Source organism: Rhamphochromis sp. 'chilingali' (genome assembly GCF_963969265.1).
Source record: "Rhamphochromis sp. 'chilingali' genome assembly, chromosome: 21".
NCBI lineage: Eukaryota > Metazoa > Chordata > Actinopteri > Cichliformes > Cichlidae > Rhamphochromis > Rhamphochromis sp. 'chilingali'.
The window spans coordinates 2,087,757-2,231,935 of record NC_137949.1 but is presented as its reverse complement, the minus strand read 5'-3'; the positions used below and the strand labels follow the sequence as shown (position 1 = coordinate 2,231,935).

The window sequence follows — 144,179 nt, the reverse complement described above, 5'->3', positions numbered from 1 at the left end:
TCACTGCAACTCCCCCTGGCTTCTGCTCTGCGGCTGCTGAGTGAGCCCTCATCTGGGACTCTCCTCAGCTCTTTCCGGGACAGTGGCGCGGCTGCCCCTCTGTGGGTCTTCCTTGGTCTCTTGTGTTCTGGGGGCCTCTGGATGTCTGGAGTTTTGATCTCCTCCACACCTGCTTCACGCCCTGGAGGACGGGGCTGTGGCCCCCCCACACCCTCTAGCAGATTATTACATGAAGGAACCTTTTAAAAAACAAAAAACAAGCGCGTCCATGCTCACAGGTGTACACACGGGTGATCACACCCACAAACTACACCCTTTTTGGCTCCTACCTCAAAGCACACTGTGTTCTGTTGATCTTATGTGCTGCACAATAATGTTTAACATTTAGTATTTACTGTCATATTCCCATATATCATTGTGATGTTGTTTATTCTATTCAATGATAACCCTTACTTATCTTCCTATGTTGCCCAGTTTTATCAAAAGATGTATTCTTGATGTAACAAACACCCAGTGCAGAACATTTCTTAGGGAAATTACAACATAATAACAGGTAAACTCACAAGGAATTTAAAGAAACATGCAACACGAAGGCCTGCCTGAAATAACCGATTCCATAAGAAACCCTAAGACAACAAATCACCAGGCAATGACAGATTAACAGGAGAAGTTTACAAAACATTCATCACGGCTCCTTTTCTGCTTGCTATGTTTCAAGAATCAACTGATAAACAAGGAACTTCCAACATCATCACAACAAAGAGTGATTACACATATTACAAAACTGAATAACTGGAAGCCAATTAGTTCACATGACCAAGCATTTTTTTTTCCCCTTTTCATACCGCGCCCCCCCTGCAGTGGCTCTGCAACCCCCCTAGGGGGCGGGCCCCACACTTTGGGAAGGTCTGCCTTAACCAATGACATCTATTTGTGCAGGTGAAGAAGGCTTTCTGTGGGTGTTGCATCTTCACCAAACAAAAATGGAATCACTGAGCCACACACGGGGAACATAGTTGCTTCTCGTTTACTGAACCTTTTGTAGTCACATGTTCACAACATCACAGTGTCCGTCTACTTCCTACATCAAATCAAATCAATTTATTTATATAGCACTTTTCACAGGATAAAAACCACAAAGTGCTTCACAGAAATACATAAAATACATTAATAATAAAACACACAGCACAAATCTAATTAAAAGCCAATCTAAATAAATGAGTCTTAAGCTGCTTTTTAAAAGAATAAATACAATCAAGGCAACGTAATGATGGGAGAGCATCCCACAACCTGGGGGCCACCGCTCTAAAAGATCTATCACCTCTGGTTTTAAAATATGTTCGAGGGACTACCAACAGCCTTTGATTAGAAGATCTCAGGCTGCGAGAGGGAGCGTGGGGTTCTAAAAGATCAGAAATGTAAGCAGGGGCATCACAATTCAAAGCTTTAAAAGTCAAGACCTTCATGATATATCACAGATGAGATGACAAGATAAAAAACAATATACTGAAGCAGTCGACAAAAACACGGAGCACGAACAGCGGCCAAGCCGAACACAGGCGCCATGTTCATCATGTACATGACGCTCTTCTGTCTTCTTACATGACATTTACTTAACACAGCACCAATACCACCTCTCCTGGCCTTGCTGGTATAACAACACAAAATGCCCTTTCTCACACCCATCCCACTCCGTGTGCTTTTCCAGAGCAATAAACATGAACTAACAATGCCTGTACCTGGAAATAATAACTGTTATGCATACCCATACACGTATACATATATTTATATAAGCAAATGCTTCGTTACAATATCACATCTCCTCCGCCCTTAAGTCAACTACTCCTACTTGTCTACAAACAAATGCTTATACTGAAAAATGCTTAACAAGGAATTAACACATAACTATGGTAACCATACAACTGTACATATGTTTCTTTTTTTAATGCTAACTAGGAAGATACGTCCTTCCTGTGAGATCAGACTGCATTGTTTGCTCTATTCCTGGAAGATCTCATTCTATCTAACAAAGTCCATTAGAGTCTCTGGTGGACGTCTCTCTCTCTGGGAACGTTGCAACACTGGTGCCACTGAGGAGTCTACAAGAGCCGGAGTCTCCGGAGCATATGGTAGCTCCTGGGGCTCCGATGATGGTTGTGGCGTGGTGCCCACCCCTGATGGCAAGCAGCACTCAGGAATGGCTTCCATGTCATGTAATGGCTCCACCTCCCTGTCCGGTGCACTAGGAACAGTGTCTGCAACTCTTGCTCTCGCCTGATCCACACGTTGCTTCACAGTTTGACCCGATTCGATTGCAACGATGTAAGACCATCGAGGGAGAGATCATCAAGGCCAGTCAATGATCTCACAGTGACTGCTGGAATCCACTTCGGACCATAGGAGTAGTTTCTGATGAACACCTTGTCCCCTGGTGTGAACTTCTCAGTCTTTTCTAGATGTCACGATTCTCTTTCTGTTTGTGCTGCGTTTTTGTTTTCACATCAGGCATGAGCAGTGTTGGAGAGTAATGGAATACATGTACCGCCGTTACATATTTAAAATACAAGATATGAGTAACTGTATTCTGTTACAGTTACCGTTTAAAAAGGTGGTATTTAAAATGCAGTTACTTTGTTGAAATGAATGGATTACACGGCGGTCTTTTCCTGTTTCATAAGGCTATGAACTCCATATTTTTGGTTTCCATGCCGGTGAAACCCAAACAAAACACGCATTAAGAGGCTCTCATGTCTGTGTTTCAATCTCGCAGCCCATGTCTCCTCTACTTGCAGCCTTCATAATGACGTAAAGAAATATTTTAAAAAATTATTCACAAAATGATTTAATATGAAGGCAATAGGCAGAGTGTTACAGGCATCGCCCTAAAGCATGTAGCCTGATGAGCAGTGTAGTCCGTGCTGCAGGGAGAATGGACTGCTGTACCCGTTACGGAATACGTTACAAAATACATTTTGGGGCATGTAATCTGTAATCTGTGGTGGAATACATTTTAAAAGTAACCTTCCCAACACTGGCAGTATCTAATGTTATAAAACAGCACTGCTGTTCAGCACTTATACTATTGGCACTACTGATACTCGGTTGTCACAAGAGTACTGCAATGTGATGCCACATACTAACAAAATGAGCAGTGATCATTGAGAAACAGATTACATACACATAGAAACACAGAAATGAAATCTGAGCCTCACTTAACCTGAGTTCTGCTATTCCACTTTTCCCATCATGGCAGGAACATAAGGATGGACAGGAATGGGCCGCTAACAGAAGCGACTGCAAAATGTGAAAAAGTACCAGCAGATGCATCCTTTGTCAAATTAACCTTACAAAAACACAGCCTTTTGTATATCCATGTTAGTAGCCCTATCTCTCTGATGTTGTTTCCAAGGTGCAGAGTGAAAAGGAATCCCAGATTAGCTGGGATTACGCTGCTTACGAGTGGCATGTAATCCCACACTTCAATCAGAATAACACATTAAAACATCGGGGCCAGCCTAAGGCTTTTTGAACCTTGTGGGGGGTCCGCCTGTGCACCGCCTCCTAATAGTTTTGTACATCGCAGCATAAGCATTAAACAGTCCTGCTAATGTTTTCACACACACCATGCTGGGGGTGGAGGTGGTTGAGAGGAAGAGGAGTGAAGGGGCACTGAAGTATTGTGGTTAGCACAGGACGGTCAACATCAGCTGGAGCCTTTGGAGTTTCCTCCCACAGTCTAATGTTAGGTTAACTGGTTGAGTCCATATCATTATAAGTAAGGTAATACTAGTGCAGACATGTTAATTAAATCAAAATAACATTACCAATTACACGGAAAATGACACCCGTGACAGCACTTTATTGTATCAGTGAATTAACGGAAACACCATTTTTACTTGTTTTACTGCCCCATAAATGCACATCACCTCAAAACTTTAAAACTGTACTGCTACATTACAAAGTAGCACAAAGCAACATACACAGCATGTCACATAACTCAGCAGAAGCACACTGAGACACCACATACAAGCACAGGGCTCCTCTCTGAAGGTGATGCAAAATGATGCACATCCACACCGGTATTTAATGGGTTCTACTTTAGACTCAGATTTAGTTTAATCATGCTGATAAACTAAATGAACGCGAGTGATCACATACCTAAGGAAGTCTGATTATGAAATCATTACATAAAATAAAAAGGTTTTGTTTAAATTAAAAAAAATAAAGTCATGAAAAACGTGGTGATGTGGTGGTTAGCAACTGTTGCCTCACAGCAAAAATGTTCTGTTTGGGGCTTTCACAGGTTCTCTCCGGGCACTCCGGCTTCCGTCACATCCAAAGACTGTGATTAAGTTAATTGGTGTGTTAGCCCTGTAATAGACAGGGCGTGTGCCATCTGTTTCCCTGGGACAGCAGCTTCAGCCCACCCAACATCAAATGGATAAGCAGAAGAAAATTGATGGGCCTATTTCCAAGCAGACATTTGGAGATTTACTGAAACTGCACTTAAACATGACTCCCAACTGTAAAATTGTATGAATTAACTAATGTATGCTTATCTACCCAAAATGTTAGTAATAGGAACACAAATTTTTGGCACACTACCAGGAAAAAAATATATGAAGATGGTTAAGGCCACATTAAGACAAAAAATATTACTGATCATTTTGAGAATAAAGCTGAAATTCTATTCCAGAAATTCAAGGAAAAAAGTGGAAATACTATTTTTAAAAAATGTGGAGCTTACAGTTGTTTCAAGGCAAACTGCTGCTATACCCTGTACAAAATGTCTTGTGTAGATGAGTTAGTGAAATCATACCTCAGAGTCAGTTTTAGTTTCAAGGAAACGATTTAAACACAGTGTGGTGATGGGTATAAGGGGGTGAAAAAAGTCAGTGCAGAGCGTTGCATCTGGTCACAAGGGAAAAAACACACAAACATGGATTTGTGCAAAATGAAATGTTGCCAGTGGACAGGATATCGTGCAGTAAAGAGGATGGAGGACAAGACATGATAAGACAGCTGATCAGTTTGTGTCGCTGACTCATCTACACGAGGCTGTTTGTACAGGGTATAGCAGCCTTGAAACCACTGCGTCTCCATATTTCGACGTATTTCAGCTTTATTCTCAAAATGACCGATAATAATTGTTTCCTTAATGTGGTTCTTTTTAGTGGAGGAAGCATGTTTCCATAGAAACAAGCTTCCATACTATTTGCCGTTTTTCCGAGCATTTCCACGACTGTCTGGCTCAGTGTTCCACATAAGTGAAGGGAGATAACAACGCTGTCATTACTTTCCTGCCCTGTAGGTGGCGCCTTGTCACAGGGTCGATGAAGTTTAGACGCTTAAAAAAATCTGCTGGCTCCCGAGATCGAGAACGCGCTCTGAGTCGCTTCCCCAGCATGTGTTTACTCCTAAAAGTTCCTGTCACTGTACTAGCAGGACTATGTCTGCTGTGACGCCTCCTGTTCATGGCCGGCATGTTTCTCATCGACGTGAGTTAGAAGAGCTACCAACGGAAAACCGGAGAAGACAGCATATTCCTCCGCCTGTCCAGGGTGGAAGGCAGGCACCACTGCACAGCCAGCGGCACCGGGTAAAGCGGCCGAGCGGCGTTTGTTGAGCTAGCCGTAGCCGCCTTTTTCAGATTTCATGCTAACATTGTGGCAAACAGGGCCGAGTTGTCAAGATCTGGGAGCGGTTTCACCGTGTCGGCTTAGCCTGCCGTCAGGTTTAACTTTGTTTTTGAGCTTTATCTGTTGTCCTAACGTAAACACTTGAGTCAGATTCCATTCAGATGTTATTTTATTCGAAGAATTAAGCAAAGGATCCGCGGACAGGACAGGATATAATTTAAGTCGGGATATTATAGAAGCCATGTAACATCATACAATATGAAGTTAACGATCCCGTCTTCTTGTAAGACGCATTGCTTTGTGTCAGAACACGCGATTGATCATTGAACCCACAGTAAACTTGATCGGTCAAAGTACACCAGTGGCAGTGGGCCCTACTTTAAATATCACAAATCCTCTGTTATTTCTAATTGTTTTCTTTATTATTTCATTTAATAAAGAAAACTGCATCTATTGTGGTGTTATTAGTTCAGCAAGCGAGTTTTTAATCGACTGCTGCCTTATTAATGAGCAACGGTAAATGTTCCAAAGTGGAAAAACAGGCATTTCAAAACTGATCTGCTCATTGTTTTGTGTTTTTGGAAATTTCAGTGTTTTAAAATTTCACTGCATCCAACATCTGTCAAAGAAACATTTAATATTTTACAGCATCCACTTTCCAAATGCAAAAGTAAATAGATGATCTCCAATAATCGGAGGCAAACAGCCCTGACAGCAGCGTGTCTGCATGTTTAATGAGAGAGTTATCAGCACTCTGAAGCCTGTGCTGCTGAAAACGGATGTTGTAATGCTGTAGATGTTAATAATAATCCAGTGTCCAACCTAACAGCCCCAGGTCAGTGGCTCAGAGCCCATGTACATTTTATTGGGCTGTAGAAAGAAAAAAAAAGCCTTTATTCTTATATTTTTCTAAAGCATTTGCTCTCCGGAGTGTAGGAGGATCCGGTTCCACATTAAACTCTCATCATCACTGCTGCTGTTGATTTTTCTGTCTTCCTGTTGGGAAACTGGTGGGCTCTTTATCCATACTTTCATTATTGCAGTGTGCTATGGTTGGCGCTATAGAGTGATGCAGTGAAACAATGAATTTTTATAATCGAGTTATTCCAAGTACTCGATGAATCAGCCCTACGTTATGCTTGAGTTGAGTTTTCTTCTATATGAACTATAAATGTGATGCTTTTTCACACAAGTGCCGACGTGGAAATGTAAGCTCGTATGTAGACGTGATACGTGCCAGCAAAGCTTTGATTTGCTTGACAAAGGTCCATTAAATGATCTTACTTTTTGAGCGCAGTCTTGGCCTCAGTAGATGTGAGTGTGTTTGGCAGGGACTAAACCCGGGCCTTGCTGTATTCTTTCACATCTCGTCACCACTGGTTACATCTGTAATGCAGTGTTTCCCACAGAATTATGTAGCATTTGGAGCAGTACCAAAGGCCGGGGCCACCCACAGACTCTTTTTAATTCATTATAAATACTACCACATTAATCGTCATAGTAATTTGTATCTTCCTAGCTGAATGGATTCAGCATTAAGCTTTGAACTGTATCTAAAGGGACACTTACTTTATCCTCAACCAAACAAACACGAACACACATAATCGTGTTTGATCAGCGTGTTGGTTTGTCTGTAGAAATGCCACGCTGGAATGAAGTTTTAGCTTGACTTGTCCAATCTTGTCGAGTCTTACTAGTCCTACTGGTTGGTTTGCTATCTTGGGTGAGATGCTGCCTTTATGGAATCTGAACTGTTACAAAAGCGGACAGTATGAGAACTGTGCAGTAGGGCTGGGCCATATTATACCGTTCACGGTAATACCGGTATAATGTTAGGCAACGATAGGAAAATGAAATATCGCGATAGAATGGGAGTAAAATGCGCATGCGCAGTGCCTTTGTTTTCATACGCACATGGCCGATTGTTGAGTGAAACAGATGAACCAGAATTGGTTTGTAAAAATGGTGCAACTTCCGTGATGTGGAACTGGTTTGGTGTTTGTCCGTCAGATACACAACAAAGCACATTTTTTTGCAGAACATGCAAGCGGCCGTCGTTATTGTCATATTTGTCGGACTAAGATGCTCTTAAATCTGGGAGTAATCTGGGTCCTAAACTCCGTATGCTTCAGGTCAAACAACACTGCAGCATCACTGAGAGTTAAAAACTGTCTAAATTCTTTCATCTTTAATAAAACGATCAGCATTGCTGCTTTACCAGGTGTAACTATAAAGTTTAACTTCCAGGCATCCATGAAAACAAAATGTATTACATTTAACGGAGTTAGAAGTTAGCAGGAAGCTAGCAGAAGTTAGCTCGCTAGTTTCGCTAGTTACCTAAGCATGATATAGCATGTTCTGACTGAGAGATTTCTGAAAAAAATCAAACGTACAGCTCTGCTATCACTTCCAACATAAATGAAGACAGGAAACTAAACAGCAGTGACGTTTGTAGGGTTACTGAAGTTGGGCTAGCTGGTATATAATGATGTGCTACGTGATCGCTAGCGACACAGCTATGTTAGCATAACATAAACAGTGAAGCTGGAGGACGAACACTAACACTTTTCCACTTATAAAAGTTAACGTTAAGGTTCTTCATGGTTAGAGACAAATGCAATCGCATGGCAGGATGCTGTAAACGGACCAAACTTCAGTCAGGAGAACAACTGAGATAATCCATCCACAATACGAGGTTAGTTATTAATATACTGCAACAACATGGGAATAGAGCAGCTGCCAGAGAATTCAACATTAATGAATCAATGGTACAGAAGTGGAGGAAGCAAGAAGAATGAGTTTAATAAAGTTTGATTTATCTGACTGCTTTGTTTCGCTTAATGTGCCTTATAATCCCGTGCACCTTATGGTCCGAAAAATGCGTACTGCACACTGCAGTTTAATGTTGCAAAGCACCTCTTTTTAACTTCAGTGGATATTATACATGGTTATGCTCAGGATATGTCAGCCCATTTCTACTGGAAATGCCTTTTGGTTAAACTTTCAGCAAGGAATTTGCATTTGCACTGTTAAATTTTTATAAAGCTTTAATGTACATAAAAACCAGCTTCTTGTTTAAGTGAAAATAAATGATAGGTTGTCTTTTTGCGCTAGTAATGTTGTGGAGTTGTATTTTGTCTCGCATCAATTATATCGTCGGTTATATCGTTATCGCAAATTTTCAAATATATATCGTGATAAATATTTTTGGCCATATCGCCCTGCTCTACTGTGCAGCACAAATGGAGGCTGTGGAGAGAGACTGAACTACTACACAGTTAACTTCTGCGTAGATAGGCTTCTAGACTCAGCTTGTAGCATGTTCCATTAGGTGCTAGTACCAGGTACTTTGTATTTTAAGTACCTACTCAGCTGGGGTTGCAAGCAGTCTGAGACGATCCAAAAATGTGACATCAGAGGACTGCATGTCACTGATTGCCTAGTCATTGGCATCACTAGATGAGGCTTTTGTAGGACACAACTTTAGACCACAAAAATGGGAGCTCTACTAAGTTGCCTGACTTTCTTTAAATCATAACAGAGCGTCTTTTTTTTACGCTGCAGCAGAAACTGTTGGAGCACACTGCTGAATAAGAGCAGTTCATTAGTAGATGCACATCCAGTGTGATAGCCACACTGCTCTTTAAACCGGTCAGCTCACTTCTCTGGCTAAGCTAAAACAACAGCACATCATTACAGATACAAAGAAGTAACTGAGCGTTATAATTATGTGCTTCTCAAAGCTTCCGCTGTCACTGACTGTAGCTCTCTGCAGATCTCCACAGTGCAAACACATTGTGGCTGTCAGTTTCTCTACATACTGTCTATGTATAGTTTAACATTTTTATTTACGTTTGCTATTCATCTGTTCACAAGTTGAATTATTCTGAGTAAAAGTAACCTCTGAGGTCAAGCGTGCGCATACTCGTTTCTCACAATGTTTCTTTTCATTTTTTTCACTTAGTCGAGTAAGTGGTTGACAAAAATCTTCACAATCAGACATTTTCTTGCCCAATATATTACAGGATGCACTATAAGCTGTCTTACATTTTATACAAGTGTTGCATTAATTTACCTGCCATCTGAATTTAGGAATTCGTAAATATATCTTTGCCTCCACAGACTGATGTCAGCCAGAACCGCCCTCGAACTGATCCCAGTGCAACCTGGTCCCGCACGAATGATCCCAGTACCAGAGAGCCTCTGTTGGACGACTGTGAGCGAATGGGGACTCTGTTTGGTTCGCTCAACAAGTGTCTGCGGGGAATGGGCTTCAGCCAGATGTACTTTGGGGACAAAATAGTGGAGCCGGTCGTGATCGTCTTCTTCTGGCTGCTGCTCTGGTTCCTGGGCATCCAGGCCTTAGGACTGGTGGGAACTCTGTGTATTATCATCATCTACATCCAGAAATAATGTTGATGATTTGAGTGGTGCTTGGTGAAACTCTGGAGAGGCCTGTACTTATACACTCTTGGTGATTTACGATGCTTTATAATTGTGATTGTCCATCTGGAGCCTTCACTTGCTTTCCACAGTTGATGCAAACAATGGAGACTGATTAAAGAAAAACCAGCACAGAGCCAGATTAATGGATTTGATCATCTTGCAGTATTTACCACAGAGGACGCGGCGTCAGTTTGGGGTATTTTTGTGGCTGGTTTGATTGCATGCACGTTTATGTTCATGTACATTTTTGGGAGAAATATTAAATGAATCCCACAAAGATGATTCACTAATGTTTGCAGTTCACTGTGAACTGTGTTGAGTGTAATGCTAACAGTGTCTCATTTTGGGCCGGATGTGGTTGTGATTGTGTGTCTTTATTTGGACAGAGAAGGGCTGATTTATCGAGTGCATGAGTGATGTAGAGGCCTTCATGCTGTGAGCACAGTAGCTGAGCTCTGGCTCATCGTGCTTCACTCAGTCCTCATTCTGCATCCACATGTTTCTGCATCAGGACAGAGGAGGAGAATCCCGATGCATGGAAGTTACAGTGACCTGATGGGCTTCCAGTGTGTCAAAGATCATTCCACAACGACACAATCTGTTGTGTGTTTTCTCAGCCTGCACAAATATGGCGACTGTTTTCTTTCTTTCTGATTTTACAGTTGTTACGAAGCAAATTGAAATGTAATTTCCAATGTGACAATAATGAGACTCGGAGCTGCACGATGTGACGATGTGGAATTTTGACTTTGACGCATACCTGCACCCTCACACAGCCTGCTGAAAACAAACCGTGTTGTGCATGTTTAAGAGTAACGGTAACATGAACAACTTAGCGGTTACGCTCAGATTTCAGGTTTATATGGTGGAATTGTAATAACAGCGCCCTCCTCTGGTTGAGTCCTGCACTACACCTGGCCTGTCAGATTTATGCAGAGAATCGCTGTCAGCCTGCATGACCACACAGTGCATTGTCCGTTCTAACAGAATTTGCCTTGATATCAAATTATCTAAATTGCCATCGAACTTTGAACTCCCATCAGCTCATCTGAAGACTTTATCGGTCATGCTAATAGTGAACACAGTCCGTAATCTCTTAATATCGTGTCATTGCCAGAAACACCTTTAGTCTCCTTTGCAATGATTCTGCAGGATTTTATTAGATGGTTAAAATTATTTGAATAGATTTAAAGTGAATATCATTAATGGAGTGTTGTCACACCCACACCCACATAGTATGACATGCATGCTGCTGGGAAAAGGAGAGAAAAGAAGAGACTGAAAAGTTTATTTCCGCCTCCAGGATGACCAGAAGAGAACACACAGTTCACCACAATGTAACCAGTTTACTTAAGAGCGAGGTTATCTGAGCACGTAATGATTTAGTGGTTCTGGAGTTTTTTTTCTTTGACTTGAAAGTGGAAAAATTAAGCTAGAATGATACACTGGTGAACTTTGAGGACTAATTCCTGCCCCATGCAGCTGATTAGAGCCACTGCATGGTCTCTGTGGGCAGTCGAGTATTTCACCGCAGTCTTCCACTTTGTGTTTGCTAGTGTGGTAGAGTGGCTGTGAACATCAGGCCAGGATGTTGTATGTTCCTAAACTAAATGCGATAATGAAGATATTGTTATTTTGTTAAACACAAGTGTGTGACAGCGTGTTCAGCTGAAATCCTAACATCGCACACTTTAATGTGTGCTGTGCAAACTAATCTGTGACCTCTCGGGTTTCCAAAGAGCTGAATGCTTAAAACAGCAAATGCTGATGTGAGTAAACCCTGGACTCGCCTTTGCTCTTGTCTCAGGTTATTTAAGTATATTTGTGTTCAGACGTGCAGGTGTCTACATTAACTACACTCTAATCATGGGGAATGCATAATCACAGATGGTAAGCTACTGGTTTCCAATGGCCAAGCTACATTTGTCCCTCCTTTAAGATGCTGCAATCAGCTATTATCAAAATAAAGTATTTTTCATATGGCAAACATGTCATCTAATGATATTCCAGTGTATTAATAAAATGTTTTTAAAAATATTCTCTGGTTGTACTGTGTTTAAAAAAAAAAAGTTATTCCCAGAAAGTAACAAATTACTCTTTACTTAAAAAAACATAAGTAATCACACCATGTAGAAAGTAATTTGTTACATTAGTTCCATCATATTTTTGTTACTTGGCAACTTAATATGGAAAGTTGTCTGCCATTAAACAGCACAAGCTTACAGTAAGTTTGTAGGTCTGTAAGACTAGGAAGAGATCAAAGTGCCAGGACATTGTGAGACCACACACTTTGAGCATCGAGCTGCATCTGGTTTGGATGTCACGTCCGCATGTTGTCTTTGCAGGTGCTTGCAGAACTTCAGTGTCATGTTTTGCAACAGTAGGTGTTTCTGCACTGGCACAGTTTATACCTTATTATCACATTGTTTTTCATTTGTGTAATAACTGGCTGTAATACTCACGTCTGCTCTCCTCCAAAGCGGTACATCATTGCCGCTTGAATGAGCTGAGCTCAGGCAGTTGTTGCAAACGTTTACCTTATAAGCCCCAACAGATCATTTCTATGCATCTGTCATTCAGATTATTAGTACAGCAATGTTTTATATATTTTAAATCTGTATGCAACAGTCTGTAGTAGTCATCAGGGTAGACAGTCGGATCCATTCTACAAGTGAAACGTTGTTCTTCACTTTTCTGTGTGTGAGCCCACAACTACAGATTACATGTATTCACAGTGGATGGTAATCAGCTCATGCTAAGCTGTCAGCGTGACATACAAATAAACTATAATATAAATCTCAAATATTTATACACTTACAGTGGGGCAAAAAAGTATTTAGTCAGCCACCGATTGTGCAAGTTCCCCCACTTAAAATGATGACAGAGGTCAGTAATTTGCACCAGAGGTACACTTCAACTGTGAGAGACAGAATGTGAAAAAAAATCCATGAATCCACATGGTAGGATTTGTAAAGAATTTATTGGTAAATCAGGGTGGAAAATAAGTATTTGGTCACCTCAAACAAGGAAAATCTCTGGCTCTCACAGACCTGTAACGTCTTCTGTAAGAAGCTTTTCTGTCCCCCACTCGTTACCTGTATGAATGGCACCTGTTTGAACTCATCATCTGTATAAAAGACACCTGTCCACAGCCTCAAACAGTCAGACTCCAAACTCCGCCATGGCCAAGCTTTCGAAGGACACCAGGAAAAGTATTGTAGCCCTGCACCAGACTGGGAAGAGTGAATCTACAATAGGCAAGCAGCTTGGTGTGAAAAAATCAACTGTGGGAGCAATCATCAGAAAATGGAAGACATACAAGACCACTGATAATCTCCCTCGATCTGGGGCTCCACGCAAGATCTCATCCCGTGGGGTCAAAATGATCATGAGAACGGTGAGCAAAGATCCCAGAACCACACGGGGGGACCTGGTGAATGACCTGCAGAGAGCTGGGACCAAAGTAACAAAGGTCACCATCAGTAACACACTACAACGGCAGGGAATCAAATCCCGCAGTGCCAGACGTGTTCCGCTGCTGAAGCCAGTGCATGTCCAGGCCCGTCTGAAGTTTGCCAGAGAGCACATGGATGATACAGCAGAGGATTGGGAGAATGTCATGTGGTCAGATGAAACCAAAGTAGAACTTTTTGGTATAAACTCAACTCGTCGTGTTTGGAGGACAAAGAATACTGAGTTGCATCCCAAGAACACCATACCTACTGTGAAGCATGGGAGTGGAAACATCATGCTATGGGGCTGTTTTTCTGCCAAGGGGACAGGACGACTGATCCGTGTTAAGGACAGAATGAATGGGGCCATGTATCGTGAGATTTTGAGCCAAAACCTCCTTCCATCAGTGAGAACTTTGAAGATGAAACGAGGCTGGGTCTTCCAACATGACAATGATCCAAAACACACCGCCCGGGCAACAAAGGAGTGGCTCCGTAAGAAGCATTTGAAAGTCCTGGAGTGGCCTAGCCAGTCTCCAGACCTCAACCCCATAGAAAATCTGTGGCGGGAGTTGAAAGTCCGTGTTGCTCGGCGACAGCCCCAAAACATCACTGCTCTCGAGAAGATCTGCATGGAGGAATGGGCCAAAATACCAGCTACTGTGTGTGCAAACCTGGTAAAGACCTATAGTAAACGTTTGAGCTCTGTTATTGCCAACAAAGGTTATGTTACAAAGTATTGAGTTGTATTTTTCTTATTGACCAAATACTTATTTTCCACCCTGATTTACCAATAAATTCTTTACAAATCCTACCATGTGGATTCATGGATTTTTTTTTTCACATTCTGTCTCTCACAGTTGAAGTGTACCTCTGGTGCAAATTACTGACCTCTGTCATCATTTTAGGTGGGGGAACTTGCACAATCGGTGGCTGACTAAATACTTTTTTGCCCCACTGTATGGCAAATTGAAGTAAATGTAAATGTAGGTGGTATTTCTGTCAAATGTACTGCTTATTTTTCATAACTGCAACACTCTGAATACAGTGGTTCCCTCGCTAGGTTCACTTCTCGCGGCCTCGCTGTTTCGCAGATTTTTTTGGGGGGGAAATGTGAACACTGTGTCATTGGTTTGGCTGTCAAACATCTAATACACCATGGATCAGCCTTCGCCTAGTCTCCCTGATGTGCACTTCTTCTGTTGCAACACAGTATTTTATTCTCTTTTGTATAGTATGTTATTCTACTTTATCTTCTATTCTATTGTTCTTTTCTTAATTGTTGCTGCTTTTAACTTTAACTGTCCACTTCCTGCCATGACCAAACAAATTTCCCAGGTGTGGGACTAATAAAGGTTTATCTTATCCCATCACATCAGAGTCACCCCGTGGTATTCTGAAGATAAGTAAAGACAATAGATATAAACACAGAAGCAGCACAGATTCCTTTTGGCACAACACCGGCTTTCACGTCCTCGGGGGACGTAGCCCTTGTACCTTTTTGACTTTGCTGTGTGGGTATGTGTGTCAGTGATTTGAGTGTAATATTCCCAAATTTGTGTGCATTTCATTTCCAATACCAGTTTTGCCTTTTTGATGATACGAAATGTTCTTTTTGTCTCAGCTTTTGTTGCTTTGCTGTAGTTTCTCTTCACACACATGCCCACAAAGTTATGGTTGATGTGATACGATTTACAGGAGCGTAAAATCTTCACGTATTAGTCAGATCTGTTAGCGTATTTACCTACCATCCAAAATGTGGTTACTGTGGATGAATCCTTACTTGCATTAACTGTAAGATGAGAAAACAAACGCACTCAGGTCTGCTGTAGCTGCATTCTTCTAAACAGTTGGTGTGGGTATGTGCAAAAGCTCAGTATACAAATGAAGAATCACAACAGGAAACAGTCTTTTTGAGGATTTTTCCACATTTCCAGATGCAGCAACCTTCCTGTTTGTCATCTGACAACCTGAGAGAAGAACAAGCTTCCCACCTGCACTGCCGGGTTACAGCACGTGTCAGTCAAAATGATACCAAAGATCTGCGCAAAATCATTTTCTGACACCTTTATTCATTTACAAAGAAACATCAACATATGTTGCAGCGTATACAGATGACTGTGAGCAAAATGAAAGTGCATCGTCACACAGATCGACCTGCAGTAACACAGGTGTACACTTTGATATCAGGTAAATGTTTGAGACCAATAAAAGTTGAATCTCATGGTAACAAAGATCAATAGTCAGAACACAAAGATAACATTCAAAGTTTTAGTTTTAAATTATGTATATGCAGATAAACATACTGAATACACTAACATTTACAAGCAATGTACAGTATATACAGTGCACTTTCACCTCCACAAACCTGTGAAGGCTGAAATATTCAACAGGAGTCAACATACAAACCTTTTCAAGTATATCTGTCGGAGCGATTTTCCTCTGGAGAAATTCACCACCAATCAAAATTTAAAATAAACATTAAAAGCAGCGACCTGTTAACGCTTTAGAAACAGCTGCTCAGCTCCAGTGGAACGATCACATCTTCTACCACACTTGACAAAGCAGTAGTGCATACACTTTACTGTACACGCCAGACTTCTGGGACCACATCATTGTCATGTCAGACCTGTAGACACTTCACATGAGAACTGAAGCTGAGCGTGAATGAATTACTGAGCTTATATTTCATGAGTTAAAGAAATTAACAAACTACGTTTGGCATTTTGAGTCCGACTCCTCACTGACTGAGATTTTGAACTAAAAATAAACAGACAATTTCAAGACATCACACTGGACAGGGGCAAGCTGCTGTGACTTTTTTTCAAGAGTTATTTATTGAACTCCTGATAAATCCAGCTCAGTGTCCATTGCCAGCCTCCAAGAGGATGCGGCTGGGCTCAGTGAATTTGGCTGTGACGATGTAAAACAGAGCGGGTCCTGGCACGAGGGCCAACAGCGGCAGGTCCTGTTCCAGCTTGTCCAGTCGGGAGATCGAGATGATGCCGTAAGCATGCAGCAGCCAGTGGCTGAACAGGACGATGAGACGCTTCTTCTTGGCAACCAGATTCTTAAAAGACTGTGTTCAAAGGAGATGGGTTATGGTAAGTGGACAGAGAAGAGAAATAACCCATACACATATGTCAGCTTCCAAACGCAAACAAACATGTGCAGTAATGACAGCAAACCAGACAGAGTCCTGAACATACATGCATACGTGTGTGTGTGTTCACAAGTTATCATGTTCGTGTGGGGTCTGTCTACACTGCCTGCCCGCTGAGGGGGCAACAATACCCCATCAGCCTTTTACAGGTAAGGGGTTTAAAAAAAACACAACAACAACAACAACCATCTACAGTCTAGAGTAGTTCCTAATTCCTAAATGGTTAGTGCCCACACAATTAGTTTGGAGGAGTCATTTTGCTGTTGTAACTTTATACAAGTCGATGAATAAACACTGTAAAGAAGTATAATTAGTATCCAACCTCATATCAAATCGAAGAACTTCTTGATCACAATTGTAAAGTTAAACTGGGAAATAAGAAATGCCCACACCGCAGTGACTGTAGTTACCTGTATCTCAGAGGCAGACATGTAAACAGCCAACGTGACAAGAGACAGGACCAGGATGATGTAGGGGAATGCATAGTCTGAAACAATAACACAGTCGTCTTTACTCAGAGTTATTTAAACAAAAAGGGCATTAGTCATAGTCTTATGAAAGCTGTAAAACAAAAATGATACCACAGTGTGAACTAAGAAGCAGAGTCCCACAGGTACTCACAGAGCAGTCCTCCTCCTATAGCCTGCAGCACAGTGAGGATCGGGAAGAAGTACAGAGCAGCATAGATGCTCTTAAAACGGTCGGATTTGCCCAAACCACACGCCATCTTCTTCACCAACAGAGGACGCAGCATCATCATTAGTATCAAGCAAAATGCATAGTAGATCAGCACGATCGTGTAGCTGAGAAAAAGGACATTGAGGAGTTCGTGTTACGCTGATGCAACAGATACAGAATGAATGACAAGCCTGAGGTGACCTCCCACCAGCCTATGCACCAGTTCAGAAGGAAACTGCACAAGAGTTAAAAAAGAGAATAAAGAATCAGAAGCATGTTGATCGGTTTACTCATTCAGCAGGTGTCTGTTCAGCTTGTCTAATAAACAAAGTAGCCTCGATCATTCGTCAGTGTGAGGCTACTCTCCTGCTGCTTCATATCGAATGAACCTCCCAGTGTTTCTCCTGTCAGCACGCTGCTGCCAGCCTCCACCACCCAGCATCAATGTGTCCACCTGTCATGATCTGCAGTGTAACAGGAGGAAAGTCATCTAAGAACTCATCTGACTGAAACACTAAGATCCAATAAGTAACCTCAATCTTTTGAATAAAGACTGGGTATGCTGGTCTCTCCTCAGCTTGCTGCCTGTACGTTGAGGTTTTTTCCCCAGTTGATAACAGGGTTTGTTCCCTGTGCCTCAGGGTCAGGGAACAGTTCCTGACGAGCGACAGTTCAGAGTACCCAGCCTTCTTAAAGTTGCTGGTGTTTGAGAGCGCTCCGTGTCTCTGCTGTCACTCATGTAGGCATCAACAGTGAGGCTGAAGGCACTGACTGGGAGGAACCACCTGCTTGACCTGAACCGTGTTCTGCTGTCCATAACTAAGCTTTTTCTTATTTAACGTATAATTGTATTTTCTTTTTTTAAATTTTGCCCTAAGACACAGAGCTCAGTGTCCCACAGTATGGCCTTGATGCCCTGCTGCAAACACACCTTTGTCCTCTTCTGTGGAGTGCTGGGAATTATTGTTTTATGGTTAATTGTAGAATTTGGCAAAATGATTACTGGTAATACTCACAGTGGGTACACAGCTTCCTGAGTGCAGTGTAATGTGTTGACATAGTCTGGACTTGGGTTGTACAGCATCGTGTACCAGTCTGAAAGCATTTGCACTCGACAAGAACGGATAGTGAGCATTCCCACAGGCTCTGTGACCAGCAGAGTGACCACAGCTGACATACTGCACTCCAACATGGCGGTCACATGTTGGAGTAAAGCACTGGAACTACAAAGGAAGAGCATGAGATCAAATGACAGAAAGAAAACACACTGTCCTCACAGACAAGAGCACTAAAGGGATTCTGTGCTTGGAACAAATACTCCCTAAGTTAGACATGTTTCATATAGCACCCCAACCAATCACAGCAGATGGCCCCGCCCCTCCCTGAGCCTGGTTCTGCTGGAGGTTTCTTCCTGTTAAAATGGAGTTTTTCCTTCCCACTGTCGCCAAACGACTTGCTCATAAGGGGTCATATGATTGTTGGGTTTTCTCTGTATGTATTATTGTAGGGTCGACCTTACAAGATAAAGTGCCTTGAGGCACTGAAATGAAGCCAAAAATTGTCACACTACAGGAAAACCTTAAAGACATAAAGCCCTGGGTAACTAGTTATTTTCTACTTCCAAATTCAGACAAATCAATGTTCTGAACAAGACCTTCAAAATTAGACATTTATGAGTGATGCTGAAAAATTAGTTCATACCGCAACTTAACAGCAGCACAATTTGAATTCCTTATTATTCAGCTATCAAACACTAATTAGACTCAAAATGCCACAGTGACTGAAACAGGGGGGGTTGCACACGTGTTGAAGAACAAAACAAATAGTAATATTAGACAAAAACAACCCAAGTAAGTACAAAATGTGCTGAGGGCAAAACCTTCTCCAAACCTACTGTATATGGTCTTATGTAAGAGTAATTGCCTCCTAAACCTACTAACTAGACCCTTAGAAGCAAGAACTGCAATCAAGCATTTACAATAACTGGCAATGAGTCTGTCACGTAACTAGAAGCTCATTTTTCTTTACAAAACTGTTTTAATTCAGCTACACTGCAGGGTTTTTCAGCGTGAATGACCTGTTTAAGGTCAAAGCTGTTTATTTTAAGCCCTGACACTGACTACACCAGTCCAAAACCTTCATTTTTTTATTTTTAAGCCATTAACAGGTGGACGTGGGGGTTTGTTACTGATCATTGTTCAAGTGTGTTTGAGCTTCTCCTCCATGATTTTCTGGTAGAGCGCAGAATTGACTCCATCAGTTACAGGAAGTCAACCAGGTCCTGAAGCAGCAAACAGCCCCAGAACAAACTGACACCACCATGTTTTACTGCTGCCATGTGTTGTTTTTATGAAATGCTATGTTAGTTTTACAACAGATGTAATGTGACTTCAGATCTCTTCTTGTCAGTGCACAGCATGCTTTTGCTTTGTCCAAAGTCTCTGGTGCAGGGGGCAATTACTTTTCCTACATAGTACCCTGAAAAATGCATTTTATATTTACTTGATTTATCTTTGTCTAATATTAAAGTTAGTCGTAGTTCCCTAGATATAGCCAAGCTATACCATTCAACATTATACTGTGACAGGAATAGAAAAAAGTGTAGTTCAACATGAAATCCTGAGAACTTGAATTTGTTTGAAAACATAATAGTAAGGTCTCCACTACTGAAGGCTTGTAGAAAGATAGGGGGCTGAAATTTAAGGGATGGCAATCAAGAACCTTGTAATTATCAGTCTGCTCGTCTGTGGATTCTGCTTGTCGTTTCCACTTACACTACAGTCAGCTGGAGGAGGGAAATAGTGGAACAGTCTGCAGCGTAGATGTGGACGTTATTTTTGTTGTTATTGCACAAAAGGACGACAGCATGTTAGTAAAGTTCAAACTGCATCCAGAACAGAAACAACTGCATTGTACTGCTAACAGAACATCACAGACAACGCTAAGCTAGCCAGAGCGATATTAAAGCTGAGTAAATGCTGACCGGGCGGGGGCGGGGTCACGTCAGCCCCGTGTTCATTTTTATTTGAAGTGTTTTCTATTTATTGTTTCATTATGACTTTCTTATAATGCTACAGTTATAAGACGGAGTGTTTTTGTCATAAGCCGTACTGCTGCCACAGATTAACCTTTCAGGTGCGTCTGGTATTAAACATAATCTAATGTTAGGCCTGTGTGCAGGCTTAAACTGCTTATTTGCCTTTTTTCAGTTACATGTTTTCATAGAAGCAAAGGTTAGAACAGCAGAAGTCTGAATGTTATAATTCAAATTTGGGACTATTTTATTTCACTTAATAGAAAAAGTACATTACTGCTACAGTTTACATATTCTTTACATTTGCTATTTTATATAATAATATTTTATGTTTGGCCTTTAGAGATGTGTTTACAATATTAATTACACATTAGACCAGAAGTGCCACTGAGTGCTCATTATATAAACTCTTCATTAAGTTTGAAGTTATGCAATATGACTTATGGACATGATCACTTTGGTCACTTCACACAGAAGTAACTTCCTCTGTACAGCAGCAGCTTTGGAACTCAGTCTCACCTCTTCTTTCCAGAGTACCATTCAATAAAGAACCAGTGCAACACAAGAGGCAACATGGCCATAAACCCCAGATAGAGCCAGTCGTAGATCTCAGGAGACTCGATGCAGCGCTCACACACTTTCTGCATGTTGGCCCGCTCTCCTCGAGGACAAACCTGCCAAAACACATTATTGTGAGTACAATCTGAATCTCATCCAGATCCACTCTTAAAGCTGTCTTTCATTTAATTGCGCTGCTACATTCATTCAAATCCACCATTCAATGCTTTTTTAATACTTTGAATACAGAACACAACAACTGAACGTTACAACTTAACAATTACAGTTACTGCTTTGTGCTTACAACATATAAACGTAGTAAAATTAAAAACGTGATGACCTCAGATTACAGGAACAAAAGTCCAGACAGTGACTATAAAAACGACTGACCAGGAGCAGTCGCAGGTGTCACAGCTGGTTTATTTAACGCTTTCTTTGGTGTGTGGGGAGACGTTGACATGCACTCTTCATTTTGCAGCGGATGACTTTCAGCTGGTGGAATAATTTCGTGGTACTGCTGCCTTTTGCTGCAATAGTTTTACAGCATGTTTTGCAAATTTCTGCATTTCGTTCTGCATCATCCTTGTGAAAACGAGTCAACAGCGAGTCTCGTTCACTCGCTCGTCTGTCACCATATTTTTCCCTAACTGGTAGAATATAAAGACGCATGCTCAGCACAGTGCGCCAGGTGGAAAATTTTCCAGTTGGGAGGGGGGATTAATGATGCATTTGCAGCGTGTGGGAGGAAAAAATGATTCATTATCTATTTTACACTGGTTATTGTAACTGAAAATAAGAACACTGGTAGAGTAATGAGCATTTCTTAAGTGCTGGCTAGTTATGACCTTTCTAAGTGGAGACGGCATGTTCTCTCTGTGCCTGTGAGAGTTTGGCTTCTCCAGCTTCCTGCCACATGTCCATTCATGTCTCTGCACTGTTCCTACAATTAGTGATAGTCCAGGCTGTGATAGGCTCTACTGGCTCACAACTCGAACAAGCAGGACGAGCACTTCCGAATTTCCTCAGAACAGTCTGCTACACCACAATGACTGGATCTCAATATGGAAACCTGAATTATTATGAGCCGCGCTCTCTTTTATGATGCAAGGCGCAAAGTTAGACATACATCCACGTACTGTCTATCCAACAGCACATCAGCAACAACTAATGTTTAGTACTCACACCACATTCTCCCTCCACTGAGCCGTTGACCATCATCCTGCCACAGTACAGCCCTGGACATGTTGAACTCACGGCCACAGCTGCAAGCATACAAAACCATTGTGAAGTGTGCAAGCATCAATACTATAGTACAGTATTTTCAAACAATCAGGATGCTTGAAACTTAAAAATTGAGCTGTAAACTTTCTTTTAGCTTGGTGGTGGTATAAAGTTCATTTAAAACAGGCATGTCCAAAAAGTCTGGCCCGGGGACCAATCATGGCCCTTTCTGCCTACCTTAAAATGTATAATTTGTGGCCCACCGCCACAAACAGGATTAATAAAGTGTAATTTCTCTGTTCCTCATGTTGTCAGCAACATGAGATGTAACCAGTGAGTGTATACACCAACACAATACACACAATGGTAAGTCTCTTTAAAAATTAACCTGAGATTCAGCAGCTTTATCCCACACAGCCTGATCTTTGTGTTCATTTACTCTCCATATGCAAATGAAAAGTCGTTTTATTTTGTAATTCTTGTGTTATTGAAAATATTTTGTTATTGTTATGATTTTTGAAAGAATAATGATTATATCTCAAAAACAAAAGATTGAGTAAGATTGTTGGTCCTGGGTGACAGACTGGATGATGATGGCAGCGCAGAAGATGACGGGCAGCTCCTGTGACAGGTCGAACTTCCTGAGTTGCCGCAGGAAGTTCAACCTGTTGGGCCTTCTTCCAGACACAGTGTATGTGAAGAATATTGTACTTCCCATGAAAAGATGGATCCTAGGAATCTAAGGCAATCCACAGTGGGTGCACAGTACTGTTGAAGATGGCGAGAGTAGAGGGGGGGTCTCTAAAGGTCCACTGTCATCTCCACAGTCTTGAGCAGGTTCAGATCCAAGTGGTTCTTACTGTGTTGTGTGTATGTGACTTCAGGTCATCATACAGCCCACTCCAAAGTCAAAGGTAAATCCCACAGAGCACCACTGCACCCCCAATCAGAATCATGGTTAGGTTGTCTGCGTCGATGAAAACCAGGGAAAATATACGTAGAGAGGACCGTTTAAGAGTTCCTCTCTGGTAAAATGATGGGAGGATAACAGCAAAAGACGGAGCAAAAAACACAGGAACATGCAAAGCATGAGAACACAAAGCGCTGAGGCTCCATCCTCAGCGACATCTCGGATCATCTACTGAGCAGATGCACCTGTGGTATCAATTTCAAAAATCCAAGATGCCGTCTTTCTTGAGTTATCATACTCACAAGATTTTTTAATAAAGTTTGACATCTGACCTTGAGATCACTAAGATTTCAACTCATGTGAGATTTTCAATGTTAGACCTATGGTATGAATTTGAACATTTCTTCAGTTATCACATCCGCAAACTTGGGTGTCGACCCTGGCCCAGCAGGGGGATAAAGATACCCCGTCAGCTTTTTACAGCTGAGGGGTAAAGAGTAGAGGGTTAAAAAAATAGCAGGCCTACAAACAAAGTCTTTTTCTTAAGAAATGGAAAAAAAATTCTGCAGGACGCAGAACCTGAGAGAGCATCTGACCCTTCAATCGATCCCTCTCTCGTTTGCTGAAGCCGGATCAGAAATGGTCACAGCAGAGGGTTTGCTGTCATGAAGCAATGTTTAAGGAAAGGAAACAGGAAGAAAAGGTAGACCAAATTACACAAGAACTGAACTTTAAAAACAAGGAGCGACATGTCTATTGGAGTGATGACTCTAAAATCTTTGGTTCAAACTTGTACATAGAAAGCGTGTATAGAGCTTAATGACTGATTGTCTACTATAAAACACAACGGATGCGCTCTCCAGCCAGTGGTGTTGGAGAGGTTGTCAAAATGAATGTAATTATAAACACAGACATTACTGTCAGGCATCTCTCTCCTCTCGGTTTCAGTGGGATAACTGCGCGTCTTATTTCTGAGGTAAGCCTCCCATGCAACACAGCAGCAGAGACGGGACACAACAACAAGACCCCCCACTCACACGTACACGTTGCGTGAGCTTGAGATTAACACATATCCACTCCAGTTCTTAGGAAAACTGTACACACGCTACTGCAGTGTATGTAACCGGCATGCAATATTTCTGTCACTTAGATAAGCTTCAAAGGCCGGGCGGTTGTTAGCTAAACTTCCAAGCTCACAGCTAAGGCTAACTTCCACATTTTATAAAAATACATATTATGAGAAACGCCGCAAAGTCTCTCAACACCTTAGGTATCATGTGAGGAAACGTGAGGGCAAAAGGCGACCTCAACTTACCCATTTTGAGAACGATATGACTTGTAAATCTGCCTTTTAAAACCACAGCTTAATCGTGTTTGTTTGGGACTGCTGTAACCGGAAGTGGACCAGAACACTTCTCTTGTTTAGCCGACTGGTCTCCGCGTAGTGCTGCCCTCTGCCGTCTGTCGCTTTTCACTCCTTCTTGACATCTGTGGGGTTTTGTGACATTTGTGTTATTGTCACCTTCTGAGCTGCACCGGAATACTCAAAAACATCTGTGCTTTTTCTGTTTCTTATTTTTTAAGTGGAGCAGGTGGAGGAGCCTCAATATTAATTGCCATGGTTAATTCAGTAAGATATAAGCAGATGTCTCATAAGCTAAGCTAACTGACTTCATTACTAAATATATTTGTTACTGCGTTTATGCACTTATCACTTGGATCTCATAACTCATCAAAACAGTTTGTACTTTTGTCAGTCAGAATTTTAGATCTCTTGCGTTCCTGAATACTGTCAATCATTTAATTCGTTTTTACTATCAAATGACTTCAATCTATGTATGAGGGAGCAACGCCAGTAACACATTGTCAAAGTAAATGGGGTCTTTTGCACAGGTCAGTTTGTGTTGTGAAAAAAGGCATAACTGTTTTGAGGACATTCATTACAGTGATAAGCATCACTTTTCTGTGAGAACTGTGCCATAGTGATTGAGAAAAACTGTAATCTACCAGAATTTTCCCACACAACCATCTTTAGGGTTTACAGACACTGGCTTAAAAAAGAGAGATGCAGAGACTGGCAGTTCTCTGAGTGAAAATACCTTGTTGATGTCCGAGGTCAGAGGCTGACAGGAAGGCAACACTAACTCAATCAACCACTAGTTACAAAAGAGAGAAGAACATCTATAAACGCACAACACATGGGCTACAACAGCAGAAGACCACAAGAGGTGTCACTCCTTTAGCCAGGTCCAGAAAACTGAGGCTACAGTTCACAATGACTCACTGAAACTGAACAAGAAAAGATGCTGTACTCCAGTGACCTCCACAGTCCAGTAGAGCACCATTGGGATGAGCAGACAACAAATCTGACAAACAGTGAATCAGAATCAGAAAGGGTTTTATTGCCAAATGTTGAGCAGGTTTACAACATTAGGAAATCGCTGCGGTGCTTCAGTGCAAACATACTGTCATAAATTACGCTTAAATAGACATGAAAATAAGAATGAGAATAAGAATTAAAAGTGCTACGTAGATAGATATATACATGATATATGTATATATATATATATACATGTATATATATATATATATATATATATATATATATATATATATATATATATATATATATATATATATATATATATATACATGTGTATATATATATATATATATATATATATATATATATATATATATATATATATATATATATATATATATATATATATATATATATATATATATATACATGTATATATATATATATATATATATACATGATATATATTACATGAGTGCAGGTGGTGATCAGTGCCAAACATGGAATGATGCAGTGAACACAGCGTAGGGTCATGTGTTAGTGGTGGGAACAGTCATATGGTTATTGTTCATGTGTCCGACAGCAGAGGGGAAGAAACTGTTCTTATGGCGAGAGGTTCTGGTGCGAATGGACCGGAGCCTCCTGCCTGAGGGCAGCAGGTCAAACAGACTGTGTCCAGGGTGAGAAGGGTCAGCTGAGATCCGAGCTGCACGCCCCAGTGTCCTGGAGGTGTACAGGTCCTGCAGAGATGGGAGTCTGCAGCCAATCACCTTCTCAGCAGAGCACACAACACGCTGCAGTCTCTGTTTGTCCCTGATAGTGGCTCCAGCGTACCACACGGTGATGGAGGAGGTGAGGATGGACTCGATGATTGCAGTGTAGAACTGCATCATCGTCCGTGTTGGCAGGTTGAATTTCTTCAGCTGCCTCAGGAAGTACATCCTCTGCTGGGCTTTCTTGATGACGGAGGTGATGGTGGGCTCCCACTTCAGGTCCTGGGTGATGGTGGTACCCAGGAAGCGGAATGAGTCCACAGAGGTGATGGGGGTGTCAGTCAGGATGATGGGGGGGAGTGGGGCTGTGTGCTTCCTGAAGTCCACAATAATCTCCACTGTCTTCTGGGCATTCAGCACCAGGTTGTTGTGGCTGCACCAGGACACCAGACATTCAACCTCCCTCCTGTAGGCAGACTCATCCCCGTCCGAGATGAGTCCAATAACGGCGGTGTCATCTGCAAACTTGATTAGCTTGACAGACTGGTGGGTGGAGGTGCAGCAGTTGGTGTACAGGGAGAAGAGCAGAGGAGAAAGAACACAGCCCTGAGGGGAGCCGGTGCTGATGGTCCGGGAGTCCGAGACATTCTTTCCCAGCCTCACATGCTGCTTCCTGTCCGTCAGGAAGTCAGTGATCCACCGGCAGATGGGATCAGGCACATTCATCTGGGAAAGCTTGTCTCGGAGATGGTCTGGAAGGATGGTGTTGAAGGCAGAGCTGAAGTCCACAAACAGGATCCTGGCGTAGGTTCCTGGGGAGTCCAGATGCTGCAGGATGAAGTGTAGGGCCATGTTGATGGCGTCGTCTACAGACCTGTTGGCTCTGTATGCAAACTGCAGGGGGTCCAGGAGGGGGGCCGTGAGGGTCTTGAGATGGGAGAGAACTAGGCGCTCAAAAGACTTCATGACCACAGATGTCAGAGCCACGGGTCTGTAGTCATTTAGTCCAGTGATCCTAGGTTTCTTGGGGACAGGGATTATGGTAGAGGACTTGAAGCAGGCAGGCACATGACATGCCTGCAGTGAGGAGTTGAAAATGCCAGAAAACACTGGGGCCAGCTCGTTTGCACAGTGTCTGAGGGTGGCAGGAGACACACCGTCTGGGCCGGGAGCTTTTCGAGCATTCAGACTCTTAAACTGCTTCCTCACATCTGCTTCATGAATATGAAGAGTTGTGGTGGGAGGAGGTGGTGTGAAATCCTCTTTTGTGTGGGGTGAGGAGGGGGGTGTTGTAGGTGAACAGTTTGAAGGTGGTGATGGCTCTATGGAGGGGGGAGAGGTGGGGGAATGAGTGTCCAAAGTGTCTCTATTGTTGGGGCCGTTGGAGGTGTGAAGGCTGCCTGATGGCTCGTCTAAACGGCAGTAGAAGTCGTTAAGGGTGTTGGCCAAGAGCAAGTCATCAGTGGAGTGGGGGGTTTTAGGCTTGTAGTTGGTGATATTCCTAAAACCTTTCCACACAGAGGCCGAGTCATTCTCTGAGATCTGCTGCTGCATCTTCTCAGAGTGCTGATGTTTAGCAATGTCCACTTCCTTAGTGAACCTGTACTTGGCCTCTCTGTAGCAGTCCCTGTCTCCGCTTCTGAACGCCTTTCTCTTTTCCAGCCACAGCTTTTTGAGTTTAGGAGTAAACCAGGGTTTGTCATTGTTATAACTCACCCTGGTGCGTGATGGCACAATGCTGTCCTCACAGAAGTGGATATAGGAGGTGACAGTGTCCGTAAACTCGTCCAAGCTGTTAGAAGCAGCCTTCATTGTGTCCCAGTCTGTAGACTCCAAACACGTGCGAAGCTCCTCCACAGCCTCGTTGCTCCACAGTTTTTTGGTCCTCACGACAGGTTTGGAGAGCTTCAGCCTCTGTCTGTACGCGGGGGTTAGGTGGATCATGACGTGGTCAGAAAGTCCGAGTGAAGCGCGGGGCACCGCACGATAGGCCCCGCTGATCGTGCTGTAGCAGTGGTCTAATGGCCTCTCCTCTCCTGTGATGCTGTTGTGTTAATATGGAACAAAATCTCTAAGGAATGATTCCAGCAACAAGCTGAAATTCTGCAAAGACAAACTACAGCAGCTCTGAAGGCAAAATGCGGTGTAAGTGTACCTAATAAAGTGGTTGATGGATGCACACATTACTGCAGTGTATGCAACTGGCATACAGTATTACTCTCACTTAGTTAAGCTTCACTTATTATTGCTCTTTTGTACATATTTGAGTCTGAAGTAAAAGCTAATTCAGTGCTGGACAGTATTCAGGAAAGTGACAGATGAAATGTCATCAACAGAACCAAAGTTTCTTTAGCACTGAAGCACGTGTAGAAAAATTAGCTGTGTAAGAAAGGCTAGTGTTGTGGGGACATGTGTCACTGATCTGACAATTGCAGTAAGAGTAGAGCAGAATCCCCAAAAGTTGATTCTGTTCATCTGGACGTAGCGTTTTGAACAGATGAACACAATCAACTTTCAGGGATTTGCTTACATGGATGATTGAGCATGCATCAAGTAGAGCAGAATGACTTTTCTGATACGAGATTTGCACCCAAGATATAGAGAGAAACTGGTAATCTCAAAGTGAACCACCAACTTTCTGATTGGTAAACGACCCACTCTACCCCTTGTGCCAGCAGCCATACTAAACAGATTACGAATGCTGCGGAGAACAGAAAGGAGTCAGAGGGCACAGCAGCGGCAACAACACCTTGGCCTGATACATCCTAGATTCATGATATAAATTGGAGGTTTCATCAAATTCGATCCACATGGTGGAACCCACGATGTCGCTGCTCCTGTGGGGGAAGATGACGCAGCTACATAGAACAGGACAGCAGGTCAGAGTAACCTCCCACACCTCTACAATGGTGCTGGGAGGCTCTGGACAGCCCTGAAGCAAGTCTTCAGGTGTTGTAGCTCTCAGTTGAGTCCCTCACCCTCTCCCGCTTCTCGGTCGAGTTTCCTGGATCTGAAACTGGTGAGTAAGCACTGGTTTCCTGTACATCTCTCCACCCCTCTATATTCTTCCACTGGGTTTGTTGTTTGTAGACTAGCCTATACCTAAAGATACAGTGAAGATTAGACTATGAAATAAGACGTTAAGTTTTGTATTCAATTGAGTACACAGATAAACTATATGAAAACACCACTGTGTGTTGTAACCGAAACAGGAAGTGGTACTGCACCGCAGAGAGCCAACACCAGTTCCTCATCTCCAAAGCAACCTCCGTCTCACCTGGACTCCAGCCCTTTGGCCCCTCCTCCATCCGTGTCTGTGGGAGGTCCGATGACACCTCTGGATTTGATCATTCGTTTTTATTCATCTCTGGCTCTCTTTCACTGTATGTCTCTGTCCTGTCCACACACCCCAAACCAGTCGAAGCAATGGCCTCCCCACCCAGAGCCTGGTTCTGCCAGAGGTTTCTTCCTGTTCAATGGGAGCTTTTTCTTCCCACTGTTTCCAAAACGCATCCTCATAGGTGGTCATATGATTGTTAAGGTTTTCTCTGTATTATTGTAGGGTCTTTACCTTACAATATAAAGCGCCTTGAGGTACAAATGGGATTTGAGTAGTACCCAGTAGTTCAACCTTTAGTTGAATTGTTAGTCTGCATGCATATCGATCCCTCTTGATCGACTGGTTCATTTGCACTTGTGCTACAATCAGTGGATTTCAGTTTGTGTGCCGGAGAAAGAAAAGATATGGATATTACTTGTATTTTATTTTTAAATGACGAAAGGTAAAATGAGGTAGGTAATTGCGAGACAGTGTGTTTCAGCTATTTTATCAAGTAATTTTAAGAAAAGTCTTCTGTGTAATATGTGTAATATATTACTTGTTTTGACTAACGACCCCAAGAGTGTTCACAACAAAGATGGGAAATACCTCGCACATGCACAAACATTTGACATGCATACAATTTATTTGCAGAATATAATGTCTTTGATATGTTGCTGCTTAGAGTGAAACCAATAAGAAACCAGTAAAACCAGCAGGTTTAGGAACAGCTTCTTCCCCACAGCTGTCACCGTACTGAACTCTGCTGAACCTTTCCATCCACACTCACTTAACCCTTCTACACTCCTCCTCCCCCCATCCCTCCCAGTGACCATGATCAGGACTGTCATTCATTCTCAACATTCACCATATGCTCACATTGGTTACTGCTATAGTTTAGGACACTGACATAACATCGTCTCTGTTATAGTGCTCACACTGTTCACTATTATAGTCTGTCAGAGCTCTGTGCTTCCACTGCTGTAGAGCTCTGAACAGCAATATAGAACATCTGTATGCTATAGAGATCATCTGTATATACATATACAACATTACAGCTGTACATTTGTCTGCAGTTCATCTGTATATTTGGTCTCTACTTAACTTATCTGTATATAATCTGCTCCTATTGCACTTACTGCTTAGATGCAAACTGTATTTCTTACCCTGTATTTATACATGTGAAATAACAGTAAAGTTGAATCCTGATTGTTTTTGTGATTTGGCACTATATAAATAAAACAAAACTGATATGAATTCAAATAAACTAAATTTTGAATTGAATTAATTCATATATAGTGTAAAGGACCATGCACCCAGCGAGCAGAAAGGCCATGACACACACGCAAGAAAGCGAACAACACCAACAAAAACAGGGAAATGGGCGGCAGCAGCAGAAGCATTCAGGGAGATGAGTTTCAGGGTGCTGTCTCAGTGCAATTTCCAGCCTGAATCCTCCTGTGGTTCTTGTGCTGACAGAGTTAGAAGAGAGAAAAGACAGAAAGTGCTGCCCACACCTGTACAAGCTTGGTATAGGTAAGTGCATCAGGACGTGAGGCGTGGTTGATGATATTTGACAAGTGTCATCAGTTACTCTGAAACTGTGTAATCAATATATACTAATATTGTAATAGTATATTGTCAGATTAGTGTAGTACAGTTGTTTAAAACTGTAAGAGAAAACAGATGCTAGTAATCATCAGGACCACAAAAGCACTGTTAACAAAACTTCCTACATTTGCTCTTCTAATCTTTATTTATAGCTGCATGTCACAAAAATACAGTTTTCCCCCTGATTGTTGTGCAGTTATCATTTTTATCATACTAGGTCATACATACCAGTGTACAACAGATCAGACAGCTACATAATGTCTTACTTAGCTAGTATTTCGCTTGGTCAGCCCAGTAAAACTAAGTTTTGAAGCCCTTATTTCTGATTTAATATTGTTGGTATTCCTGGTTAATAATATGTTTCTAACCTGTCTTCTGTTTAAAACACTACTAATTTTCTGTGGATAATCCACTACTATGTTTTCATTCACAAATTCATATGATCTAAGTGCGCGGATAACATACAGTGTCATTCTTCAAAAACATCTAACCTTTTACACGTGCATGTCTAACTTATGCGCCGATATGGGCGCGGCTAGCGCATTTTGCCGACTTCCGGGAACTAATGCGAGGAATTAACCATGATGACGCGAGCCTCCCTGTGTAGCTGCGGAAAGGGGGTGGGGGGGTTCATAAAGCCTGGTTGGTTGGCAGTTACAACATGGCAGGTCAGCGGACCAACAGCCTTTGAGGAAGACAGGAAAACCCTCCCACCAAGACTCTGGATGGTGCGTTTGGGTGAAGCAAAGCAATTCAGTAACAAAGTCTTTTAATGGTTTAGTAAGCGGTTTTCTCTTACTTGCTGTTGCATGTTCTGATCATGCTCTGGAGTTTAGTTTAGTTACAGTTTTTGTTTTTATGAGTATTTGCTTTATTGCTTTAATCATAGTTCATTGCTATAATTCTGAAGTAAATATTCTTGGTAGAATTTCAGCCGCTCAGCCGCACAGGCTGCCATTTTTATACGTTTTCTATGTTTCTATGCACTGTGTTTATCTCCCAACACTTATGTTACTATGCAGCCACGGTGATTTATATACATCGAAAATATGGTGAGACACTGTCAAGGACATCTTAACAATGTGCTATTTTAAATTTATTTTCTTTTAACCCATTTTAAGTATGTTTTTCTTTGTTAAACTGTACATTTAATAAATGTAAAGGCTTGGATAAAAGTCATTTGTTTGAGAAAAAAAAACACATTTTGTGTCTGTGTCACTGGGTTCTTTGTAATTAATACTTTTCTATACAGCAAATAATAACAAATGAGAAAAACGTAGGTAAAAATAATAATAAGTTGTTGCCCCCTTTGAACCAGTAACAGCAATAGAATCAGTGGACCAAAAACTAGACAGACAGATACTTTATTGAGCCCACTGCTGTTACAGCAGCGTGATAAAGAGTAAAAATAGTAAAGTCTACAATGAACAACAAATAAATAACACAGTTAAAATAAAAGTGCCACATGCTCCTGGTAAGAACCTTATACGATGAGATTTATAGGAATGATAAAAAACAAAGAAATATAAAAATGAAGTTAGTTAAAAGCAGTAAAAGTAAGACTAGCATTGTGTAAATGATGCAAAGTGCACTAAATTACATGTACACTATAAATCTAAGAAATACAGCTGCATGAAGGTATAGTACAAGAATACTTTTGGGATCATCTGAATGCATAGTTATTATACAGCTTTATAGAGATATTGAATTTACAGATTCAATATCTATCCAATATCCTCACTTATGTGGAGGCAGCGGAGAGTGAGCGGCGGGCAAGGCAGAGTCCGGAGAGCTTCCCTCAGTCTTTGGTGGTGCCTCTGCTCCACCTTGCTGCTTTGCACCAATGCTGCAGGCTGACAGAGCTCTGTGAGGACGTCTTATAAAGGTTCTTATAAAGAACCAAGCAGAATCAGTCTGGGGGAGAAGGAGCTCTGCTGAATCACAACTGTGGAGTAGAGACGGTGTGATGGGTCAGGGAGAGCGGTTTGGAACTATTTGGAAATAATTCATTCAGTGTCCATCATTTGTTCTTTCTTCTGATTTTCCTGATTTCATAATAACACTTACATGCTTACGTACTACTTTAATAACATTTCAGATGCAGTATTTATATTTGTAACAGACTAATTTTAAATGGTGGTGTTAGTACTTTTATTTTGGTGAAGAATGCAGATTAAGCGAAACCGTAATATTTCCCAGCTCTTTGTGGGTCCGTGAAGTACACGAAAACTTGGTCAACAAGCCGCCAGTGAGCGGCTTTTCAGCCCGGACTTCTTCCTCAGATTGGACGGCGTATTATCGCTTCTTTGTTACACAACTCGGTAAAGACCACCAGAAGCGTGTTTTTAAGCTGTTCTCCACTAGGAGCGAGTGGATGTGGGCTTTGTGATTTTTATTTTACTCTCTAAGAGTTGAGTGTGTCGATTTACACGGTGAGGAGTACACTTCCATGTGGTCAGATTATCAGCGCGTCTAACAAAAGACCCGCTCACCTCCTCTTGTCTCCTACCACTCGGTTAATCCCCGCCGCGTTCACAGTCCGGGTTCCGGGTTTACTTTACTTTGAAGTGTTTGGTCAGAGTTTACGTCTGATCTTCGGATATTGATATATCCAGTTTCCTTCTTATTTTCTAAGTGCGGCCGGTGGAAGCGGAGCTGAAAGATGCCGCTTCTCCACAGAAAACCTTTCATCCGACAGAAACCCCCGGCGGACCTACGACAAGACGAGGAGGTGTTTCTCTGTAAAATCACGCACGAAATCTTCAGGACCTACGAGTAAGTACCTTACAGCCACTTGTCTCACCTGGAGGGTCCTTTAAAGAGTCACTTGAACTGAAGTTTGAACGATGTCTCATTGACAGTTGGTGCTTAGCAAACTTCCAAACAAGATGAACAAAAAACAACTTTTGTCCTGAAAAAACAAAACAAAAAACTTTTATGGGCTCGGGCGGGGGGATGCATGCCCCCCTTCTCCCGCGCCATTAAAACGTAGGTTAAAGCAGGTAGTCGGGTTTGAAGGTGGGATTTGGCAGGTGTAATGTTATCCAAGTCAGTTAGCCAACTGAAGCTAAAGTGGGTTAGCTGGGTAAGCTAACACTGAAGCTGTCAGTGAGCCGGCGGTTAGCTCAGCTAGTTTTAGCAGTTAGCTTGATGTGGTGAGGCTCGGTATCCGTTCATAGTGTAGGTCTGTTGCACCCACCTGCTGAGGTCCAGCGCACTAAGAGTGCTTTTTAAGAGCACACATGAAGTTTGCAAACTCACTCGGTCATTTTCCCGAGCGGAAAAAATCAAAGAAGTTCTCTGTTTTTACTCCAAACTGAAGTTAAAGTTCCGCTAAACTCGACGTCAGTCTGAAGAAACTCGGGCCAAATGGACCGTGGACGTCTTCAGCTGACAGCTTCAGTATATAGTGGTACATGTTGGGTGAGTGTACTCAAACATTATGTGTAACTTTATACATCTGCTCCACTGTAACATAGTGGCAAACATGACGCGATACGTCACAACTTCTGTTTTTTCTGACAGCTTTAGCAATAAAAACGGTGTAAAACAAAAGGTGGCACACCTCAAATTTATATTCAAGTAAGACAAACTTTTCACTTTTTCTCTGTTTTTATATAGAGACATGCTTACTTGTTTTGGCAGAGAGTTGAAATATGTGCAGATTGTACTAATTCTTCATTTGATGAAGTTAACATGGTGTACTCACTGACTACATTTACATGCACACTTGTATTTCTGAGCATTATTCATATTGGCATACCGTACAGGTCTTAGAGGAGCCTTTGTTATGACATTGACGAAACTGAAAATTACTTGTGCATATAATTATTATGATAGATGGATCTGCTGGTTTGTTTTCTAAGATTAGCGCCTGCATATTTGTATCCCTGGTTCCTACGTGTTGAACAGTTCCTAATATTTTAACTGCCTCTAGTTAAAAGTTAAAAAGCCAAGTATGGTTCAAAAAGAGGTTCACATTCTGTGGACGTCTTCGCACTGAAAACCAAAAGTGACTACAAGGCAGTTAACAGATGTTGCATAATTGATAAAGGCAAGCTTGGGCTTCCAAATGTGCGGGGGGGGGGGTGTTGTAGCCTAGAGAGACGATCGGGAAAATTAAGTTCAAGTAAAACAAGAACATACAAAGAATGTAAAATTACACTAAAGAAGGAGCAAATATATCTGTCCACGTATGCGACTGATGGCACACCCGTAACCTGTATCACTTGTGTTTATTACGCTCTCTGTACAAATGTTCACTCAGTTTTAGATCAGGTTTAGTTTGTTGGGAACTGTTCTCCCTTTCTGGGAGCTAATCAGATCATTTGATTAGTTTTAATCAAGTAGATCAAGTAGCGATGCGCTGCCCGGTGTAGGAGGAACTAAGTAGATTATTAAAATGTGCTAGATTTACAAACTAGAAAGAAACAGAGTTTACTAAAGAAACTTACTTGGCCAGTCTCTCCTGCTACATTTTGCAATTCTGGATTTTAATATATATTTTTCATTTGTCTGAGACAACATTGCTTTGGCTTTAGTAAGGGATACCACCCTCAGTCTTACTTTGGATGTTTGCCTGCTTCATAACAGTTAGTCCGTACTGTACAAGCCTGTTCTACAAAGCAGAAGGTTGAATTATCCAGATAACTTTACTGTTAACCCTGGAGCTTTCTGGGCTTCGAAGATGCTTCAGTACTTCCTGAGGTGTAGCACTTTGGAAACATATGGTTCCCTAATGTTTGGGGCAAAGACACTTTTTATGTATTTCTTTCTTTCTGTACACCACCACAGCCTTTTGTAAATCAATCGATATCATGTTGAAGTGCACACTTGCAGTTGTTGTGGAGTCTTTAACTTAAAATCTAAAGTGTCTTGAGGCGACTGTTGTGTTTTGGCTCTACATAAGTAAATTCATGTAATATTCAGTGTCTGCCTGAAGTCTACAACCAGTTTCCTCCTTTGCATCGGTGTGCTAGACCTTTACTGCATTCAGTTTTGTATTTAATAATGGAGAAGTATGTTAGGCTGTTAAGTCTGTTAGGCTGAGATCAGATGACTGACTTGGCCATAACATAGAACTTCTAAACATGCTGGTTTTCTATAGAAAGCTTTTTTTGGGGGGGGTTTGCATACAAATTATTTCAGAAAACCACCAGGGTCAATCTTATTAGTACTCTGAAAAATGTAGAAATGTTTAGCAATTAATGTAATGCTCAGTGCTTTCAAAGTCAAATTAAAATGGGGATCTTCAGATTCCAACATAATATAAAGATTTCAGGTTGAGGTTCCAGAAAGATCGTGTTACTGGAAGTGCTTCCTTTCGGCAGATGATGTGAAACTAGAGCTTTTTGGAGAAGGCCTGTTTATGTTTGTTGACTGAAGAGAGATGCATACAACCCACAGAACCCAGCCTCCACAGTGAAACACGGTGGTGGGAGTATCATACTGTGGAGAGATCAGAGCTGGAAATCTTCTTAAGGTGGGAGGGATCAAGAAGAGAGAATGATGGGAGAAGACTTTGAAAGACAGCCAAAGCGGGTCTGTGTCGACGCTTCGTCTTCCAAAATGATGACGATACAACAATCCCCTTCCCTCCTGGTGAAGAACTGCCTGCAGAAGGACAAAGTGAACATTACTCACTTGCTTCAACAAAGTGCTGAACTGAATGTTTGGCAGAGCTGTGTTAAAATCTGTTTAATAATCTGTTAACAGCTCATTAACACTTTGAGTCTAGTAATGCTGTCCTCATGTATATCTGGTGTCATTATCATTTGCACTGCAGATGCAGTCCGGTCTGTTTTGCAGCATTTAGATGACTCTGAGCAGAGAGCATTACGCTTTAGAGTTCATCTGCTCCCCATCAGCAAACACTAATGGCCCAGTTCCACTGGCAGCAGTACACAGCCATCCTATAATGATGCCTCCACCATGTTAGACGAGCTGGTGTGCGTTGGATCCTGAGCTGTTAGACTCAGTCTCCATTCTTTGTCTCTCTGTGGTTTCACAGAACTCTGCATGCTTTCACACTTGGTGTGACTTTGACTTTCATATGGATCCAATCTTCACCAACATGAAATCAGCTTGAACTGTTTTTGGTTTTTACCCGAAATTTTAAACTATCTCAAACTGTGGAGGCTACACTGCTATAAAACAGGCAGACAAACGGATTCTATTAAATACTTCCTCCCTTCATACTCTCACATCACTCTCACTCTTCTGCAGCAGCTGTGTTGTTTCAGTCCATATTATGTGGTTCATCCCTTGTTTTTCTCATAATATAGTTTTATCATTCTCTGTAAAGTCAGTCCTTCTCCTGCCAGTGTACTTATCCATAAAAGTGACTGGTTAGATGTTTCCTTCCACCCCTTTCACATGAACGAGCAGAGAAACCCTGGGATAGCTTAGTCAGTTGATCACCGCCTTCATGTAGCTGCGTATTCTGATGGCACGTGTTAGTGAAGTGAATCCAAAGAACTGGACCTGTGCATGTTGAACTCGCTTTGTAGTACAGGGCTCAGGTTGTTTCAGTGGTCCTGGATGTTGGTCCTGATTGCTCTGCACTGGACTGTCTTGGTCTGCAGCTGATGGTGTTACTCCTTGTTTTGAACTGTAGATTTGGTGTGACTTGAAATGCCACTCTAACCAAGACCTGAATCAGGTGAAGAACTGATCCACTCCTTTGCAGTGAACCTACCAAGCCTACAGAACAAAACGAGGACAGCCATCACCTGCTGGAGTCCATTGGTGGAGTTGGTACTGGGATCAGTAACTGACTGAACAGCAGTTGACAGCCAAATAAATAAAATAACTGTGTGGGGAAAAACTTTAAAATAATTTCGACCAGCATATGATGGGGGTCATATTTGTCAATCCTGCCTTATAGAGAACTGTCTGCAGGGTTCTGGTCTTTGGATAAGTTCTGAATGTCATACAGGACAGTGAACGAGATGAGAGGTACTTGATGTGTGTTTGTAAACATTCTTGGAGCTTCTAGAAACTGGACTTGAATATAAAGAGGCCGTGTGCGCCTTAATATCTGATTGTGACCCTCCTCTTCCTCAGTGAGTTCTTTGAGAGGACCATTCTGTGTAACAGCTTGGTGTGGAGCTGTGCTCTGACGGGGCGAGCGGGACTCACTTATCTTGAGGCAGTGGAGAGTGAGCGGCGGGCAAGGCAGAGTCTGGAGAGCTTCCCTCAGTCTTTGGTGGTGCCTCTGCTCCACCTTGCTGCTTTGAGCCAGTGCTGCAGGCTGACAGAGCTCTGTGAGGATGTCTACACTTTTGTCAAAGACCGGTTCTTTCCTGGGGAGGTGGTGGACGTCAGTGGATGTAACGGAGCCAGGTACACATTTGAAATATATCCATGTTTGTGTACTTACAGATTGTTAGCCTCCATCGTTCTGTGTTAAAGAGCAAAGGTGAAACCAGGTGGAGTGAGGTCATTTTCTGCTTTTGCTTTTCAGATATGTGTGTGAGATCCTGCAGGTACACCTGCCTGATTCCAGTGTTAGTCGAGCACCAGATGTTAACGGCCACGGCAAGATGGCTGACGATGACACGATTGTCATCAGTGATAGTGATGACGAGCACAGCGCCTTCCAGAGTTCCACAGTACAAGTCAATGGGTCAGTAGGTGAAAGGTCATGCCAATGTTACGATCTCAAGTTATTGAAGTGTGATCTAAAGTGTGTGTGTGTGTGTGTTAGCAGGAAGAAGTCTTTGAGTCCATCAGTGTTCAAATACACAGTGAGGATGATGAAGAACAAACACAGCGAGCCATTCACTGTCAAAGCCAATCAGATCAGGTGAGAAGCTCCCAGGTACAACCATGGAAAGTATTCTCATAATGCAATAAAATAACAATCTGCTGCGTTCAACGGGGTAAACGTCGTGGTGCATAATACTCTGTGAAACACAAATTTCAGAGCAGGGAGAACTTACAAGCTCTGTGTCAGACTCTTAATCCTAAATCGATGTGATATTATTGGCACTTAAAGATGTGGTGTGAGAGGACTTCCTTGTCTGTTCACTGTTCAGTGCTGGAATTATCAAGTGTTTTGTTCCATATCTTGACTATACATGTTGTAAAGGTGAAGCATGACACATTAATAAAACTGATGTGGGCTGAGTTGGAGTGGGAATGACTGCGCTCAGGCACTGATGGGAAAGTGGTTTCTCATTGTTAAACTAATTGATTTATTTTGTATTAAGTCGCAAGAAAAGCGCTCTGTCCAGAGAGAGACTGAAGCTGCTCTTCAAGCAGCACTGCGAGCCTCAGAGTGGGATCGTCACACTAAAGGTGAGAATATTACTGCTAAAGTCAGCATCTGGTGCAGCTGCAGCACCCTAATCACAACCTTGCTGTCGTCTCTCGCTGTGTTTCAGCCCTCCTCCATGGCAAAGTACCAGCTGTCTAAACAGACCTTCTCTCAGTTCTTTCCTGACGAGCCCCCACTATTCTCCTTCAGCCCCTCTTCTAAATGTGGAAGGCGTGACTCACCCGGACAGGTACGTATGAGTTATCATGCACTGGCATACAGTAGGGTTAATGGGGGGTGACAAAGGATTAACGGGGTCCTACCCTGAAGCCGGGCTTCAGAGTCTGATGGCTGGCTCTTAGCCCCTGGGGCCCAGCCAAAGAAGCTACCTGGGTCCCCTCTCCAGTGGGCCCACCGTCCACAGGAGGACCACATATCCTCAGTTGAAGGTCGATGAAAGAGTTTGTTTGTATCCCAGATCTGAGGTTATATGTCCCAGTTACTCTGGCTCTTTAAGAAAATCTGTGGCAGAAAGGTGAGTCCACGTGTTGGTCAGCCCTCAGATTCAGGAGGAATGGTCCCATACAAATGCAGGGAGAACTTGGTCTGAATGTCTGCTGTATGCTGGACTTGTTCCCAGTGGACTTCCAGCTGCTTGTCACAGGTTCTGTTTAGGGCTGTTCGATATAACGATATGTATCGCATGACGATATAAAAACGTCTGTCGTTTGTTTCGTGGTGTCGCAAAATAAACTGTTTACAGCAATATTTTTTCATGTTCTGATGTCACTGTAGTGACTTTATTAATTTCTTAAAGTTCTCTCTTTCTCTTATATTTAATATAACCACACTACGGACAGACAAGTGCCTGTTTGTACGTGTTGTCGTTAGCAATAGTGACGGTAAAACCATCGCGTGGCTCCGCCGTCCACGTGTTTGTTTTCCACGTAAACCTTTCACCATAAAGCTCAAGACGCTGTTGAGACTTTTGCATGTAATTCAGTTTATTTTGAAGAGTGTGCAGAGAGTTTACGGAGGAGAAGCAAAAAAGAGCCGTCAGGTGCTAAAAAATAAACCTTAGACTCAAACTTTGAAAGAAAACGGCGGCCGTTACAACTTGCGAGTTACAACTCGACTCCAGCTGCACGACGCCCAGCTGGAAACAACTTCACGCAAGTCGAGCTGCCAGAGATTCACAGAATTTACAGAAAATGTTAAATTTTTGTGATTTATATCGTTGCCAGGACGATAAATGTCTTGTATCGGGATATGAGATTTTGGTCATATCGCACAGCCCTAGTTCTGTTCATAGTTTCCATCAGCAGGTGTGTAACCAGCTGTTGGTGGATCTCCACTTCAGTAGTTTCAGGATTTAAGCTTTGTTTTCGTGCATAGAATAGAATTCAACTTTATTGTCATTGCACATGTCACAAGAACAAGGCAACAAAATGCAGTTTGCATCCATCCAGAAGTGCTTTAGCAGTAATATGGATATATTGCAGAGTATGGATCTATTATAGGAATGTTACAATGTACACGGTATGAAGGCATGTTATGAATATACTATAACTACACTCAACAAAAATATAAACGCAACACTTTTGTTTTTGCTCCCATTCCCCATGGGATGGACGTAGAGACCTAAAATTCATTCCAGATACACAATATAACCATCCCTCCCAAACAGTGGTCACAAATCAGTCCAAATGTGTGGTAGTGGGCACATCTGCTATATTGAGATAATCCATCCCACCTCACAGGTGTGCCACATCAGGATGCTGATCTGACATCATGAGTAGTGCACAGGTGTACCTCAGACTGCCCACAACAAAAGGCCACCCTGGAATGTGCAGTTTTTTGCACTATTGGGGGTCTGGGGACCCAGAACCGGTCAGTATCTGGTGTGACCACCATTTGCCTCATGCAGTGCAACACATCGTCGCATGGAGTCTATCAGATTGTCAATTGTGGCCTGTGGAATGTTGGTCCACTCCACTTCAATGGCTGTGCGAGGTTGTTGGATATTCGTGGGAACTGGTACACGCTGTCGTATACGCCGGTCAAGCACATCCCGAACATGCTCAATGGGTGACATGTCCGGTGAGTATGCTGGCCATGCAAGAACTGGGACATTCTCAGCTGCCATCTGCCCTGAACAATGTGAACCATGATTCATCCGTGAAGCGCACACCTCTCCAACGTGCCAGACGCCATCGAATGTGAGCATTTGCCCACACAAGTCTGTTACGGCGACGAGCTGGAGTCAGGTCAAGACCCCGATGAGGACGACGGGCATGCAGTTGAGCGTCCCTGAGACTGTTTCTGACAGTTTGTGCAGAAATTGTTTGGTTGTGCAAACCAATTGTTCCAGCAGCTGTCTGGGTGGCTGGTCTCAGACGATCTTGGAGGTGAACCTGCTGGATGTGGAGGTCCTGGGCTGGTGTGGTTACACGAGGTCTGCGGTTGTGAGGCCGGTTGGATGTGCTGCCATATTCTCTGAAACGCCTGTGGAGACGGCTTATGGTTGAGAAATGAACATTCAATGCACGGGAGACAGATCTGGTTGACATTCCTGCTGTCAGCATGCCAGTTGCACGCTCCCTCATTGCTTGTGGCATCTGTGGCATTTTGCTGTGAGACAAAACTGCACATTCCAGGGTGGCCTTTTGTTGTGGGCAGTCTGAGGTACACCTGTGCACTACTCATGATGTCAGATCAGCATCCTGATGTGGCACACCTGTGAGGTGGGATGGATTATCTCAATATGGCAGATGTGCCCACTACCACACATTTGGACTGATTTGTGACCACTGTTTGGGAGGGATGGTTATATTGTGTATCTGGAATGAATTTTAGGTCTCTACGTCCATCCCATGGGGAATGGGAGCAGTAACAAAGGTGTTGCGTTTATATTTTTGTTGAGTGTATGTACAGGCTATAGCTGTAGTGAGTGCACAGGCTATGGACAGGTTATGCGTATGAAAACTATACAGATTTTAGATATACAATTGTGAGTTTTATTAAACAGTTGTAGAACTATAATTATCACATTGTACAGAATGACTGTCTGTACAGCATTACAGTAGTGCAGTTTAGATCAGTGAGAGTGGCTGATTTCCACAGTGGTTATATAAAGTGCTGGTGGTTGTGAGTGGTGGTTCAGCCCATGTTATTATTGTGTGTATGAGTTGTGTCCATTTGTGTGTGTGTGTGTGTGTGTGTGTGTGTGTGTGTGTGTGTGTGTGTGTGTGTGTGTGTGTGTGTGTTCAGTCCATGAGTTTAACGTGGGTCAGATGTCAGGAGGCAGAGTTCAGGAGTCTGACAGCTGTGGGGAAGAAGCTGTTCCGGTACCTGGTGGTCTTAGTCCGGAGGCTCCTGTGGCGCCTCCCAGAGGGCAGGAGGGTCCATGTGATGGGTGACTGGGGTCTTTGATGATTTTCCCAGCCCTTTTCAGACACCGCCTCCTTTAGATGTCATTTATGGCAGGAAGTGGTGCTCTGGCGATGCGCTGGGTGGTTTTCACTGCAACGCCTTCTGGTCCGAGGTAGAGCAGCTCCCGTAGCAGACTGTTATACAGTTGGTCAGGATGCTCTGGGTGGTGCGGCGGTAGACGTTCACCGGTTCGAAGTTCACTACGTTGGCCTCATCAAGTTATGACCTCCAGCTTACACTGGAGCAGTTTGCGGCCGAGTGTGAAGCAATGGGAATGACAGTCGGCACATCCAAGTCCAAGACTGGTTGATTTCTGAATTTACAGTCATTTTTTCATTCTGACATTAATACAGTTGATCTTAAATCACAAGAAAATGCGAAAATCATCATGAAATGCTACGAGAAAGTCTCAGTTTTAAAAACATATCCGCAGATTTTAAAAACAGCAAAGTTATATGCAACCATTTACCTAAAAATGCAGCCAGTGTCTTTTTTTGTACAACAATTTCAAACTACTAAAAATAAAATGACAGAACAGTTCGCTGCCACAGAATTTATTTGTGCCACTCCACAAAATAGTTTCTGTCCAACACAAGACAGAGGAGCCAATCACAGGCCTGCCAGCAGGTGTATCACTCCCCTGCGTTTACACTGCAAACGGCCTCTGGTGGCTTTTTGGCAGCGACTGTGACATTTGGTTTGTCTTCATTGTTCTGACACAAAACAAACGACTACACTCCAAACACACTGTGTGGCACCAATCTCTCGTCTCAAATCCCGCTAAAACTCACTCGCTCCTGAAACTTTCTCCTCTTCCTAAACAACCAAATATGACGTGGTGATGTCATTGTTCTTGTGTTTGACGTGGTGCATTTTCCCACCAATAGTAAACGGGTTCAGTGCGAGCAGAGTGCGCCTGTGAGCCTGTCCTTCCTGCTCTAAACATGATGATAGTATTCAGGAAAAAGCTTCGCATATATTCCACGTATAACTCTGGTTTGACTGGCCCATTAACACAATTTTAAAAACTTGTGTTGAAGGTGCGGACTTCAAACTATATACAAGTCGAAATGGAGACTTGGTGTGACTGCTCCTCAGTGATATATCATCTTAAATTGGTCGAGTGATTTGGATGCGACCCCAGAGGATGAAGCAGCTCTGTGCTGTTGACCAGTGAGGGGACAGTTTGACATTGATCGACAAATTGGGGCAGATGTTGTACCGGCCGTGTAAAAGTCACCCAAACTATACTTGATGTTTTGAAATAGCCTGTTTGTGCTTCACCAAATACACTTTTAATATTTTTTAGCAGAGAATGTAGTGACATAATCTTTAAATATCTGGTCAGTTTGTCAAGACGGAGCCTGTTTCCATAAGTGTAAATAAAAAGTCTGGCAACATCAGGCCCACACGGGTGTTAAAGCAAAACGCTGACATCACAACAGCAGCAGTGACGATGACGCCAGCACAGTTTAACATGGAGCCGTTAACGAGAAACAGGAAACGGGGGTGAGTCCAGGCTTGTGGTTGCCAAAAGCCTTCCAGGTGTAGAGTTGAGTTTGCTCCTGCAGGGCGTTGGGAAGAGTGAGGGTTGATGTCTGCATTTAGTCGCACCAACGAGAGGCAGAGGGGCCTGCTGCTATCTAGTGGCAGCTTTTTGACAGTCATTAGAAGTAGCTGCTGTGTGGATTATCACACTGATGCTGTACATCAATGAAATCTGATTAGATTAGTCCACAGTGTTTTTAAGCGTCTAATCAGCCGGACAGGCACGCCCTGCATGCTCTCTTTGAAACGTCACAGTTTCACAACAACTTCTACTTAAACGTTGTGTTTATAAATGTGAGCTGGTGACATTAGCCTGACACGCTGCTATCTTGTTATGTTTTCCATTAAAAACTGCAAACTCTTCAAAAGTCTTGATATTAATTGTTGCTGCAGGCTGATCTTTGAGGAAACCACTCACACATGTTAGCTTCCATGTTTGTGTTAAAGTTTCTGTATCCACAAGATGAACAGGTTTATTTGGTCCAGGTTACATAAACGTCATCCTTAGACAAAGAGTACATGTGTGCACCCTTCAAACTGTAGTATAACAGGAATGAGTGTCAGTGGTGTCTGCGGTTTACTCTCATTAGGTAAACCTGAAATGTTACGTTTGTGTAGAAATAAAGCATGTAAACGTTGTTTTCAGGCGAGTTCGTCTCTACTGAAAGCTGCAGAGGAGAAACTGAAGTTGCTACAGCAGAGGGAGGAGATGGTGGCTGCAGCTCAAGACAAGGCGCGACTGAAGAAAGAAAAGGAGGAGGTGCAAGAAGCCAAGCGGAGGGAGAGGGAGGACAAGGAAAGGCTAAGGGAGGAACAGAGACGCAGGTTTGAAGAGGAGAAGCAGAGGAGGAGGGAGGAGAAGGAGCGCAGGAAGCTGGAGAAAGACCGGGTAAGTATCTTTAATCATCAGATGTAGCTGCACGTCTGATGATTAAAGCTGCACATCAGAAAAAATTACAGGAATGATGTTGAGACATGTTTTCTGATTCACAGGAACGAGAGAAGTTAAAGGAGGAGAAGAAGAAATACGCAGAGCAGCTGAAGCTTTGGAGCAAACCCAGAGAGGACATGGAGTGTGAAGACCTGAAGGTCAGTGAATGCACCGCCTCTGCCATGAGCACATTTGGACAAGCGTGTTGACTGAAACTTTAGTGTTGGTCCAGGGGAACGAGCCAGTGGACGTCATTTACACAGTATACAACACAGTTGTCACATTTAAAAGAAGAAACATTAGCAAATGCAATGCTGTGTCTGAATACTCGGGATGAGGAAACTTTCACTTCCTCATTGTTTTGTGTTACACTGTTCCTCACTGACGGCATATGCCTGCATTTATCCATGCACTGTCATCTTTACATGAGAGAGTGACTCAGTAGTGCCTGTTGTTGTCTGAGGAGCCGTGAGACAAGCTTTTAGAAGGAGCTTGGTCTAATGTAAATCAGAGGACGGTGTCTGTTGTAGTCTGTGCCCTCCTGTCTGTGGTGACGTGGCACTGAAGTCAGTATAGGTCACTGCTACAGAAGCATTAATCAAGTTTCAGTTGTTTCATTTTGTAAACACTGAGTCAGTTCAGTTTTATTTCTGCAGCGCCAAATCATAACAACAGTCACCTCAAGGTGCTTTATATTGTAAGGCAGACCCTACAATAATACATACAGAACCCAACAATCACAAGACTCCTTATGAACAAGCACCTGGTGACAGTGGGAAGGAAAAACTCCCTTTTAACAGGAAGAAACCAGAACCAGGCTCATTGAGGGGCGGGGCCATAATGCTTTATCTATAAAGCCCACATGGTTTTTTGGACACCACCTAGACAGACAGCAATTTAAGGAGAACATGTGACTAAACATGTGACTCCTGGTCTAATTGGGGAGGGGACCAGAGAAGACCAGAGTCCCACATTGTTTTGGCAAAGTTACACACTGATTGATTTTAATGACCTCTGATTGACATAGCCGTGTCACGGGTGTCATTACTGCTGACGTGATTTATAATTTTACTGAATGTGTTCCTCTTTTGCTTCTCCCACCAGGAGCTGCCAAGGCCAATTCCAGTGAAAACCCGGCTTCCAGCAGAGCTCTTTGGAGATGCTCTGATGGTTCTGGAGTTCCTGCAGGCCTTTGGTGAGGCCTTTGACCTGAAGGATGAGTTCCCTGATGGGGTCTCTCTGGGTGAGAATACTTCTACATGCTCTTTGCAGTTGATGGCAGAATTATTCTTCCAGTGAAAGGTTCACAAATGCTTCAGCAGAGCCATGAATTTTCTACATAGCATTTCTAAACATGCTAGATTTCTTTATAAAGAATAAATTATTTCTATATGCACACCATTTAAAAATACAAGATTCCTGAAAAACTGTCCTTTTTATTGTGTTTTAACCAGAGATGGGCAGTAACGCTACTGTAATCAGATTACTTTTTCAAGTAACGAGTAAAGTAAGGGATTACTATTGCAAAAACGGTAATTAGATTACAGTTACTTTCCCGTAGGAACGCTGCGTTACTGCGTTACTAAAACCGTGATTTCTTTGCGAGAATGTCTCACGACAGTGACGTAAGCGAGTGCGACGTTAGTGACAACAGCTGTGTGCAGATCAACAGTGAATCATATATCGAGTGCAGAGAGAGTATGAGCGTGCAGCGTTTAAAGCGTGGAAGTACTGACCTTACTTTGAGTTTGATTCCATAAAAAGTGACAAAAACATTAGTGTCCGCTGTGCGTGGGAAGAAAACTTCTTTTTACAGCGAAAAAACCCTAAACTTCCAACAAGCACCGAGTAGCTACGACGTAATGGGAAACTCACAGAGAAACTCACGGATTCTTCCACTGACCGCGGCACACCTGCACCAGGGTAACCCTCCGCCTACCCCACTCCTGCTTTACAGGTGAAAATAGAGCAACAGGACCGCTGAGTCTTTGACTTTATTTATTTTCTGCTGTGTTTTACTTGCATCTATTTGAAAGACTGAGTGTAAACACACAAAATATTTTATTTTATGTGCTGGAATGTGCAGAAAATAGGTTTAAATGTTAAACTGATTTCTTCCAGTCAGAGAATGTTGCAGATAATTAAATCTTTGCTTGATGCATAAAGTTAAAAGATTAAAACTAATAAAACAAGTTAAAAAAAGAGACTTTTCCATTTGATTACATTTTGTATGATGGATTATGCAGAAAAAGTAGAATTGGGCTGAAAGATCTATCACTTTATCACCTATTCAGGTTGTAAATCGTGTTTTTAAAAAGTAACTAAGTAACTAATTACTTTTGAAAATGAGTAATCAGTTAAGTAACGGGATTATTTTTTGGGGGAAGTAATCAGTAATTAATTACTGATTACTTTTTTCAAGTAACTTGACCAACACTGGTTTTAACTTGGTAATGCTCAAAGCTTAAACTTAGGGGTTATCCCCCAATTTACCCAAAGTACAGAAACTCTGACAGGGGTTTGACCTGTTATTTGGAAAGCAGCATATCAAAAACATCCTAATCAGGCTGGATTTAAGAGTCGCTCACAAAGCAGGAAATTGATATACATCTAGTCAAGGTGGGGGGAATCATGACGACAGGAGAAAACCTTCAGCTGTCAGCGGCAAAACTGGGTCTGGGTCATTGCTTTGTCTTCAGAGGTGACAGTACATACATCGCTTCTGGTAAAGAAATGCCTCCTTTGAAATCCTGTGGGCTGAACATGCTGCATCTGTTATCCAGCAACAAGGATGCTCGTCGCCATCAGTGGGCTAATCGTTTTGATTCTGGTAGTTTTCAGTTTCAGTGAAATGTTATTGTTTCTATGTTCAAAGTACAATAACCAACCCAACTAAAACGAATGTTTCTAAAATCTGTGTTACTGTTCTGTTTAACAACATTTCCAGTGTGTCCTCGTCTGTACTCTGCTCCCAGACTGGTTACGTGTGATGCTGGGCTGTTTTGTGGCTAAAGTGATATGTAGATAAAGGAGGTTCTAATTATAGATGCTTCACCCGTTGCCTACTGGTGGTGGTCAGAGGGCCCGGTGGCGCCAGTGTCCGGCAGCCTCGCCTCTGTCAGTGCGCCCCAGGGTGGCTGTGGTTACAATGTAGCTGCCATCACCAGTGTGTGAATGACTGGATGTGTAAAGTGCTTTGGGGTCCTTAGGGACTAGTAAAGTGCTATACAAATACAGGCCATTTATAATCTGCTGCCTTTTCTTTCATTTTCTTTTCTTCTATGTAAAGTCCATCAGACTTTTTGCAGAACAGACAAATTCTTTTCTTTAACTTATTTAGAACTTCTACAGTTTTGTTACTCAGTCATTGGTAGAAGGGACTTTGATTTCAAATACCTATATCAAAGTGAAACACTGAGTTAGTTCTAACGTACAGAGATGCAGGACCTTTATTGTTCAGTTTTCCAGTTTTCTGACTGCGATGTTTGACTGCTGTCTCCTTACAGAGGTTCTGGAGGAGGCTCTGGTGGGTTCTGATCCTGAGGGTCCTCTGTGTGAGCTGCTGTTTTTCTTCCTGACAGCCATCTTTCAGGCTCTAGATGAGGAGCAGGAAGAGGTAGCTGCAGACCAGGTTGAAGGTCAGACACACTTGCTGTCTTTGTTAGCAGTACACTACAGGAAACTGACAAACACAAGAAAAACCTTACACCCACAAGCTGTCCCAGTATCTGAATCTGATCATTTTCTCTATGAGCTGTGTTCAAGTCCCAGTGTAACATGGGGACACCGGGCCTTCCACTGTGTACCTGTGTTTGTTTGTTTACTGTAAATAAAGTGGACACTTGTACACACAGACAGGTGTTTGAAAGAGAAAATGATCAGATTCATGAAGCTGAACTTAAATGTGTGTAAATGATCGATATTTCTTCAGGTTTGGGCATATGTATGGAAATAGTTTTACATTTGAAAATGTGTTACACATGCCGATCGTATCGTAAACATTTGCATCACAGCAAAATTCTCTCCACACTTAAAAGAGGGGAAGAATGTGAGCCCCCGAAAACTTCCCAACTGTTAAGCTGTGTTGAGTTTTATTGTCTGTAATTGGTCGATTCAGTCAGGATGTGAAACAGAAAAGGGGAAATTTAAAATTTTCCTCCCTTTTATTAAATTTTGCACTTGAGGAACATGCACACTTCACGTTTTTGAATGGTGAGACTTTTCAGCGGTCCTGTTCAGTTCTATGCATGTGTGCACAGTCTGTGTCATGTGTCTTTTGTTCTTACTATGCATGTGCCTTCAGACCTGACAGACGCTCTGGATGACGATTCTGACCCCACGTGTTCGGCTCTGAGTGCTATCGCCTCATTGGCTGCAGCTTGGCCTCAGCTGCATCAGGGCTGCAGTCTGAAGCAGCTCGACCTAGACAGCTGCACGCTGTCTGAAATCCTGCGCCTGCACATTTTGGCATCTGGTGCTGACTGTAACCACGGGAATGCAAAGTTCCGCTACCAGAAGCAAGGCGGGTTCACCGTAATGGACGACCCTTGTGTGGAGCTGCGACTGGCAGATCCAGCGCTGCTGAAGAAGCTGTCATCCACGGCAGTGTATGACCTCACCCCAGGTCAGATACCATCTGCTTTGTGTTCAAGAGTCAGCGAATATGTAACAGATCAGATAATGATACAGTGATAGTGCTGTGTGCACGTTTCATCAGTCAGCATTGCTGTCTACAGGGGAAAAGCTGAGGATCCTGCAGGCTTTGGTGGGGAAGGTGCTGACATTGGCGTCCAGCAGAGACTTGATTGAAGACTGTGTGGAGGAGCAGCGAGCGGCGAGGCACGAACTGAGGGAGATTAGAGCTGAGCAGCACCGTAGGGAGAGGGAGGAGGCTGCACATAGGTATATGCACACGGGCGGGGACAGTTTACCAACAAATACACACAACTTGGCTGAAGAGTGAAGGTTATCTATCGGGCAGTGTAGATTTGTCAATATTGAAATCAATGTTCAGTCACCAGAACTGGTTAATAGACTGGTTCAGGCTTCTGTGCTGCAGTGTTTACGGGACCCAGTTCCTTCATAGTCTGTCCTACAGATGAGGACAAATAACCACCCGCCTGTGAAACCCTGTCAAATTTTGTAGTTTTGTTTTTTCTGTCATGAAAACGTTTCACCTCTCTCAAACGGTGGAGAGTCCCAGGCATTAAAACCCCCTCGAGGGTCGTTGACCCATTGATCATCTGCCTCATCACATGAGCCAAGGTGTGAAAAAAAGAGTGGCCACTAGAGGTTTGGGGTCAAACCACTATGTGACCTTGCCTCATCCTTTCATGTGGCCTATTGAGGACATCTGACACTGAAGCCATGAGTTGAGCAAGGGCGGCGTGTCCAAATAGAGCTCACGTTAAGGGCTGTTCACATCACGAGACCAAAGATAAACGAGGTCCCATTTCTCTGAAATGATTCGAGCTGTTGAAAAGACACATTCGGAGGGTCGTCACGAGCTTGCACAGAGATGTAAGCACAATATGGAGCCGCCAAAAAGAAGGAGATCAGCAGATCGGGAGCACATTAAAAGCAATGCAGTGCATAAGTTAATGTAATTTGTTACATTGTCAACTGTGGCAAAAAAATAACAAACCACTTTGAGCCTTCAAAAACATTATACATCATGTACAATAGTTAAAAGAACCCGTATGTAATGAGAAGGATGTACAAAGGTACTCCTATATAGTGTGCTCACAATGCAGACATGCAGGGACACATGACCGTATATACAAAAGTCAAAGCTTGAACATGACCGGTTTAACCTGCTGTGTACTTCCAGGGTTCGTCTCCGTAAGGAGGAGAAGATGAGAGAGCAGGAGCAGAGGATGAGGGCGAAAGAGGAGAAGATGAAGGAACAGGAGCTCAAGGGACGACTTCAGACCAATGGGTACGCAGGGAACTGCAGACATTCGTAACTTTAGTGAACTGCCTCCTTCAGTAACTGGGAAGTGCAAAGTCATTTTATTCTGCCTGAAACGTTCAGACTTAAGATAAACAGCTGGCTTTCACATGTCGGTTACAGTCTTGGTAAAAACCAAGTAAAAGGGCATCTTTACCACGAGTGTATGACACTCCATCAGTCGTGTTAGCAATACTTAGGTCAATATTATAAAATCTTTGATTTTATTTGCCTTCCTACTGGTTTTCATTGAGTCTCTGACAGATATCAGAACGTTCTTGTATTTGTTCTGCAGTGACTCGTGTACAGAACATCACACTGGAAATGAAGAGGAGCAGAGCAGCAAGATAATGAAAGGTGAAAAAGACAACAAGAAGAAGCAGGAAGAACGATAACGTTTGTGAATGTCTGAAGTCAGATGTGTTTGTTCTGTCTTCCAGCCAAAGGAAACCAGAAAGAACAGCAGCAGCAGACGGCGTCTGACCTGAAACCTCCCACCAGCCTGACGGCAGAGGAGCTGGAGAGAGAGCAGGAGAAGGTCAGAAACAGACGCTGGTTATTAGTCTCTCTGTCAGGGAGTCGGGAACAGTTCTGCTGTTCACACTGTCATCGATACAAAGAGAGAGCATGTACGCACAGCACCGTCATACAGCAGCTATATCAGTCACCAACACTTCAGTGTTCTTTGAACATCCTAGTTCTTGTTGTCGTCTGATCTGAACGGGCTTTTAATTAAAGCCTTCTGCCAAAGTCCAGGCGTTTGAAACTGCTTTTAAAACCAGCGTTTTTTCCCCCTGTAGCAATCAGAATTATAAGTGGATGATTTACCTTTCCACTTGATTGTCTTAGTTTATTCAGTCTTTTTTTTTTTTTTTTTTTTTTTTTTTTTTTTAAGTTATTACAATCAGAACAAATTTCCCACGTGTGGGACTAATAAAGGTTATCTTATCTTATCTTAACAAACACAACCGGGGCACAGGAAAGAGGAGAAGAGGGAAAAGACTGAAAATCTGCTTCAACAAGCAGAAAGAAAACAACACAGCAGGGAAACCATGGCAACAACCACACAACAGTAAATAATAAATACTGAATGGTACTGAGGCGTGTGTGTGTGTGTGTGTGAACATGTCTGTATTCATAAAGCACTTTTTGTTTTTCGTGGCGTCTTCTTCAGCCAACTTTCTTAGTGAGAATGACAAAAGCCTAAAAAGCAGAAGAATTCAGTTTGATCCAGCTCTGTCGTCACTGCAGGTCAGAGAGCTGCAGGAACGCATCCAGAAAGCTGCAGCCTGCACCTGCCTGTTGCCTTTGGGTAGAGATCGTCTGTATCGCCGATACTGGCTGTTCCCTTCAGCCTCCGCCCTTTTTGTGGAGGCAGACCACTTCGGCCTGACCGAGGACATGCTGCAGCCTAGCCCAAAACCTGACCAGGACACAAGCACCACCAAGGTGGAGAAAGGAGAGGAAATGGCCAAGGATAAAGCAGCTAGTACAGGGTAGGTAACATTTTATACTGGGAGTGAACCAGTTAGTTTTACACACATAACACAGCTTTCTGATGGTGACGTGACTAAAAAGTGCCGCCTCAAATCCCGCCCCGCTCCACATCTGCAGCCCACCAATCAACCAGTCCAACCAGTGGTCCTTCTACAGTTCACTGGAGGAGGTTGATCATCTAATCGAGGCTCTGAATCCTCGAGGTCACCGAGAGAGCAGCCTGAAGGAGGCGCTGCTGCAGGAGAGACAGAGGCTGCAGCACCTGCTGAAGAGCTGTGACAGAAACAAATACGAGCACACAGGTAAGAGAGCCTGAGCCTAAATACATGGGTGGACATTAGGACTACAAATATTATTCAGATGCAGGTAGTAATCACTCACACCTTTTCTTTACCCAGAGGATCAAGAGTCATCCCAGGCACTCCCAGAATGCACTGCTGCAGCTGAGTCTATGATGGAGGTGAGACTCAGAGAGCTTCTGCTGGATATTGAGGACCGGATCCACCAGGGAACTCTGGGAACTCTGAAGGTGAGAGTTCCTGCTGACGATGGTAAAGGATGGGTATCCTAAGCCACAGCTGACTCATCTCTCTTTTGATGTTCAGGTGATGGATAGACAGGTATGGCGCTTGGCGTTAGAAGCTGGAAATTATGAGCTGCTCGCTTCTGATGGCAGAGAGAACACGGGGATGAACGGAAGAGTGGAGGCCATGGAGGTGGACTCTGCCCACCTGAGAGCCAGAGACAGGTGCGTAGTTTGGCCATGATGATCCAGTGTCCAAATCAGGGTTTCAGTCTTCGTGCGTTCAAAGCTGAACGTTCCTGTGTGCGGTGTAAACAGCTGCTTATTCTTCAGGCTTCAGGAGGTGAAGTCTGACAGCTCTGCAGCGTATGGGTCCAGCGGCAGTGGAACTCCTCAGGTGGTCAGCAACTCTGTACGAATCCTGGCTCAGGCTCTTACCAACATTGAGCAAGGCATCGAGAGACGCTTCCTCAAAGCTCCGCTCGGTGAGTTTCTTTACATGATCGCATGTAAATGGTGTGTGAGAGTGAAGGTGACTGCCTGACAGAAGAGCAGGAAAGGGCAAAATGTTGGTGGCACCAAAACTATTAGAGCTACATGTTTAAATGTACTAAACCTTTCCACTTGTGTTTACCGCATAACAACTGCCTCTTTCACATCTGCAGCTGATGAAGACTCAAAGAAGGACCATAAGATGAAGAACAAAAAGAAGAAAGATGAGGACCAAGCCAGTGATGGTATGACTGTCTTCTAATAATATTATCATCTGGTTGATATTCTACATTTCTCAGTAGAGCCGGGTTTCTATTTTAAAAATAAAAATCACTGTGGTCTTACCTGTGTGTGTCTGTGTTTGTGTGTCAGATGGCAGCGACTGTGGTAGAGTCAGTAAAACGGTGTTGGAGCGATGGAGGGAATCTCTGCAGTCCTGCTCCAGCCTGTCTCAGGTCAGATTATTACATATCCCATCTCAGTTATGTTCACTGCGTTTATTTTATCTTAATGAAAATCTGTTTATGGTCATGCAAGTTCTTCTTCCACCCCAGATATGTTTATTGAGCTGTTCACATGTTTGTATGACAGAGTGGAATTTACAGAATCAGTAATTGTTTTTTTTATGCAACACTATGTGATACAACAGCCTCCCACACACACAGTCCCAGCTGTCCAGCTAGTCTGTCTTAATGAGGAGCCTAAAAACTACCTGCTGGTTACAGCTGCAGAAATGTAGAGCTGGGTACCCAAACTCTACTGAAGGAGGAGAGTCTGTCACTAAGAGTATGTTGTGTTCAATCCAGATGTAATGCATTTGCAACATCATCATAAGCCAGAGCTTTAAGGGAGTTGTGTCTCTTTCCTTCCAACGAGTGAGAATAAGCTTCTTTGCAAAAATAATACAGTAGGATATAAAACATGGCTTTGCACTGTCTATCCCCACAGCATCATTAAAAATGCCCAGAATAGTTGTCAGTGGATCAGAGCTCAGGAAGAATTTGACACATTGAATCAAAGATGTCTGCCCCTTGGGACAAAAAGGTTTCTTCAGCTGGAGAGCATTTCTCACAGGAGAAAATTAACCTTCCTCTTTAAAAGTGTAGATGTAGAGCATTGAATTGAGTCAAGCGCTGTCTTGCATCATAAGAGCATTTATGGATATTCTCCAAAACCTTTTCCCAGTGAATATCAGTGATTGTAATACCTAATCCCTCTTCTCATTTAGTTAAAGGACGAGTTCACAGGGCTCACTGACATTAGGCTCTGATAGATGCAAGAACGTTGGGTTACTTAACGTAATCCCTGGTTCTTTGATAACAGAGTGAGGTGTTTCACTATGGGAATCGCCTTGGCGTGACCAACTACGGAAGCTCCAATGCCACACCTGTCGAGCCGTGCTCAGGGCTCCGCCCCCTCATTCTAACACGGCCGACCAGCTCCTCCTAACTCATTCCAAGCAGATTTCTTTCCGTGCCTAAGCAAGGAGGGAAGTGTTGGTGAAACACCTCACTCTGTTATCAAAGAACCAGGGATTACGTTAAGTAACCCAACGTTCTTTTTCTAACTTCGCTCGGTGTTTCACTATGGGAGACATGGCCCACTCCCAGATTGCGCCAGCTCCCGAAGCTACTCTCCAGTGCTACTCAAGGATCTCAGGTCGAACCTGAGGCACCAGAATCCAGCACTGCCTGAGCCAGGGATGACTGTGCAACATCCAGCCGATAAAACCGGACAAACGTGTGCGGCGTAGCCCAGCTTGCTGCCGCACAAATATCCTGGACTGATACACCTCTGAACAAAGCCCAGGATGTGGCCACACCCCTAGTGGAGTGAGCTTGGAGTCCCGGGGGGTCCTGCGAGCCCTTACAGCTATAAGCCAGAGCTATGGCCTCTACAATCCAATGAGCTAGCCTCTGGCGTGATACGGGCCTGCCCTTGTGAGGTGAGGCCCAGGAAACAAACAGCTGATCCAACTTCCTGAATCCAGCTGTTCTGTCAACATAAGTCCCCAAGGCCCGGACAGGGCACAAAGTGTTCAGCCTCTGCTCCCTCTCGGAAGAGAATGGAGGGGGGTGAAAAGCTAGGAGCTCTACTGTAGAGCACCTGTATGATGTTTCCAACACTTTAGGGACAAAGGCTGGGTTGAACCTCAGGTGTGCTTTAGTGAGTCCCGGGGCCAACTGTAGACAAGAGGGGTGAATAGACAGAGCCTGTAATTCACTAACTCGCTTGGCTGTGGTTAGAGCCAACAGCAGAGTGGTTTTAAGAGAGAGAAACTTCAACCCCCACTGAGGATGTCTAAAACGACTGACGGATCCCATAAAGGGACTAGTGGTCTATGAAACTGCCCCTGATCCCTCACTCTGATCAGTGTTGGGGAGATCAGGCTGAGGGGAGGGAAAGCATACAGCAGAGTTTTTGGCCATGAATGGGCCAGCGCATCTGCGTCTGACAGGGAGAAAAACAGAGGGCACGGTGTGTTTTCTCACGAGGCGAAGAGATCTACGGCAGCCTGGCCGTATCTCTGCCAAATCTGCTCCATCACCTGTGGGTGAAGCCTCCATTCTCCGAACAGTGGATTTCCTCTGGACAGGAGGTCCGCCCCCCTGTTCAGAATTCCTGGCACGCGAGTTGCCCGAAGGGAGAGGAGCCGAGTGCTGCTCCACACAATTATTTCCCTGGCTAACCTGTGTAGCTGCCGGGAACGGGTGCCGCCCTGGCGGTTGATATAAGCAACAACAGTGGAGTTGTCTGTTTTCACTAAAACATGTTGACCCCGGAGATACGGCAGAAAATGCCGTAAGGCTAGGAGCACCGCGCGGAGCTCCAGCACATTTATGTGATTCAGAGTGAGTCTCTGTGACCAAACGCCATTCACTGCTCTGCCCATCATAGTCGCACCCCAGCCTGACAGGGATGCCTCTGTGGTCAGCGTCACCCTGGATGATACTCCCCCGAGAGGTACCAGCGAGAGCTGTCGGGCTCCTCCAAGGCCGGAGAGCCGCGATACACGGCTGCGTTATTTTTACACGACGACTGAGATGTCGGCGAGGGCACAGCTGCAGAGAAGCGACCCACCGCTGAAAGTCTCTCATCATAAGCAGCCCCAAATGTACCACCGATATCACCGAGGCCATGAGGCCAAGGAGGCGCAGACAGAGTCGGAACCGCACGACTTTCCCCAGCTGAAAACGGGAAAGACAGTGAGTGAAGGATGCGATCCTCCGCTCTGAAAGTGCGATAAGAGATGGAGTCTATTCTGAGCCCCAGATACTCTGTAAACTGTGCGGGTTCCAAGTGGCTCTTTTCCAGGTTGATTGTGATTCACACGAGGTGGTAGGTGATTTGCTACCACCTCGGAGTCTTTTATCGCCTGCTCGTGCGATCGTGAGCATATTAGATAATCGCCGATGTAAAAGAATATTCTGATGCTGCCGTTCCTTAACGGAGGCAGCGCTGCCTCCACACATTTGCTGAACACCCTTGGGGCTAAGGATAGCCCGAATGGGATAGTTTGAAACTCGTACGCTACGCTCTGATAAGCGAACGTGAGATATTTCCTGTGTGGAGGATAAATGGCGATGTGAAAAAATGCGTCTGATAGGTCGATTGTAACAAACCAATCGCCTGTGTGAATTGAGCGACAAAGCGTCTTGTGTGTGAGCATTCTGAACGTGTACTTTCTCAAATGCTTGTTTAACACACGCAGATCCAGAATAGGACGGAGCGACGTTCCGTCCTTTTTCGGGATGAGGAAATAGCGGGAGTAAAAGCCCTGCTGAGCTGCTTCGCTCGGTACCGCACTGATCGCCTATTTGTGTAACAGGGAGGATATTTCCTCCTCCAGCACATTCGCTGAATCGCGACTGGCCACAGAAGCTAACACTCCGCCGAATCTCGGTGGTTTTACCGCAAACTGTAGTCTGTAACCATGGGAAATGGTTGACGAGACCCAGGGATGAACTGCGCATGCGCGCCACCGCTCCGGCCGCGCTGCGAGCGGGCCTCTGAAGAAGCGGTAGCGTGACGTCACCCCTGTCTCCCGGAAGGAGTTGGGGTCTCCCCCTCGGGAAGAGCGTGAGCTCCCCCCGCTGGGAACAAAGACAAATGGCAGTGACTTTCTTGTGTTTTTATTTTTGAAACTGGGGGGACATTCTGCCCTTGGCAAACTGCCTGGCTGCAGAAATGCACGTTTTATTTCTTTTGTTACCCCCAAACCACAGTGAAGTGTCTGGTGACTCTGGGCAGTGCTTGGTGACACAGAAGGAATGCTTGGTGACACTGCGCCATTTGTCCACAAGTCTGTCCTCCCTGAACTGGAGGAGGAGACTGAGAGGGTGCTCCTGGTGAACTGGAAACTTCCAGAGACCCTGAACCTTGGAGTGATTTGGTTACCCCTTCTAACACCTTCCTTCTCTTTGGGGGATAAGAGAGGGGTGACACAGAATGCTGCATGTGTGCTTGGCTGACCACTTCTTTTTCCCCTCTCTGGGGTGTGACGGCTTGTTCTTTGCAGCAGCTGCTGCAAAGTAATGCTTGCCCCAAGGTCTTTGGTTCTCTACCTTGGCCTGGTGGGCACCCTGCTGGTCTCCTGCTCCTCTCTGCATTCTGACCCCACTCTGTCTCCCTCTCACAGCTGCTGCTGTTGCGGCAAAGCCAGCTCTTGGCACCTGCTGGGGCTGAGAGTTAGGTTTTCTGGGTAAGCAGAGGTTGAATGCTTCTCCCTCCTGCTTTCTGCGGGTGCTTGTTTCTCTCATTCTCTCCAGGGCTGGGCCAAAGAGACCCTTAGTTGGGTCATAGGCTGCATCCATGACCTCAGCCTTCTGAGCATCACCTAGGCCTGACAGATTTAGCCACAAGGCTCTCTCACCCGCGACTGCAAGATCATTAACCACGCAGATTTCATCCCAGAGGACTGGGTTCTGGGAACCCGAGTCAAGCTGACGGCCCATGTCTTCCAGAATTTCTGCCTGATATGCTGATGGCAGTGTGACTGCATTAAGCGAGCAAACTGACTGTGCAGCATATTTGTACATCCTTTGATAAATAGATGCCGTGAGGCGATCTATCTTGTTGGGCAAAGAAATGCTAGAAGAAGCTGAGATTGCCCTGCGGTTAGGGTGAAGGTTCGGTCAGCCCCAGTTCACCCATCCCCTGGATCTCAAGCTTAGAGAAGCCCTTGGTCAGAAGCTTGCTTTTAAAAGAGCTTGACCAATAGCGACTCATTTCTTTCATGCAGGCCGGGACTGCTGGCAGAAGCTGCTTCGATGGCGGCAAGGCTGGAGGGAGCCTTTTGCTGTCATACAGGTCGCGTTCTGCCCCTTCGGCATCCTGGGCGGCTGGACATGGGATGCCTAGCTTGGCCCGTTTGCAGACCTCGTACAAATTGCTGTCCACCGGGGATGCAACTTCAGCCACACTCGGTGTCCTGGACTGCTGGGGAGGAAAGGTAGAGTCATCCTCCTGTTCCTCATCCATGTCCACCAGGTCGAGGAGGTCTGAGTCGGCATCGCCCTCCGCGTCCTCGCCACCCGGCTCGCCCACGTTTTGATCGAGGAGGTCCTCGAACGATGGGGGCATGAGCAGGTCCTCTTCTTCCATCATGTCCGCCCAGCTTGTGGAGGCTCGCGGATGACGGATATTGCTCGTAGCAGTAGCGGCCAACAGGCAGGGGTCCTGACTGTTCGTTACTGCTACTCTAAGCCTCCTTTCCAGGACTTTCTCTGGCATCAAAGCACAGTGTGGGCATCCCTGAGGGCCACCAGTGAAGCCTGAGCATGCTTGGCACCCATACAGATGATGCACATTGGATGAGGGTCCCTGCCCGAGATGGGGGCATTGACGGGGCACGGGCGGGATGCAGCCTCTTTGGCCTTCGGCTCCGACCTTTTGGCAGGAGTAGGAGCCGCAGACATGGTTAGCGGAAAGGGGTGAGACTAGGCTACACCAGGCTCGTTTCGACACGTTAGCCCGTAAGTAGCTAGGACTAGCAGCGGGTGTTAAATCCGAGCCAGTCGCTGCGAGAGTCAGCTCGTCATGACACGTTAGCTGCACTCCTCTAGCCAATAGAGATTGAAAATGTGACGTCATTCAGGGGTAAAACCACAAAGGATTCTGGGAACTCGTGGCAAGAGGTACTAGCACACGCAGGCTTTCAATTGAAATCTGTTACACAGCAATAAAAAGAAACACAAAAATGGCAAGAAGCTGTTGTATTATTAACTGCAATAGCCGGTCGCATGACAGCCACGGGAAGCCGACGGGTAAAGAGATCGGTTTTTATCGGATTACGTTGTTGAAGAGAAATTGTTCGAGTCGTGTTTCCGAAGTAACAAAGAGGCGACTGGATTGCAGCCATTCAAAGACCAAATATAACGTCCCAGAACACTCCAGCTCACAGGTTAGTCTGCTCCAAGCATTTCCACAAAGGTCAGTCTGCTGAACAGAAATGGTCGTGCTATGCTCCTTTATTTATTGTGCATAAATAGTGAATTGTCCTGACACAATATTGCGTTTCGCTTCTGTTATTATGGTACACTGACAAAAACACATACTTTTATTCACAGGATAAAACAGGTTTTTTGTATCACTAATTGCCCAGTACGATTACAGCATACAGTATTATCGTCACTGCTACATTTCTGTAACGAACCAGAAATTATTTCCACTACTAATTAATTACCGTTGAGCTCAAAGGTCCTATTAATAAACGGTTAACGAATGTGTATTTATGACGACGATTTGTGAGACTGGTAAACTTATGATACGTACGATGGTCTTTCGTTCTACACGGTGCATTTCAAGGTCCTGCACCCATCCGTCCGTAAACTGTACCTGGGCTTGTTGCAGTGACCTGAAGTTACTAAACTTCATGAGTGTGTGCACTCACTCCAAGAACCATATAATTATAAATATGAGCGTGGTGAAAGTTGGGCAGCACGCTAACGTCTTTTGTCCACTCTGTGTGCTCGTAAGGGTCTAACCCTTTCACTCCTTTGATTTTTTTTCCTCGTATCTTTTCTTTGACTTTTCATCAAGTCTGTCTTTGTACATACCTTTTTGGGGGGCAAAGAAAAAGCAACAAGGTATTGGAACCGGAGAATGAACGTTTTGCGGTGCAGCATTTGATGCGGTACTTGGATTGTTTTTGCCTCGAGTTCCCGACATGCAATGCGCGAAAGTCATGTGGTCTGTCAATCTCTATATCATTAGCAACTTAATGCTAACCGAACCCTAGGTCGACTAACAAGCTAATGCTAGTGAGACGCTAATGTGGTTCGTGGCCTGCTAACAAGTTAATGCTAGCCGGACACTGAACGAACAGCTCGCCGTAACGCGTTAGCCCGAGTTACACAACATCGGCTACCTCGCTAACTAAAACCAGGAACCGCTGGGACAGCTCGCCTGACGCATTGCTGTTCCACAGTGCAACTCTAAGTACACTTCTTTCGAAGGACTTACTCAGCACGATCCAAACTGGAACCGGAAAAACTGCGTTCGGCGACGTGCTCCTACACGGGACGCCTGAAAACTGTTAAGCAGCTAATCAAGTTAGCCTGGATGCACTGTGGGAGCTAAAAGTAGTTTGTCACGGGAAGAAAGCGAGAATGAGTTAGGAGGAGCTGGTCAGCCGTGTTAGAATGAGGGGGCGGAGCCCTGAGCACGGCTCGACAGGTCTGTCATAGACAGACATGGTGGCATTGGAGATTCCGTAGTTGGTCATGCCGAGGCGATTCCCATAGTGAAACACCGAGCGAAGCTAGACAAAGAAAGTAATTTCTTCCTACGAGGTGAAAGTTGCAGACTTTTATCAAGACATTAATTGTTAAGACTCTCACAGCCCTGTACGCATTTCCTGACAGAGTCTCTTATCTGCAGGTATCTGGAAAAGTTTCTCCCTGGTAGCTTGAAAGAGGCAAAGACACTCTCCCAGTGTTGATTAGTGGTTGTCCTACCTGTTTCCAAAGTCTAAATGTGTTATGTAGAATAGATATGATGGGATAAAGACTTCAAATTAAAGTGTAGTTTAATCTGCTTAAGAATACGTATGGTGCTATGTTTCACCACATTGCTGTCATACATAGGCTGACGAGCTTCCTGCTCCAGTTACAACCATGTAGAGCAGGACTGTCCAACCTTTTTTGCGCCACGGACCAGTTCATGTCCAACAATATTTTCATGGACCGGCCTTTAAGGTGTTGCGGATAAATACAACAAAATTAAACCAGTACCCAAAAAAAAAGAAGATTTGTTCATAACACAGAGAAAAAGACCCAGTGAACCCAAGGTAACAATAAAAAAATTACAAAATAACGCGAAATAACATTTTAAAAACCATGAATTTCACATAAGTAAAGATGAGTGAACTCAATTTTGTAAATGTGATTTAGCAAGAAATAACGGGAGATTTTGAAATGAATATAACTACTTTGGCAAAATTATCATCTTAATGCCATTATAGAGGGAGCGTGTTTACTGTATACTCAACTGGAGCTCAGATATTAAGGGAGAGAAGTTAGATTTTAATAGCGAGGAATAGCACTTTGTAAGCTGAATACCCAAATACGTGAACTTCTCATAAGCTGTACCGAATGGGAGGTTTTGTAGCCAAGATGAGTTACTCACATGTTACCAGTAGCGGTTTTAGATACGGGCGGTATCGTGGTTGGGGGGGGGGGGGCGGCATCACGGACATCGGCAAAAAAAAATAAATGCTCGTACTCCTGCTGCCCCGATGTCAGCCAGCGCATACTGGGAATGGCACAGGCACCGATCGGTTTTCTATCGCCCATTTGCTGGGAGTAAGGGCGCCCTCCGTTTGCGGCACAGAGAGGAGAGGGCGGGGCGGCGGGGGATTCTCTGGCTGGAGCAGCATCTAATAACCAACTCGCAAAATAAAAACAAAACAACAAACACGAAAACACCAGACATCATGATACAGACTTTATAACCTAACTTTATAATTTGCACCGATGTTTTTTCAAAATTCTGTACACGAAAAGTGAGCGCGAGAGCCCTCGGTGCACCTGCTCGCTGCTGAAGTCAAAGTAAACTTTATTGTCATCTCCGCTACAGACAGTCCAGTATGTAGAGAGACGAGACGACGAGGCTGCAGTTACAGCAGTGCAAGTAAACAAACAATATATATAAGAAGAGTAAGAAAATAAATATACAGTTTAGGACCAGGAGTAAAGGGATCAATAACAATTTAAAATTTACAGTTTGATGATTTAAAGTCTCACACAAGCCGTCGAAAGGGGAGGGGCCAGCTGCTTCCAAATAGAGCACATTTCATTTATAATGTTGTAAATCCAAGCCCATTATGTATTCATGATTTGAATCCTGGGTTGTGTGAAATCCCAGAAATGCGCCTTAGACAAAGAGAATCTGTGAACTAAGGTCTGTTAGGTTAAGTTGTGGTGATCCTTGGGTTGAGGGATTTGTGTTCATACTGGAGTGCAAAATTAAAACCAATGTAAGATGGACAAGAAAAGTTCAAAGCCATCAGGTGCTCAGGTTAGAAAAAAGAGAAAAGAAGAGGAGGAGAAACGAGCAAAAGATGCAGGTAAGCAGATGTGTGATTGGATAATGGCAGCTCATCCTGAAACTATCAGAGTCAGAAAACTTTATTAATCTCTAAGGAAGTTATGAGAGTTACAGTTGCTCCAAGAAGAAATGGTAAAAATAGCAACAGTAACAGACTAAACTCCAAACAATACATTATGTTACAGATTTTAATATTAATTGGGGGGGGGCCTCGACTGTGTAGTCGAGGGCCTCTTTAGGATCGGTAAAGCGTTTCTTCATATTGCATAACACCTAGTATCCATCTGCACTTTGCAAATGCAGTGGTGAGGGCACTGGGTGAGGGCACTGGGTGAGTCCGAAGAGGCTTCCAGGCCTACATCGCTCGCATCATTCCTCTTAGGTTTAGGCTTCACAACTGTTGAAAAACTCTCAAAAAATCTATCCACATTGATTAGCAGGTTATAAATTTGCATGTTTGAGCGTATTCAAAGATTTATTTTTTAAGTAATTCTGATGAGCTATCCCACGGCTCACTAGCGCCCCCCTGAGCTCATGCAAGTTCTTTTCTTGTCCTACTCTTTGTTTTTTCTTTTTTCTTCTTGTGTGTTTGTATTTTTGACTGAGAAATGAAATTTTGAGAAACTTGGAGCTTTTTAGCCACCTCGGTGTTTTAGTTTTGTCTTTTTTCCACAAACCTTTTTTGAAGATAAAAACTTCAGAGATTTTAGCCAATATATAGTTTTAGGAATGTATTCAGGTTTATGTTGTGGTGATTTCTGCGCCGTCCTGATGTTTATGGTTGAATTAACGTCTTAACAAGTTTATGTGGTGGTTTGTTTTCAGGTGTTTGTTCACCTGTCCAGTCTGGAGCGAAGTATCCTGTGGTCTCGCTCCATTCTCAACGCCCGCTGTCGCATCTGTAGATGCAAAGGAGATGCAGACAACATGGTGCTATGTGACAGCTGTGACAGAGGACACCACACCCACTGTCTGAGGCCACGCATGAAGGTAGGCACACTACACCGGCACTGTGAGGGACAGCTTTGTTTGCAGGTGCACTAACACTGCATGTTTACAGTGCTGCTGTTTTCTTTCATCTACTATTTTGCATAAATGTGCTAAATTCAGAGATCTAGTGTTCCTTCCTCCTCCTGTGTACAAATTTCTAGTTTCACATATAAAATGTATGAAGTGTGTGAGCCATGAACCAGCAAGTATTTGGAATTAAAAAAACGTGCTCTCTGTGATTGCAAAACCTGCAGGTTGGGCAGTAAGCAGGTAAATGTTTTTTCCTGCTCCACCCAACCTTCTTGAACTTGCCATGAACAGCACCGTTACCAGGGATGTGCATGACAGGCTGAGTGATCGTCGCTGTTGTTACTAGTCAGTACCGGATTTACTAGTCCTTCAGTCTAAGGCTACGTTCACTCTGCAGGTCTTGATGCTTAATTCCGAGTTTTTGATCAAATCCGATGTTTTTGTCTGCTTGTTCACACTACAAATAAAATGCGACAGCAAACGCGCTCTAGTGTGAACACTCAAAGCGCCCGCATGTGCAAAAGAAGACGTCACACACAGCGCGCTCTGTTTAGACCCAGAGCAACAGTATGTTTGACTGATGGCCTTAATATAAAGACTTCGGACTTCACGTTTCCCAATTTTTGCTTTAAGTTATTTTGTTATTTACATAATAATGTAAATAACAAAGTAATGATCCTTATTGCTGTTTAAGAGAGGAGCGGTGCTTCAAAGGATAGCTGCAGATTTCTGTCAGAATCTGCAGATTATGTAGTACAAATAAAATGTTTACGTTGTCTTCCCAAGAGTTTCGCTGGATGACCAGGAAGCGTTCACGTCGTCTTCTCCGGCGCTGATAATTGGCGTCTGTCTTGTGTCGGTGACGTAAAAGACGGATTTAATGCGACATGACCATCAAACAGCAGTCGCTTTCTGAAACATCAGATATGTATCAGATTCAGCACCACATACGAAAGTGACCCAGAGCGGATTTGAAAATATCGGATTTGTGCCGTTCACACTGTCACACCATGAGGCTGCCCCCAGCTGTTATGGGAGGAGCATGTCATACTGAGAGGAACCCCCATGTGTAGGCCTTAATACGCTGGAGCAATTACATCTGCCTTTTAAACTCTTTGAAAAGAATGAGCTGTGTGCACAGTTGGAAAGCTTCTGATTGTGAGGCAGCTTCAGGCTGAGCACGTGTTTGACATGTTTGAGGGAACCAACCAGTGTGTTTTCACTCAGTCTGTTCCAGAAGGTGAATGGTTTTGTCCAGACTGTCGACCCAAACAGAGATCCAACCGCCTCCCATCCCGTCAGCGCTCGTCTATTGACGAGGAGGAGGAAAGAGACTATGATGATGAGGAAGAGGAGGAGGAAGAGTCTGAAGAGGAGGAGGAGGAGGAATCTGAAGAAGAGTCAGAGGAGGAAGAGGAGCAAGAAGTTGTCGTGAAGTAAGTGTTAAAAATAAATCAATAAATGACCTTGTTCTTCAGGAATGAATCGTTCTGGAGCTTTTCTTTTGAATCTCTGCAGCCCTAAGAAGAGGCAGACTCCACTCCCCAAGGGCAAGAGCCAACAGGCCACACCCAAGAACAGCATCACCACGTCAGGGAAAAACACATCAGCCTCCAAGTGAGTGTCTACCATAGATTGACCTCTTAGGTCATGTAGTCCTGATGGCAGTTTTGCAATATTCCCTGACCTTACCTTAATTCCATTTTATTTATAGTTGCCTCAAGGCACTTTATAATATAAAGTAAAGACCCTACAATAATACAGAGAAAATACCAACTTCATATGACCCCCTATGAGCAAGCAGTTTGGTGACAGTGGGAAGGAAAAACTCTTTTAACAGGAAGAAACCTCCAGCAGAACCAGGCTCAGGGATGATACTGCCTAAGAAAAGCATGTATAATGTAAATGGTACATAGCCGATCATTAGAGATAGGTTGATCATATTTAAGATCGAAGCATTAATTAATGGCAGGACTTCTTTGAGCAGTTTTGTAGGAATGGGGTCTAAAAGACACGTTGATGGTTTGGAGGAAGTAATTATTGAAGTTAACTCAGAAAGATCAATTGGAGAAAAAGAGTCTAACTTAACATCAATGGTACTAAGAGTAGCTGTAGATAATATTACATCTGTGGGATGATTATTGGTAATTTTCTCTCTAATGATAAAAATTTTATTTGTGAAGTTCATGAAGTCATTACTAGTTAACGTTAAAGGGATGGTTGGCTCAACAGAGCTCTGACTGTTTGTCAGCCTGGCTACAGAGCTGAAGAGAAACCTGGGGTTGTTCTTATTTTCTTCAATCAGTGATGAATAGTAAGATGTTCTGGCTCTGTGGAGGGCTTTCTTATAAAGCAGCGAAACTAAACTTTAGTGCAGTCACAACAAGTCCTGATCTAACTTTACTATTTACTTATGCTAACTGTGAAACTTCATTTTGTGTTAATCTAGATGAGTTTGCTGTGTTTCCAGTCCCACTTTACTGACTCTGTCTAATCACAGATCCTCAGGGAAAAAGCCCATAACCCCTCCGGCCTCTGATGGGAAAATTCCAACCCGCTCCAGGAGTCGGACTGGTGCTCATGTGAGCCATGAGAACGTGGAGCCAAACAGTCACATAAGCAAACGCAACACCAAAACTGCACCAGCTCAGAGCGAGTCTCGCAAGAGGTCATTAACAGGTAAGCAGCCAGTCAGCAAACAGTAAACACCTGCTGAGGGTGAACTTTAACAACTAACATATAAACATCCACTCAACAATGTGTGCACCAATCAGTAACCAGCCAGTTAACATCAAATAACTCTGACAGGTGAACACTGTGGTCCAGGCAGGTTTCTGTGCAGTACAGGAGCATGGACCACAGTGGCACCATCCTGATTCTTAGCCAGCAGAATTGGTGCATTTGCTGCTCTGATCTGAGCACACATCGGTCTCTCCCTCTGCTCCTTGTAGAAACCGCCGCTCCTCGTAAACTGTCCAGACCCATCCTGCCTGTCCTTCCCTCGTCACACTCTCCAGGAGCCTCCTCATCGTCCTCTAACCGTCGTTCCTCTGGGAGGAACCAAGGAGTACACGAGCTGTCCGCCTGTGAACAGCTGACAGTGGAGCTAGTCAGACATGAAGACAGCTGGCCCTTCATGAAGCTGGTGTCCAGAACCCAGGTACTGCACCCATGTAGCTGTGTTTTAGTTTTATGTTTAGACCAACAAGAAGTTGATGAAAACGAAGCAGAAATGTTTCTCAGTCCGTTTACATCAGAATTAAATTTAGTCATCTTAGTAACAGTTAGATACTTACCTCAAACACAACTTGGTAGGAAAAGCAGACGAGTCAGGTTTAGGAACATGAACTATGGTTCAGGATGGAGGTTTAACTCTGAAGATGTTGTGGACCACAGCACTGTGCATCCTTTGTTTTGTGAGGGAAATGGATGCAGCAATATGCAGGTATGCTTTGACAGTACGTTTGGGATCATTGTCATGCTGGGAAATGGAGCAGTTGCCATTTAGACTTTTTCCACAGTAGTAATTAACTTCAGGCCCGGGTCGAGTCTATATTTGATGTCATTGTGTCTGACCAGAAACGCAGCCTGTAGCATATTTCTTCACCCGTTACATCTCCATACAGGTTCCAGATTACTATGACATCATTAAGAATCCGATTGCGCTGAACACCATCAGAGAGAAAGTCAACAACTGTGAATACCAGACTGCAGGTGAGCCACGTGTAGATCACTGCGGTCAGAACATGCGTGCTTCTGTGCACAATGTGAACATGTGACTCTCATTTCTCTCCATTTGGTGTCTGCAGGCGAGTATATCTCAGATGTGGAGCTGATGTTCTCCAACTGTCTTCAGTATAATCCTCGTCACACTAATGAGGCGAAGGCCGGACATCGACTGCAGCGGTTCTTCCACGCTGAGCTGAGCAGACTTGGCCTATTGGAGCACGGCTCTGCCCTGCCCACCAAACGCTCCCGACACTGAAGCAGACGCACTCCTGTCACCTTCACCGCCGTCCAGGGACTGGAAAGAGGAGACAGATGTAGAAGTTGCAGTTGTTTTGTTCCCGAAGGACTGAAAAGGTGTCAAAATATATTAGCAACCTGTGTGCTCCGTTAAGCAAAGGGATAACGGAGGGCAAAGGTCAGCAGAACCATTAAATTAATGTTAAAAAGAGTTAAAGTTCCATTGTTAAAATGAGCTTTTTTCCACTGCTTCTTACATGAATCTGTTCTGGGAGCTCTGCCCTTCTCATGTGTTGTGCGTTTAAAAGCGTCTCTCTCAAAATTAAATACGTTGCAGCTGCTGTGAGTTCATGGGAAAGTTGTGAGCTAGGCTTTGTATGACCTGCTGATCAGGGCATTTATTTCTAGTCTATTGGATAGACAGACATGTAGCAGATTGATGGGCACAGACACATTCCTGTGGCGCTGTAACGACAGTAGAGTCCCACCTGATTTCACCTGATGTTTCCTTTAATCCAGAAAAGCAAAAACCACTAAATACTCTGGGACTTGAGGCCCTCAGTGTTTTCTCAGGGATTTGTGATTTCAGTGTAAACTGTTTCAGCTAGTTTTACTGAAGCGGAGCAGCTGCAGGGATTCGGGGCTCAATCGATGGAAGTCTGTGGCCAGCACTATTACAACAGTAAATTGTATTTAAATAGGTTTTCTAGCACGTGAAGTATGACCAGATTGGTTTACAAAGGAACATTTAATAATAGAAAAATAACTGATTAATTCCTCTACATGAAGTTATTTGATGGCATGCACAGCCTGCAGCATGACCCTTGGGCTGACGTGATTGCAGCTTCCATGCACTCAGACTCACTGTGGGGCGTAGAGCTGAGTAACTTTAGCTTGGTTTGAACGGAAATGCTTGATTTTTCATTAGGATACAATCAGAAGACCATAAAAACTTTTTGGCTAAATTTCATTTAATGATGACACTGAAACAACAGCCTTGTTTTTATTGGGATGTATAAATTTAAAACACGCAGGTAATATGTACATGTACACCTGTTTATGCTAATTATCAATTCAACCAGACTGTGTTGATTGTGGCTTCCACAGACTTCTGTAATGATCTACTGGGTGAATTTCAAACTGTAACCAATAACATGCAGCTAGTAGTGCAAACCCTTTCATTATATTGCATTGGCAGAGTTATAGATGCAGTTTGAGAGACTATGAAGATGCTTCAACATCTCAGGAACACCTTCCCCCAGCTTAGCATTGAGACTCAAAGGATTCCTTTAAAGCTCCATTCAGACGGGATTCAGTTTAAAGGCGTGGATCTGAGTCTGTCGTGCATTGAGCTACTTGATAACAATTCTCCTTGTTAATCTGACAAAACACAAAAGTCTGATCAGATCTGATCACTAAAGAAGTGCACGATTTGAGCTGGTCCTTTAAGCTGCAGCTGCCTCTGTGGATTTGTAGTTTTTTGTTTGTTTGTTTGTTTTTTGACTACTGAGTTTTTCTACATTAGTTGTTTTGGTTTTGTCAGCATTGTCAATTACATGCTATGATGATGATGATGTCTGCGTTGAAGGATGGAGGTCAGCAGTAGACACTACACTGGAGCTGCTGCAGCCTCACTCCTCCCCTCCCCATCTGCTGTGTATTTATTTAGCCTCAGTATTGTCTTTATTTATGACTGCTAGCCTCCCTCTTCCTCCTGAAGCTTTCATCTGTTTGTTGTTCTAATGTAAAAATAAATTGCCTTTTTATAAGCAACTACATCCAGTCACATGATCTTTCATCTTGAAAGTTGCTGTTGTGAATCTGTTTTCTTACATTATATATTCTTTTTTTTTTCGTACATTATAATCTGAGGCGATAACTGAAATATTCACCGGTCTTTGTTACTATCAAAATTAATCAGGATCTAAAAAAAAATGAAAGCCATCATGTAAAGTCCACATTTGAGCGCACAAAAACAGTTTGCAGACTAGTTGGGCAAAGAAGCCTCTGCCACCTATCTCGACCAGGTTCACCTGTGTCTGCCAGTCTTTATCACCACAGTCCTGCACCATGGCTCCTCGCACACCTCTTCCGATGACCAACTACACAATGATGATCTTTTTCCCTCTGTGGAGAGCAAAACTACTGGTCTTATGGTAGTGTGGATGACATCTGGAACCTGGGGCCTCCTCTTCAGGTCTGCTCTTGGTTTCCATTCTTAGGCTGACTGAAGTAGACTTCAGCTGGTTTTACTGGATACTGCTGGCTTTGCTCCCTCTGCCATAAAGGTTATTGCAGGTGTAGTCTTAGCTGTAAACGGACTTTCCCTGAGCCAGTACGCTGTCCCAATGAGATACGATGAGAGATGACAACCCCAACCCCCGTCCCAAAGAAAATATGTAGACTAATAAAAAATTAGTAGTTAATGAAAATAATTTTAACATCTGGATTTTGTGTGTGTAGACCTGATCCAACTTCAACCTTGGCAGAATGGTGGTTGTGTGTGTGTGAGAGAGAGAATGTGAGACTGGCTGCAGGAAAATATTTTTTTAAAGTGTCTCCAGCCTATTATTATACATGATTCTGAAAGAGAGAGATCCTATTAACTTTAAGCGCCTTGAGACGACCTTCGTTGTGATTTGGGGCTATATAAATAAAATTGAATCGAATTTGTGAGCCGGCTCCCTGCCTTCCTGTATTGGGGTGCCTCGTTGAAGATCCACACTGGTCACATCAGTCTCACAGATATATGAGGAGAATCTCACACACACACACACACACACACACACACACACACATATATATCTATATCATATAGATAGATAGAGATAGATATAGAGATCTATCTATCTAGATATCTATATATATATATATATATAGATAGATCAGATCAGATCAAATCAAATCATTTTTATTGTCACATCACATGTGCAGGCACACTGGCACAGCACATGCGAGTGAAATTCTTGTGTGCGAGCCCCACAAGCAACAGAGATGTGCAAACACAACAACACAAACGAGCAAAATACAAGAATGGCCAACCTGAAACTAATAAATATATGTACAATATATAATAGTGTATGCATTTCTGGATGTGTATACTAAATATTTTCCTACGTGTGTGTGTGTGTGTGTGTATACACATTTTTACAAATTAAATAGTAAAAAATAATAATAATAATAACAATAATAATAATAATAATAATAATAATAATAATAAAATATATAAAATATACAGAGTTGAAAATGTGCAAAACAAGTGGCATTTATATACAGTGTGGAGTGCAGATATATAGATATAGATAGATATATAGATATAGATAGATATATATATATAGATAGATATAGATAGATAGATATATAGATATAGATAGATAGATATATATAGATATAGATAGATAGATAGATAGATAGATATAGATAGATAGATATAGATAGATAGATATATAGATATAGATAGATATATAGATATATATATCTATATATCTATAGATATAGATATATAGATAGATAGATATAGATATATAGATATATATATATATATATATATATATAGATAGATAGATAGATAGATATAGATATAGATCTATATATATATATAGATCTATATATATATATAGATAGATATATATAGATATATATATCTATATATATATAGATAGATAGATAGATAGATATAGATCTATATAGATAGATAGATATAGATCTATATAGATATAGATATAGATCTATATAGATATAGATATATAGATCTATATATATAGATATATAGATCTATATATATAGATATATAGATCTATATATATAGATATATAGATCTATATATATAGATATATAGATCTATATATATAGATATATAGATCTATATATCGTTAGCTTCATAGCATAAGTGCCTAAGTCATTTGACTAAGTCATTGACTTAGTCAAATGACTTAGGCAATTATGCTATGAAGCTAACGATATATAGATCTATATATCTATATCGGAGATCTCTGTCCAGAAGAGCGCAGTCCTGGGAACAGCTAAGATACTGCGCAGGACCCTCAAGCTCCCAGGCCTCTGGTAGAGGACCCGAGCTTCAAGGATAAACCGCCCGCAGGGGCGTGCTGGGTGTTATATATATATAGAGAGAGATATCTATATACAGATAGATAGATAGATAGATAGATAGATAGATAGATAGATAGATAGATAGATAGATATTAGCTCAAACAGCTGAAAAGCCTATTTTTCCCAGCTCGGGCGTGTTGAATTCTATAAGAAAGCCATAAATAGGTGTGTCTGAGTCTTCTATCAAAAATTACAGCTGTCTTTATGAAGTTGTAGAAAAACGCTTTATTTCGCGTTTCTCGCTATTACATGCATTTGAATGGAGTTCTCGCTAAAACTAAGCTGATCTTGTGAAAGTTTACAGTGAAGAAAGAAGTAAACGAAGCTCTTTAAACATTGAATGCGCCTCCACAGCTCTTCCTGGTGAGTCTTACGGAGTGACATCGGTCAAGAACCGCCTCTCTTCCTCTTCCACTCCCTTCCAGACTCCCCCCTCCTTTCCTTCTTCTTTGGTCAGCCGGCCACATTCCCCGCTACCTTTCACCCACGAGAAATACCGTTCTGACAGCAAAGCAGTCCGGACAAACCCCGGGACAACATGGTAAGAACCAGCCGAAACGGTCCCGTGTGCTGGGCCGAGGTTCGGAGGAAGCTCATTGTTTGCGGTGCGGATCTGTGACACGCCGTTATTTGCGTCTTGGCGTGTAGCATGATGTTAGCTAGCATGGCTGCCGCTCCCGTTAATTAGCCGCTCTCTCAGCAGATTATTCGGTGTCTACGTGGTCGAGCCACCTCCGACATCAGGATTTAGTCTACTGACGTCGGTACATTGTCTTTTTTTAGTTTGTGTTCAAAGATTTTTATCCAAATTAACGGCCCGTATTGTGAGTTGGGCCAGGCCGGACCAGACTGGGCCGTGCCTAGCCGCAGGCCGTGTGGCCCGGGGCGGCCATCTTATTCCAGTTGATGTCCTGGTGCGGTGACGGGCCTGAATCCTGCGGGTCCGTGTGAACGAGGTTCGGACCGGATCCGGCCGGCTGGACCCGCTAGATTAAGGTGAATGGGGTCCGGAAGGCCCGACCGAGTCCGAGTGAATGAGACGGACGGTGACTGTGCAGTCTGTATGGCGGCCTGTAGGCTAAGCTGTGGTGCACCAGTCAAACCAGCCGGGGACTTCATGTCACTTCTGATTGTTTTAAAGAGAGCAGTCCTGATTCTCTTTGCTTTATTCTGAATTTATTAATGCATCCGGCGGTTTTCTTCATTGTTGTTATTGTTATTTATAAGCAGCTAATGCAGCAACTAACTTTGTGTAATCTGACTAATATGGATCAGTTGTTTGTGTATGCGCATCGATGTGTTTTTATACCTCGAATATTTTTCATTTGAAATGGAAACTCATTCAGTATTTGTGGATGCCGTTCTGTAGATGCTTTCCTAAGTTGGAAAAGCATCATCATCATATTGCCTATTGCATTTGATCGTTTTCACTTATCACCTCTCGGTCTTCAGAATCCAAAGTCCAAACCAGAGATTGTTTTTATCATCAGAGACTTTGGGTGGAGCTGTCATGCCAGCTGTGGTCATCACCGTCTCCCACTTGTAGTGTTTCCTCAGGTCGTGGGTATCATCCTCCTTTAACATAGAAAGATACACTTAAACATTTGTAAACGTGTGTGTGTGTATGGGGGCGCGGTCAGTGCTGCATAGTATAACAAACAAAAAGTGTTTACATATTTGTCAAATATGTATCGATCCAGTGATGCCAAATAGTGATATTTTCTTATGAAATGCAAATATAAAGCAAACTCGTTTTGTATCAGTTGCTCTTGCAGTCCACCAGATGGCGCAATTGAAGAGTTTTTTCCCCTTAGTGAGCTCGGCAGAGGTGATGACCCCATGTGGGATAACGGAGGCAGAGATAGAAACGAGGAAGGTGTCATTTGTGTTTAAATCAAATTTCTGGACATTTTTTTTTTAATGAAATGGAAGTGATACATGGGGTCTGCAAGGAGTGTCATATGAAAATATAGAAATTCTACGAACATCAGGACTCATGTTACACCCAGGGATGGCTTTGCCTTCCTGTGTTAATGTTAACTCTGAATCAGCTCAACTGAAAAATGATCCAAGCCAAGTGCTGGTTGGCTACCTCCCAATTCAGAGCAAGCCAAGAAAATAACACTCTATCTGCAAAGACCTGTGTCTGTACAGCATTGTGGAAAATGCTCCAAACACTGGAACCCAGGTATGGGATACCATCACAACGTGGATTCTCTACAGAAAGAGAAGAGGCCGTTCCCGAGCCAGTAGGCGATAAAGCTCAGGAGGAATCTGACATCACTGAGCAGGATGACAGACCGACACCCTGTCATACCAGCCAGGATGAGGAAGCCGTGTGGGCTAACAGACTGGCTTGGTCACACTTATGATGATGTTGGAGCACCTCCAAAATTATTATCTGCCACAGCTGCAGAGGAGGAAAAAAGATCTCAGGAGGGCTACACCACTGGCACTAAACTGGTAGAAATCCCATGAGCAAGTCTGTCCTCTCCTGGCCATGCTGGGGGGAAAAACTCCTTTGTATCCCAGGTACTAGTGTTTTAATAGAAGTCTTCTCGATGGCTGGAGACATCGTCACACTTTGACCTCACAGCATGTTGATCAGCTCCTCTTTAAGAATCACAGTGTTGACTTTCCTAAGAATACTAACTTACTGTCGTTGGAGGCCGACCCGTGACTGCTGCTCTCAGATACTGCTGGGCTTGTCTGTTTTCTCGCTGTGTGCTAGAGAATTTAAATACATGGTGTCAGCAGTATTAAACTTTATGTCACATAATATAAAATGTTATCAAATTTGGACCGGTATTATTGGAGACTATATTACAAACAGTTGTAGACTGAGGCTCCTCATTCTTTTTTGACATTTTGCAACAAATGAAGAGCTTCACTGAGTTACTGCCTCTTCTTTGCAGGCATCAGGTGTGACAGTGAACGATGAAGTCATCAGAGTGTTCAATGACATGAAGGTCAGGAAGTCTTCAACCCAGGATGAGGTGAAGAAGAGGAAGAAGGCGGTGTTGTTCTGTCTGAGTGACGACAAGAAGACAATCATCGTGGAAGAGGGAAAGCAGATCCTGGTGGGGGACATCGGCGACACAGTGGAAGACCCCTACGCCAGCTTTGTCAAACTCCTCCCACCCAATGATTGTAGATACGCTCTGTATGATGCCACCTACGAGACCAAGGAGTCCAAGAAGGAGGACCTGGTTTTCCTCTTCTGGTACTGTATTATTTGGGAGTAGTCAGGATTATGAGATCAGTCTGAATCTGGGCTGAAGTAGATGGGATGGGTGCAAGACTTTGAATACATAATCTTTCTCTGTGACAGTATATACATATGCTATAAATAATTTTCTTTACAAAGTTGATTTGCTGTAGTTTCCTCGCTGACAGTTTAACCAAAAGGCATTTCCAGTGGAAACTGGCCGACACATCCTCAGCATAACCATGTATAATATCCACAAAACTTAAAAAGAGGTCATACACACACAATACGGTAACATTATGTTGAAGCACAGTACGTATCACTCCGCGAGGCTCCTGCCTACGATAGCCGTAACGCTCCAACAATCCATCAAGCGGTGCGGCTTCGTAGCTCAGCAAAGTCGTACTGAAACATTTGACAGATTTTCGAGCGCCGTGCACATAAAATCGTTTTGAGGTCAGTAAACACAACCAGAGTTCAGACATAAGGCACACGGGATTATAAGGAGCTCTGTTGATTTTCAGAAAAAGCAAAGGATGATTTTAAGTGCGCCGTATTTTCCAAACAACACGGTAATAACGACGGCCCGCTAGCATGCGCTACCAAAAATAGTGCTTTGTTGTGTATCTGACGGACGAAAGCTAAACCAGTTCCACACCAGTGAAGCTGCAGCATTTTTACAAACCAGTTCTGGTTCATCTGTTTCATTCAACGATCCACTTTCGCTCTTCTCATTCTCCGTCGCCGCCATGCTTTTTCAGCCATGTGCGTATGTAAACATAGGCACTGCGCGTGCACGTTTTAACCATATTCTATCGCGATATTTCATTTTCTTATCGTTGCCCAACATTATACCGGTGTTGCAGAGAACGGTATGATATAGCCCAGCCCTAGTCCTAAGCCTGAGCTTTTGGCTCGCAGGTCTTGCTTTTTCCATAAGCTGATCTCATTATTTGAACCTTTGTCACCGTTTAATGTGAACATCCACCATGACATCATGTGACTCTGTTTTTCTTCCTCCTCAGGGCTCCAGAGAGCGCTCCACTGAAGAGCAAGATGATTTATGCCAGCTCTAAAGATGCCATTAAAAAGAAGTTTACAGGTAAGTGTTCAGATCTGCATATACACCACTCTGTTATTTTTTTGGGCCATCATCGAGCCTCTTTATTGATGATGTTGCTTATTTTTAGGTAGAAGCACGAGTCGGAAGTTCACGCGTCTGACACACCTGTGGTTATGACATTCACTGCTTAAAAATTTCATGGTCCAAAGTTTGAACATATATTCCTGTGAAATAGCTTTTAAAGGGGTGGGGGGCTTGGGCTGAGACCCAGCCTATTCATTTGTCCTCTGTAATGCAATTTTACTGTATTTATACAGCGTCAAATCACAACAGTCGCCTCAAGGTGCTTTATACTGTAAGGTAGAGCCTACAATTAGGGCTGAGCGATATGGCCTAAAATTCATATCGCGATATAATTTGAAGCATGTGCGGTAACGATATATATCGCGATATATTCTTTTCTTCTGTATAACATATTTTCCACACTATAAGGACTTAAAATCCTTTAATTTTCTCAAAAATCGAGAGTGTGCCTTATGTATGAATTCTGGTTGTGCTTACTGACCTCGAACCGATTTTGGCAGAAATCTGTTAAAAAATGTTTTAGTACAGCTTTGGTAATCCGCACTGCTCGATGGATTGTCAGAGCATTACGGCTGCCGTAGTGAGGAGCTTCCCAGAGTAATCTGGGTCCAAAACTCCGTCCGTTTCAGGTCCCAAAGTCAAACGAACACTGAGTTAAAAACGGTCTAAATTCTTTCATCTTTAATAAAATGATCAGTGTTGCTGCTTTACCGGGTGTATTAAGTTTAACATCCAGGCATCCATGAAAACAGAATTTATTAAATTTAACGGAGTTAGAAGAAAACTAAACAGCAGTGGCGTTTGCAGGTTACTGAAGTTGGACTACCTGGTACATAATGTTGTGCTACGTGATTGCTAGCGACACAGCTATGTTAGCATAACATTAGCACAGTGAAGCTGGAGGATGAACGCCAACTTTTTTTCCACTGGATAAAAGTTAACGTGAGGGACTCTGGTGGTCAGGGACAAATGCAATCGTATAGCAGGATGCTGTACATGGGCCAAACTTCAGTCAGGAGAACAACTGAGATTATTCATCCACAATACGAGGTTAGTTATTAATATACTGCAGCAACATGGGAATAAAGAGAGAATTCAACATTAATTAATCAATGTTACGGAAGTGGAGGAAGCGCAGTTTTTGGCTTTCCCCATATTTCAAAAGTGCTTCATCTCTTTGCTATGACTCTCGGCATAATTTGCAGATGATAATGGTTTTAGCCGCTGCGACGCTTTCGACCAAAACAGGCGCAGTTTGAGGACATCATCAACATGCACTATCGCCATAGAGTGGTATAGTCAAAATCTCTATCGTTGGCCAAATTTATATCGTTTCTATCGCCCACCCCTACCTACAATAATACATACAGAGAAAACCCCAACAATCATATGACCCCCTATGAGCAGCACTTTGGTGACAGTGGGAAGGAAAAACTCCCTTTTAACAGGAAGAAACCTCCAGCAGAACCAGGCTCCTGTGTGAATATCATCTTGGTTTTTACACAAAGTGCAGGGAAAAAAACACAATTTTTTTTGAAAGCCTAACATAAGTAATAGAATAAAAAGTTAAAAATACAGTAAAACCCACTCAGAGTATGGAAAACAATGATGAGGACAGCTACTGTTTTTTTTGTTAGGATTATTTGTGATTGGCTGAGTGGGTCCAGGTTATATTTGTTGGGTTCAGGTGTTGTTAAGAAACCTGTATGAAAGAGCAGACGTGGCGATTTTAGTCAAGTCAGAACAAGTGACTGATTTAAAAAGAATAGGGCTAGATTTACAGTAAAAGTAATGCACGGAACAGACAAACTCGTAGTAACCAAATAAACATGATAAATGCATGAAAAAACTCACACAGTAATAAAAAAAAGACCTTCAGGGTTAGGGTGGTTCACTCCTGCCAGCTCAACATGTATTAAAGCACCGCCCACCCGCCAACGCAATGCTACTGTCAGTGTTGGGTAGCGTTACTTTTCAAACTAACTTGTTCCATGATTATTGGCAATAAAAAGGAAATTTATTACTGTGTTACCTTCTGAGAAAACAGGAGGACAGGACACATTACAGTAGTTTTTGCCATAGAGGGAGATGGGATTATTGTAGGGTTATTTTTCTGACCCCTTCCCAGAAGAGTTATAACCTGTTACAGCTGCAAAGGGTGCACATTAAACCCGAGGGTTTAAGAATGAGATATCATTCCAGGTGATGTAATTGAGAATAGGGCTGTGCGATATGACCAAAACCTCATATCCCGATATAAGACATCTATCGTCCGATAACGATATAAATCACAAAGATTTAACATTTTCTGTAAATTCTGTGAATCTCGGGCAGCTCGACTTGCGTGAAGTGTTTCCAGCTGGGCGTCGTGTAGCTGGAGTCTTGTGTTTTAACCGATGCATTAAAGGATGCATTTTTAGACATAAGTTGTAACGGCCGCCGTTGTCTTTGTATTTATTACACGGCGTGCTGCGGGGAAAAGCCTGTTCTAACGTTTGAGTCTAAGGTTTATTTTTTAGCACCTGACGGCTCTTTGCTTCTCGTCCGTAAACACTCTGCATACTCTTTCGAGTGATTCAGTTTAATTTGGAAAGTCTCAACAGGATCTTGAGCTTTATTGTGAAAGGTTTATGTGGAAAATAAACAAGTGGAGATGCGATGGTTTTACCGTCGTTGTTGCTAACGACAACGCATAAAAACAGGCGCTTGTCCGTCTGTAGTGTGGTTATATTACATATAAGAGAAAGAGAGAACTTAACATAGCCACTACAGTGACGATCAAAACCATGAAAAAATATTGCAGTAAACCGTTTGTTTTGCGACACCACGAAACAAACGATAGCATAAAATGAAACAACAGATGTTTTTATATCGTCATCCGATATATCGTTATATCGAACAGCCCTACTTGAGAAGGGAAGCACTTTCAGCTATAAGTGTATATTTGGGAACTGCCAAATTGATTTTTCTGTTTTTAGAGCTGCTGCTCATTCATCTCAGTTCAGTTTAATTTTTATAGAATCAAATGACAACAGCAGTCATCTCAAGGAGCTTTATTTTGGGAGGTAAAGAGCCTTCAATAGAGAGAATGACCTCTGCCACTGTGAGACGATCCATAGGTTAGTGAGGTTAACGTGGACCTAACTGAGAAACCAGGGAGCACTGCACGTGCCCAGTCAACAACTTGTCAATCACAAGTCTCCTTTCTGACTAATTGGACCCTAATTTACAAAATTACACATTGCTCGCAGTATGATTAGCAAGTGAAACCAGGAACACAGGAGGAAAATGTTTGCTGAGGTTACACAGTGAGCGGTTGTTTCCTCATAGACTGCAGCCACACGAGTACCCATTAGCTTTGTTCTGTGGAAACCCCACAATGTGTCTGGAAAGTTCTTTTGGTTGTTATGCAGCGTTGGTCAAGTTACTTGAAAAAAGTAATCAGTAACTAATTACTGATTACTTCCCCAAAAAAGTAATCCCGTTACTTAACTGATTACTTATTTTCAAAAGTAATTAGTTACTTAGTTACTTTTTAAAAACACGATTTACAACCTGAAGAGGTGATAAAGTGATAGATCTTTCAGCCCAATTCTACTTTTTCTGCATAATCCATCATACAAAATGTAATCAAATGGAAAAGTCTCTTTTTAAAACTTGTTTTATTAGTTTTAATCTTTTAACTTTATGCATCAAGCAAAAATGTAATTATATGCAACATTCTCTGACTGGAAGAAATTAGTTTAACATATAAACCTATTTTCTGCACATTCCAGCACATAAAATAAAATATTTTTTGTGTTTACACTCAGTCTTTCAAATAGATGCAAGTAAAACACAGCAGAAAATAAATAAAGTCAAAGACTCAGCGGTCCTGTTGGATCTATTTTCACCTGTAAAGCAGGAGTGGGGTAGGCGGAGGTTTACCCTGGTGCAGGTGTGCCGCGGTCAGTGGAAGAATCCGCGAGTTTCTCTGTGAGTTTCCCATTACGTCGTAGCTACTCGGTGCTTGTTGGAAGTTTAGGGGTTTTTTTCGCTGTAAAAAGAAGTTTTCTTCCCACGCACAGCGGACACTAATGTTTTTGTCACTTTTTATGGAATCAAACTCAAAGTAAGGTCAGTACTTCCACGCTTTAAACGCTGCACGCTCATACTCTCTCCCGCACTCGATCCACTGTTGATCTGCACACAGCTGTTGTCACAAACGTCGCACTCGCTTACGTCACTGTCATGAGACATTCTCGCAAAAAACTCACGGTTTTAGTAACGCAGTAACGCAGCGTTCCTACGGGAAAGTAACGGTACCGTATTTTCACGACCATAAGGCGCACTGTGCTAAAAGGCGCAGTCTCAGTTATGTGTGCCCTTACTGTATTTAACACACACATAAGGCGCACTGGACCATAGGGCGCATACAAGTACCGTATGCGTATTTAAAAATAAAGCGGGAGCAAACGTGAATTCGGTACCTTACTCACATTTCTATTGCCGGTAATCGTCATCATCAACAACACACAAGCATACAAGTGTGCATATTTAAAAATAAAGCAGGAGCAAAACTGAGTTTGGTACTCACATTTTTATTACCAATAATCGTCATCATCAACAACACACAAGCATACAAGTGTGCGTATTTAAAAATAAAGCAGGAGCAAAACAAAGTTTGGTACTCACATTTTTATCATCAATCAAACCCATCGAAGTCCTCATCCTCTGTGTCTGAACAGCTGCGCTAAATCTCCATCAAACATGCCAGGTTCACTTTCTTCACTGTCAGAGTCACTTTCCGTGCCGTGCGGCTCCTCGGAAACGATGCCGGCTTTTGCGAAAGCTCGAACAACAGTGCCAGCAGACATGTTAGCCCAAGCATCTACAATCCATTGGCAAATTGTGGCGTAACTCGCCCGGCGCTGCCTTCCACTCTTAGTGAAACTGTGGTCTCCACCGGTCATCCATCGCTCCCAGGCCGCTCGCAGCCTTACTTTGAACGGGCGGTTCACACCGATGTCCAGCGGTTGGAGTTCCTTTGTCAGGCCTCCCGGAATGACAGCAAGCTCACAGTTCATTTGTTTCACTAGTTTTTTCACATCGTCTGTGAGATGGGCACGCATAGAGTCACAGATTAAGAGCGATGGTGATGCGTGGAAAAAACCACCTGGTCTCCTTACATACACCTCCCTCAGCCACTCTTTCATCATTTCCTCATCCATCCAGCCCTTTTCATTTGCCTTAATGATGATTCCTGCTGGAAACTTCTCTTTAGGCAAAGTCTTTCGCTTAAAAATCACCATAGGCGGCAGTTTCTGTCCATTAGCATGGCAGCCAAGCACAACAGTAAAAGAAGACTTTTCATACCCCGTTGTGCGTATCGCTACCGTGCTGGTCCCCTTCTTCTCCACAGTGTGACTCACCGGGATGTCAAAAGTGAGCGGGACCTCGTCCATGTTTGTGATGTGGCTGGGCTGGATGTTTTTGTCGCCGATGTGTTTGCTGCAGTAGGAGCTGAAGATGGCCAGCTTTTCCTTATAATCCGCTGGAAGTTGCTGAGCTACCGTAGTCCTGGTCCGGATGGAAAAATGGCACCGTTTCATAAAACGAAAGCACCAAGACGGACCTCCTTGGAAATGTTCAATGTTCATCTCTTCAGCTAGTGAAACTGCTTTTAGCCGAATGGTGACCGTCGAAACGCTTCTCCCGCTCGCTCTTTGCTCGATGATCCACCGCTCGAGTCTTTCCTCCAACTCGGGCCACCTCGCCTTATGTCCGCGGAAACTCAGCTGCGTTTTCTTGACCTGCCGGAGCTTGTTTTCCAGCTTCCTCCATTTGCGAACCATCGATTCGTTTATCTTAAATTCTCTCGCCGCTGCTCGATTTCCATGTTCCTCCGCGTAGCTGATGGCCTTCAGTTTAAACTGTGCTTCGTAAGCGTGTCTCTTTGCCATTTTCAGGGTTGTTAAAACAACGATGTCCTGCATAATGCACATACCTGTTCTTTTATACAGGTATGTGCGATTGTCCCGGTATATACGATCAACGCCCACACTTCACCCTTTAACGTTCTCATGGTGTTCTCTACTACGTCCTCCTTACAACACACAGGGCGCACTGCGCTATAGGGCGCGCCGCACTTTTTGAAGAAAATCTAAGACTTTTAAGTGCGCCTTATGGTCGTGAAAATACGGTAATCTAATTACCGATTTTGCAATAGTAATCCCTTACTTTACTCGTTACCTGAAAAAAGTAATCAGATTACGCGTTACTGCCCATCTCTGTTGTTATGTACACACATCTCCTATTGCTTTCTTCTCCGTGTCACAAAGGAAACAATTCCAACAATTTTAACGTCGTTTGACGACATCAGTGTGGGAGCTGGTTCGTGTTAAGATGCATTTCATGAAATAGAAAATTACATGGAAGGGATAAGGAAGTGGCCTGATACTGTTTCTCCTGGATGAGTCATCTTCAAAGAAAAAGTCATTTAATATTATATTAAATGGAATTTCTTCATGAACATTGTGAAGTGTTTGTACATTGTGCTGAGTGGGTGTGTCTCCACAGGTATCAAACACGAGTGGCAGGCAAACGGGCTGGATGACATCCAGGACTTTCGCACACTGGCTGAGAAGCTGGGCGGGAACACGGTGGTGTCTCTGGAGGGCAAGCAGCTGTGATGTCTCGGCGACAAACTGAGCAGAGTCAAGCCAACCGCCGTGCCATCCAGACTGAAGCACCTGACCCCACCTGAACACCACTGCTTCACCCAGCAGCTTGCTCTGTCTGTATCAATGTCCTGAAGGAGTTAGCATCTTTAGGCCTCTTTGTTTTCTTTTGGTTTTTGTTCTTTTTACTTTCCCTCCCCCGACATTAAGAAGATCTCATTAACATAATGATATGCAAACACCTCCCAGTTTGTTGCCACATGACTTCTGTTCACCTTTCAGAAACAAACAAGAGATGACACTACCAAACCACAGGAAAGGCTGTCTCTCTCACACAGCCACTTTTGCCAAAAAGTGAAAGACGCAGCCACGTGTGTTGAAAGCGAGGGTTGCGCCTCCAACAGCACACAGGTCACACTCACCATGCTTTTTTGACTTTATTTATTATTATAAAGTGTTTTTTCTCTCTCTCCAGTATGTTTCAGCCAGACAGACACTGTTAGACTATGCATTCAGAAAAGATTACCCAGCACTTTCTGTTGAAACACTACAGGTTAAGACAGCAAAGATCTGCATTAAATTCTCTGTATTTATGTCTCCAAGATAATTTGTTTACCTCAGCTTTCATTCCTGTTGGACTCACTACTTTCTAGTTTTGGTCATCGCCTTACTTTCAGTTTGAATGTAACTGTCACACCAGAGTTAGAGTGCACTTTTATTTTGTAAAGAAACACTAAAGGATGCAGATTTGACCCCAGCAGTGAGAGACTACCCCACAACAACACGACATTTGGAGCCTTAAAGTGGAACGTTGTTTCTGAGATCAAAGGAAGCCACTTTGCAATAAAAGCCTGTGGCAGAACTGATGCCTCCGTGCCTCGTCTCTGTTAATCATGGGGTGAAACTAGGGGAGAAATGTAGAAACTAGTGAAATCGACATCGCTGACATGGAACACAAACGTGTTCTAATGCCCTCATTAGACAAGCAAAATGTCTAAAGAACGTTTTTTGGATGCACTACTACTTACCCATTAAGTAGTAGTGTATTCAACAGTAGAACATGGAGCCCAATTTTAAATCAGACTGGTCTTAGAACGTCTTAACTAGCATATCGACAGAATTCCTTCAAACTTTATAGCCTTCATTAGAAATGTGACTTTACCACAACCTTGTTAGACCCTCATTAGAACTTATGGGTTATGGATAAGTAGCACATTGGGATATATTGGCAAAAACTCCAGACCTATCAGATCTGATAGGTCTGGAGTTTTTGCCAATATATCCCAATGTGCTATCAGATCTGATAGAACCTATTATTCTGATGAATTTAGCAGAACCCCGTTTGAGACTGGATGGCTTCAAACATTGTGTGACCTCCGTAAAGGTCTCCTTAAAATTTAGACTGTAGGGAACAGAACTAAAACTCTGGAGTTTCAAGTTGAACATTGGAAACTGTTTTTCTAGTGATCTCTCTAGAACAGCGTGTGAGTGTTCCAACGGAGTGATTACTGTCAGTGGACGTCAGAGCCCTCATGCTTTTAATAAAACTGGAATCCCACCTCAACCATGTGCAGCATGCTGTCTATAACTAAAGTAACAAATGACCACATGTTGAAACATAGAATTTTATTGTAAATAAGCAGGTTGGCACTAAGCTGGGGCGATCGTGGCTCAAGAGTTAGGAGTTCGCCTTGTAATCGGAAGGTTGCCGGTTCGAGCCCCGGCTCGGACAGTCTCGGTCGTTGTGTCCTTGGGCAAGACACTTCACCCGTTGCCTACTGGTGGTGGTCAGAGGGCCCGGTGGCGCCAGTGTCCGGCAGCCTCGCCTCTGTCAGTGCGCCCCAGGGTGGCTGTGGCTACACTGTAGCTGCCATCACCAGTGTGTGAGTGTGTGTGTGAATGGGTGGATGACTGGATATGTAAAGCGCTTTGGGGTCCTTAGGGACTAGTAAAGCGCTATATAAATACAGGCCATTTACCATAAGCTTGCATATTCTATAAAACAGGTCTGTTGGGACACTAAAAAATAAAAACAAAATAATTAGTTTGAAGCCTAAATGCAAAGGTACCAAAGACAACAGAGGCTCATTCTGGAAAGTCTAAAGTACAGAGGCACATGTGAACTTCAGGCCCTCATGTGACATCAGATTCGTTGCTGAAAATTCTTCTACATGGGCTGAGGAACACATTTGAAAACCGCTGGACCAATGTTCAAACTAGAAAATTTCAAATGTTTTTTCTTTGCATGTGTCCTCGCTTTAAAAAAGAGAGATTACATTTATCCTGTCTTCAAAATCCCTGAACAATGTCTTTACATCATCATGTGATGTGAGTGGAGCCCTCTGGTCAATAACTCTATACAGGCCGTCATAAAGTGGACACAAGGAGAGTTGATGAAAACAAACTGAGACGAGTCCAACGACTCCAGATCAGCCTTAATTGAATCGAAAAGAGGGACAAAGTTGAGCTTGAACAGCTGATAAGAGGGAGAAACCCTTATATAAATAAGTAAACCCAGTAGGAGACCACGAAATGGAAAGGGAACAGTTGTAACCGGAACTGTCAACAAGGAACCCAAGGGCATGGCCTCTGACTTGGCAAAGTTAATCTTATAGCCTGAAAATGCACCGAAAGATGAAATTACGGGGGAGGGAGGTTTCAGGTCGGGATAAGAGCACCAACACATCATCTGCATATAAAGAGATTTTATGTATCTTCTCTTTAACACATACCAGAAATTAAAACATCCTGTCTTATGGTCTGGTTCAGCGGTTCTATTAAAGAGTAGAGGACTAAGAGGATCGCCCTGCCTATTTCCACGGTGGAGAGCAAAATTGCTGGAGCGCATCCCGTTAGTTATAACTGCTGCGACCGGGGAGTTGTAGAGAACTTTCACCCAATTTACAACAATTTCACCCAATCCAAATTCCTCTAAGGCAAAAAATAGATACGACCATTCAACGTGATCAAATGCTTTTTCTGCATCAAGAGAGAGTACAAGGAATGGCTCATCAGAATTTTGTGAAAGATGAATAACATTAAGAAGTCTCCTCATGTTATCAGAGGAGTTACGCCTTTAACAAAAACTGTTTGGTCCTCATTAATTATATAGGGGAGTACCTTCTCGAGTCGTAGGGCTAATATCTTAGAGAGTAACTTCAAGTCTGAATTCAGCAAGGTAATGGGCGTATATGAAGTACATTTATCAGGGGGTTTACCTTTTTTAAGAATAACAGAAATATTGGCCTCCTTGAGGGACTGGGGCAGGATGCCATTTAAAAAGTGGATCCAGAAGGACTGTCTGAAACTGTAAAACTCACAGCTAAATCCATCCTGGAGCTTTACCTGATGGCATGGCGTTCAAGGCAAACAGGGCTTCTTCTCTTGTAATGGCAAGAGAATCGGCCCTTCTTTTTACAAGGTTGGCAAGCAGGGGCGATTCTAGAATCAGAGCTTTGAGGGTGCGGAGCACCCAGAGAGCTGCCCATCCAGGCAAGATAAACTTTACTTGTCACGATGAGACTTCTTCCCCGTCTCTGTCAGTCCCTGCATCCTTAAATGTCTCCAGTTGTCCTGAGTTCCCTCTGACTGTCTCCTTGGTGCATTTAAACCCTTGTTCCTCCCTGTCCTCGTCGTCTGTTGTCTTCATCTCCATTATCAGTCCTCATAATTTTACCATCTCTGTGCAAGTCTGCAAATTTCTTTATTAAATCATAAGATTCTTAAATCTTATGATTTATTTATATAATCAAGTCTCTCTGTGCCTGGGTCCTCGTTGTACATTTTAACACAATTTAATCCCACATTTGTGAAAGAAAAGCAAAACACTTTTTTGAAAAGTCTGTAACAAAACCATCAAATCTGATCAAGGTTATTTAAATGCTGCAAAAGAAGAATGGATTGGAATAAAAAAAATACATATCCTAACCTGAATTACTGCGGGAGAATAATGAATGATGCTCACAGTGAATAAAAAGTAAATTTTTTTACTTTTTGCATTTTTTGGACAGAGATTCACTTTTAATGTGTGTGTATAATATAATACAGATACATAAAAAATACACTCCAAAAATAGAAGAGTCCTTGAAATGTACAAATTACTATTAAAAAATTAGAAAAATGGAGACACCTTGGCCTCTGGTACAATGTATACAATGTATGAAAAGATCTTTACTGCAGATACTACTACGGCTCTGCAGATTCTTTTCTTTTATCCTATGTCGCCTCACCTTGAGGTTGGCAAATCTGTCTATCACATTTTGGTGGTCAAGTCTCTCAAGCATCTCTTTCTCAACTGACATCACAGCCAGGTGCTGGAGTCGGCTTTGACCCATGGTCCTTCTCAGCCAGGTATGGAGCTGACTCAAGACACTAAAAGACCTCTCACAGCTACAGCTGCTAACTGGGTTTGTTAGGGCAACCTGAATAACAGTTTTCAGTGTGGGGAAGATCTGATTATCCAGAAGATTGTACAATGTTAACATATCTGGGATGGCACCAGCCTCACTCTCGAGCTTCAAAAAGTTTTTGGCAACCGTGACTTCCTCTGACTGAAGCTCAATATGGTAATGCAGTGCCAGGGCTGACAACCCAGTTTGTTTTGCAGATTCTGTATAGCAGCTTTAATATAGGGAGACACAACTTCCAGATTGTGAGTAAAATTAGTTGGGGTTTTTTCTTTGCCAATTTAACAGTTTCTCTTTTGCCTGTTAGTACTCCCTGCCTGTTTTCTTACTTGGTTCTTCCTGACCTTGTACTTTCTACTCATGTTCCCCTCTTTCCTCTCTCCCTCTTTGGACTGACAGTCATACACAAATAGATTGTATTCAATTAGATTAAAAAAAAAAAAAAACTATTAAGATCACTAATAAAAAAGTCCTCTCTCAGTGTACTTTCAACCAAAAGGCAAATAACCAAATCACATGTACATCTAATAAAAGATATAAATATTGAAACACTGATCCAACATTATCCCTTATTGATTGCTCATTTGATCTTACACTTTTATCTGAATGTGGCTCATTCTTTTTGAAAAAACCTCATATCCAACACACACACACACACACACACACACACACACACACACACACACACACACACACACACACACACACACACACACACACACACACACACACACACACAAACAACAGGAGTTATAAGGTTAATGGGCATCCAGTCAGTTGGCTAGTTAGTACCTTGGGTTCAATATCGGCACATGCACATATGACAAAATAAGCAGCTTCTCTCATTAGATTTCAAACAGGACAGTGGTAACAACAGCAGGCTACGGACAATGTTGTTTTAGATTTTAAACAGACTGTATACATTTCAATGGGAGCAACAGGACGGTCAAATATCGCTGATTTTACTACAGAGCAGGACGGATTATAGGGTAGCAAACATAGTCGGGAAACACGTTTTCAACACAGCAGGTTACCTGGATGTAATGTTTTTCAGCTAAAATGAAACATGGTCTGACTCCTACCTAACTAAAGAGTAACTTAGGGTTAAATGCAGCTAATAGGTCCTGTTTTAAGCCAGGCACTCATACCTCCGCTCAGCTGCGTCTCAGCCACTATTGCTCTGGCAGCAACGGCGCTAGAGTCAGAGTAGGGGAGAGGCGAGAACAAACCATTTTGGGAGGGGGGGAGGGGTTATCTATACTTTTGTTAAAATGTTCCATCTCAATTAAGTACTGTATGCTTTTTATATTTTTAGTAGTGTGTCCCACAAACAGCAAATATTGTTTAAAAAAGTAAGAGATCTTTGGGGGTGCTTTGATTCATTGTGGGGGTGCTGAAGCACCCCCAAAAATGGGCTAAAATCGCCCCTGTTGGCAAGATATCTACCCGGTTTGTCGCCAAATTTGTACATCCTCTGCTTGGCAAATTTAGGAGTATGCTCAGAATTCTGGATCATAAGAGTATTTAGAGCTGTGCGAGTGGCAGCGAGGTCCTCAAGTAAATATGGCGTAGGAGATGCAATATGAAATTTCTCCAGCTCGGTCAGCTTGGTTTTGAGGGCTAAATATTGCTCATTCCTTTGTCGCTTCCTAAAGGCCACAAAACAGATGATCAGACCCCGGGAAAAGGCTTTACACGTTTCCAGAGGATAGAAGGGTTGTCTAAGGAGGGGGAGCTGATTGAGATCCTGAACTACGAATTAGAATGTGAAATAAACTTCTTGTCTCTAAGCAGGGACGAGCAAAATCTCCAGCATCCAGACAGAACCCTAACATCTGGCAGGGAATAAGATAAATACAGGGGAGCGTGGTCCGATAAGATAATGTTACCAATCTCACATGAGAGAGACTGGGGAATTTTGGAAGCGGGGATGAACCAATAGTCAGTTCTGGTGTAACATTTTTATTAGGGCAGGGAGAAAAATGTAAATCCTAAGTCGGTAGGGTGTCGCTGCCTCCAAACATCACAGAAACTATAGTCAGAGCATAACAAAGGGAGCATTCTGGCCTGGCTCGAGGGAGGGGAACTACTAGACGGCCGCTTATCCAGCACAGGATCAATGTGACAGTTAAAGTCCCCGCCCATGTCTGCAGATGCAAGACCGGCAAACGTGGCAAAAGAAGAGGCAAGAAAGCTAGGGGAGTAGCCAGGTGGACAGTACAGATTCATAAATGTCACTTCTTTTCCCAGAAGTGTACCCTTAACTATTATATAGCAACCATGGTCATTTTTGACACAGTTGAGACACTGGAATGCAAGCTTTTTGCTAACGAGGATCGCTACGCCCCTAATAAAATAAGAATAGGAAGTTGCAAACACCTGTCCAACACAGCCCCTCTTAAGTTTGATGTTGTCCTTATCCTGTAAATGAGTCTCATGGAGAAACACCAAAGAAACCTCCACCCTTTTCCAAAAAGGAAAGCACAGCTAGTCTTTTGGTGGGTTTCTGCAGACCTTGAACGTTCCACGAACATAACTTAATAGTACCAGAAACTGAAGTACTAATCATGTACCCCACACACAGATGTAAAATGAATGTTCAAGTAACTTCAGCTCCCCAGATATAAATGGCAAAATCAAACAGGAAGAGAGGATGCAACAAAAAGAGAGAGAGAGGGAAAGGTAATGGTGCCTACAATAGCCGAGCATGAGAAAAAAGAGCATGTAAAACCTGAGCTGCAAACACAAAATAGAACAACAAGAAAGAAAGAATAATACGGTTGAGGGTCTTTTCCCAGTTAAACGGGGACCAAGCAAACAACTAACCCTGTAGCCCACAACAGAGAGCAAACTAGTCATAACAACACCACGAATATGAAGAAAAAAACTTAGGCTCATCATGCTGGAGCTAGACATTCCAAGTGAAGAGCACCTGTTCATAAACCGAGCGCCCAAGCCACATGGCTGATTCGGCATGCAGGGAACAGTCAGAACGAAACCAGGACCCAGATGTAGAATGGGAATGGGTAAAAGTAGAATGGGAGGCAGAGCCTTCAGTTTTCAGGCCCCTCTTCTGTGGAACCAGCTTCCAGTTTGGATTCAGGAGACAGACACTATCTCTACTTTCAAGATTAGGCTTCAAACTTTCCTTTTTGCTAAAGCATATAGTTAGGGCTGGACCAGGTGACCCTGAATCCTCCCTTAGTTATGCTGCAATAGACGTAGGCTGCCGGGGATTCCCATGATGCACTGAGTTTTTCCTTTCCAGTCACCTTTCTCACTCACTATGTGTTAACAGACCTCTCTGCATTGAATCATATCTGTTATTAATCTCTGGTTCTCTTCCACAGCATGTCTTTATCCTGTCTTCCTTCTCTCACCCCAACCAATCACAGCAGATGGCCCCGCCCCTCCCTGAGCCTGATTCTGCCGGAGGTTTCTTCCTGTTAAAAGGGAGTTTTTCTTTCCACTGTCGCCAAAGTGCTTGCTCATAGGGGGTCATATGATTGTTGGGTTTTTCTCTGTATCTATGAAGCGCCTTGAGGCGACTTTTGTTGTGATTTGGCGCTATATAAATAAAATTGAATTGAATTGAATCTCCGAGAACGTTATCCCAGAGAGAAGTAAAGCAAGTGTGTAAGTTCATCTCTGAATGTTTGTAAAGCATTCCAGCGTTAAGCTTAACAACCAATATATGGAGCGACTGCCTTTCTCTCCCTCCCTCTCCTGCTGGTACTTCAAACGTGAAACTGATCAATGATCGGCTGATCGGCTTTTGTGTCGCGAGTAGGGATGGGTATCATTTAGGTTTTATCCGATACCAGTACCAAACCGGTACTTTTGAAATGGTGCTGGTGCTTAAACTGTGCTCGAACCGGTGCTTAAAGAATGGAGAACACAAAATTGGTCCAAAAACCTCTCATGTTCAGCTGTTTTTTTGGAAAAAGATAACAATGTTAGCCTTTTCTGTCGCTATAGGGGATTTATGGCATCACTCTTGGCTGGAAGCAGTGCTTAGTCAATGGAAAAAACACAAACTTTGTCCAAAAACCTCTCAAGTTTAACTGTTTCCCACTTTTTCTTTGGTCATTTTAGCCTTTTTGGCCAGGGTGAAGGGAGTATCTGCCATCAAACAAGAAGACAGCCGCATGTAGCTATGATGATGTTTGCTAGTTCACCTTACATGCATTAATGTAATAACGTGGTTAGCCTACTCAACGTAAATTACACACGAACAACATTAAGCTGCTCACGCAGAGAAGAACGGCTGCTGCTGCATCATCATCCTCATCATTTCTGCTACACTGGCAGGGCTAGGGGCCAGGACTCTCCTCTTCGGGTTTTTGGGGGATGTTGCTAACTCCGGGTCTGATAACAGGCAACCCACCTGCAGTAGATGTGCACGGTGTGAAGTCTATCAGTCGGTGTGAAGTCAGCAGGCTATCAAATACGGCGCATTTCTCGGCTTTTAACAAAATGCTATACATCGCTAGGTGTTTCATCAGATTCGAGGTGTTACCTCCTTTGCACAGTATCACCTTAAAGCACTTGTTGCAGGCTGATGAGTCTGCATCGTTTGCTGTGAAGTACAGCCAGACTTTGACCGCTTCGCCTTGGGCATTTTTAATCTGTAGCTCTGCTCTAAAAGAACGTACGTACCTGGGCCCGCCTACTACGCTTGCAAAGGTAAAATGATTGGCTAGAATCCAAAGTGTGTGACATCTCAGGAAAAAGCACCGAAATAAAGCAAAATGTGCGCTACTTTTCGGTCTGGTTCCTACCGTTTATGTCAGAACCGGTGCCATGATGGCACCGGATACCGGTACCCACCCCTAGTCGCGAGTCCGTCTCTCTTGTTTGTTTATTGCTCACTTTGCGCCAGAAAGAGGAAACCGGCGGCTGAACAACAGCAGCACGTTTAAGCTTGATAAGCTGTTGTTAGAATTTATTTAATATTACTTTCTACACCAGGATCTTTTTCTACATAGCTGACGGCTGGTAACTGTGGGGCGGATCTACCAAAGTTTAGCCAAGGGGGCCGATAGTACGGTGGCCCTGAGTGGCCAAACGGACTGCAACTTCAGAAAGTACTTGCAAAAAGAAAAACGCTGCAAAAAGAAAAACGCTGCAAAAAGAAAAACGCTGCAAAAAGAAAAATGCTGCAAAAAGAAAAACGCTGCAAAAAGAAAAACGCCTGCAAAAAGAAAAATGCTGCAAAAAGAAAAATGCTGCAAAAAGAAAAATGCTGCAAAAAGAAAAACGCTGCAAAAAGAAAAACGCTGCAAAAAGAAAAACGCTGCAAAAAGCAAAAGCACACAAGACACAACGGAAATGTTTCTGGGGAGACAATAACCCGACGGACTAGTTGCACGAACCAAAACATGTATGTATGGTTGTATCCCAATTCAGGGTCTGCAGCCTTAAAGTAGGCAGCCTTAACCGTCCTCAAGGGCTGCGTACTCAAAGACCACTAAGGCCAGAAGTGCGAGGCTTGTAGGCTTGTGAAATGGGACGGTCTAGCCTCCGTCGCGCTGCCCAGGTTGCCTAGCAACCATGATACTAACAGCTGGAAACGTTTCATACAGCTTTGTTTGACAGAGATGAAGGAGAACATATTTTGTACATTTGTTTCTACATGAGCTCTTTGTGATTTGTAGCTGAGGCTGAGACCACAGGACAGTAAAACATGATTGTTGGGCTTCATTTCTGTACTGAACAGTCATTTAAGATTAGCTAGTAAATAACAATTAGCTAATGTTGTTCATGAGACTAAAGTCATCTCACTTTGGTAATGTAAATATAATATGGCCAATATGATAGTTATTATATTAATAATTATTAGTTATTACAGCAGTGAGGTTGAACTCCGTGTCAAATACTGAGCTTCAGTAAAGATTCAAGTTGCATTTATTTATATTTTCTATCACCTTAAATCTTCACTCAAAGACGAGTATCTTTGACAGTGTGTATACAGATGTGTTATATATAAGAGGCAAATATTGTTTGTTTAATACGTTGGCATTACTAAATTTGGCTCAATGCTTACATATATTTATAAAAAGCAAATGTAGGAGCTGTGATAACTGTTTCTGATAGAATGAAGAGTCGACTGATATATGAAATATTCCTTTATTGGGTGAGAAAATCAGACCATGTCATAACTGCTTTAAGTCACACAGAATAGATATCAGAGCCTTAAACAGGCTGACGTCTGCTAAATGGGTCAAACTGGGCAGAAAGTCTACAAACACATAACATCCTTATAGAATATGATGTAACACTATAGATCAACTTAGCTCAGAATATATAAAGCATATAAACAGTTACAGCAATATGATGCAACAAACACAGCAGCTACTGATCCAAAATACTCAAAGCTTCATAGAACTGAAACCAACATTTATTTTTAGCTCCATTCTGCTGCTGATACAGACTTTAGGTTTCTGAACATTAAACTTGTTGCTGCCTTTCATAGTGTGTAACTTGAAGGCCCTGAGTACTTTCTCCCACACTGGAAACACTGGGATGATCACATTATTTGAACATTACCTAATAAGACTGATTCAGGACAGACAATTAGTTATTTTAAACTTTCCTAGCAGTCCTTCACAAACAGGGAACAGTCTGTCTATTCTCTCCATCTGTCAGCTGCTGCTGGCTCTTCCTCCTCCTCTTCCTCACACACTGCTGAGTTTGTCCTGGTGGATCATCAGGGCTGCAAAGCCTCACAGATGATGTGCAGCAGTGGGTCCCTCAGTCTGTCCTCACTCTGGACACTTGCAGTTGTCACACATGGAAATCAAATGTGTGATAAGCTGCAGGATTCAAACACAAGTGTAACTTATAAATACATGTTCATACTTTTATTCCACAATCAGAGAGAAAGAAACAGAGAGCGAGTGCAGGACAGACAGACAGGTGACAGTCTCAGGTGTACACACTGCTACACAACAGCACCAGAGAAGCAGGATTTAGTGTTTGTGTTATTACGAGTGTAAACAAGAAGAGTTCCAGATGGTGCAGTGGACACATGTGTGACTGCTGTGATTAAAGCATCTTTCTTTCAGCTTAACGAGTGAACCGTCAGCTCGTTCAAACACACGTTAAAGTCCGTTTGGCTCGACACCACCGAACAGAGGCAGCAATATAACATAGCTAACGTTAACAGTGCAGTGGATCCTGCTTGTGCCGTGATGTTCAGGACTGCAAACCGAGCAGCATCACTGACTTTCAGCTTGTTGTGTTTGTGGATATATGACTGACTTTAATCATCCACAAAATCATCACAATCTCTGTAAGATTAAGGTCGACTATCTAACGGCGTATATTTAAAGGCTTTAAAACAAAGTTAACGCTGAAAGTACAAACATCACTAATGTCACATAACTTTGCCGAAATGTGGCCAACAGGAATGTTTTAATGTTCCTCATTAGTAAACATTCGCACATAAATAAGTGACATCATATTCAGTACTTACTTTTGAAAGTTTTCTTTTTGCAGCATTTTTCTTTCTGCAAGTGTTTTCTGAAGTTGCAGTCCGTTCCTCTCAGGGCCATCGTACAATCGGGCATTAACAGGGAAAAGGGGGCACAAAGACATAAATTTCTTTCTTATTCTCATTTAAAGTGCTTTTCAGAAATAATGATCCGAATCTTACACCCAAAGTTTTAATCTGATGTAAAATGTATAGAAGTCCATTACTGTATATAGTAACTATCAGTGTTGGGGAGTAACGGAATACATGTACCACCGTTACGTATTTAAAATACAAAATATGAGTAACTGTATTCCGTTACACTTACCATTTAAAAAGGTGGTATTCAGAATACAGTTACTTTGTTGAAATAAATGGATTACACTGCGGTACTTTCCTGTTTCATTTTGTCGCGGGTCAGGACTGTTTGGGTTTTGTTTGACAGCTACGTTCTGTTGTTCCAGGCAGCAGCGCTAAGGTTGCCATGGTTACAGAGCGACGCTCTCTCTCTCTGTGACTGTGTGTTTCCTGGGTGAGAGAACGCCTTTCTGTTGTTGTTGTCGTTGTTGTGCTAAGCTAACAGGCAGAATGCTACAGGCATAGCTCTAAAGAATGTAGCCTGATGGGCAGTGTAGTCCGTGCTGCAGGGAGAATGGACTGCCATACACGTTATGTGTCTGTGAGGAAGAGGAGGGAGAAAAAGGAAAAGTACGAGTTGTCATCGAGCAAAAACAGGAGCTGGAAGCATGTAAATATAATAATAACCACTGCAGCCAAGAAGAGAGCCTGACGAGCCCAGTTGTAAGTAAGCTGTTAAGACTCGACTGTACACCGTGTTCCTGTTCTCCTCCGAAAACAATAAGTTCCGTTGGAGCAGCCTTTCAACGCCTCTCTCTGTTGTGTGGGTCAACTTTGCAGACAAAGTAAAGCTTTTTTTCGGCTACGAGCCGACAGGGACCCCGCCGTATTAGTCAGATGTCCCTTTACTACGGTTCGGAGCCGCGGACCTTCAGTAACAGTAATAAATCACACAGCAATAGTACATTCATGTAGTTGTAAAAATCATAATATGTTAAGTAATCCAAAGTATTCAGAATACGTTACTGTCATTGAGTAATGTAATGGAATACGTTACAGAATACATTTTGGGGCATGTATTCTGTATTCTGTAGTGGAATACATTTTAAAAGTAACCTTCCCAACACTGGTAACTATTAAGTCTAATATACCCTAGTAGTCAAAGGAGCTTGCAAAGAAAAGCGTCTGGACTTCTTTAAGTTACTTGAAGACGTTTCACCTCTCATCCGAGAAGCTTCTTCAGTTCCAGTCAACTAATCAGATCATGCATCCATTAGATGTACAACGTACAGTTTATTGCACCAGCAGCATCTGCTCTTATATAACTATCATTAGCTTACAGCTTTAAGTGTGTAAGGTATGTGCTAACTAAAAATAAAGACAAGATGATAGTTTATTACATTTTAATGACATTTAATGACATTGTTTCGGTGGAGTTTTTTTTTGTTTTTTTCTGCCTGTCCCATTTGGTTCTTTAGCCATCAGAATTGTTGTCTGAAGACCAACAAGGATACCCAATGAATTTACTTTGCCAAATGGATCATCGTGGCATTGCCGTATTGGTCCATTTGATCGACCTTTGTTTTTATTGTTTATTATATTTTATTTTCAGATGTTACAGACGGGACAGACATGAGTGAGGGATAGGAAAGGGAGAAAGAAATAGGAAGGAAAAGAAAAACAGAAGGGGAGAGGGACGGTGAGAAAGGGGGGGAGGAAAAAAAAATCTCCTGGATCACCTGTTGAGAGAAGAAGAATAGAAAACAGGCAAAAAAACAACAACAAAGCAACATACTAAACACAACACCATCGCATTAATCTAGCTAAGTGTAAACAGCAGTAAATACTGAATATTCAATGTTGTTGTGCAGCAAGTAGGACAGACAGCGCACAATGTGCTTTGAGGTAGCAGCCAAGAAAGGTGTAGTTTATGTCTATGAACAGTGAACACCCGTGTGCACACCTGTGTGGATCAGCGTGCTTGTATTCAAATGGTTTCCACATGTAATGGTCTGCAAGAGGATGTAGCGAGCCATAGCCCCGTCTCCCAGGGCATGAAGCAGGCATGGAGGAGATCCAGGCCCCAGACATCCAGAGGCCTCAGAGTGCGAGAGCCCAAAGAGGAGCACCAGAGGGGCATCGTGCCACCCTCCTGGGAAGAGCTGAGGATCCCCAGACGAGGCGTCACCAAGTAGCCACCGAGCAGAAGCTAGAGGGGGCTGCAGCTGTGCCAGAGTGAACCGAGCCGCAGGCCCAGAGGCCGGAGGCCCGAGGGCCCCCCGCACCCCGGAGGAGGCCTGACCGAGCAACAGGCGCCAGGCCCCGCCAGGTAGCCACCGGGAGTGAGCCGGTACATACCTGAGTACCCAGCCCCGGACACCAAGAACCACTAATGCACCGACCCCTGAGGGCATCAGTCACCGGCAGGGAGTGTGGTGAGGGGAGATAGGCCTTGGAGGGCCTGGGAGTTCCCAGAGAGGTGGAGTCTAAGACCCGACCTGACATATAGACACAGACAAACAGGCACACACAGACACAAACATGCATTCCCACCCTCATGCACACATATACAAACACTCAGCACTCACCCAACGTAAGGATTGACATAAATGGACATGTACACACAATCACACTCCCCAAACATACTCTATACCCCGGGTCCAGGTACCCTCGCCCCCAGAGGGGGAAACAGAACCCAGACCCAAGAGATGTTACCCTTCCCCCCGGGGTGGAGGCAAGCAGACCGTCCCAGGCTCCGCAGCAGCAGGGAGGCCAATCGGACAGCTCGGTGGAGTTTAATAAACTCCTTGCTATCTAAAATATAACAGGACACCGGAGTAAATTCTCCAGCATCTCACACTTCTGATAATCAGCTGTCTGCTTGATGTTTATTCAGCTGTGTAAAAACTATAACTTTAATCTCAGCCAAACAGATTTACTCAGGAACAAATAAAATACTAAAAAAAAGCCAAACAATAACATGTTTAAGTTATCTAAGTGACTCATATATCAAGTTTAACCTGAGTAGCGAAAGACGGCGGTGGGTTTGAAAACGATTAGCCCAGAGTCCGGTGTTCTCACGGCGCTAGTGACCTAGCCCCCGGCTAGCTATCGAGCTAGTGGGTAACAGACGTCTCCGAAAACGTCGGAGCGCTTTTGAAAATATGCGGTGTCTTGATAAACTGAGCAGATATTTGAGGTTTACACAGCTACATTCTCGCCTGAAAATATGTTAAACGTTTATTTTGTGACCCAGAAAGAATAATAAGAGTAATATTAAAACTAACTAGCTACCGCCATTGTTGGAAACTGCGCTGGGCCGCGCTATGAATTCTGGGACACAGCTTCTTCTTCTTCGGGGTTTAACGGCAGCTGGCATCCTTGTACATGCAGTGCTGCCATCTTCTGTTTCAGTCCGTTATTACACTCTTAAATCCTGCTACTGATTCCTGCGTCTTTTGGGATCTTACAAAGCTTCAAACGACGTGTCGACTATTAAATCAGTCGTCGACGATTTTGATAGTCGACGTAATCGTGACTAGTCGACTAATCGTGGCAGCCCTAATACATACATAAGGCTTTTAAACAGTTCATGTAAGAGCAGAACTGTTTTATTGACAAAGTTAAAGACAAAAAGTCAAAAGGATTAATCATCCATGTAACTGTGTCACTGTATGTCAGCAGAAACATTAACTCAGTTTGGTGTTTCAGTAAGCTGCTGATCTCAGACCTGCACAGATTCTGCTTTTAACACTGAGTGTACTCAGCTGCATGAAGAGCACATGAGATTTTCTCTGACAGCATTAAATAAAACCAGATGGAAGGTCAAACGTCTTCACTTGTATGTTGACCTAAAAGTTTAATCTGGAATTCTTTCACCTGTGAAAAGCACAGGACCTACTGGAGGATGTCAGACCCTCAGGCCACACTCATGAGGTCGTTTTCTGATTGTTTGGTAGGAGAGACGGGAGGACCGTTCCTGTTTTGGGGCTCGTCTCATCATTAGTGCAACAGTTGTTAATTTAACACCAAAGCAGCTGAAACAGATTAACACCTCTCCTACTTAACTGACCAGGTCAATATACCATAAGTTTAACTAACCTGATGAACACTTTTTACTTTAATTTATTATTATATGAAAATTGATGGCAAAAAATAAATTAAAAAAAGCTAAATACCGTTCAACAAATCATGCCCAGCATCTTACATGTCATCATTACAAGGCTTTGCATGGACGACTGAATGATTTGGAATGAATACTTTGGGCGATATCAGATTCAGAATCACATTTATTGGCCAAGTATATCTCACCTCATGTTGTGCATTTTCAGCATTTTCCATATCAGCCTACCTCTCTGACCGGTCTCCCCAATGTTTGTGTAAAGTATGTTTGGTTTGAGGGTTCCTTTGTGAGTGTGCATGCGCCAACCAGCATGCTGCCTACTGTAACCCATAATTTCCTTCGGGATTAATAAAGTGGCTACATTCACCTTTAGTGTTAAACAAGCAGAAGTCCAGTCTTCTCCCAGGTTCCCTCGAGAACGCTCTTCACAGCCACCTCACACAGGACACAGTGTAGACATGTGTTACACGTTTTAAACAGCGATTTTGGAATCAACTTGTTTTTATGCTCCCATTTCTTCTGCTCAAGAGATTATTTTAGTATGGAGATAATTTCGGTTGGGGACTGAAATGACTGGGCCAGAGCAGAAACCTTTAAAAACTTTATTAGAAACAGAGAGCACTCATTGTGCACACAGTTCCAGCATGGCTTCTGTTCTTGGGAGGAAATGTGTTTTCGCCCCTCCCCCCCATCATTTACAGTCACTGCTCTCTTTAAAAGCCACTGGAAAACAGTTAAAAAACAAAAGAAAAAAAAAAGCTTCATAATATAACAGTACAAACAGTCTTCTCTTAAAAATATTAGAAATTATTCTTTACAGGCATGTAAAATGTAGTTCTGAAATACAGGGTGCGACTTTATTTTTCTTTACTCAGAGCTTTTTATGTACACGTGCACACGCTCACACGCTCACACACACACACACACACACACACACACACACACACACACACACACGAAAGAGTCAAGGACTTGAAATCAGCCTGTCTGAGCTGAATGCAGACAGCAACTCAGAGAAGGAAGAGACCAGAGATGAAGTGCAACAGAACCCTCCAGAACAATGCCACCATCGAGCTTAGAGACCCAACACATGGAAGAACAAAAATTATAACCTAAAATTAATAATTTAATGAAGTAGTGAGGAGTAATCAGGGCTCACCCCCCCCCCCAAAAAACCAAAATCATGTTCACCAGCATCATGTTTAGAATTTGCCCGGATACTTCACCATCAGATCATAAACATATTTTAAGACAACTGAAGTCAAAATTCTGGATCCATAAAATTGTCTGTAGGAAAACTTTGTGACAATAGTTTCAAAGGTAAGTACTTACATTTAAATCCCATTTAAACTTGTGTGCAAAAACATGACCAATAAGTCTTGATGCCAGCAGAATGATGGAGTCACCCTTTGGTGCAAACGTGTGACTAAGTAACTTGAGTGAATGTTTAAATTGGACAATTTTATTAAAGAATTCTGAGATCAGCTGGTTGAAGCTCAGATTTCAGAAGTCAACGTCACAACTACCCATAACGCCCACGTTCACTGCGCAAAGAAAGAAAATGTTCACTGAAATTAACTCCAACTTTTTACTGGTTGATGGAAAACGATTCAGCTGAATTTCAGACTTTTTTTTTTTTTAAAGACTCTAAAGATGGATCACATTTAATGTTATTATTCAAATCAAAGCTACAATACTGAATCACAAATATGGCAGCAAAACAAAAGATCCAAATGTTAAAACAAAAAAAACTGGTCTTTTAACATAAAAGGGAATTTATAACTTACAAGAATCTCAGCTGTGAGAAATCAAACCCAAAACTTTACATCATAATTTCACTTTCAATAAAAAGAACTGAACAATGTTTGTGAGTGGCATTTTCACTCACTGTGAACAAGTTTAAACAAAAATTAAATATTTTGAAAGAAACAAAGTGAAAATGTTTGAGATCTGCTGGCAAATATTTGGACTCCCTTCATCTATTTTCTTGGCAGTAATGATCTTCCATACAAATTCCAAACTGACCTGCTAAACTTCAAACTCAAAAATAACTGAAGGAGCTGAAGAGTTGAAGTATTTTACACACAAAAAAGCTTCTTCAACAAATATCTTTTTTTTCTTCTGCTGTAAAAATCAAACATTTTTCTGTGCTTAACCAAAATAAAAGCTCTAATTCCATTTAAAAGAGACCAAAAACACTCAGGGCAGAAAGTGAGGACAGTTTGTTTTCTAGAGAACATATGCAGTAGAGATGTGTGCATCAACAGCTTCACGAATCTGTTCCACCTTAAATAATTCCTACAAGCCCGTGACCTCTGACCCCTGCAACCAGACCAAACAGGGGAGGGGGGGAAAAGCACAAGAGCAAAGTGGAGGGAGGGAAATAAAATAAAAACAAACCAAAGAAGGAGCTCTGTGGTGGCTAACAGAAAGTTCCTCGTGTTTCCTTAGACGGGAATCGAGGTGTCCGTAGGTGTGGGGACGGCGCCCGTGGGCCATAACTGATGGAGCGATGAGATTCCAACAGTACGAGTCGACACTCACAGGAACAAAGTGGATGGAGTTTTGTAAAGTTTTTGTCTTATCGTGCCCTCAGAGCAGACACTGGGTGGAATCTGTGGTGAGAGGGAACAAGCTGGATGAGTAGGCCTGGGTGGGCGTGTCATCACCTGCACTCCACAACCACAGTGTTCTGAGTGGGCGAGGCCGATGACGGACTCATACCAGTGTCTGAGGAACCTGATGAGGTGGATGCCATTGTGTTGGACACTGAGACAGAAGGACAGAGACGGACAGAAAGACACCTTTTAGTAATATAACCCTGATAAGCACATCACAGCAAATGGATTCATCGATGAGAAGCAAAATTATTCAAGGATGGAAACTGAAATGCTTTTCTAAGAAACAACAGATTTGGGCTAAAAACAAAGTTCATCTTTGAACAGCTGTACGGGAAAATACTGGAGTGTCCAACACTAACCCTCAGCCTCCTAGTAAATCCAACACGTTACTGATTTCAAAATACGATGTCGCCTTGTTCTCAAGTTTATTGCATTCACCAGAGTTTCTGAAAACTTGACTTTAACTCAATTGAAAAGCTTCACCACAGGGATATGAACTCATCCGAGATCTTTAGTAGATGCACGTTTAGTATAAATGTGACAAAGGTGACTTTGTTTTTGAGTTACAGCATTTACCAGATCTGTACAACACGTGGCTGAGGTCAAACTCAGACTCGAACCATCCACCATTTTCAGCAGCTGAACCTACGGTTTCAATTTCAAACTACTACATCGCTTGGTTCTCAAGATATCTACTTCACAAACATGTGTGTCTGGCCTCCAGTGGGATGACAATACCCCACGAACACGGAGTAAAAATCTATCCAATCTCTTCCACTTATCCGTTTCAGGGTCGCTGGAGCCCATCCCAGCTAGCATAGGGCGGGAGGCAGGGTACATCCAGGTTGCCAGTCTGTCGCAAGCACGGGGAGAACATGCAAACTCAGCATGGGCAGGAAAACAAGATTACATTAGCCATATCGCTCCACTGAGTCACATTCAGTGATGACTCTATCAAGCGCACCCTGCTGTGCCCACTACTGAATTTCTGACTTCCGTAAAGGAGTCACTGGAAATGGAATGGTTCTCCTGGACTGGTCTAACAGACCTTTTCCACTTGGGTCGGCTCTATTTGGTGGAAGTACCTGGTACCAGGTTCTCTTTCTGGACCTACTCAGCTGGGATTCCAAGTGATCTGAGGTGATTCAAAAATGATGTCATGCCACCGATTGGCTAGTCGGTGGCATCACTCGATAAGTCACGAGAGCATCTCCTTCACAAAAACCAAAACTGCCATTTTTAAAGATCTGGCAATGAGAGAAATGGCTACAGATAAGAAGCAACACTGAGACCAAGTCAAGCAAAGTCGGTACTGGTGTAAAAGAGCTCTACGAAGAAAGCAAGCAGATGATGTCAGCGTTTGCCTGCAGGCCCTCCTACCTTCTCTTTCCTTCTTTTTTAGTCTTTTCCTGCGTCTGTCAATAGACGCAACCTCAGACTTCAGGGTCATGTAGTACTTTCTGATCTCCTGCAGCTTTTCCTGGAGGAACGAGATCCTTTCTGTGCTTGACATGCTGTCCAGCTCATCTGAGGAAAAGTGAAAGTGGACACAGATCAGATTAAATCTCAATTTTAAAAAGAAAAAGAGGTCCAACAATTTACAATTGTTTAAAATCTCTCAGAGCATCCTTCAGCATCAACATGAGGTTAAAGTTCAGGTGGAAGCACTTTGTTGTGTTTATGTTGTGCCGTGAAACACAAGTTTGCCCACAGTGGCCTATAGCTGTGTCATTTGACATGTTTGAATTGTCAGTTCAGTGTCAAACACTGTGTGTGTTCGTACCAAGTTGGAAGGTCCACTTGTAGGTGCGTTGAGGGGTGGAGAAGCTCTGTTTGTCTTGTTTGTGAGAAGACGGAGATGAAAAGCTGGGACGAGACTTCTGAGACTTTGACAGAGACGAGAGCCGAGACTGGTCCTCGCTGTCACTACTGTGACCTGGAAACAGTTTACAACACTTTGTAATGCAGTGGTTCTAATAATCTGCTGTGCATCTTCTCATAGGAGTCGTCTCTGCATTCACAGTGCTGTTAATCGGCTGGGTCACATTAACTCAGCAATGAAATGGCTCCAAAACAACGGCGTGCTCAGAGGGCAGGTATACCGCCGACTCACCTTTATTGCAGCGTTCGTGTTGCATGTAATTACGTCGCACTCAGACATGTTGCTATGACAGCGACCACGCACATCAGGAGGTACTAAATTGTAATGGAAAACCAGTCGATCTGAGCGGGCACTCATGGATCGAGGCCCACGTTTGAGTGGTTCACCGTGGATCTGATTGATTATGTATGGAGCTCCGAAAATTAGACTAGTGGAAGAGAAAGTCTGTTTTTTGTAACTTAAGGTAAAAGGTCAAATTTCATACACTATATTAAATATACAGCAAGTAAAATCTTTTTTATTTTCATGATGATTTAGAAGCTCATGAAAATCAGAAATCACAAAGTATTAAAACATTTCTTTGGTTAATCAAAAAGGATTAACCGTACGTAGTACTTGGTTGGAGCTTACTAATGAAGGACCACATAAATATGACGTGGAAACGTTCTGTGGTTTTAGTCAGCTGATGGCACTGCTGAGGTGTTACTGCAGCACGGGTAGCACCAACACTACAACGGCCAACAGGCTCACTGCAGATAAACTTTGACAGTTGTACTTTTACAATAATAAATATGTGCATCTTACATTTTTGTGTCCAGCTCAAGTCAATTTAAGAAAAATAAAACTGGAAATTAGCAGTTTCACACCGAGTGTGAAGCACAGCTGGAGCCTAAAATGAGCCAAAATTCATTTCTACCTTTTCATAATGTTCCTCCTCTGTAATATTTCATTTATGCTATTTGTTACGTCATTTGTTATGCCCTTCATTAGTTTAATGTCTATTTTAACTTCATGACCTGTAAATGATTAGTGTTACATACTTGTTCACAAAATCTGACCTCTGACCTTAATATGAACATCAATTCGATTTGATTTCAGTTCAGTCACAGATCTGAACTTGTCTGAGACTGTTGGTAGATGCACTGATGTATCATTTTGAAGGTGACATTTTTCTGAAGTTCTTGCGTTCACAGAGGCAGCGTGGGTGTCCACTGTGCCCCATCAGCCTTTCTTATAGTCTCCAAGCTTCACTTCATTGACAGACTGATTATCAACCAAAAGTCCAGAAAAGCTCATTAAAGTTATAAATTGATCGGCATGCAAGTGAGTGAAATAAGTATTTGATTACCAACAAAAACATGTCTGCAGACTGCCTGTGGTACTCCATGACCTTAATGTGCTTCTTTAGTTGTATTGGGATACTGATGCTGGAACTGAAACCATCCATGACCCATCTTCAGTGCTGTGGCTGAGGGAAAGAGGTTCTTGTATACGATCCACAGTTGTCCTGTTCCCTTAGCCAAAGCACACGTCCATGCCCAGTTTGCCCAGTGAAGAAGTGGATTCTGTGGACAGTCTTATACATATTACTAGCTCAGTATCAAATTGACTGATTGTGATCTGTGTGCCCATGTTCTGCAATTTGACTAGGTTGTAGTGGATTCAAATACTTATTTCACTCAACGACATGCTACTCAGGTTATAAATTATGTGACATGTTTTCTATTCTCTCTCTGCATTGAAATAAAACACACTGTTCACTTCTTTGGAAGTGAGCAAACTTACAAATTAAGCAGAGGATGAAACGATCATAATGCAACTTGAAGAGTTCAGAATAACAGCAAGATTGGACTTTTCCAAACGTCATCTGGTTCAACCTGCAGAACAAGTCTTCATCTGATATTTACAGTACAAGCTGCCACTGACCTGCTCCGTTCTTCTCCACCCTCCCAGGCGTTTGTGGTCGTTTCTGGTTCAGTTTCTGTTTCTTGGCTGACGGGCTGGAGTTACAGTCAGTCAGCCTCTTCTGACCTGAAGGGTCAAAGGTCATATCTTACTTGTGATACAATCCAACTCAGGGCTCGCAAAATCGCTAGCCCGACGTCCCGGGGCTAGTGATTTTTCCAGTCGGGCTACCAAAATCTATCTCTTCCCTGCCCGTCGGGCTATTGTAGGAAGGAAAAATATATGTCAATGCTTTTGCATTCTTTCAGAAATGTAGCTGGGTAATTATGTCATTGGCATCGGTGAGCCACTGTCAATATGTGACATATTGAAATCGCGTTTGAATTTGCGCTTGTTTTTTTGCTTTCACTTTGCAATCGCGCGAACTGTGTATAGAGAGCGACAGCACTGATCTGTGAGTGATGATAATTTGTGCACCAATTCCTCTGACATCGTCTTATTAATCGTTAGCTTACTATGCAAACATGACAAGTGAAATCTCCCGCAGCTTAAACATGTGAGAGGTTGATCGAGCAGAGAATCGCTGAGCTTATGTGAGTGTGTGTGTAAAAGCAGCAGGATATATATTTGACTACGATGACCTGGATGGCTGAGAACCTTCACAGACAGATATATATTTTAGTTCTGCTGAGCCAAATAAGACAGGTCAGGGTGAAGAAGTGACAGCCAAAGAAAAGCTTACCACAAAACGGAGAAGTTATGACAAATCAGACTATAAGGCAAAAAGAAAGTGCAGCTTTATGGTTTCATGGACAAAAGAATTTCTGTGGCTGCAATATGACGAGCTAAATAACCAGGGCTGCACATAAGTGGTCCGCAGGTGCGCATTCGCTGTCAAAATAAAAAACAATATAAGAAGTTGCAACGCGTGCTTGCATACATAAGATTTTCTGGAGGAGGACAGACATTTGTTTAGAACTCTTAAAGATGTCGAAGAAGCTCCTTTAAGCAATTACTGTGATGTTCCTCCACCCCCAAAGAAATGTCAGGAGTCCCAACCACAAAAGAAGCGCGTATTCTCGGAAAAGTGGTTGCAGGAGGTGAGCTGGCTTCAAACAAATGATGAACGCACAGAGATGTGGTGCGGAATGTGCCGTGAAAATCCCACTCTAGTGGACAAAAACAGTGCTTTTTATATGGACGCAAACGCGCGCTGCAACTTCTTATCTGGTGCGTCTTTTATTTTGACAGCGAATGCGCACATGCGGACCACTTATGTGCACCCGTGTAAATAACATAATGTTCTGCCGGGTGTGTTGTTGGTTTTCTCTCGATTTCTGAGTCGACAAGCGCCTTTGTTACTGGGACCAGTCATTTTAAGAAAGGCCCCCATTAGAACCCATGAGAAATGCAAGAAATGCATTATTGCTCAGTCTGCAATATCTTTCCCAGAACAAACACCAATTGCAAATAACATACTAAAAATAAACCTGAAAAATCTGTTTAGAACAGCTACTATGTTGCAAAGAGTGAACTACCACTGGCACAATTTAGCAGTCTTTGCAAACTTCAAAAAGCAAATGGCCTCGATCTTGGTTCCACTTGTCTCTTACCCGTGACTTCAGTGGAAATTTCAGATTCAGGATCTGACACAGACGGATTCATGTCCTACACAGTTCTTACAAGTTCATAGAAATTTCTGTTCAATTAGAACCAAGTATTTGAGTTGATGATTGTAATTTTTATACAATGTTGTAATTTGTTTTTCAACAATTTTTTGATTAATGTTTTGTTTCCTTTACAATATTATACATTAAAGTATAATATTGTAAAGGAAACAAAACATCAATCAAAAAATTGCTCTCTTTCTTTTTTTTTTTTATTTATTCGGGCTACTTATATTTATTTTGGGCTACCAAAAACTGAAGAGTCCCTGCCCGAAGGGCTACCAGGGACTTTGAAATTTTGCGAGCCCTGCAACTGATAAGGTCACATTTCTGTCTGTTGTACCATTGTGCTCTTACCTCTGTCTTTATTTTCCTGCAACGAGAGAGAGGTGGAGGACGAGGAAGCACTGCCGTCGAAACCAGGGCTCGAGTCTCTCTCCTGCTCGCCCTTCACCACACCCCCCTCCTCAGTGTCACACTTGCGTAGTTGGTGCGCCTCGATGGGAGTGACTTCTGGCAGAAAGGGCCTGGCCTGAGGCTGAGGGAAATGAGGCGTATGAGGGGAGGGGAGGGAGGAATGGATGAGGTGGGGGAGTGGAGGGGGGGCTTGTTGCGACTCATTGACTATAGGGAAGTGATGCTCCAAGGAGGGGATGGGCTTCTCCTTCTCATCTGTATCATCCAGGTCCACCTCATGGCAGACCAGTGATTCTGGATCCATCTGTGGTTCCAGCTCCTCTGTATACGCCGGCTCCTGGGTTTCCAGAACAAGCGAAGCTGTCCCAGAAGGCATGACCGGTACCTTTGTGGCTGCACCTGTAAGATGCTCCTTTGACACCTCTTTCTGTGGCTCTTCTGCTGGGTGGGGCTGTTCCTCTGCCATCACCACTGCCTCACTGCTCTTCTCTGAGTGGAGTGGTAAGGGGGAAGCTCCTGCAACCATTTTGGTGGTCTCCTCCTGCCTTCTGTCAGGACGGGGTTTCTTTTCTGCTGTCTTTTGGTCTCCTGCCTTACGCTTGAGTGCCACGCTGCTTCTTTCCTCTGTCTCCTCCTCTGCCTCCTCCTCCATCTCCTCTGCTTCCTCCTCTTCAGTGGCAGAGTCAGTGTCCGAGTCAGCAGGAGACGCCTCAGGCAGGAGGTGTGGGGTGGGGAGACAGTGGAGCACTACCATGGGCTCGTCTTGCCTCTTAAAGACGCTATGAGGAGAAGGTGATAACGCTGGTGCCTGAGAGCGGCTGGCAGTGGATGCAGGGCTGGGGTTGGAGAGGGGGACTCTAGGGGGTGTTTCAGAGCCTGCCTCCCTGATGTTGCTCCTACGACCTTTCACTCTTGGCGAGGATGCAGGAGTAGTACAGTTGTCCTCATCGGTGGAGGAAGGCAGAGAGGAGGGCACCTGCTGCTCCCTTTCAGGAGGAAGAGGAGGTGGGGTCCTACTCAGACACATCTCTGGAAGTAATTCTTGCCTTAGAGACGTTTTGTTTTCGTCTTGGACAGACGCCGTCTTTGTGACTGGTGACATTTGGTTGTCTTTGTCCAGATCAGCTGGCAGCACTGCAGCTTCCTTTGCAGGATTCTCCCCCTGCTCTGCCTCCTTCCTCTCTGATTGGTGTAATTCTTCATGAGTGTTCTCCTCAGGCATACTGGGACACAAGGCTAAGGCAGCATCCGGCAGCTGAACTGCTGCTGCACAAGTTGCTGTATTGCTGTGAGGAGATGCCATGACATTAGCCAACCCACTTGCTTGCTGCTCCTCTTCTGCTTCCTCTGCCTTGGAAGGTGAGACTTCAGCTCTGCCTTGCCATGGCGATATTTTTTTGTCAGAAGGGTCTTCTGATTCACTTTCATCTGAGGAGTTCCCAGAATCCTCTGCAGGATGGACATTGGTTGGTTAGTTAGTAATTACTGAATGGCTCAATTACTACAAACAGAGCTGTTCTCACCGTTGGATGCTCTGTCCGAGTCGTACATGCCGGAAGTCCTTCTGGTTCTTCTCCGGGGAGTGTCTGCAGAGAGAACGACACATTACTCACAGAGACACACCTCACTGTGATGGTCAATTCAAACTGGACAAATACAGCTTTTCCTGACAGGCATCTTGTGACGTGAACATACACTATTGCCAAATGTATTCACTCATCCACTGTACCACTATAGGCCTGTCTGTAAAGGCTCTCAGTCATTTTCTTTCAAAGCTCCTTAGACCACTATAACCCTACAAACCTGATGAGGCCTTCAGATTACTCAGAGACACTCCATGAATAGGTTTCTCCATATCACCAGGTGCAGTGGTGTATCTGATGCCACTGCATGATGAACTGGGCCTTCAGTTCCAGTCAAAGGAATTCTTGATACTTCGGCATACCAAGTCATTTTAGATCGGTTCATGCTCCCAGCTTTGTAAGAGCAGTTTGGGGATGGACAAAGCATGCTCATGAGGACATGCACGAGCAGGTCTGGTGTGGAAGAGCGTCACTGGCTGCAGAGTCCTGACCTCAACCTGCCAGAAGACCACTGGGATGAATTAAAGCGGAGACAGCGTGGCGAGCCTTCTTGTCCAACATCATTGCTCTACCTCAAATGTACACGACTGGTCAAAAGTTTTAGAACATGTCGTTGAAGTCAGATGAATATCTTCAAATGCTACAAAGGTAAGTGGTGAACTGCCACAGTTTAAGAAAAAAGGAAGTTTAAGTAACCCAAAACTGAAAAATAGTGTAATTTTCATAATTATACAAAAAGAACACAACATGGGTTAACAGTTTAAAGCTGTTCTGCAGCAAAGGAGGCTGATCAGCCTTGAAAGCTGGTGCTACTAATTCCTACAGGTGTTCCAACCTTTCTGGATTACTTACAGCCCCGTCTGTCTGCATAAAGCAGTGTTGGACACACTGTGGTACCCTCGTCAGCATCAGCTGAACAGTACTGTGCTGCAGAAAGCAGTGTGTTGGTACAAACAGGGTGAGAAAAAGGCAATTAACAATGGAAGAGAGACGGACCATCATAACTCTTATAAATGTAGGTCTGTCCTACAGAGAGACTGCAAAGAAAGTCAAGGTGTCAGTGAGTCCAGTTTCCTTCTGCACTATGAAACAAACTGTGACAGGAAGAGTCTGACAGACCCAGAGACACGACTGAATCAGGTCATGTGATGGCGGCTCACAGGACAACAGCTTCAAGCAGCTTAACAGTGCTCGTAGTAAGAAAGTCTGTTTCAGCTGTGAAGAGAAGACTTCAAGCTGCAGGTTTGACAGGATGAGTTGCAGCGAGAAAGCCAGGCAAGACAAAGAGGCTTGTCTGTACCATGAAACACCAACACTGGACTGCTGAAGACTGGAAGAAGGTATTATGGACCGATGGATCAAATGTGAAATCTTCAGTTCATCACACAGGATCTTTGTCGTCGAGTAGGTGAAAGGATGGATCCACAGTGTGTGTCATCACCTGTCAAACATGGAGGAGGAAGTGTGATGGTCTGGGGCTGTTTGCTGGATCCAGGGTCGGCGACTTGTAGAGTGGGAGGCACCATGAACCAAAACAGCTACCACAGCATTCATGCAGCACCATGCAATGAGACTTTTCTTTTTCTAAGACTTTTGCCTGGTAATGTCCTTCTGGGAGGACGGTCAAAAACTCCCATAAACACATTCCTAAATACTGTAGAAAGCATTCCCAGAAGACTTGAAGCTGTTATAGCCGAGCATGGGCCAACATCACATTAGACCCTATGGGCCAAGAATTGGATGTCACTCAAGTTCATATGCTGGTGAAACCAGATGAGGGAACATTTTTGGCAATAAAGTGCACTACTGAGTGGATTTCTTTGGTATCGGCATGCTCTGTACAGCTTACTGTCTCCGTTGGCCATACTGGAAGTGTCAGTCCTGCTGCTTCTGCAATTGGATAGCCCTTCGCTACTTGAAGTTTTGCTACGCCCAGTGGAGCTGTTGGGTGTGGTCCTGATCTGAGGACGACCACGTTTCCCTACAGTTGGCCTGACAGCCGCCATCAGTGCTGGCTTCTCTTCGTCCTTATCGAGCTCGTCTTTGGTCTGTTGAGTGGAAAGAAAACAGTGAGATGACAATAAAAAGGATGTTTGACCTTAGGATGTCCGTTCATCTCAGAGTGAAGCTCAGCAGGTTTTGGTCAGACAGCCAAGGTAATTCGACATCACAGGACACCTGTCCACCAAACAACCTCTCAGCTTTAACACTAAGCAGTCACACAGAAACATTCCCAGTTACTCAACTTTTATTCATCACATGAACCAATGGTTACTTTTCACCTGTATTTAATGAAGAAAGCTTTTGATCACATTGAAACTCCATAATTATCCATCCTTCAATTTGTGACGTGGCATCTCACCTTCACCTTCTTCTTCTGCTTCCTCTTTGTTGCTTTTTCTGTAGGCCATATAATTCGGTCAGCCTTCACCCACTCATCATACCTGTGCATCAGATACACAAACACCACCAGGTCACACCATCACCTAACATCCCTAAGCACCTGTGACACCAACTTTAGTTTTTATTTTTTTCAGAGTTTAACTGTGGAGCATCTCTGCAAACATAAAATATTTTAAAAGTCTAAACAACAAAAAAATAAGAAGCAATTTCATGGCCACCACAAGATCATTCAGCAACTCCATGTAAACCACCCAAAAAAAACTATGTCAGCACGTGGCATTTGGTTGCTTGGGAAAAGGAGGAGAACGGAGCGACTGCAGCTGTGAGAGCAGCATCAGTGTGATGGGAGAGACTAGTGACATGGACACTGTGGTCAGTGTGCTTTCCTACTCTTCTTTCTATCACGTGTTAAAACAATGAGGTGACTGCTGAATGTCACAGGTACTGGCCAAAGAGGCAGAAAAGGCTCAACTGCAATGTCAACACTGTCTCCACGGAGACAACAGGAGGAGCGATACACCACCTGTTCCAGGTAAATATTTGTTAAAGTTGTACAAAAAACATCTGAAGCATTTCCTGGAATCTTAGGTAAATACTTTTATACGATTTTGTTTTTTGCAGCATTTTTACACAACTTTTTGAAATTTGCATTTCAAGTTATGAAAATGATTCATTAAACATGTTTGTGGTTTTCACTGTGAACAAAAAGCTTTTCCTACTCTGATTTTTGTTTGTGAGGGTGTGCTTAAAAAACAAAGAAACAAAACCATACGTGGCAAAGTAAAGAGCTTTTAAAGGTGAAACAAAGTCAAAAACCACTGTCCTGCACTGGTAGTATTCATATGCAGTACATATGTAGTATTCACTGTACACAGGCAGCGTGTGTCTGACAGACTGACCTGACATTCCAGCCGTAATAGTGAACCAGGTAGAACTGTTCACCATTGTCAATGTCAGTCTTCTTGATGTGGGCCTCATAAATCTTCTGAGTCTTTCCTCTTCCGTACTTCACCCTGACCTTCGTTCCAGTTACAGTGTCTCCGTCTTCTTCAGTCTCACTCCTGACACACACACACACACACACACACACACACACACACACACACACACACTCTATCAGCAGCCAACATCAGTACATGCCTGTATTGTATGATTAAGACTACTTTTAGCCCTTTTCCACCAGCACCTACTTGGCTTAGCTTGACTCAGTTTTTAGGGTTTTCCATTAGGTGGTGTTGCCTGATACTGGGTATTGTTTTAGTGTCTGTTAGGTCGGGGTTCCAAGTGAGGTGAGTCAATCCAAAAATGCTTTCCAACAGACTACATGTCACTGATTGGCCAGTCAATAGCATCACTTGATGAGTCGACGGCATCAGAAAAATCAAAACATTTTTGAAACCCAGAAACGAGGGAAAAAATAAATAACGCTGTGATCCCAGAGTCTGACAAAAACATACAAATGATGTCCAGGGCCGTGGTGCTGTAATGAGCCCACGCACAATGAGCTGACAGAGTCAGGTCGGCAGTGCAAAAGAGGCTTTTGTTACTGTGTAACATTATAATAAAAGAAAACTTAGTGTATGAGCTTGTACAGTGGTTGCAAAAGTATTCGGCCCCTTGAACTTCTCCATATTTTGTCACATTACAGCCACAAACATGAATCAATGTTATTGGACGTCCACGTGAAAGACCAACACAAAGTGGTGCACACGTGAGAAGTGGAACGAAAATCATACATGATTCCAAACATTTTTTACAAATAAATAACTGCAAAGTGGTGTGTGTGTGTGTGTGTGTGTGTGTGTGTGTGTGTGTGTGTGTGTGTGTGTGTGTAATTATTCAGCCCCCTGAGTCAATACTTTGTAGAACCACCTTTTGCTGCAGTTACAGCTGCCAGTCTTTCAGGGTCTGTCTCTACCAGCTTTGCACATCTACAGACTGAATCTTTGCTCATTCTTCTTTGAAACAGCTCCAGCTCAGTCAGATTAGATGGACAGCGTTTGTGAACAGCAGTTTTCAGATCTTGCCACAGATTCTCGACTGGATTTAGATCTGGACTTTGACTGGGCCGTTCTAACACATGGATATGTTTTGTTTTAAACCGTCCCATTGTTTCCTGGCTTTATGTTTAGGGTCGTTGTCCTGCTGGAAGCTGAACCTCCGCCCCAGTCTCAAGTCTTTTGCAGACTCCAAGAGGTTTTCTTCCAAGACTGCCCTGTATTTGGTTCCATCCATTTTCCCATCAACTCTGACCAGCTTCCCTGTCCCTGCTGAAGAGAAGCCCCCCCAGAGCATGATGCTGCCACCACCATATCTGACAGTGGGGATGGTGTGTTCAGAGTGATGAGCAGTGTTAGTTTTCCTCCACACACAGCGTTTTGCATTTTGGTCTCATCTGACCAGAGCAGCTTCTTCCACATGTTTGCTGTGTCCCCCACATGGCTTGTGGCAAACTGCAAACGGGACTTCTTATGGTTTTCTGTTAACAATGGCTTTCTTCTTGCCACTCTTCCATAAAGGCCAACTTTGTGCAGTGCACGACTAATAGCTGTCCTATGGACAGATTCCCCACCTGAGCTGTAGATCTCTGCAGCTCGTCCAGAGTCACCATGGGCCTCTTGGCTGCATTTCTGATCAGTGCTCTCCTTGTTCGGCCTGTGAGTTTAGGTGGACGGCCTTGTCTTGGTAGGTTTACAGTTGTGCCATACTCCTTCCATTTCTGAATGATGGCTTGAACAGTGCTCCGTGGGATGTTCAAGGCTTGGGAAATCTTTTTGCAGCCTAAGCCTGCTTTAAATTTCTCAGTAACTTTATCCCTGACCTGTCTGGTGTCTAAATCCAATCGAGAATCTGTGGCAAGATCTGAAAACTGCTGTTCACAAACGCTGTCCATCTAATCTGACTGAGCTGGAGCTGTTTCAAAGAAGAATGAGCAAAGATTTCAGTCTGTAGATGTGCAAAGCTGGTAGAGACAGACCCTGAAAGACTGGCAGCTGGAACTGCAGCAAAAGGTGGTTCTACAAAGTATTGACTCAGGGGGCTGAATAATTACACACACCACTTTGCAGTTATTTATTTGTAAAAAATGTTTGGAATCATGTCAGATTTTCCTTCCACTTCTCACGTGTGCACCACTTTGTGTTGGTCTTTCACGTGGACGTCCAATAACATTGATTCATGTTTGTGGCTGTAATGTGACAAAATGTGGAAAAGTTCAAGGGGCCGAATACTTTTGCAACCACTGTATGCACATATCTTGAATACAGGAATAGAAACAATATAAGAATACTGTGATACCATAACGTACAACAGAAGTTTAGCTTCTGCTAATATAAAGACAGTCTGAACATGATCGCATATTTAAATCCTTTCACATTGATTTTTTTAAACCGAATAAAGAAAATAATAACTTACTAAGAACAGTAATAATAAGCCATAGATGTAAACTTCCACCTCTGTAGTTTTCGGATTAAGCTTCTTGCTCATTTTGCATGTTTTTAACTTCACATTTCTGCATCAGTACAAACGATATTTTTCTTTACTTCAAGTGTAACTTTGTAATTATGTTTTTACACCGACTTCATTTTCACCTTATCTTATTTACTCACACCCATGTTTTGGTTCCTATTATTCATTATTGTTTTGTGTTTACCTGTCTGCTCTCCTCCTCTCCCCCTCCTCCTCTTCTTCATCGTCCTCATCCTCCTCGTCATCGTCAGAGCCTCTCTCAGAGTCATCATTTCTTCTGTTGCTGCGTCTCCTCACCTCCCTCTGCTGCTCCTCGTGGTTCTCTCCTTCTCCTGGTCCTCCTCTCTTATCCAACTTGGAGGAGGTCTCTCTCTCTGCTTTCACCCGACTCCCCACGCACCTCCTCCTCCCCTGAGAAGAGACGGGGGCAGAAAACATTTCATGTGCTGAAATACTGCTTCGTTGGCTCAGTGTGAGCTTATGCAGCACACACTGGTTTGGGGTGTCAGCATTTCTGTTGGTGTCGAAGAAATCTCTCACTCTTGGGGATGACTGTCTCTCCTTCACGTCTTCCTTCTCACTTTCGCTCTCTGACTCCACCTCCTCCTGTTTGTCAACAACTGTCTCCACCGTCACCGTTGGTGTGGAGGACTCTGTTAACGCTGCTCCCGCTGCCTTTTGACTGGCTGGTGTGGCAGGAGGGCGGGGGTTGTTGTGATGGATGGTTCTGAAAGTAATGGCTGCAGAGCGGCAGTACTCCTCAAACCCATAAAGGTACCTGACGACACAAATAAAGGGTCAGTGGTCTGTGTGGCACGAGTTATTAAACAGCCTTCCTCTGTGATAAGACTTTGCTACGACCACCCACACAATAGAGCGTTAGCTGTCATACTTTTACTAGTGACAGAGCGAAAACCTCGTATCTGTGTGCTTATTGCTGTAAGAAAAACCACATTACCGATACAACGCCGTGTCGTACAGCAGCGAGGAGCTCAGTGTTTATCGCACAGCACAACTTCTGACTGACTTGCATTTGTGCTGATAAGAGAAGAAGACGCCGTCTTTCAGAATGCATGAACCTAGTTGGTTCATTCTCTGTCCAGTTGCCTGTAAAATTATCTTAAATCCAGCAGCAACACAGTAATGTGTCTCACACTGCATAAGGGGTCATCGACCCATTACTGGTTTTCACTAAAAGAAGCACTTTTCCACTTTTGGTCTTGTCCGCCCAAAGAACATCCACTCCAGCAAACCTTCTGGCTTTGTGTTTTGGTCCAGACCAGCAAACTGCTTTTATGGAGGTGATTAATCAAGTGCGTTTAATTAGCAGCACCTGGTTCATACTTACTCTTTTAACCTCTATGGAAGAGGTAACTTGGTTTTTCACAGGACTGCATCTCAACATGTCTGAAGGTTCTCAGACTGATGAGTTGGATGACTAAGGAAAGAGAAGCGTCTGGACTTCTTTAAGGCTACGTCCACACTAATGCGTTTTCAAACAAGACGGCGTTTTGGCTCAAGGAAAACGCAGCGTTTTGAAAACGCTCTCGGAAACGAAGAAGGTGCTTATGTGTCGCAGTGTGGACAGCGAAAACAGACTTTTTGAAAACGATGACGCGTGTTAGTCATATGATGCGCACCTTAGCTCGTGATTAGGTAGAGGATCAATAGGAGGTCCACGACCCTTCTAGGGACACTCTCATAGGGCTTAAAATCTGGGACTCTCAGAACGAGCTCCTTAGAGCAGCACTCGGGCTAATATCACTTCGATAAATCAGCCCATGGATTCCTAATCTTTTCAAGTTGTTTTGAAATGGCCTTATACCCCCTCCCTGATTCATGAGCAGCATCAATCAATCCTCTAGACCAGGGGCGTCGAACTCCAGGCCTTGAGGGCCGGTGTCCTGCAGGTTTTAGATATCACCGTGAGTCAGCACACCTGAATCAAATGATTAGTTCATTACCAGGCCTCTGGAGAACTTCAAGACATGTTGAGGAGGTCATTTAGCCATTTAAATCAGCTGTGATGGATCAAGGACACATCTAGAACCTGCAGGATACCGGCCCTCGAGGCCTGGAGTTCGACACCTGTGCTCTAGACACTCTGATGCTTTTACCTCCTTGGCATTATATTAAAACATACCTGAAGGCTGCAGAGCAGCAAACTGCTGGTTTTACACATGGGTCACACTTACAGGGGATCAATTAACACGTTAGCAGCACTGCTACTTACCCTCTTAATTCTTAACACACTGTATATGTTGAACACCTTCTGCATATGATGATGTCATTTGTCACATGCTATTCATGTGGCCATATTCACCTAACTTTATGATCTGCTAAGGACCAGCTAATTGTTTCCATCATGTTCTGATATGATACTGTCAGCAAAGAGGTTATCACCTCAATAAATCAGCCCATGGATTCCTAATCTGATCCATCTTTACATGGTCAGATACAGAGTCAGCACAGCAGTACAATTTACAGAGAGGAAATATTAGAAAAACATCAAGAGGTTAAACACACAACACTGCCTGAAAGGCACACAGCTGCTGCAGGCATGTAAAAACCTTGATGTGAGAAAAAGGATTTTAAAGTCTTAAATAATCAGGCCCCATCTCTCACAGCACCGCATCACCTCGAGCCCTGGGTCAAACCTGAAGTTACCTTGTTAAGCGCCCAGTTCAGTGTAATGCTGATCAGTGCATCACATGCAGACCTCGACCCAGATCCAAACAGAATCAGAACCAAAAAGAGAAAATTGCTTTCTGAGCAACTTATTGTTCTTACTTTTTGTAGGCAGTCTTGACATTGTAGGACGCAGCAGAGTTGAGGACAGGGATGCCCAGATCTATGTAAACCTGCTTCCACACTGTACCAGACTCAATCTGAAACACACGAGGCAGAGTCACGTCACAGCTAGGCACGCACTCCTTCATGTTCATCAGCTGCACACACAGTGGAACCAATCAGGCACTAAGTCAGACAGCCAAGAGGACCATCAGGAGCTCAGTCCACTACTGGAACAGCACTCACATGACCCCACATTCACATCAGTCGTACGATCTGGTAGTACGTGTGTCACCTTCTCACCTTGTGGCAGCCTCCCAGGTGATAGACCAACCTGTAGAGCTTGAAGAGGTTAAGGTCTTTGTAACCCAACACCGGAGGCTTGTTGATGGGAGTCCCTGAAAGAACCAGAGACTGTTAGAGCCAAACATTACAGTTTTAGTATTTACAAGACTTCTTCCTCCTAGCGTTTTTCCCGCTCGGTTGCAGGGTCCGCTTTTCTGCAAAGTCGTCTCCACTTGGGTCGGTCAAGGGCGTCGGTCAGATCGGCTTCGATCTTCTTCACGTCGTCCTTGATTCGGTCCATCCATCTCCACTTTGGTCTGCCTCTAGGTCGACGTCCTTGGGGGCTGAGCCGCAGTGCTGTTCTCACCACTGAGTTCTCATCGCTCCGTACCACATGTCCGTACCACCGCAGCCTCGCTTCTTGCATCTTATCTGTGATTGGCGCGATTCCCATCCTCTTTCTAACGTCGGTGTTCATGACGTGGTCCCATCGTGTTAGGCCTAGGCACCATCGCAGCATCTGCATTTCCATCGTGTGAAGGGCTTGTTCGTGCTTTGCGGTGGCTGGCCAGCACTCGGATCCATAGAGGGCGACGGGGCGCACTACACTCTTGTAGATCTTTGACTTGAGGCGATTGGGCATTCTTCGGTCACACAGGACGCCGGTGACTTGGCGCCATTTCATCCACGCTGCGTTGATCCTGGCTCGTACATCTAGTAGGATATCGCCGTCATTGCTGATCATCGATCTGAGGTATTTGAAATGAGGTACTTTCGCCAGATCTTCTCCATCGACGCTGATCGTGCCGTCGGTCTGGGGGCCAGCCTCTAAGTATTCGGTCTTGTTGGTGTTGAGCCTCAGGCCGAAGTCAGTTAGGCGAGTCTTCCACTGCTGCGTTTGGTATTGCAGTTCTATTCGCGATTCATCGGCCAGGAAGACATCGTCGGCGTAGAGAAGTGTCCAGGGATGGGGTGACTTGTTAGTATTTACAAGACTAAAGAGTCTTAAACCAAAACTGACAAAATGTTTAACAATTGAGCCAAAAAAACCCAAAAAATTATTTGAATTATTAGTTTGTTTTTTTAAAAGGAACCTTAAGATCACACCTGAGTAAGTGCAAAAGAAAGCACAAGGTTTGTTTTCAGATAAACAACGTTATTTAACAAAAATGAAGCCAAAATGGTGAAACAGTGCGTTTTAGTCAGTGAACAGGAGTCAGTAGGTCAGTGCCCTCACTGCTGGGTCAACCAAAGGCATTTCAGGGAGGTTTCAGGATGACGTGACAATAATCAGGCCTAGACAGAATAAATGCACCAACTAGTTTTTAAAGCATCATCTTGAGACAGGATGTTTCCAACTTTTAAGACATTTCTGCTTTAAGTGACAGCTTTTTAAGTAATGGTTTAATTACTGCCACCTTAAAGGCCTGTGGGATATGGCCCAATAGCAGGAAGACACTGCTCATATTTAACATTAATGGTTGGATTTCTTTGGGCAGTCGTGTAGGAACTGGCTCTAACAGACATGCTGGAAGTTTGGAAGAAGCAACCACTGAAGGCAAGTATATGGACTGGCTCTTACATAGTGCTGAGCACTCAAAGCACTTTATATTCATACAAGTGCTGTCTGTGTACATGTCACACTCCAGTGAATGTATCAGAACGTATCGAGGTTCAGCATCTCGTCCAAGGATATGCAGGCATGCAGACTGAGCAGTCAGGGATTGAACCACCAACTTTCCAATTAGCAGATTGCGAAGTTGTCTCCCGTTCAGACAGTTCATCTCTTGAGTTTGGTCCATGTTTTTATGCTTGACAGATTCATAGGTCAGTGTTAAGCAGCTCAACAAAATAAATGGGTACATGAATAGGCCAGCCAATAATAAAACAGTACTTTCAATATTGCTTCTTCCACTGTCTCACCTCTGTCCTCCATGAACTTGTAGAGCTGCTGCAGGAAGTGGTCTCTCTCTTCTGGATCTGGCTCCTCCTCTGGCTGGATGGACAGATGTAGACAGACATGCAGACTCAATAACAGCACATTAAGGTTTTGAATGAAACTACCCTCATCTGTGTGACAGCATCAAACTCACCTCTTCTTTTATACGTTTCCTTTTCTTCTCCTCTTCATCATCATGCTCCTCTTCACTTTCCTTCTCCTCTTCATTATCCTCATCTTCACTGGAGGACGAGTCCAGGATCTGGCTCATATCCATTTTCCACAAATCTGGAATCTCCTTGCTGCTCAGGAACATCTGGGCTCCTTCTACACCTGCAGAGAGGGAACAGGGGAAGACAAAGAAGAGGATGAGGAAAGGACAAGAGGAAGAGTACAAACAGCAAAAAAAAAAACAACAGAAGAAGATGACAAAAGGAAATTAATGTGGAAGAAATGTGGTTAAAGAGGTAGACGGGTGGGAAAAAGGGAGACAGAAAGAAGAGAGGAGGTGGAAATATATTACAAACTGTCAGAATGAATAATATTAATTATTATTAATTACAAAATTAAAAATGCTTGCAGCTGTCATTGCCACCTGTCAGCCTCCCAGTCCAAACACCTATGGTATCAATTTAAAAAATACTGTTGTCTCTTTCTCAAGAAGAGAATTCACAAACTTGTCAGAAACTTGACCTCTGACCTTGAGGTCAAGGTCACCAAGGCTCAACCTTAGCTGTGTCCAAATTCATGGGCTGCATCCTCCTGAGGCCGCATTTGTAGACCGATTACGTCACGCGACGCGCCGAAGGCTGTCCAAATTCGTAGACTCCTCCGAATGCAGCCGACAAATGCGTCCTCCTTTTCCCCGAATTTGAAGGATGGGTCGGGTCTGTCCTTCGTGGCCCACCATATCCCAGAATGCATAGCGCGGCCCAGCCAAACTCCAGTTTCCAACAATGGCGGTAGCTACTAAGTTTTAAAATTACTCATACTAATCTTTCTGGGTCACAAAATAAACTTAACATATTTTCAGGCGAGAATGTAGCTGTGTAAACATCAAATATCTGCTCGGTTTATCAAGATATCGCATATTTGCAAAAGTGCTCCGATGTTTTCGGAGACGTCTGCTACCCACCAGCTCGATAGCTAGCCGGGAGCTCGAGGGTTACTGGAGCCGCCGAGAACGGCACAACTCCCGGCACATCATTTTCAGATCACCGCGGAGTTTCGCTACTCAGGTTAAACGTAATATATACGTTTAGACAACCTACAAATGTTATTGTTGGGCTTTTTTCAGTGTTTTATTTGAACGTGAGTAAATCAGTTTGGCTGAGATTAAAGTTATTAGATTAGATAAAATAAAACTTTATTAATCCCCCGGGTGGTTTTCACACAGCTGAATAAACATCAAGCAGAAAACTGATTAAACAGAAGTGTGAGACGGTCGAGAGTTTACACCAGTGTCCTGTTATATTTTAGATAGCAAGGAGCAGACGGCCGAGTTTATTAAACTCCACTGAGACAGTGGAAGGTGAGACCGTCCCATTTCACAGCCGTTTACTTCCGGCCTACCCGACCTCCTGAGGACCCGGCCCACGTAGACTGCGAAGGCCGGGTCCTCGGGAGGATGCAGCCCATGAATTTGGACACAACTCTTGTCTGTTATCTATTTGAAGCTCCTATGTCACCTTGTTTGGACAACAGTACCCCACTGGGCTTTTACAGCTGAGGGGTGAAAAGCAGACGGAGATAAGGATGCAGATGAATCTGGTAGCTTCAAGCTGTAACTACTCACCTCTTCTGTGGGAGAACTCAGAGATGCTGATGACACTAACGAGGTGGACGTGTCTCCTGGCCACAGTGTAACTTAAAGAATCAAAAAGAAGGGACAAGAAGAGACGAGTTGAGACAAAGTTCATGGTGAAAGAGTTTGAGTTCATGATTTCAAACACATTTTTAAAGATGTATTTGTGTGTATAAAATTATATGTGAATGGAGCTCAGGGCAGATTCATATTGGTTGCTAAGTATATAAAATAGGTCTAGACATGTCACATGCCTACTGATGTTACATCAGCAGAAATGTGAATGAAATTTTGTTATTCGGACCGAGTAGGCAATCTGAATAACAACATTTCCCCCTTCCTTGACTTTCCCTGCTCATTCGGACTGAGAAGGCAGGGCACCACTGAGGTGCTCTGGTTGGCACGCTTTCTTCACGAGGCCATCTGTGTGCTGTTTGCATGTTCTTCCTGTGTCTGCGTGGGTTCTCTCCACATACTCCAACTTTCTCTGACAGTCCAGACACATGCAGTTAGTGGGGTTAGGGTAACTGGTGAGTATAAGTCGCCCATAGATGTGAGTGTGAGTGCAAATGGTTTAGTTGTCTGGTTGTTGGCCCTGCAAGAGACTGGCAACCTACCCTGCCTCTTGCACTATGACAGCTGGGATAGGCTCCAGCCCCACACGACCCTAAAAATCGGATAAGTGGAAGAGGATGGATGGATGGATAGAAGGAAGAAGTCGTGGAAATGGAGTAACCAGACACAGCTTATATGGGATGCAGAACCAGATTTGTGTTCGGGAAGAATTACATGACCTCACAGACTTCATGTGAACCTTGACTTGTGACCATGACTCAATAAATATCAAAGTGGACTCACAACTTGCCGTTGCAGAATGACCTGACCAGACACTGATCCTTCTTCACCACCAGCTCATCATTACAGCTGGGAGACACCACCTGCAGGACAGACACACCTGATTGATGGCTTTGCATACAGATTCTACAGAAAGTTCATTTGTGTCGGTCCAAGTCCACACAGGAAGCAGCGAGGGATTCTGGGTCGTCTGTAACAAGAGTTTATTGTTGCTCATCAAACTGATTGTCCTATATTCTGTGTGTGTGATTACAGCCAGTAGAAAACTGCTGTGAGATTTGAAAATCTACATGGCAGCAACATGACTCTCACACACGCACACAAAAGTGACAGCCTCTGACAGACACACACATCCTTTCATGCAATCCGATTTGTTCCTCCCTTCACCTCCTCAGACCCGAACTCTTCCACAGCAGCATTTTTAATTTCTCTTTGATATTTGGTCACATTGGGGCCTGATGAATGTAAAAACAAAGAATTACCAGATTTTTTTTTTCCACCTGATTTTTGTTTATAGAAAAATAAGAGCCACATATGAGGATATTTGTTTTAAACAGTAGCAGTATAATGACCTCGCAAGTGGACATCAGGCCCTTGTAGAGCAAAATTTAGTATTTTGGTCTAAATAACCCAAAATGTGATGTCCACATATGCGGACGCAGGTCCTAGGAGGTTAAAGTGCAAATGAAACACTAAATGCATAAAAGGTAATAACCAAACAACAAAGGACCACTGACTGTGTAAGTGACACTAGATCCTTGATTTTAACATTAAACTCATTGCTGCAGCATAAAAGCGATCCCCTTAAACCGACTTCATTTCGGTCTCCTTATATTCCCCTGAGTCTCTGTTACTAGTCGGCTAACATAAACTAGTGTAAATCTACAGGGTGGCCATTTATATGGATACACCGTAATAACATGGGAATGGTTGGTGATATTAAAGTCCTGTTTGTGGCACATTAGTATATGTGAGGGGGCAAACTCCTCAAGATGGGTGGTGACCATGGTGGCCATTTAGAAGTCGGCCATCTTGGATACAACTTTTGTTTTTTTCAATAGGAAGAGGGCCATGTGACACATCAAACTTATTGGTAATGTCACAAGAAAAACAATGGTGTGCTTGGTTTCAACGTAACTTTATTCTTTCATGAGTTATTTACAAGTTTCTCTTTGCTCACAGCCATTGACATGTCGAAGAGGTTAACACGTGAGGAGCGGATCGAAACTGCTTGCTAAGTTTCGTGAAACTGGTTCAGTGTTGGATTTGCCAAAATGTGGACGCAAGAAAAGTGTCACTAATGAAGAAACATCAGTGGCTGTCCTAGCTTCATTCAGCAAGAGCCCACAGCGTAGCACTCGCCGCATGTCACTGGAGAGTGGCATTAGTCGAACATCCCTTCGGCGGATATTAGCTACTCACAAATGGCACCCTTACAAACTCCAGCTACTGCAGCATCTCAACGAGGATGACCCAGATCGGCCACAGAATTTGCAGAATGGGCAAAACAAAACTTGGAACAGGACCCTCAGTTCACGCAGCAGATTTTGTTCAGTGATGAGGCAAACTTTTATGTGAACGGTGAAGTTAACAAACAAAACCACCACTATTGGTCTGACACTAACCCACATTGGATGGATCCCTCCAAGACTGTTGGAACAACAAAAGTGATGGTTTGGTGTGGTATATGGGAACAACGATAGTGGGTCCATTCTTCATCAATGGAAACCTCAAGGCCACTGGATATTTGAAATGCTACATGATGATGTGTTTCCTTCTTTGTGCACTGAAGCTGGCACGTTCCCTGAGTTTTTCCAGCAAGATGGTGCACCACCACATTATGGGTGCCAGGTCCGAGCATTCCTAGATGAACAGTTTCCTGGAAAGTGGATTGGTCATCGTGGGCCAGTTGAATGGGCCCCAAGGTCTCCCGATCTGACCCCCTTAGACTTTTATCTTTGGGGTCATCTGAAGGCAATTGTCTATGGTGTGAAGATACGAGATGTGCAGCACCTGAAACTACGGATACTGGATGCCTGTGCTGGCATTTCTCCTGCAGTGTTGCTATCAGTGTGTGAAGAGTGGGAGAAGAGGGTTGCATTGACAATCCAACACAATGGGCAGCACATTGAACACATTTTATAAGTGGTCAGAAACTTGTAAATAACTCATGAAAGAATAAAGTTACGGTGAAACCAAGCACACCATTGTTGTTCTTGTGACGTTACCAATAAGTTTGATGTGTCACATGGCCCTCTTCCTGTTGGAAAAACAAAAGTTGTATCCAAGATGGCCGACTCCTAAATGGCCACCATGGTCACCGCCCATCTTGAGGAGTTTGCCCCTCACATATACTAATGTGCCACAAACAGGACTTTATTACGGTGTATCCATATAAATGGCCCACCCTGTATAGACGGCAACCAACCAACCAATCCAGTGATGTCACGTTTCGTACTGACAGAAGATGGTGCTAAACATGTTTTAAAACTTTAAGCACTTCTTTCTTAAATCCAGCCACAGAGAAAGTGTTACATCTGTCAGTTTTAAGCGCAGAGCTCCGTGGTTTAAGTTAGCCTTCACACAGTAAGTGTTTCACATCCACTTTAAAACAGGTTTGCCAGTATTTTCCAAGAACTGATATTTGTTTTATGTGAAAGACATGCAAAAGATTTAACAACAATCTATATTTCACATGTGGTGATGCTAATGTGTTGCAGTTTATTACACTTTAGACATAATAAACTTAAGAAATTATTTAGCCGATTGTGATTTGCTTTTTTCTTGTTTCTTGATTCTTTGTTCTGTTTATTATTAAGAGCACACTGATTTGTGGCTTTATATACGACTGTAATACATTTAACAATATTCCTAATATTTTGTCAGGGTTGGAAAAAAAGCATGACATTTCCAATAAAAATGAAGATGTGCTGAGAGGGCAAAAAAGCTCACTTTGTGGCCAAAGAGGAAGAAATAAGATTAAACGAGAACAATGAACATTTTAAATAACGGACAAAGTAATAAAACCTTCAGTCTAACTTACTGTGTGGACAGTCTAAATCTTCACAGTCCATCATGTAATCTACTCTATTCTTGTGCTGTTCGATAATCCTGTCTTTAAACACTTAATCACATCTCAGCTGACCTTCTGACAGCAACTAAACAGTCCTTTTCCCCACTTCAACAAGGTAACGTGGATGTTTCACCTGCAGTGGTTAGTCATCACATACATGAGGTAGTTATAGCACCACCCCCACTTTATACAGTAACTGTGTCAGTTTACCAGAGCCAAGAACCAGGTGCTCGACTCTTCTTCGTTTTCAATGCTGCAGACTTGTCCCAGCAGCTCGTCATTTAGCCGCCTCCTGTCCTCATCGTCATCTTCACTAGATGAAGACTCATTGTCTTCATCGGCCCTGAGACACAAACGCAAAAATCAGAACTTGCTCTGCAGCTGGTTTCATAAAGACCATTTAACATGTCCAGAGGGAGAAGGCACATCAACACTCACACAGCCTGAGAAGAACGCCGTCCACCGCGGTTTGACTTCTTGCCGATGACTGGAGTGCCAAAATGTTCTGGGTTCGTCAACGGCAGCTGATCCAGAGTCTGCGAGACAGTGTTGAGAGCATCAAATACATTCAGGTGTTTTTAGGGTTATCAAGACCTTGGCAAAGTGATCCCATCCTGGGAGGACTCACCTCACTCTCTGCAAAATGCCTCTCTCCCTTCAGACAGAGAGACGTTCGACGGAGAGTCTTCTCATCGCCGTCGTCAAACACTGAAAGAAACGCACACACACAGTTTGTAAACCTACTCGACACCACCACTTTCAATGTTCACACTAAGCTGATCCAGCCTCATTTCAACTTGGAATCCAGCGCTCGTTAACATCCACCCAGTCTGACAGAGGACAGGCAACAGGCATGTTTGACATGTAAAGTCAAATGTCTACAGTTTGCATTCGATTCACAAGCAGCTGGGAGACTACAGATACCTGAGTGTTCAGCTCAACAGTACAACTGGTAAAGCTGCTGACAGAGCTTACTCTGTAGCTTTGTTGCTGTAATACTGCAGATACTAAGAATTATTATATGATGAATAAAGACAGATGTTCTCCTGTGCTCAGACTGGCAGTGAACTCACTCTGTTTATAAAAACCCTGTAACACTAGAAAACTTAAGTCACCATGGCAGCAGCACTTTGAAGTAACATAGCTGCTTATAAAGATTATAATCCCTGTGGATAAGATTAGAACTAGTTCTGAAATATAATCCAGACCTTAGATCACTGTGTGTCTGCACTGCTTTGATAACGTAACAGATTCATGTTGTGGCAACCTATGAACCCTTTGTTAAATGTTGATGTGTGAGAAACATGAGGAAGCACCAGACTCACCCACAGTGTAGAGGCTGGCATCGGTCAGCTTACTGATGACAGCTTCACTGCATATACCTTCACTGGTCTTCACCTCCACTGTGGAGCCCACCTGAAGCACAGAAAAACCAAATTCAGCCCTTAGACAACAACAACAACAACAACAACAGCTCCTTTATCAGCAGTTTGACTGTGTTTATTTCAAGTCATCAGGGCTCACAAGGACACTTTCTACACATGGCGGGATATTTTCATTTATTACGATGGTTGTTTCAGACAAACTGCGACAGGGCAGGCTATACATTTCTCCACAGGAAAAGAGGCACTCAGCTAGATTCCCCCAAAAATTTAATCAATGGCAACTGAAGACAAGATGATTTTCTTTAAAAACAAACAAACGTATTATTCATAAAGCACTCCAGAGCCACAGTCAGTTTAATGAAATCAGCATCCTCCACCTTCTGGACCAGTATACTGTCAGGATGCTTGAACACGACTGAACTAACACTTCAGGTCTACTGCTTCTTATAAACCAAGAAAATACACAAGAACTCTGATTTGTGATCAGAACTATAAAAACCTGTCACAGGCATGAATATCATAGTAATTTGGGGCTTTTCATGATTTCTTAAACTGGTTTCCAGGTTGGAATGACGGTACCATATACATCTTTATTTCAATTTAAATAGATCCAAATCACAACAGCAGTTGCCTCAAGACACTTTATTCTATAAGGTGGAGACTGCACAATAATACAGAGAAAACTCCAACAATCAAACGACTCCCTTTGAGTCAGCGATTGGCAACAGTGGGAAGGAAAACCTCTTAACAGGAAGAACCTTTTGTCAGAACTAGGTTCAAGTGAAGTGCAGCCATGTTGGAGGTGATAGGAGAGCCAGGACAAAACACTGTGGAACAGTATCGTGCACATCACCTTATTAAGATTTTTGGGACAAGTCAGGTTTGTCTGAATGTGGAAGCAGGAATTGAGAGATTATCTACATCTTTGTGTCCTTAACACATGAAAAAGACTCCCTATTCATGTGAACAAACTGAGTCTGAAATATTTGTTATTTTAGAAAAAACAAGAACTGTGTGCTCGAGTTTTATTTCAGTGAGCTGGATCTCCACCAGATGCTTTTGGTAGCCATGAAACCTCTGGGATAGTCTGGCTAATACTTGACCGCTGGCAGAAAGAGTTCGTTTCAGTTGGATATTTCCTGTAATGGACTCTGTGAGGAAACCAACTGGGTTTATTGTGTAGTTCAGAAATAGGGCTGATGTTGGGGCATGGAGAGGCCATTCCAGACATGTGCAGGCTGCAGCTGCACATGTCAATGGACGACTTTGGTCGTGGCAGACTGGTTCTCAGTCAGTGGTGATGAAAAAGTCTCTCTGCTGTTCCAGCAGATTATAGTTCATGGCAGGCTTGAGATTTGCTTGTTCTTAAAAATCCTACCAATTTCCTATCGTCGTGGGTTTTCTTCGGGACCTTGTGAAAGTGGTGAAAAACGTGTACGTATGTGCAGCTGTTTGAGCGGATCATCTTGGAATCTGCAGTTGTTGAGAAATGGCTCCAAGACATCTTTCCAACTGGTGTTAATCACAATTCTCCTTAGAGCTGCACTGTGCTCCTTGGACATTTACCAGTTGGTAAATGGACTCATGCTTTTCTATTCTGAAAAGAGTACACAACCTGCCTCATTCACACCACTTTTTTCTGTGCGCCTTCTACGCAACATTTGCAAACATTCATACTCCGAAGTATGGGTATCTCGCCCAAGGATATACGGCATGCAGACTGCAGCAGACGGGTCGAACCACCAGCCTATCGATTGGTAGGCGACCTGCTCTACTACCCGAACTACTGCCACTCCTAGTAGTCATATTATTCATTTAACCCAAAAAGTTGATTCTGTTTCAACTTTGACGTTTTCACTGGGATACACGTCTCGTCACTCATCCGAGTGATGACTTCAGTCAGACTGAAATTTTAGCAAAAGGGGGAAGTTTTGGGAGTGACGGCGGCAAGAGAGCGCAAGCAAGCGAGAGAAAGAGTTTTGATGCGAGAGATTTGTGATGTTTATGGTGCTTGAACTGTATAGTTAGTGTGTAGTGTGGTTGTTTTGTGTGTCAGAAACAATGAGGACTCTGCCAAAGGCAGACTGCAGTGTAAACACAGCCTCCAGGTGGAAAACAGGAGCGACACACCTTCACGCCTGCAGGTATCAGGCTGTGATGTGCTCCTCTGTCTTATAGTGGACAGACATTTTTTGGAGCAGCACAAATCATTTGTGTGGTCTCCTATTTGATGCAGAACACCTGATTGTTCTGTAAATTGTATTAAATGGTTATTTTAAAAAAAATGTGCACAGTTTTTTAAAACTAAATGCAAATAGAAAATGTAAAAGTTATGAAAGTGATTGGTTAACCATGTCTGTGGTTTTTACAGTGAAAGAAAATTACAACTTTTCACTCTTAGGTTTTTTTTCTGGTTTTAGATCAAGTGTGTTAATAATGTCAGAATGAAACAACTAAATTCAGACACGTGAGGCTGAAGAGTGATACCAAACAAGGCGAGGTAAACAGTTTTAACAGTCAAATAAAGAAGTAAAATCCAAAGTAGCCAAAAACAGCAGTTATACCCTGACGCCCAGAGGGTTAAGAGTTCAAGTGAATAAGTATCAGAAGAAGTTAACAGTTCATCTGCATAATTTAATACTATTTCTGGAGGCTTACTACTGATTCTTTCGCTGTGTAATAAAAGGCTGGTGGATGGAGCAGGTTTCTTTCCTCTGCATGTCAGAGTTTGTTGATTAGGTGCTTTGATGAAGGACTGCCACTTTTGCCCAGATTTTAATAGTGATCACAGGAACAGTGCTGCTCTTTTGGACACTAGAGACATGTTTCCTTTCACTCAGCACCTCAGTAACTGCACCTTTGCTCTTTACAGTGTGTGAAAACAACTCCGGCTCCATGTTAAACTTACGAGCGTAACCATCCCTGCTGCTGTGTGCTGTCAGTCTTCTTGTTGAAAAGCTGTTGTGAAACCTTTTACTCGCTGCTCCTAAATGCATTTCTATAGCAGATCTGTTTTTAGTTGCAAATGTGAGTGAAACCACTTCCATCGTTTAATATATCTGTGCGCTACAGGGCCGTGTGTTAAACCAAGCATCAAAGCAAAGAAGTTGCGTCGAGGACTTTTTATAATAGAATTACTCGATGAATCGTTGCAGCCCTAAATTAAACCATTACTTTACCAGGTTACCAATGTAGCTCTACACGGTTCCGTGCTAGGACCCTTTCTGTTTACATTATAGATGCTTCATGTAGACTGTATCATTTAAAGGCACAGGATGCACTTCATTGCTATGCATGACACCCAGCTTCAACTATCCATGGACCATCTATATCTATGATAGCCAGATCTCAGACTGGCACTTTGCTTTCAGACTGCAGGCTTGTTTGTGGTTCCTAGAGTATTTAAAAGTGGAACGGTAGGCAGAGCCTTCGGGGCCCGCTTTGGTGGAACCACTTTGGATTTGACAGCCTTTTTACTTTTGAGATTAGGCTTAAAACTTTTTTTAATAAAGCATTTTTTGATTAAGGTGTCCTTGAATCCTCCCGTACACTGTAATCCACAGTTTTCATGAGAGCTATTGGGACACACCAACCTAGTGGGCAAAAACAGTACTGCAGTCCTTCTCGCTCCCGCCATCCTCTGACTGTGTTCGCGTTAGCCAAACTACCAGAAGGTTGCACTGCTATCTGATCCACTAAGCAATGTTTATTTACAGCTACAGGGCACAGAGTATGGCATTGACCTTTGAACCCTGCCTTACAGGCCAAACTGTACCAATCCCTGCTTGCTCACAGCAACTGCGGCTCTCAGTTACCACTCATTTAACCTGACATTAAAAAGATTTGGTCGACTTTATTGTTATGACCCATGAGCTTTTATGCTGAGGCAACAGTGCTAACCACTGCACCACCATTCAATCATGGGCTGAGATTTTCCACACACACACACACTAGTGTATTCTGTATTCTGACTTAGTCTTTGTTAAATATTGACACAGTATAAAATATCATGTTGTTAGTCATCTGAGGTTTCATTAGCATAATTTTAAGACCCATCAGGTCTAGATCAGGGGATTCAAACTTAAATGGCATGTGGGTCATCTCACCGGAGCATCACCTTAGTGCTCAAGTAGTACAAAAACAAACCAACAAGAAAACACCCACAAATATTTCTTAAAATGCAGTTTTAGGAAAAAGTCACTTCAAGAGCCAAAGTGCATTCGATTTCTCCACATCAATATACAGGTCGCAAGTGGCCCCTGGGCCGCGAGTTTGAGACCCCTGGTCTGATTGTTTTTCATTATGTCCTGATATCGAGGAATCTTTTTTTTCCCTGGCTCACTGTTGATATCTGATACATCTGATCCAGCTTTCTGGGTCAATATTAGGCTAATATTGAATTAGATCATACTGCTGCCACCACACATTTGGCCGTCTGCACGACAGTAATCAGGTAGCTTTACATTTAATCTGTGTGGTTTAATTGTGAACATTAAGTTAAAGAGGACTTAAGCAAATCTGAAAAGTCAAAATTACCAGTAGCAATAAAGATCATGATCATCTTACCCTCAGAGATCCTTTGACCTGGTCGTCTTGCACTACCTGGGAAGTACTTTCACCTTTAAGAGTCACCTGAAGACACAGAAAGACAAAGAATACTGATGATTTCTGAACAGAGATGAAGAAACAATGATGTCACAAGACTTTCCCCCTAAATGTTAAAAATAAATAAACCAGGATAAGATGAGCTGAAGCACCCTGTTCTTTATGTCCCTAACAAGAAATCTGAAACTGGAGCACGTGCACAGATGTTTGAATAACAGGAAGATTTAACAAATACACCAAAAACAAACAAACTGTCTATAGGCGTCACCACTCAGGCAATATCGTCAAGTCAGCATTGACATAGGAAGAGAACTGAAACCTTTGCTGAGTGTTTTTTAGCAAAGTTTTTTTCCACAAAGTCAAGTTTTCAAACTGGTGCAACTTCACATCTATACATCTTTTAGCCCTTTAATGATGTTCCAGTACAGAAGTACTGGAACATCATTAAAGGGCAATAAAACTGACACGGTCACACACTCGTGTCCTCAACCGGGCTGTGGTGGTGGCGGTGCATGCACCAGGCTACAAAAGTCAAGAGGTGCACAACTAGCCAGCGGCTGCGACATGGTTTTTGGTGTGCAGTGAGTAAAAGTAAAGACTCCTTTATTGTTGCCGTCCTTGCATTTCAGCAGACCACAATGAATGCATTGTTACATGTTTTCACTCTACACAATAAACTAGCAAATATAATAATATCGCAAATGTAAGAAAATACAGAAAATAGTAAAGTAACAAATATAAAAATACAGTTCTGCTAAAAGGATATTACATTTGTTGGTAGCCATGGACTGTGAGTGATACTGAATACTGAGCCACGATATGCTAGTGTTTTGCACTGTGATGTAATGTCACATACAGGAGCATTGTAAGGACATCATACTGGATGTCACACAGGGATTTTGCAGGTAGGGCCTGGTGAATGAAGCTCACCAGGTCCATTCACCTACGTTAGCCCTCAGTGTTCTGACGGCCTGGATGCACCTGATGCCAGAGGTCACCGCTTTGAACACGTGCTGTCCAGGGTGAGACAGTCGGCAGCAACAGCGACTTTCTCAGCTCAAGGACGGGAACGGAGAACGGGTTCTTATAGGTGTACGTGGAACAAGTTCTTGTAGAGAACTCTGCTTCTAACTTTGCTACGATCAGCAGTTAGTACTTAGTTCATGTTAATAACTGACAAAGGTTTTTTGGGCAACATAACATTCTTGCCATTTCCCTAATATAGAGCATCACTTAATGATTTCTATTATTACATCAATGTGTTAACTGTTTAAGCTGGACATGTCCTCTGATGATAGGACACCCACAGCTGGCTGTCTTCTGCAAACTCAGATCTCTTAGGTGACAGTCACAGACGCATTATGGGATGTTTAACCTCCAGATGAAAGACTTGGCCTGCATGCAAAAAAGTGGGTCGATATAAGCCTAACGAGTAAAACATCTGCCACATTTGAATGAAATAGTTAAGCAGCGAGTTAATAAGACAACTTCCTAAATGAATGGCTGCAGCCTCGTTGTAAAGTAAATAAAAGCCCTGGTGTGCAGCCCCAACAGGCTGATGTTCAAGTAATACACTGCTAGAAATCCTGGTGTAATGTTAGAATAAACTCCAGGAGCTGCTGTCAATGATCATCCTGGCTCCAAAATAAAAACTAGCAGTTGCCATGTTACCTTTTAGGTTTAACAAATAAGCACATGTGAGTGAGTTGTGTGTGACATTCACAAACAGGGACGGGAATCGAGAACTGTTTTGTCAGTAATCACCCCTACACCGATCACAAAAACGAGGGGAAACGCCTCCAACAGTCAAACATTTGACCTCACAGCAGGCAGTTACTTTGCACAAATGAAAGGTTTATTTTTCAGACAACTTCTTACTTTCACTTCCTGCATTTTTAAACAAGTATCTGTACTTTCTACAGATATTTGTAGAACAGGCTCGTTACTTTAGGTTTAATGAATTTGCAGAGAGTTATTATTCACGTCACTGCATGCCATCAAGCTGATTTGAGCCTAAACAGTAACGCATGAAAGGCGGTCCCGTTCCCATACTAATCTCCAGGGGATGTCACATGAAACCTGATGATGTGTAACACAGTCAGGAAATCAAGTTGGCCGGTGTTTTTCGTTTTGGTTGGCAGAACCTGAGCAACTGCAGATGTCAGTGAGCACTTCAGCATCTCGCTATCGCTAAAGGTGCAGCTGCTGTACTTCACAGATATAGGTGTGTACATCCACAAAGAGCAGTAAACCCCAGAGCAGCAGTAGCCCAGATCAGCTGATCACAGCCTGCAGAACATCTACAGGAGATCTCAATAGAAATGACTGCGATTCCCACACTGAGCCACTACAGGCGAGTTTAGGGTTCCCCCACCTGCTGAATCCCACTTTAACAACTGACTGTGCTCATTTTCTTACACAGGAGCAAAGTCACCCTCTGCAATGTAGGACACAAAAATAAAAAAATATATCTATTTTTCTTCTTTTTCTTCTGATTGAAGCAGAGTAAAACCAGATTAAAAATGAGACTAACAGTTTGTATTCATCTTCTAATATTTTATCACTGCATTAAGGCACATAGCTCAGTTAGCTTTGCACAAAACGTCCTCCAGAGACCTACTCTTTACTTTCTTACCTTTCAGAGCCTGTACTTTTAATCAGTACTTCCACTTTTACTAGAATATTTTTTAACACTAGTATCTGTACTTCTACTCGAGTACAGAATGTCTGTACTTTTGCCACCTCGTCTATAAGCAATCAAAGCAATAACAGAATCTGAATTTCTTCTTATCAATCCCCATCCCTACCTACAAGACTTGTGGGTTTGTTGTGGCACAGTGTGCGAGAGACGTACCAGCACACTGTTGCAGTATTTGCTATAGGGGAAGAGCAAAGTTACTTTAGTCAGCAGTAACTGTGCTGTATAAAAGACGTGGGCACAGCCACTGTGATGTCACCACAACTAAAGCGGATATAAATAAATTCTGCATTTGCTCCACTTTTATAAACTGCTGGTTATATCCACCGTCTACATTCAGTTTATGGCTTTAATGTGTTACATCTAAACAAACTTTACATCAGCAGGTGTCCAGGTATACTGAGACTCACACAGCTGGTGGCAACAGTCAGCCTGGTGACTGCTGTCAACCAGATGATGTTTAATACTGGAAGCTGTCGTACACTTCTTAAGCTCTGATTAATTACTTAAACGACACAATGACAGGGAAAAGGCCTTACAACAGAAACAAAACATTAAAAAGTTGTTTTGGTCGTTGGCCAAATCGGGGCATCCCCAATACTGAAAGGCTGCGATCTAATATCTTCACAGAGGTATGGGACACGTTGTTTACCATGAAGTAAGTAGTGGAACACATTCACAACACAGGACTAGATTCATATCCAGGTTTTGAAGGAACTGTGGTAAGTAGGCCACTGTTAAGCAGAATTGAAAGCTTAATTAATTAAAAACTATTCCTTTGAAAAATCAGTCCATCCCATTTGTGTCTGACATGTACTCAGGGTCAGAAATCACAGTGACCCAATGATATTAAGCGGGAAACACTGACAGACCAGACTGTGGTCCTCTGGAAATCCTGATGCTCATGAGGATGAAACTTCTGCTAATCTTACCTTGACTTTCACCATGCGCTTAACAGTCTTGATCTTGGCCTCACAGAAGGCTCCTCTGTACTTGGCACTGACATCAGTCCCCACTGTCAGGTAGGCAGGCTCGTCTGCTACCTGAAATGCCAATACAAACATACACATAAGCAGCAGCTCTCAAGACTGTTTTGAGTTGCATTTGTGAAGTTTGTGTGATGGTTTCACTTTGTCAGTCTGTCATTTGTCAAAAGCCTGGAGAGCACATCCACGAGTCCTTGGTCTAATTCCAGTTTTAGGGAAATGGATCCTTTAAAAACTGATTACTGACGTACCTGTTTACATGATCATCCTGTTTACTGACTATTTGTGTGAAGTGGTTTCTCATCTCGACCCTTACCAGCTTACCTTTTTCTAAACATCAGCTGCTGCCTACATGTTCATTTTGTCTCAGTTGTGTTGACACTTTTCATCTAACTCTTGATGTAATCAGTTTGGTTCAGAAATGTTTCTTCCAAGAACCCCAAACATCAGATAACTTTCCTACCAGATACATAATGTGAGTGAAAGTAATTAGCTTTTTATTAATGGCAATAACAGCTAATCAAGCTAATCAATCTAAAAACCAGAATAAGACATGTACTAATTAGGTGTTTCAGTCTGTCTAAACATGCAGCCGGTCACCAAACAGCTAATTATATAGTGCTACTTGTCATAGCTCCTGACTCTTTATCATGCAGTTTTACAGGAATAATAATGTTGTTGCATCTGATTTAAATCAATCATATGTTTAGGTTAAAAAAAACCCCAAACAAATCCCCCACCAAAAAAAACTCAAAGGGATGAGTGGTCTTTGGAATATTAAAAAAGGGTCTTTAAATTATTTGCAAATCACTGTCTTCTGTTTTTATTTACATCTGACACACAGTCCTAACTTTAATTACAACACTGTCTCTAACAAATCAGTGGAAATGTGTTTACATTGTACAGCAATTGTCTGAAACCTGCTTAGGACTATAAACATTTGGCTCATCACTATAACAGCACAGATGTGCATGTAAAAACGATAAACCGACACATGAGTCGGAACTGGAAAAGCACAGTTTAAGTCATCTGTGTCTGGTTCCATCTGGGTCTCTGAGTAGGGTTCAGACATGGTGCTTAGACCGAGAACACCATCTTCAGTTTGTGTCGCAGGTCAAACACTCACCTTCATTTCTTCTCGGCTATTTGAGGGAGTCCAGCTCGAAAGATTTGGGATCGCTGAAAGATAATGAGCCGACAGATGAGGTTAAAGCTTGCGGTGGCACTGAGGACAAACAGGGCATAAAGAGTCAAACAGACCAGTCCAGTTTGAAAATCATGCTAAGCTAACCGACTAGCCACTCACTTGTGTTAGCTCAGGCATTCTTTTCTAGCTCGGTCAACCCACTCCCTCCCTCCCCTCAAATCTGCCTACTCGTATCAGTTCAAATATGTGGCCCAAACAGCTCGCAAAAATGTAGCTAGTAACCTTTACTTCCAGTGAACACCGGGTCCCCGGTTTGAAGAAGCGTCGGTGGTAGCTCGGTGATGGGCACGGTGCGTGAGCGGGGCCGGAGAGGGGCGCCTCTTCCCGCTCCGCTCCCAGCCCCTGTGAGTCACGTCGCCATCACAGCTTGCCATGTCAGCTAGCTGGGCTAACTGTATCACATCCACACCAAATCCGCTTGCTAGCGACCAGCTGCTACCACACAACCGAATGCCAAGGCGAACGAAGTCCAAACAGCGGGCGAACAGGACAAGCTGCTCTTCGCTTCGTAGCTACGTCTAGCTAGTTGGCTAACTAGCGACTCAACTAGCTAGTTACGGAGATTTAAACGGTCCGCTAGCAAATGAGCAGCATAGCTAGAGTCAACTCTAGGTCCCACTTGGTTACGAGGTCAAAGTAAGTTTTACTAAACAGTGTGAATCAGTGACACTAGACGTAACGAGAACTGCTGTAGATTTATTTATTTAATAAACGGTTGCTCCACAAAGGCGCCGGAGCTTCACATTTCTTCAGTGCAAAAACAACCCGACTGCCATTCAATTCAGACAGCTCCGACGAATAGCGAGCAAACGGACATCTCCCGGTCTCTCCGCTGACGTCCAGCTGCCCTCGGCCTACCGACAGTTTAAACTGTTCAAAGTTTTAGCTTTGTTCTAGGCAAAATATGAAGGTTTTATACTTACATTCACGGACACAGCAGCTTCCCCTCTCGCTCGGGCTGCAAAGCAATATACGAACAACAAGCTGTTGAGCCTCAAGCTCCGTTTCCTGAGAACACGATTGGCTGCGGTGACAGCAGTGGTCGCAACACAGAAATTTGATTGGTGGATCGATTTCTCATTTTCAATAGGACAGTCTTCACGCGGTATCGCTATGGGCTGATACAAACGCGGCGCCACTAGGGAAATGACGGCACCTGCTGGCCAGTGGTGTAATCAGAAGCGAGTTCAATAGAAAAAAATACACACGGCGATCACAATTGGCCGTCCACGCTTTGCTCCTGGCTGTAGCGCGTCTCTATTGGCGGAGCGGTCTTCCTCGTCTGTAGCGATATAACAGGAAGCCTTCCCGTGCTGGATTTCTGAGCACCATATTCAATTCACAGTTCATACTACTTGTTTGTCGACTGGGCTGACCAGAAAAATAACACGCACGATTGTGTCAGATATAAAGTTTATACGGATTTTTACATAACCACAAGCAGCGGGCGCTGGTTTGTGACCGCTTTGTATTGCCGGTGACAGCGAATCGAAACAACCGGGAAAAGGCGCTTTATGACGTACTTACGTGCCCTGTTGTTATATGCAGTGTTTTCACATGTACGCGGAAATCAAAGAGGCCGTCTCCTGCCCCTTCCTAATTCGCTGGTAACTCATGACTTGAGAACATACAGTGCACACTTTATTAAATGTGATTTGGTTCGCTGTATGAACCACGCTCTACAGCTTTACCGGATAGATGAGGTGCAAAGACAAAACGGTAGGCGTTTGTTTGGCGTACCGACGCCACAGGAAGACAGCACGATCATGTCGTGGTGGTCACAGAGAAAGTGACGCTGTCATAGGTCCAACTACACAAAATCATAGGCCACCAAACAACAAACACGCATAAATACGAAACAGTTTGATATTATTTATTGTTAAAAACACCCCAAACACATTAAAACATCTCATTTGACCTGCTAATCGTATTTTGCATTAATTTTTCATTAGTTTAGAAAGTGAAATCTTTTTGTTCAAAATGACCTCACTTTGTGATGGAGGTCTGGTATAAACAGTAGCGGTTTTAGATACGTGCGACACGGGCGGTTGCCCGGGGCGGCATCACGGGCCTCGGCAAAAAAAATAAATGCTCGTACTCCTGCTGCCCCGATGTCAGCCAGCGCATACTGGGAATGGCACAGGCACCGATCGGTTTTCTATCGCCCATTTGCTGGGAGTAAGGGCGCCCTCCGTTTGCGGCACAGAGAGGAGAGGGCGGGGCGGCGGGGGATTCTCTGGCTGGAGCAGCAGCTAATAACCAACTCGCAAAATAAAACAAAATAAAAACAAAACAACAAACACGAAAACACCAGACATCATGATACAGACTTTATAACCTAACTTTATAATTTGCACCGATGTTTTTTCAAAATTCTGTACACGAAAAGTGAGCGCGAGAGCCCTCGGTGCGCCTGCTCGCTGCTGAAGTCAAAGTAAACTTTATTGTCATCTCCGCTACAGACAGTCCAGTATGTAGAGAGACGAGACGACGAGGCTGCAGTTACAGCAGTGCAAGTAAACAAACAATATATATAAGAAGAGTAAGAAAATAAATATACAGTTTAGGACCAGGAGTAAAGGATCAATAACAATTTAAAATTTACAGTTTGATGATTTAAAGTCTCACACAAGCCGTCGAAAGGGGAGGGGCCAGCTGCTTCCAAATAGAGCACATTTCATTTATAATGTTGTAAATCCAAGCCCATTATGTATTCATGATTTGAATCCTGGGTTGTGTGAAATCCCAGAAATGCGCCTTAGACAAAGAGAATCTGTGAACTAAGGTCTGTTAGGTTAAGTTGTGGTGATCCTTGGGTTGAGGGATTTCTAGAGGGAGTGTTCGCCCAGGGCGCCAAACAGGCTAGGACCGCCACTGTGTATAAACCTACTATAAAACCACTAGTTAGTAGTATTCATGTGGTTGGAGCTCTGCATGCAAACAAGTTTGTTTTCCATTGTTGTTGTGTTTATTTAACCAATCAGCTGACTGAAACACTGAAAACTGTTTGTTCCGCAGCAAAAAAGTATATTTGAAAGGTGGAATTAAAGTTTCAGTGCTTTTGAGATTGTTTGGATAAAATACTTTGACAAAGATCAGTTTTTAGTTTAAACAGTTTCTCATCCCTAATGTTTTTTTGCAGATTGTACAAACCTCTGGGTTCTCTCCAAGTCACAACAGATTTATAATCACTGTTTATCAACACTCTCCCAAAAAAAGTAGTGTGAACTTTCATTCAACTTTTATTTTTAAAGCTGAAATTCAAACTAAATACAAGACAACAGATGTGAAAGTTTATGAACTATAAAACCAACAAAAGAAACAGATGCGCCCGTCAGCAGAGGATGAGTTTACATGTTGTCTTCATCCGAGTCGTCCTCTTCTTCCAGAGAATCCTGAAACACAAAAAGCAGTCACCTGAATGCACTGCCCACCACATGAAGTAGAACGACTATGGAAATACGTTCTCTACTCAAGGCAGACACAAATATCAAAGTCGTAAAAATGAAGGCTGATTCCAAGAGTCGACCCTTACACATTCACACGTTATTAGGTACAAGCTCACGGCGTGTCTCTACCTCCGTCCAAAGAACTGTTTTGGTCTGTACTGTTAGATGTTCACAATGGTTAAAATGAAGCCCTCCACAGTCTGACATCTAATATCTGCTGTGAGATCCAGCCGTCCGAGACGTTTGTGGCCAGACGCCAACGGGTGACATCAGAGCAGCGTCACAGTGGTCACATCTGTTTGTGTTGGATCGTCTATCTGCTACAAAGGATTTTCACCCACCTTGGCATATTTTTCTGCTTCCTCTCTGACATCTTTGGGTACCAACTCGTGTCGTCCATTTGTGACTGTAAGAGAACACATGTCACCATGGCAACCACAGCACTAATGAAGAATTACTTGGAGTCTTTTTCCAGCTTGTCTTAAAGCTCAACATTATTCTGCATGTTATGCTTCTTTATTTGTCTCATTAGCTTAATGAGGCCGCGTGCAGCTCATGGATTGGTCAGACAGCCAAGAGGCAGTGACATCACAGGAACTCAGTCCAGTGAGCGAAACCTTCTGGATTGTCATCATCCCTACATGATGAAGGCGTCAGCTGACATCACTGTTAAATCTAGAAGCTTCACACTAAAAGTAGAGACAGACAAACGAGTGGACAAGAAGCAGAGCACTGATGGTTCTTACCTTCTCCAACCCAGCTGAGCTCCAGCTCAAAAGCCTTATCCTTAACCTCATCGTGAACAATGTAGATTCTGCAAACATCAAAATACAACACACTTTAGGAAGACAGGTACACCACGTGTGCAATGTACTTTAGACTTGCACTTTACACAGTTCACTTGCAATTTTTCTGCACTACAGGACATGGGAGTTTCAGTTCCCCTTTTCTGCACACACACACGCACACACACACACACCTCTCTTACAGGTGACACAGTTCAGCAGTTCAGAAAAAATGAGTTTGGAAGTTGCTCACTCACATTTTGGCGACCTCTTTAACCAGTTCTCTGCATGTCATGTCCTTCATCTGAGACACACACAGAGGGAACAAGCAAAGATAGTATCAGACACACTGATCTGGATTAGGAAACTAATATTATTCATTAACTATTAATCTGATTTTTTCTTTTACAACACAAATGTCCCAGAAATATCAGAAACGTAACTGAAAATGTTTTTTTAACTAAACGTGTAAAAATGCCTTTAAACATTCCTAAAATGTCAGTGACGTATGTGCAGAGAATGTTTTACATTTTAAAAGAAAAAATAAGCAATCAAAATATGCAGATCTCAGAATTGTAAAGAAAAGGTTGAAAATAGACATTTCTTTAATAATTATGTTGGAAAATGTGTCAAAAAAAAAGATGCCAGAAAAACTTTTTTCTTTCTTTCTTTTTTTAAATATACTGGTGGTGCCAGTGCTGCACTTCAGCTCCCAGTAGATGCAGCTATGGAAGAAATGTGAAAATCCCAGGTGATTTCAGAAAAGCTGACCTCTGACCTTGCAGTGACAGTCACCGGGATTCAAACCTGTTTGAGATTTTGTTTGGCGTTCTCACCCTGACCTTGAGCTCGAGGTCACTCGACACATACCTCAACAGCCTTTTACGGCTGCGGTTAAAAAGGTCAATATCAAAATCACATCTTGAAACTACTCGAAACTGTTTTTACGTGAACCTCAAACATTATTAAATTGAACCTTTTGACTTTGTTTTAACCTGAGTCACAGTTGAGGTCAGGATCAGCTGCTTTACAGACACTGACGCCACCAGCTCACATGTGTTAAGGTGACACGTCTTCATTATCTTATTAAAGATTTGTTAGTGCGAAAGCTAAAGTCGTGGTTATTTGACAGATGAAGAACTGGATCTAGAATAAGAGTGCAAACAGAAAACTCATGTGAATGTTGCAGGTTCAGACTCACCTGCAGTTTTTCAATCTCAGTCTTGGCAGCTTGTTTTGCCTTTCCGATGGCACATCCCCAGTAACCCTGCGCACAAACACACACACAGTGTTGTTACTGCTGCTTTAACCAACCTGGGTTCCCACCATATACAGATGTGAGAGCAAACTCACGTATGAGATGCCGGACGGGTCGACCATGTAGAGCTGGGAACCGTCGTCTTTGTCGTATGAGCCAAGGATGAAACTGAAAGAGCAACAACCAGAACACACTCATGAAGGCATCGATTTATTACTGTGCTCCTAGAGTGAAGGAGGGACCGTGATTAATAATAATACTAATAAATAAGAAAAACTACAACATTTCATTTATTATGTTCCTGAACCTACAACTTCCTGTCCACTTCATTCAAACTCAAATTCAAGAGGTGACCTGAGATTTTTTTATTTTTTTAAATGTCAGAAAGTCTTTTCTTTTGGTTGGCTGATGTTTACAACAACGACAAAAATACCGCCCACATAAAACATGAATCCTTTATACATTTTGGGGTAACCCTGTGATTACCCTAACTGCATTAGAGTTTTTAAAATGGATATTTTGTTGCTTTAACCATTACAATGTGAACATCCACATATTCAAGAGAAGGCATCTCAATCGAACATACATCCAAACGTAGGTAAGACACCAGAACAACTGGGACCAGGGCTCTCAAAGTCGTGGCCCCGGGGCCACTTGCAGCCTGTATATTGACGTGAAGAAATCGAACACAGTTTGTCCCTTGAAGTGACAAACTGTGTTAGATTTGTTTGTTGTTGTGTGCAATGTTAAAATGTTAATGACAGAGTCGCACACTAACGTGTACACTTATGTCTGCACTTTGATTCTGTTACAGACAAACACAATGACAGCAGAGGTGCTGCCACGTGTCTGTCCAGAAGGAGACGACCAATCATTTAAGTTTGAGACCCCCGACTTAGATGAATAAACACCAAAGGAAAAAATAAGAAAATCCATTTCTGGAGCAAGTTGTGTTTAAATGACCTCCAACTGTTTGATAAAGGCTTGTGTGTCAACTATATGCTGCTCCGCCTATATGCTTCCTCACCCTGATGGCCTGGAGAAATTCTCTCGACTCTCAAAGATGCACTTAAGAATGAGAGAATCCTTCACATGAGGAAAACATACATTTCCACAAGGAGAGGCTCTCTCTGTCACAATCCTCGTCTTTTATTGACATGCACATCCACACAGGTAACCAACTAACTGTACGCAGCACAACACTAACATGACAACACTGATTGTTTACTCTGAACACAACACTGAGCTGTGGTCCTGAACACATCATGACTTTGATCTTTGACAATGAAAGGAACACAGAGCTGAACAATTACAACTTTGAATCTGTCAGGCCTAAATAAGTTTTTCCATTTAGCACATGAAAGTTGTGTATTTGTGGGCGTGTCCCTGAGTTTAAGGTAAATACAGCAAAGGGAGGCTGTGTCCCAATTCAGGGTCTGCACGCTTGAAGTACGCATTTTGAGTGCGATTACGTCACCGCCACACGACGACGGCTGTCCCAATTCAAAGTGTACTTCAAATGCGCCGTCGATTTCCCCAAATATCAAGCGTGGTCCGGTGCACGCTTCGTGGTCCCATATATCCCACAATTCATAGCGCGGCGGTGGGTGTGGATAATTTTGCCGCAAAATACGGCAGAAGCAGAGCGGCCAAAGAGTGAACTGTCAAAAGTAA

At 43.1% G+C, this 144,179-nt stretch overlaps 6 protein-coding genes across 11 annotated transcripts in view; 3 read left to right on the top strand and 3 right to left on the bottom strand.

Annotated features, from left to right (window-relative positions):
• The first annotated feature begins 5,353 nt into the window (after nt 1-5,353).
• Nucleotides 5,354-12,122, top strand: fam241a (family with sequence similarity 241 member A). Its single transcript, XM_080870023.1, has 2 exons — nt 5,354-5,599; nt 9,762-12,122. Exons 1-2 carry the CDS (start codon nt 5,450-5,452, stop codon nt 10,050-10,052), a joined length of 441 nt encoding a protein of 146 aa, XP_080726149.1. The 5' UTR covers nt 5,354-5,449; the 3' UTR covers nt 10,053-12,122.
• A 3,467-nt stretch (nt 12,123-15,589) lies between these two features.
• Nucleotides 15,590-24,530, bottom strand: jkamp (jnk1/mapk8 associated membrane protein; the record flags this gene model as incomplete). Of its 2 annotated transcripts, XM_080871707.1 has the most annotated exons (7): nt 15,590-16,616; nt 17,111-17,187; nt 17,322-17,503; nt 18,395-18,601; nt 20,932-21,086; nt 22,153-22,232; nt 24,417-24,530. In XM_080871707.1, the coding sequence occupies 7 exons, from the start codon at nt 24,418-24,420 to the stop codon at nt 16,398-16,400; spliced, it is 924 nt and encodes a 307-aa protein (XP_080727833.1). In that variant the 3' UTR covers nt 15,590-16,397. The 2 variants fall into 2 exon arrangements, with proteins under 2 accessions (XP_080727833.1, XP_080727832.1); XM_080871706.1 differs by lacking the exon at nt 24,417-24,530 and having other exon boundaries at nt 22,153-22,242.
• An 8,726-nt stretch (nt 24,531-33,256) lies between these two features.
• baz1a (bromodomain adjacent to zinc finger domain, 1A) lies at nt 33,257-70,004 on the top strand. Of its 3 annotated transcripts, none has more exons than XM_080870810.1 (30): nt 33,257-33,388; nt 33,703-33,842; nt 38,133-38,411; nt 38,533-38,694; nt 38,776-38,874; nt 39,281-39,368; nt 39,455-39,577; nt 44,954-45,196; nt 45,301-45,396; nt 46,343-46,481; nt 48,745-48,876; nt 49,542-49,862; nt 49,975-50,140; nt 51,069-51,176; nt 51,484-51,545; nt 51,629-51,726; nt 52,440-52,684; nt 52,803-52,987; nt 53,084-53,214; nt 53,291-53,433; nt 53,542-53,693; nt 53,874-53,945; nt 54,073-54,155; nt 64,075-64,239; nt 65,497-65,705; nt 65,788-65,886; nt 66,770-66,948; nt 67,221-67,429; nt 67,896-67,983; nt 68,079-70,004. In XM_080870810.1, exons 2-30 carry the CDS (start codon nt 33,730-33,732, stop codon nt 68,252-68,254), a joined length of 4,365 nt encoding a protein of 1,454 aa, XP_080726936.1. In that variant the 5' UTR covers nt 33,257-33,388; nt 33,703-33,729; the 3' UTR covers nt 68,255-70,004. The 3 variants fall into 3 exon arrangements, with proteins under 3 accessions (XP_080726936.1, XP_080726935.1, XP_080726937.1); XM_080870809.1 differs by having other exon boundaries at nt 33,281-33,499; XM_080870811.1 differs by having other exon boundaries at nt 33,281-33,842; nt 38,779-38,874.
• A 2,729-nt stretch (nt 70,005-72,733) lies between these two features.
• cfl2 (cofilin 2 (muscle)) lies at nt 72,734-84,225 on the top strand. The gene is made up of 4 exons (XM_080870326.1): nt 72,734-72,886; nt 75,261-75,568; nt 76,579-76,655; nt 83,259-84,225. Exons 1-4 carry the CDS (start codon nt 72,884-72,886, stop codon nt 83,369-83,371), a joined length of 501 nt encoding a protein of 166 aa, XP_080726452.1. The 5' UTR covers nt 72,734-72,883; the 3' UTR covers nt 83,372-84,225.
• A 17,474-nt stretch (nt 84,226-101,699) lies between these two features.
• arid4a (AT-rich interactive domain 4A) lies at nt 101,700-138,090 on the bottom strand. Of its 3 annotated transcripts, none has more exons than XM_080871341.1 (25): nt 137,937-138,090; nt 136,933-137,031; nt 135,753-135,863; nt 132,084-132,149; nt 127,458-127,548; nt 126,761-126,840; nt 126,571-126,668; nt 126,343-126,475; nt 123,063-123,142; nt 122,196-122,266; nt 120,555-120,733; nt 120,385-120,457; nt 118,480-118,574; nt 118,177-118,274; nt 115,927-116,164; nt 115,571-115,797; nt 112,818-112,979; nt 111,878-111,959; nt 111,365-111,563; nt 109,456-109,518; nt 107,873-109,381; nt 105,870-105,974; nt 103,845-103,997; nt 103,442-103,588; nt 101,700-102,209 (listed from the first exon to the last, which is right to left on the bottom strand). In XM_080871341.1, exons 2-25 carry the CDS (start codon nt 136,936-136,938, stop codon nt 102,106-102,108), a joined length of 4,170 nt encoding a protein of 1,389 aa, XP_080727467.1. In that variant the 5' UTR covers nt 136,939-137,031; nt 137,937-138,090; the 3' UTR covers nt 101,700-102,105. The 3 variants fall into 3 exon arrangements, with proteins under 3 accessions (XP_080727467.1, XP_080727469.1, XP_080727468.1); XM_080871343.1 differs by having other exon boundaries at nt 136,933-136,985; nt 137,937-138,040; XM_080871342.1 differs by lacking the exon at nt 137,937-138,090 and adding an exon at nt 137,236-137,399 and having other exon boundaries at nt 136,933-136,985.
• Nucleotides 138,091-140,242: 2,152 nt separating this feature from the next.
• Nucleotides 140,243-144,179, bottom strand: part of psma3 (proteasome 20S subunit alpha 3) — a 10,956-nt gene continuing 7,019 nt past the window's right edge. Inside the window, exons 6-11 of the mRNA XM_080870808.1 lie at nt 142,601-142,673; nt 142,449-142,514; nt 141,505-141,551; nt 141,209-141,276; nt 140,804-140,868; nt 140,243-140,408 (exon numbers count right to left, since the gene is read on the bottom strand). Of these exons, the coding sequence (XP_080726934.1) occupies nt 140,364-140,408; nt 140,804-140,868; nt 141,209-141,276; nt 141,505-141,551; nt 142,449-142,514; nt 142,601-142,673 (364 nt within the window). The 3' untranslated portion in view covers nt 140,243-140,363. The remainder of the gene's footprint in view (nt 140,409-140,803; nt 140,869-141,208; nt 141,277-141,504; nt 141,552-142,448; nt 142,515-142,600; nt 142,674-144,179) is intronic.

Bases quoted from the DNA above. Each gene is read 5' to 3' on its own strand.
- arid4a (XM_080871341.1), bottom strand. The intron at 127,549-132,083 runs GTAAGATGATCA...TCTGTGCTTCAG, and splicing joins AGGTCAAAGGATCTCTGAGG to GTGGGCTCCACAGTGGAGGT. The intron at 109,519-111,364 runs GTAAGCTGTACA...TTCTCTCTGCAG, and splicing joins CAGTATGGCCAACGGAGACA to ACACTCCCCGGAGAAGAACC.
- cfl2 (XM_080870326.1), top strand. The intron at 75,569-76,578 runs GTACTGTATTAT...CTTCCTCCTCAG, and splicing joins GACCTGGTTTTCCTCTTCTG to GGCTCCAGAGAGCGCTCCAC. The intron at 76,656-83,258 runs GTAAGTGTTCAG...GTGTCTCCACAG, and splicing joins CATTAAAAAGAAGTTTACAG to GTATCAAACACGAGTGGCAG.
- fam241a (XM_080870023.1), top strand. From the start codon at position 5,450: ATGTCTGCTGTGACGCCTCCTGTTCATGGCCGGCATGTTTCTCATCGA. The intron at 5,600-9,761 runs GTAAAGCGGCCG...TTGCCTCCACAG, and splicing joins TGCACAGCCAGCGGCACCGG to ACTGATGTCAGCCAGAACCG.
- baz1a (XM_080870810.1), top strand. From the start codon at position 33,730: ATGCCGCTTCTCCACAGAAAACCTTTCATCCGACAGAAACCCCCGGCG. The intron at 53,694-53,873 runs GTGAGTTTCTTT...TCACATCTGCAG, and splicing joins CTTCCTCAAAGCTCCGCTCG to CTGATGAAGACTCAAAGAAG. The intron at 66,949-67,220 runs GTAAGCAGCCAG...TGCTCCTTGTAG, and splicing joins TCGCAAGAGGTCATTAACAG to AAACCGCCGCTCCTCGTAAA.